This window comes from Enhydra lutris, unplaced genomic scaffold, assembly GCF_002288905.1.
Source record: "Enhydra lutris kenyoni isolate GAN:26980312 unplaced genomic scaffold, ASM228890v2 scaffoldscaffold23, whole genome shotgun sequence".
Classification (NCBI taxonomy): Eukaryota; Metazoa; Chordata; class Mammalia; order Carnivora; family Mustelidae; genus Enhydra; species Enhydra lutris.
This window is the reverse complement of record NW_019154107.1, coordinates 12,129,810-12,273,988: the sequence shown is the minus strand read 5'-3', so window position 1 is coordinate 12,273,988 and position 144,179 is coordinate 12,129,810. Positions and strand designations below refer to the sequence as shown.

Genomic DNA, 144,179 nt, shown 5'->3' with positions numbered 1-144,179 from the left:
CCTTTAAGAATGATGTAGTGTTCTTCTGTATCTTTGACTACAGTCTTTAGTTTAAAATCTAACTTATCTGATATGAGACTCGCTACCCTGGCCTTCTTTTGAGGTCCATTGGCATGAAAGATGTTTCTCCATCCCTTCACTTTCAGTCTGGGTGTATCCTTAGGTTCAAAATGGGTCTCTTGTAGACAACATATGGATGGGTCCTGTCATTTTATCCAATCTGCAACCTGTGTCATTTTATGGGCGCATTTAGGCCATTCACATTGAGAGTGATTATTGATAGATATGTTTTTATTGACATTGTGTTACCTTTGAAGTCTTTCTTTCTGTAGATTGTCTCTATATTTCTGTTCAATGATACTCTTGGAATTTTTCCTCTTTTATAGAACCCCACTTAATATTTCTTGCAGTGTTGGCTTGGTGGTTGCATAGTCTTGTAAACCTTGCCAGTCTTGGAAACTCTTTTATCTCTCCCTCCATTTTGAATGTCAGTCTTGCTGGATAAAGTATTCTTGGCTGCATGTTCTTCTCATTTAGTGCCCTGAATATATCTTGCCAGCCCTTTCTGGCTTGCCAGGTTTCTGTGGACAGGTCTGACGTTATTTTGATGGGCTTTCCTCTGTATGTAAGGAGTTTCTTTGTCCTAGCTGCTTTCAAGAGGGTCTGCCTACAATTATAATTCTTCATTCTTGCTATTAGGTGTCTCAAGGACTTTCAAGAATCTATAATATTGGGGGGAAACCGTTCTGCCTCTAGTTCATGAATGCTGGTTCCATTCGCAAGATTGGGAAAATTTTTTGTAGAGAACTTGTTCCACTATATCTTCTAGACTTCTTTCTTTCTCTTCCCCTTCAGGGATTCCAATAATTCTGATGTTGGAACTTTCATGGCATCATTTATTTCCCTGGTTCTGTTTTCGTGGCTTCTAAGCTGTTTGTTCCAGGCTTCCTCCTGATCCTTTCTCTCTATCTGTTTGTCCTCCAGACCACTAATTCTATCTTCTGTCTCAGTTACCTTAGCTTTTAGAGAATTTAGATTAGATTGGAACTCATTGAGAGCATTGTGAACATCATGCCTGGTGGCTTTCAGTTCTGCCCTAATCAATTTCATTTGGTCATGCATGGCTTTCTCCATCCTAGCTATTGCCTGGATAATTGTTAGCCTGAATTCCTTTTCTACGTATTGTCTATGTCGGTAGCCATTAGCTCTGTTGCAGAAGAGCCATCCTCTGTATTTTTCTTCTGTTGGACATTCCTCCTCCTAGTCATTTTGGTGAGAGATGACTGAACGGATGTAGCTGGATGTATCGACCGTGGTGCAGTCAAGGTGCACCCTGGAACGCTTCTGAGCAATCAAGAGTCCACCCAAATGAAAAAAAAAAAGAAAAGAAAAAGAAAAAAAAAGAGAGAGAGACAGGAAAAAAAGGGAAGATAAAAGAGAAGGCTCAGGCCAAATGGGCCCCAAGGTAAGATTTATGAAGTATACAAACAAAAATAGACAATCAAAAAGACTGGTAAAACTATATGATAAGAGAAAATATATATATATATATATATAAGCAAAAAAAAGAAGAACCTCGTCAAAAAGAACCCCAAGTATAAGATTTATATACTATCAGGACAAACATAAATACACAGAAACACTGGTGGAAGAAAAAGATGGAAGAGTGGTTATAAATTCTCAGTGTGGGCGAGGAAGGTTGTTTTGATTCTTCCTGGATGTATTTTGATCTCTTTTTTAAAGGACTCAACTTTCCTAAGATAAAAGGGGATTAAAAATTGGTTTACCTATAGGGGTAGCATTGATTGGGGAAAGGGGATTACCTTGAAGTTCAACTCTATGTGAATATTAAAAAAATAAAAATTAAAAACTAAACTAAACTAAACTAAAATTTTAAAAAAATTAAAAAATAGAATAGCAAAAGAAAAACACGGGTATATTTATCAAAAAGTTCAGGTTAGAAGGTTATTATGGAATTTGATGTACTGGACATCTCACTGTGATGGTAAATAGGTTAAAAAATTATCTGTATAAATTTAAAAAATGAACCAGAATAGTGGGAACGAATTAAAAATAAAAGTTGTATCTATGAAGTAGTGGTGGTTGTTCTCTTGTCTTTTTTTCTTCCTTTTATTTTTTTCCTGGTTGGCTTTCTGGGGGAGGGGCCTGCCAGGTGGGTTTTCAGGCAATGTTCCCTTAGTTAAGTCCTCCCGCCCCCCCCCTCAAGGGGGTGGGCTCTGAGGAAACTGGTTTTTCAGGCTTTTGTTCTCTGGAGGTTTTTATGTTTGTTCGTTTGTTTTCTCTCCCCTTGGCAGCTTTTGATGGTTTTTGGAGGTTTAGAGGAAAGCAAACTGCACCCCGACCTCCCTCTCAGAGAGAAGCCTCAGTCTGGTCCCCTCTGGGTGTTCCAGAGAATGTAAGTTTCCCTTCGGCCGCTTCCAGAGCAGGTTCCGAGTCTCAGACACAGAAACTCCTGCTTGTACCCAAAACCACGGCAGCAGCAGCTGTCTGGGCAGCTTCAGACCACCAGAGAGGTTCCAAGCAGCGATCGCACACTGAGATTTTCCCGCTGGCCCAGGCTGGGAGTGCCTGGTCTTTCCAGGTCCAAGAGCGCAGTGCTGGTGCCTTCGCGCACCTCTTTCAGGGAAGGGTGTGGGGCGCACGAGTCTCAGACTCTGATAGCACGGCAGGGCGCTCGCGTGGAGACTGCAAAAAGGCTGTGCTTCTGCCAGCTGGAAAGGCTCCCAGCCCCTCACGGGAGCCGCACCCCACGTGCTCTCAGGTGCGCTGGCGGCTCAGGGACCAAGACCTGGTTTCTCGGCTGCAGTCTCTCTGGCTCAGCGCCAGGGGAGGCTGTCCTGGGTCCGGGGACTTAAACCCCTGTCCCTAACTGCCCCAATTCCCACAATTTCCACCCCGTGGTCCTTTGCTCTTTTTGAGTTCTTTCAACCAGACTCCAAGTTAATGCTGGTCCCCAATCACAGGGCACTCTCGTATTGGGGTAGTACTCTCCAATCCGTCGCCTCTGGTGGCTCCCGCCCCCTTTTGTTTATCTTCCGATATCAGTCCGACGTTCCCACTCCGCTTTACCTGCCCACTGTTGTCTTCTGCCCCCGTAGAGATCCAGACGTGTATAACTCTGATCTCAGGCTGATTTCATGGGTGATCGGAGTTCTTTGGTAGGTAATCAGCTCACTTTAGGGTATAGGTTGAAACGGCGCCTCCTCCTACTTCCCTGCCGTCTTGTCTGCCCCGTAGATTTCAAATTTTCTTAATGTAGTTTTGATAAGCTGTATTTTCCTAGGAGTTGTTGGTACATGGCCTGGCTTTTTTAAATTATTGGCAGGAAGTTATTCATAATATTTTCTCATTTTTAAGTATGTGTGATAGGTAGTAATATATCTTTTAAATATTTTGATTTTAGTTTTATTTTTCTCAATTAGTCATTTTGAAAAATCAGTTTTTTAATTGACTTGTCCATTCTTTTTTTGTTTTCAGTATCATTAACCACCATCTATATCTTTGATTTTCTTTAATTTTTCAGTTTGCTTTCTTTCGCTATAAAATAGATATCTTAGTTTCAGTATTTATTTTTTTCTAACATAGGAATTTAAAGCTACAGATTTTCTTCCAAGTCTGGATTATTTCACAGTTTTAAAATTAATTATTTAGTGCAAAATTAAAAAAAAATTAAAAACAGAAATATGTTAATCAACTAGGAAAAAGTAATCAACCATAGCATCTATTTAAAAAAAGAAAAACATTACCTCTTTGGCAAAGTGCTGATAAAAAATCAGGAAACCCAACTGAACAACATTCTAAATTGAGAAGTTATTTTTTTAATGAACATGTTTATATATAAATTTTAAACTAGTAAATTTGAAAGTATAGATATAAAAGACAATTTTAGATAGATAGATATAAATGCCAAAACTGAGTGAAGAGTCGCAAAGTTGATAACTTCAATACTCTGTAAGGCTGAAATACAGACAATAAAAGGAAATAAAAAATTGAAATAAATTCACTACAAGTGTTTGAAGAGTGATCATAGAGATTTGCAGACTAAATTGTCAGAAAACTCAATGAGACAAAAGACAAAATGCTATTTACTTTTTAGAGAATGGAGCCCATCTATAAGAATTCCTGTGAGTATGTAGTTTTTTTTTTTAATATCCACATTTAATCTGTAGTAACATTTTGCATTTACGGTGTGGTCCAGAACAGCAAGTTCACATGCTTGAAATTGGAACAAGCTATTATCAAGCAGTATTTATTTGACAGTTTTTATGAGAAGTCTTCATGGGAGCCCACACGCACAGAGAAGCATATTGATTTCCTAGGTTTAATAGGCAGTAGAAGAAGTGACCCAGGAATTTATTTATGTAACTGCTGGAAGAATGCAGCCTTGCCCTAGACAGGACTCAATGTTGTCAACCAAAGTAGACAGATGATCACACCATGTTTAGCAAATGATCAGGCAGACTGAAGGTGAGGGGCAGTGGCGTGAGCCCAACCAGGGAGAATTTACTAGAGACTAGGAATACTTTGCTTATATTTCTATGGACGTCAAAAACATGGACACTATTTAAATAATTATAAAAGTTCCTTTCTCCTTAAGACTAATAACCAATTTAAAATTAAAATTAGCTTTAAACTTTAAAAATGATTACTTAGAGGGGGGAGAAAAAGGAAAGCCTGTTCTTTTTTTAATGCTTTTTTTTCCCATAAGAAAAGTAATATCCCAAGGAAAAAAACAACATTTTTTAAATTCTGAGAAATATTAACTCTACTGGATATTATAATCAAGTTTCTTTCTGTCATGCAGTTTTAACAACTGAGTCACTCGAACAGAGGTCTTTGGTATATACCTCACTGAGTTGAAATAATTGGGTATTCTGGGAATATAGTCATAGAAGGAAGAACCAATTTTTCTAGAAAGTCATGAGGCAAATATCCACCAATTATGTACATCCTACTTGGCTAGATTCTACAACCCAAAAGTCACATTCTTAGATTGTTGCAAAGTTTCCAGTAGTCATGGACAAAGCATTCCATCACACCAAATATAACAGAAAGAAAATGTGTCTTCTTTGAATATGTATAGTAGAAATTAGCAGTAAATGCTCCTTAAGTAAATTGAAAGACATGTTTTCCCCGGGTGGTCTGAATATTTTTTAATGTTTTTACACATTCTATCAAACATCTGTTCTCTAGAATATAGAGTTACTGCATCACCATGAACTAATGTATTTTTTCCAGATGTTAATGTGATAGGTTTGGATTTAAAAACTTAGTCTTGTGGTTAATAGGAAACAAAGGTAGAAATAATCTGTTCCAAATACTGCCTCCTCACCTCACGGATGTTAAAAGAGAAAAGGCAAGAACTCAGCTATAGACAGCTCAAAATCTTCAATACATTAGGCCAGTGACCTTCAAATGTTTTTTGTTGTTGCTGCGGCTGTTGTCCTTTCATGAGCTGGAAAGCTCTTAATTCAAAGAAATCTTTTGTGGGGATCCACCACATAACAAAGAAAGCAGAGCCCCTCTGGATAAAGCAGGTCTGGGTCACTGGGGCCTGCTTTAGCCTGCTAAGGTCACACACTATACTTACATGATGAAGTCTTTTTCTAACTTAGATGGAGTCCCATAGATAGGTCACTGATCTGATAGGCTCTGATCTATCTATCTATCCCTCTTATCCATAAGATGCATAGATCCATTTTATCTATCTTTCTGAAAAGATAACAACTTTTCCATTACCCTTTATTCCTAGTACAAATAATAACAGTTCCTTTGGTTAAGACTATACACTTATTAAAACACAAATGTCCTTGCAGGGGTAATTCAATCCATTATCAATTATTAACACACTAAAATAAATTACTTTTCACAATCCCTCCTTAAGGGAAGAAAATAGATAAAACGTATTCTACTCCGAAATATTACAGAAGAAGCTTTGACTGAGTCAAACTTACACTTCATCAAATTTCTGTAAGATGCAGGTCAGTTGTATTTTAATATAATTTTAATTAAATTTTATTATAAAATAACATACAGAATCCTGGATTTAGAAGCTCCATAGAATCAGGGAAGTGGTCAGAAATTAAGACATGATGGCTAAGAGAAAAGTAGTCAGGATTACAAATCTCAATGGTAACATGCAAATCTTGGCACTTGTAAAGTTGCCGATCAGTTAAGAAGCTTGTGGGGAAACAATCCTCTACAGGTCTTCTGTGATTCTACACATCTCATAAAGAGCTGTTGACAGCTTTTGTTCTCAACTGTCACTTCCAAGTTTCATACAGAAAACAGCCTTAGAAGAAAGAGTCAGTGTCTCTTTCCAGGGTAGAGGCAGATACATTTCTCTGCTAGGTTACTCAAGATAATGCCTCCTTTTGGGGAAAAGGTAAAGTAGGTTTGCCAGCTCTCCCATCTTAACTACACTGTGTTTCCTGCTAGGCCAGGAATAATACAGTTCTTTGTCTCTGGCTCAGGAGTCTTATGTGTTCTGCCACCACCTATAAAACTATGGCTTGTTAGCCATAGTTAGCATCTAGTGTAAAATCCCTACCTTTCTACAATCTTTACAGCAGTGCATTACACAGAAAAGTTCAGGAATAGAAAGTATTGCTCCCAATAAGTAGTGCAATGAGGCTGGTACTGGCCAAGAATTGACATGGAAATTCTACAAAAGCAGGGCTGAACAAAAGAAAAAAAATGAGCTCTCACAAAGATGGGAGACTAAAAGATGAGAGACTAAAAAGATGAGAGACTAAAAAGACAAGAAACTGTTCATCAAAAAAAAAAAAAAAAAAAAGAAAAAGTTCATCAAAGGGCTTCCTTGTGTCTTGGACATGATTATTAGCCTTGAGACCACGAGGCCCAATTTTATTATGCTCCTTAGTCCTATTTCTGTAGGTTATCACAAAGAAGTCCAAATCCGTAACATTCTTCATTGCCTTTGTTCTAATACCCATATAGTTCTCCTGTCTCCCCTGTCCCTCTCCACACAAAGTCCTTGTCCTCCTTCCTGATTGTTATTGTTCCCCAGCATTCATAACCATATGACTATATGGTGCATGTTTTGTAGGATTTCTTTGTTCGACTTCTTCCACTAGAATAAAAGCTCCAAAATGGTAGAGACTTTTGTCTGTTCTGTTCACTTTATTAGTCTTTACTTCTGGAATAGAGTCTAGCATTGCATAAGTAATAAATAAACATTAGTAAGGATGAATTAATTAGTAGGTGAACAGAGGAACAAGAATGGGGAATTGTGGTTAAACATTTCCATTTTTTTCAAGACTTTCATTTCCTTTGAGCCTTCCCTCCCAAACCAACTTCTTAAACCATGGTTTTAATCTGGACCCTTAAATGTCTAATATGAAAGGTTTTCAAATTTATCTAAATAGAAAAATACATTCAGCTTTAAAAGGAAAACATAAATATGGAATGCTTATTTGGGGTGTGTAAATTTGAAGCTGGTGATCAGACAACATTGGCTGGGTGACAGTGCCTAGAAAGAAAAAAAAAAAGAGCCATCAGAAAGGATGAATACCCAACTTTTGTATCAACACGGTTGGGACTAGAGGAGATTATGCTGAGTGAATAAGTCAAGCAGATAGAGTCAATTATCATATAGTTTCACTTACTTGTGGAACATAAGGAATAACATGGAGGACATTAGAAGGAAAGGAAAAGTGAATTGGGGAAAATTGGAGGGAAGACGAAGCATGAGAGACTGTGGACTCTGAAAAACAAACTGAGGGTTTTGGAGGGGAGAGGGGTGAGAGGTTGGGTGAGCCTGGTGGTGGGTATTAAGAAGGGCACGTATTGCATAGAGCACTGGGTGTGGTGCATAAACAATGAATCTTGGAACACTGAGGGGGAAGAAAAGGTACCCTTGGTTAAAATACATTTGGCTGCAAAAATCACTGTACTAAAGCCTCCTAAAGGCTTATCCCTTATAAGACACGGCTGCCACAGCTCTGGCATAAAGTCCTCAGGTGACAGGGTGTCCACAGTGAGCACAGAAAAGGAGGTCTCCTTACATGGCCTGCTCCTTTCATGGGTTGTTAGGAGTGGGGAGGAAGCCAATCTTTCTCAGAAGGCTACTATAATTTTCCTTTCTACCTGATAGGCCAGATTGGGTCATATGTCAATTCTGACTGCAAAGGAGTCTGGATTAAGTGAGGATTTGGCATTTTCAGCCTCTATAGGGAGACAGGCAAGGAAGGAGAAGGTTGGGAAAGGTATTCAGCTAGGCACCCAGAAGTCTGCTAAAATCTAACTCCCTAGTTCTACAGATGATGAAAATGGGTCTAGAGAAGGGATGTTGACTTGTACCCTTTCCTTGTTATGGCCAGAACCTGGAGGTTGTACCTTCTTATTGTGCAGTTCTGAGCATCCCCCACTAGCCACAGTGCTTCTTCAAAGGTACCATCTCCTCGCCTCTTAGATAGGCAGTTAATAAGATGTAATTAATTCAGCAATGTATAAATGGCCCCCAACGGCAATGTACGCATTGCATGCACTGAGCAGCATGCAGGAGATACAAAGATAAACAAGAAATGGTTACTTCCTTCAAAATCTGAATGATATCAAATATTCCAGATTCTCAGCATAAATCCAAAATAGTTTTCTATACAAAAGTACCACAGTACCCCATCCCAAGCAAAAGTTTGCAAAATACATGGAAATCAGAAAAAAGCACTACTGGTTTATAGAACTATCTAAGGCAGAGATTAGCAAGCAGGAGTCTGTGGGCCAAACAGCCCACTGTTTGGATACAAATGAAGTTTTATTGGAACACACCCATACCCTTTTGTTTACATATCTTCTAGGACTGCTTTCCCATTGCAGTGACAGAGTAGTTGTAACAGAATTAAATAGTTGTGATGGACACTGCCTAAACCTGCAAAATCTAGCATATTCACTACTGGACCTTTTACAGAACAAGTTTGCCAACCCGTTATCTAAGGAGAAGGGATGTTGTGCTCTCTTTGGCAGCACATATACACAGGACAAAAAATATTGACATAAAATATTAAATAACAGGTATTTATACCATCAAGTTCTCCAAATGTTTTACCTGCATTTGACTTTCTGGTTCTTGGCTTCCTACAAATTCAGTGGACAGTAAATCAACACCAGAAGTCTAAGACCTTGATCCCTTATGTTACTGTTGCCTTGAAAATATTAAAAGAACACTTCAACTAACAGATGATTTATTTCTGGTTCAGAGATAATTAACTCCTTCTGTTCAAGGTGATCAAGGTTGGATTTACTTGGCTTAGATGAAATTTATGGGATGATCTTCCATACACAGATGAGAATCCAAACTGATACACAAGTTTTTATTTAGAATTAAATTTTAATTTGTTTCAATAGAATTTACTCATGTATGGGATACCTGGGTGGCTCAGTCAGTTGGGTATCCAACTCTGTTCAGCTGGGGTTGTGATTTCGGTGGGTCTAAGATGGAGTTCAGCATGGTGTCAGCTTGGAATTCTCTCTGCATCTCCCTCTGGCCCCCTACACCGGTTCATGCTCACTCACTAGCTCTCTCAACCTCTAAAATAAATAAACCTTTAAAATAAAAAAAGGTTTAGGGGGTGCCTGAGTGTCTTAGTCAGTTGGGCATCAGCCTTGGGCTCGTCATGATCTCAGGGTCCTGGAATCGAGCCCCACATGGAGCTCCCTGCTTGGTGGGGAGTTTGCCTCTCCCTCTGCCCCTCCCCCCACTCATGCGCTTGAGCTCTCGCTCTCTCTTTCTCAAATAAATAAATGAAATCTTCAAAAAATAAAAGCAAATGCTATATATATATATATATCTATATATATATCTATATATATATGGATGTACTCATTTATGTATGATTGTGTAAAGCAAGTAAGCTGAGGGATGTCAAATGCAGCTGACTCCTAATTTGCTTCCTGATCTCTCCCAACACCCTCGGGAGTCCTCATTCCTCCTGATGGTTGACCATCCATCCACAAAGTCTTGCCAGTGCCTCATATGCAAGTTTCAACCTCCACTCCATCTGTCCCTGCACTCTGCCCCGCGTTTATGACATCGTTACCCCCCCAGCCAACCAGAGGTTACACAAGCTTCAGTTCACATTCTGACTTCACTGCCCCTTGAAACCGGGCACATTTTTGAGCCATCTGTATCTTCAGTTTCCTCTTTTGCACCATGGGAAGAATGTATTTATGCCATTTAGGATTTGCAAAAAATTAAAGGAGACATGGAGTATAAAATTCCTGGCACACAGCAGATATCAAAGATTACTTCTCCTGGCTGCCTGGCTGACCCAGTCTGTAGAGCATGCAACTCTTGATCTCAGGATCATGAGTTTGAGCCCCACCTTGCATAAAGAGTTGACTTGAAAAAAAATTCTTTCTCCTTCCATACACTTTCAAAGCATTAGTCATCTGTTTCTTCCCTGGATTTCACCCTCCACATCTACTTAGTCATTAAGTCCTGACAATCCTGATTCTGTCACAGGCTTTGAATTAGGTGCATCTTTTCCGTTAATGTGGCCACCATCTTGCTTCTTCTCTAAATGGCTGCAATTACCCCTTATCTTTTCATCCTTCCTCTGATTGCTTTTTGAGCCATCCCACTGTACTTTTGCTTAGAGTTTTTTTCCCATAAAATCCCATTCTTATTTTGTTACATTTGTTGATCAAAGCTATTCAATCATGATATGCAAGGCTGTGGCCCATCCTCCACTGCCCAGAGGGCCCACAGGGCCTCCACACTTGCTGTTCCCACTACCTGGACCTATGGTGTTGCCAAGGGTAATTCACGTAATACAGAATTTAGCCTCAGATGGACGGACTTAAACTCAACCACTGTCTACCACTTCCCCGTGCTGAACACATGTCATGACCTCATCTCCTTACTCCACCTTCCTCTGTCAACATTCTACTCACACCTAAAGGCTAGCTCCAAAGCACCCTGCTCAACCTTTCTCTTCTGACCCCCAACCCATGGCCAAGCTTCCTGTGGACTCTGACCAAAAAGCCGTCTTTCTTTTCAGAGGGAACTCATTGAGCTGTATATAGCAATCACCCACATAAGTGATTTTCCCACTCTTTTGCCACGTGGATTTAGTCAAATATTAATTACTTATGTGTAATTACCTATGGCCCCGTTGCACTTAGTTACTTGAATCCTATATATTCCTTTCCTCTGTGTGAAAAGTGGCAGGAATCCAGGTAGGCAGTAATATATAATAGGAAAGATCACTATTTCATAGGGAGAAGTATCAAATTCGTGTTTGGTCACTGTATCTGTTTGTTTGTTTTTTGTTTGTTTGTTTTAAGTAGCCTCCACATCCAATGTGGGGCTTGAACTCATAACCCTGAGATCAAGAGTCCCATGCTCTACTGACTGAGCCAGGCACCCCAAGTCATTCTATCCATTTTCACTGTGTAACCAACAATCCTCAAATCTTCATCCTTTTTTAAGAAATGAGCTTCTGTTGTTGCTCACAATTCTGTGGAGCTGCTGGATCGCTGTGGTGGGGCTGGCTCACTGGATCATAGCCATTGGCCAGAGGTTTTATTCAACGGGAAGGTCTAGGATGGCAGGACATGCCTGGCCGCTGTCAGAGTAGCTTATGTAACAGGCATCAGCTGGGCTATCCCAGCCCTGCTCTCCATGTTGTCTTCTCTGCCAATGAGCTAGCCCAAGCTTCTTCACATGATAGCCTCATGCTTCCTAAGAACAGCAGAGGACAAACTGCATTGTACAACTGCCTTTTAAGCCTCTGATTGTCTCTCAGCTCATGTCCCATAGGGCCCAGCATCTCGCAAGGCCTAGAGTTAATGTGGACCAAAGGAGATCATGTTCTTTTGGTGCCCATACTGCAACAATCTAGCCCAGCTACTTACTGGTTATGTGACATTAGTCAAGTCATTTAGCCGCCTGTGCTTCCATTTCTTTAATCACAGACATACTATTTACATTAGGGGGTGCCTGGCTGGCACAGTCAGTGGAGCATGTGACTTTTGATCTTGGGATTGTAAGGTCCAGTCCCACACTGGGTGTAGCGCTTACTTTTAAAAAGTTAAAAATAAATAAACTTAAAAAAATTCTAAGTAATCTCTACACCCAATGTGGGGCTTCAACTCACAACAATGAGATTAAGAGTCACACACTCTTCTGACTGAGTCAGCCAGGCACCCCAATAAAATTTTAAAAATAACTATATCCAAGTCCTTGTAAATATGAATAGTTCAATTCTTTTTCGGTATTTACAGGTTAATTCTTTCTCTAGAAGTGCCTGATTCCTGTGCCTTACACTTAAACTTTTCTTATGTTACTTTATTAGTACCTATGGTGTCAATAAATATCTGGGCTGGTTTTTCTTTTTAAGATTGTATTTATTTGTCAGAGAGAGAGAGAGAGACAGAGAGAAAGCACAAGCAGAGGGAGCTGCAGGTAGAGGGAGAAGCAAGGAGCTTCTGAGCAAGGAGCCTGATGCAGGACTTGATCCCAGGACTCTGGGATCATGACCTGAGCCAAAGGCAGACACTTAACCTACCAAGCCACACAGGCGTCCCTAAATATCTCTTTTTATAAATGAAATGATTGCCCTAAGATATGGACTGTTTTAAATATGGCTTTTATCAAAGCTATTTTCCATTTTACTTTCTTTTTCTTCTACTTTTGAAATTTATCAAAAGAGCAAAGTAAAATTAGCTGAAATCCCATGTGTGAGAGAAGCACTCAACATCTCAGACTCTGGTTCACCCTTGTTTTCTGTGAATATTTTCCTATAGATTTCAATCTTCTTAACAACTTTTAAGTTAAAATGTCTTCGGACAAGAGCAAATGAATTTAACTATTCCCCACTTTAAAACCTTATTAACATTTGTGTGTTGAAATAAAAACAAACTTACTGACAGACCATTTAATTTTTGTTAATAGGGCTCCAGGAATGGTGACAGAGATCATCAGGAGACAGAAAAAACGTACTTGGTTGGCAACAAACAAGAAGTCACAGCCATAAAATGCATAGTTACAAGTTATACATAAGTATGCCCCATTTTCTTCCTTTAAAAAATTCCTCATATAATCAAAAACATTTCCTTTACTTGACTCATTACAAGGGCATTTAGCCAAGAGCACCTCTTGCATTTAAAGAGTGAAAAGCAACTTCACTTTTTATGAGATGGGGGAAAAAAGGCTATATTATAGTTTTTCAGCAATTTTAGTTTTTTCAATTGCACCTTAGTTCAGCTCTTGATTGCCCTGATCAATTTCCAGTGCACTTTTCTTGTTGAACTATTACCAAGTGTATCAGTCTGTCCTTGGGGTCTTTCGCATTTAAAATTGCTACAAATACACACGAGCCCCACAAATCCAATTCAAATGGTCTCAGTTTACCAGATTTCTACTTCATTACAGAGACTTTACACGTGGTTAAAAAAAAAGTGTTATGGGCAAGAAGAACTTCAGTTACAAATCTATCACTGAGGTAGTCACCCACTACTTATCTAGCAATATGATAGCAGAGGCATACATTTGTTACTAACTTATGGAAAAGAAGATTTTTTTTTTCAAAGATTTTATTTGTTTGACAGAGAGAGAGAGATCACAAGTAGGCAGAGAGGCAGGCAGAGAGAGAGAGAGAGAGAGAGGTAAGCAGGCTCCCCGCTGAGCAGAGAGCCCGATGTGGGGCTCGATCCCAGGACCCCGAGATCATGACCTGGGCTGAAGGCAGAGGCTTTAACCCACTGAGCCACCCAGGCGCCCCAAGAGAAGATTTTTTTTAAAGAACACTATTTATTTGTCAGAGAGAAAGACAGCAGCAGGCAGAGGGAGAAGCAGGCTCCCAGCTGAGCAAGGAGCACGATGTGGGACCGAGCCCCAGGCTTCTGGGATGACCTGAACAGCAGGCAGACACTTAACCGACTGAGCCACCTAGGCGTCCTGGAAGAAGGGAAGATTTAATGAAGGGAGGAAAAAAAGGGGGAAGGACTAGTAAGTGAATTCTAACCTTTATATCATGAAAGTTCAGGTCATCTGTCTATATTGTCTGTGTCAATAAGCATCTTTTTGCTTTCACTTCTCAAAGGTAAGCCAGTAAGCGAAGACTACTTAATTTCAGTGTAATAATCATGATAGAACGAGTCCAAGGAGTTCAGACAGGCTAAGGTGTAGGATCATAGGTCAAGATTGATTTTAGAAGGCATGGAGAAGAAATTGGGGGGAAAGGGGATGGCTACCATATGTATTATTTGGATGGGGCAAAGTTAGGCATAAACTTCCATAACACAAAGACATTTGCCAAATAGTCACCAAATCTTGGCTTTAAGTTAATCAATTTCCCCCAAGGTATCTGTGAATAAGTGAGGACCATTGCCCAAAAACAGCTTTTGTGCATTGCTGTTTTTAAAAACCAGTTTGAGGTGAAAAACCTAATGCTATTTCCTTCCTCCAAGTTTTAATCCCATCCAAAATATACCTGGTTTGGTTCACTCTCTGGAGCTTTTTGGTAGGCTTCCCTCCCACCACTTTGCCCTGAGCTTTTAGTGCTCTGTTGAAGGGTCACTTTATGAGGGGCCTCCTTAGTGACAGGGGACATGAACTCCTGCTCAACTACACTTGCTCAAAAACCGGGACTTGCATGATACTGATTTTGCGGGTATGTTGATATTTGTTTTATGGACCAATTTTCTTAGGACCAATTTTTATAAATTTTGTGTTTAAAAAAATATGTACCTTACCCCTACTGAGTGTGGTATTTCTATTAGATCAAATGTGATTTCATGGTTCAAATTGTCTGTATCCTTAATAACTTTTATCTTCTTCATACATTAAACTAGAATAACTTAGTATCTTCCACTATGCATGTGGATTTGGCTATGAGTCTTTCATTTCTGTGAATTTTTGCTTTATGCATTTGGATTCTATTAATAAATGCACATAAATTATAGCAATGATTTCTTACCATACTGAAACTTATAAAGATCATTAGAAAAAAAATTTTGCAGGGTGGAGGGCTGGCTTAGTTGGTAGACGGTGTGACTCTTGATCTCAAGGTCAAGAGTTCAAGCTCCACCTTGGGCATGGAGCCCACTTAAGAAAAAATAAAAATAGATCTTTGGAAATTGTTTTTTGTATTGTACTCTGTTCTGTGTGTTTAGATCTCTTGACTCACAACTAGACCATAGTAAATAAATATTCTCCAGATCAAATCTATATTGCTAGAATAAGGACCTTTTTGAGGAGCTACTCCTCCTTCAGTAAATTCAGGTGTTTCTCAAACTGCCAACTGTAGTATCTCCTTCCGCTTGTCCGCACTTGGGAGTTTGGCCACACAAAAATGGCCCCAGCTGGGGTAAAGGTCCTCTCCACACTTCTTGGAAGAGGAAGTTTCCTTCCCTGCTAGTCAGAACACTGGGCAGATGGGTGCCTAGGGCTTCCAGGTGGGGTCATTCCTTCTGTGGAGACTTTATTCTTAGAGCAGAGAACAAGACAAGCCGGCAGAGAGCAGGAATGTTATGGTGTGCATGTGCGCATGTGCGCGGCAGTGGGAAGGCCCACCTCCATCATGTCTACGTGTCCATGAATCTAGCTCCACTGTTGGTTGGTTACAGGAGATACATTTTTGCTCCCCCTTCCCATCTGACCCCCCCCCCAGTAAGGTAGTTTGTGGGGCTCCACGCTCAGCGCACAGTCAGCTTGGGATTCTTTTCCTTCCTGTCTGTACTGCCCCCGCCCCAAGCTAAAGCACAAACACACTCCCTCTAGATCAATAAATGACATATTTTTAAAAAAGATTTTTCTTCTAAACACACAATAACGAAATCAAGAGTAAGTTCCTAAAGGGAGTAAAGAAGACTCCTTGGTAAATGTGTGGTAAAGACATTTTCTTCTTATCTACTGTCATGGTACATGATCACAGATTTATGAGCTTGGTTTTAATATTCTAATGATTCTTGCTTATAATCCCATTCTCTCCATCCTTTTTTGAGGAGCCTTCTATTTTATCTCAATGCAAGAGAAAGGGGATCAAGAGAAGCAAGTTGTCGGACTAGAGCTGTAGTGGAGTACTACTTTGAACTTACTCAAATATGTGACCTGGAACGGCTTCTTCCTGGTCATTTCCATCTGTTTAGTTTGTGCATCATGAGTCCTTTGAAGTAAACTCAAGCCACTGAAATACATGTAATTTGTTATTTATAGCCCATTTACACCAACACCTGCATTAAGTTATTCAAATCTCGAACATTATGAAATCAAACTTCATTTTCTTTCTCTTTTTGTGAGCTTTCAGATACAGGCACACTTTTTTTTTTTTTTTTTAAAGTAAGCTCTGTACCCAGCAAGGGGCTGGAACTCATAACCCCAAGATCAAGAGTCACATGCTCGACCAACTGAGCCAACCAGGCACCCCAGGTCACCTTGTTTTATTGTGTTTTATTTTATTTCATTTTGCAGAAACTGCTTTTATTTTTTCCTTACAACCTGCAATTTTGTGGCAACCCTCCATCAATCAAGCTTATCAGTACCATTTTTCCAACAGTATTTTTCTGTTTGTGTTGGTTACATTTTGGTAATTGTACCAGTATTTTTAACTTCCACAATTAGTTTTTTGTTATGGTAGTCTGTCATGAGTAATTACAAATTTCAGATAATGTTCAGCATTTTTTAGCAATAATTAAGTATGCACATAGTTTTTTTTAGGCCTAATGCTATTACACATGTAACAGATGACCACATAGTATAAATGTAACTTTCATATGCACTGAGAAACCAAAAAAATTCACCTAGCTCTATTCTAGTATTTGCTTTATCACAGAGGTCTGGAAATAGACCCACAGTACCTGAGGTGTGCCTGTACTGTGTTTTTAATGGCAAGAAAATGGTCTAGAAATAGTATTCTACAACCAACAAGAAAACTCACTTTCGACAAGAGGTCATTTTTCCTTTTAGCAGGTTTTAGCTAATTCTACTTGTGAGTTTGCTATTCACAGCATTGAGATCAGTAAGAAAGCAAGCTTTGATATAATGGACATTAATTTTTTTTTGGCCTAAGTTCTCTTTTCCAAACTTGCTCATGCACTTCTATCATCAAAGGCTAAGGAGAGGATCTATGAAGGCTGTGAATCTCAAAGGTATTACGAGCAATTATGGCTTAGGTTATGATGTGCTGACAACACCTGTATTGTAGTGGATCAACACAACCGAAGCTGACTTCCAGCCTCTGCTCCCAGTGGCCACCTTTGGCCACTGGAAGGGATGCTTCTTCAGGACACTTGGTTCTAAGATCACTAGAGCAGGGGGAAAGAATGATTCATTTAACGGCCGGTGGTAGACACTGTAACATAAAACCTGGGCAGTATTGGTTATTCTTATTTATACCCCATGAATTAGAAGTGATGATACAGAATATATCCTTTGACTACAGAGATATGAAAGCGCGACCACCTGCTCAGGGTGATCCAGATTTGGTGACAATATAATCCTAAGGCTGAAGTAATTTCCAGTCCTTGGGGTCGAAGGTAGAGCTTAAGGTTTGTTCAATAAATACATTTTTTCCCTTTGGCCACAGCCTGTTTCTGTTACTTACAACCAAAAGCTTTCACACCAAGTCCAAGGGTCTCCTAACCTGCTATCCCAGGTCCCGGTGGGTTGGTTACTGAGGTATACACAGTCATTTCACTCCAAAGGAAATAAATCACAGAGAGATGTAGATACCTTTTTTCTCTGAAACACCTTAACGTATATTCTTATAGACTAGGAGGTTTTTCCACCACTTAATTTTGAAGACCAAAACTTCCCTTATTAATGCCCTAGTTACAATAGTAGCTCAATGTTCTGAGTATCTACTGTTTCAGGCCTTCTGCCAAGTTAGCCTGTAGCTAGTTAAATACAAGGCCCAGTGTCACAGAATTTGACAGTGGCATAGGTCATCTTCAGCCTTACCTGACTTTAGAAACTAAACTTGAATTATGGTCTTCTAAATGTCAACCTAACCTAGACTTGTCTATCTCAAAACTAAAGACAAATGCCTTTTCTTCAGATTTTATTTTTTAAGTACTCTCTGTACCCAAAGTGGGGCTCAAACGCACAACCCCCAGATCAAGAGTCGCATGTTCTATGGACTGAGCCAGGCAGGTGCCTGACAGATGGAATTCTCTTTTCTCCCCAGGAAGACTAATTTTACTAAAAGATTTCAAAGCATGACGACTAGCTAAGATGTTCCCCCTTTCCAAGAAGTCAATGTGTATCCACGGACACACTGTGCCATTGTGCAGGTTGCACGATCTGGCACCACACACCACAGGGCTGAGGCCAAGTCTCCCCCACCTGAACATCCGGGAGTGGGAGATACACCTCAGTACTGGCTGAAGAACAAGGGGAGCAGCCAAGTTGCTACAATTCCTGTCATTGCAGTTCAGAAAAAAAACACAGAAAATGCTGACCTAGGCAGATTCCTACAGGCAAGAGAGGACTTGTTTAAGTCTAGTCTTCCCAGGAAGATTCCAGCATGCCACTGGAAAGGAAAACACACACAATACCAGTCTGGATGCAGGGAACAGTAAGAGCTTTACCAGGCCCATCCCTCCCCTGAGACCTCCTGCCGCTCCAAGGCAACACTCCACAGGCTGAACTAGGAGGCGAAGCCTTCCTCCCCTAACCTCTCTCATGGTGGAGGAGAATGGTGATGGAGTACCCTGCTATTCCAGAGGAACAAGGTGGGCGGTAAATGGAGAAACCGGTTGCTCTCCAGCAGTACTGAGGGTCCACAAGCGGAACCCCCCTGATTTACAGCAAGGTAAATAGAGCAAAGAAGCAGCTAAGAGGGGCGCCTGGGTGGCTCAGTGGGTTAAGTGTCTGCCTTCGGCTCAGGTCATGATCCCAGCGTCCGGATCAAGCCCCACATTGAGCTCCCTGCTCAGTGGGGAGTCTGCTTCTCCCTCTCCCTCTGCCTGTTGCTCCCCTGCTTGTGCTCTCTCTGTGTCAAATAAATAAAATCTTTTTTTAAAAGCAAATAAAAATATCCAAAAGTATGAAAGTGACACTGTGTTTACAGAGTACATTCATCAGAAGTCTACTCCTGAGCCTCTGGGGTTATCACACCTGGGGGTCTCCCTGCCAGGTCAGGATACCCCCAATGTCCTGAGAGCCAAACACACACCTGCACCCACTCTGCAACTGGCTTTATGTACAGTCCTGAGTGCAGTAGTGCAAGAGAGCTGGGGTAGATACGGAGTGTGCTCAGAAAAACAGGCCCACATCAAAGGGTAAGGGAGAAACCAGGAAACTGAACAATATTGCCACCTTCTGGGAAACCAGAGAGATTACTAACAGCCAGCCCAGGGAGTTCTCAGAACCGAACAGAGAAAAACTTAATCATTCTGCTGTAAGAAGGAGCAAGGATAGATCAGGTAGATTCCTATCAAAGCAGAGACAATGCCAGGTAACAGCACCAGCAGACAGAATAACCCATCCAAAGGCAACTAGCAAGGATTTAAGGTATCTGCTACTTCAAATGTGAAAGCAGGGATATAAAACTACAGGAAGCATCAAGAAATTAAGAAAACAGGTCCTTGCCACAAGGTAATGGTTCAATAGTAAAGTTTTAGCGCAAGGGATTTTATCATCTAGATGATCAGGAACACACAATGGCTGTTTGTGAAGAAACTCGTGCTACAAGAAAACTCAGACAATGAAATCACAAAAATAAACATGTTCAAAATGAAGTATTTACCAGATAGAAATCATAAGGAAAGAACAATCAAAAATTCTAGAGCTGAAGAACTTAATGAATTAAGTAAAAGACACAACGTAAAACATCTGCAGTAGAGTACAGCAAATTCAAGACAGAATAATGGAGAAAATGGGATTTTTGAAGTAACAAAAACAATTTTATCAATTTTAAAAGATATTTATTTGAGATAGATCTAGAGTGAGAGAGACAGACAGACAGAGAGAGAACTCAAGCAAGGGGAGCAGCAGGCAGAGGGAGAAGCAAGTACCCACTGAGCAGGGAGCCTGACACAGAGCTCTATCCCAGGTCTCCGGGATCACGACCTGAGCCAAAGGCAGACATTTAACCCACTGGGCCACTCAGAAAAATCTTAAAAAGTGGGGGAAAGCCTATGTAATCTGTGGAATTCCATCAAAAAAACATATGAGAGTAATCGGAGTTTGAGAAGGAGTAGAGAGGGAGAAAAGAGGGCACAAAGCTTAAAGAAATAGTAGCTGAGAACTTTCCAGAGCTAGGGCAAGAACAGACATTCAAGTTTATGAAGCTAATAGATGACCCCTTTATCTCAATGCAAAAGACTTCTCCTAATATGTTGTAATGAAATTGTTAAAAATCAAAGATAGGGAATCCTAAAAGCAGCCAGGGAAAAGCAGATTGTCATCTCCAGAGGAACTCCCACTAGGCTACCAGTGAATGTCTCGGAAGAAAACCCTCCAGAACTGAAGATAGTATAACAATATATTAAAAGTGTTCAAAGGAAAAATAATCAGCTGAGAATACTCTACCTTGCAAAGTTATTCTTCAGGTATAAAAGAGAAATAACCAGTCTCCTAGACAAAAGTCAAGGGAGTTCATCACCACTAACCAGGCCTTGCAAGACATGTTGAAAGGAGTTCTTCAAGGTGCAATGAAGACACTCATCAGTGACATTAGAACATATGGAAGTATCGAACACACCGGTAAGACTTAAAAACCTCTACGTAAAAGGACAGTGTACTTAATGGTATTAAAAGGTCTAAGTATTAAAATTTATAAGGATTAAAATGTGTTAATGGGGGCACCTGGGTGGCTCAGTCGATGAAGCATCTGCCTTCGGTTTGGAACATGATCCCAGGGTCCTGGAATCGAGCCCCACATAGGGCTCTCTGCTCGGCAGGGAGCCTGCTTCTCCCTCTCTCTCTGCCCCATGCCTCTGCTCATGCTCTCTGTCAAATAAATAAAATCTTTTAAAAAGTTGTTAATGAATAAACACTATAGAAGAGGTGAACAAGGACATCAAGAATATAAAGAAGGGGAGCAAAAGAGTGAAACTTTTGTAGAAAGTTGCTGTCAGTTTGAGATGAACTGTTTTACTTATGTGTTCTGTAAGCCTCAAGGTAAGCACAAAGACTTAGAGTAGATTCATACAAGATAAAGAGCAAACAACCTTACCACCAAAGGGGAAAAACATCACTTATTTACAAATGTAGACAGAAGTGAAAAAACAAAAAACAATGGAAATATGACATAACCAGAAAACACTTAGAGCACTATTAAAATTTTTATGAATCACTAATTATGGAATTCACCAATCAAAAGGCACAGTGGCTAGATATATTATTAAAAAAACAAAGATCCAACTATATGCTGCCTACTAGAAAATCCCTCAGCTTTAAGGACATACAAAGGCCCAAAGGAAGAGTTAGAAAGGATATTCCATTCAAGTAGAAACTAAAAATCAGAGTACAAATGACTATACTTTTATCAGCCAAAAATGCTAAAAAGAGACAAAGAAAGGGTCAATCACCACCCCCAAAAAAGAGAGAGGGAGAGAGATCTGAAGTATATAGACATCCTACATCAAGACCACGGAAGTCTATTATTACACAAATACTAACACATCTGAAGGAAGAAATAAATGTACAGTAATAGTAGGGGATTTCAATAGGCTATTTTCAGCAATGGATAGATCATCTAGACAGAAAATAAAATAAATACTAGACCCGAATGATCCATTAGGCCAAATTAATGTGACATTTACAGAACATTACATCCAACAGCAAAATACATTCTTCCCAAGTACATACATAACCTTCTCCATGATAAACTGTAGAATGTCAAAAACAAGTGTACCAAATTTAAGTAGAGTCAAGTCATACAGGCTATCTCTTCCAACCACAATGGTATGAAACTAGAAATCAAGAAAGGAAAGCTAGAAAAAAAATCGACCAGTATGAGCAAATTAACCACACTTAACAGCAAAGCCATGGAGCAAAGAATACTTTTAAAAACTTATACATTTAAACAAAACAAATCCAAACAGAAACAAAACATAACAAAAATGAGATGTTGCAAAAACTGTTTTCAGAGGGAAGTTTACAGGGCTAAATGTTCATATTAAGAAAATAGGAAGACCTTGAAAAACCTAACTTTATACCTCAAAGAACTAGATAAAGAACAAAGACCAAAGTTAGCAGAAGGAAGGAAATAACAAAGATCAGAGTGGAAATACAAGAGACTTAAAGAAAAGGAAAAGACTGTTTCCTTTGCTAAGCAGAAGCTTTTGATCTTGATGAAGTCCCAAAAGTTCATTTTCGCTTTTGTTTCCTTTGCCTTTGGAGACATATCTTGAAAGAAGTTGCTGTGGCCGATGTCGAAGAGGTTACTGCCTATGATCTCCTCTATGATTCTGATGGATTCCTGCCTCACGTTGAGGTCTTTTATCCATTTCGAGTTTATCTTTGTCTATGGTTTAAGAGGCAACCCACAGAATGGGAAAAGATATTCGCAAATGACACTACAAAGGCTGATATCCAAGATCTATAAAGAACTCCTTAAACTCAACACACACAAAACAGATAATCATGTCAAAAAATGGGCAGAAGACATGAACAGACACTTCTCCAAAGAAGACATCCAAATGCCTAACAGACACATGAAAAAAACGTTCATCATCATTAGCCATCAGGGAGATTCAAATCAAAACCACATTGAGATACCATCTTACACCAGTTAGAATGGTCAAAATTAACAAGAGAGTAAACAACGTGTGTTGGAGAGGATGTGGAGAAAGGGGAACCCTCTTACACCATTGGTGGGAATGCAAGTTGGTGCAGTCACTTTGGAAAACAGTGTGGAGATTCCTTAAGAAATTAAAAATAGAGCTTCCCTATGACCCTGTAATTACACTACTGGGTATTTACCCCAAAGATACAGATGTAGTGGAAAGAAGGGCCATCTGTACCCCAATGTTCATAGCAGCAATGGCCACAGTCGCCAAACTGTGGAAAGAACCAAGATGCCCTTCAATGGACGAATGGATAAAGAAGATGTGGTCCATATACACTATGGAGTATTATGCCTCCATCGGAAAGGATGAATACCCAACTTTTGTATCAACATGGACAGGACTAGAAGAGATATTCTGAGTGTAATAAGTCAAGCAGAGAGAGTCAATTATCATATTGTTTCACTTATTTGTGGAGCATAAGGAATAACATGGTGGACATTGGGAGATGGAGAGAAGGGAATTGGGAGAAATCGGAGGGGGAGATGAACCGTGAGAGACTATGGACTCTGAGAAACAAACAGAGGGTTTTGAAGGGGAGGGTTTGGGAGGTTGGGTGAGCCTGGTGGTGGGTATTCTGGAGGGCAGGTATTGCATGGAGCACTGGGTGTGGTGAATAAACAATGAATTATGGAACAGTGAAAAGAAATTTAAAAAAAAAATAAATTTTTTTAAAAAGGAAAAAAGCAAGAGATCAGAAAGATAGAAAAAAGTTAAACTGGTTTTTTGAAAACTGACTAACCTTTAGCTAAACTAAAAAAAGGTTCAATTAAAATTACAAGTGAAAGAAGAGACATTATAACTGATACCACAGAAATATAAAGGATCTTAATATTATGAGCAATTATCTGCCTACAAATAGGACAAACTAGAAGAAATGGATACATTCCTAGTAACATACTACATATAAAGACTAAATCAGCAAGAAACAAAGTTTGAGCACATCAATTTCTAGGAAGAAGGTTGCATCAGTAGTCAGAGATCTCCCAGCACAGAAAACCTCAGGACCAGAGGGCTTCACAGGTAAATGCTACCTGATATTTAAAGAATTCATACTAAACCTCAAACTGTACCAAAAAATTCAAGTGGGAAAACTTCCTAACTCATTAACCAGGTCAGCATTACTCTGACAGCAAAGCCAGGTAAGGACACTAGAAATAGAGACCACCATCCCTGTTCAACACAGATGTGAAAATTCTCAACAAGATATCCATAACCTTTACACACATAAAAAGGAGTATAGAGCACAAGCAAGGGGGCTTCATCGGTGAGATAAGATGCTGGTTCGACATACACAAATAAATAAACATGATTCAGCACAATGAACCTTAAAAATTCATTTTATTTAATTTTTTTTAAGATTTATTTATTTATTTGGCAGAGAGAGAGAGAGAGATCACAAGTAGGCAGAGAAGCAGGCGGGGGGGGGGGAAGCAGGCTCCCTGCTGAGCAGAGAGCCCGATGCGGGGCTTGATCCCAGGACCCTGAGATCATGACCTGAGCCAAAGGCAGAGGCTTAACCCACTGAGCTACCCAGGTGCCCCAAAATTCAGTCATTTAATACCGACATAAGCCATTTCACAAAAGACACTGTCTTTTCATTGTAAAAACCCTCAATGGAATGATTATAGGAGAAACATAAAGGACATGAAAGACAAACCCCACGGTTACCATTATATTGCGAAGGTGAGGAGCTAAAAGTTTTGCCTCTGAGGTCAGGAACACAACAGGGATGCCCCTTCTCACCGGTCTTACTGCATGCGGTACTGCAAGTTTTAGACTGAGTAACTAGTCAAGACAGGGAAATAAAAGTGAGGCGGGGGGAGACAGCAGAAGAATCCTGAGCACACCTCCCCCCATAGAGGCAGCAATTCCATGTAATTCAGCTCCCTGAGCAGATGGCTGAAGACCACAAAAACAGCTCTCCTACAGCTGAAGACATCAAGAGAAGGCCACGGTGAAGAGGGCAGAAGGGGCAGAGATGCATCAGGGAACCAAACCCTTGGCAGAGCAACCTACCGGCAGGGAGCAGGGAGGGGGTTATCCCAAGCACCGAGGACCGAGGGGATCAGGCCTGTACACTCTTGGCCTGGCGGGTGGAGGGGGGTGTCCTATACCAGACAGATATGACCCTGTCAGGTCTGGCTTTGCAAATCAGTAGGGTTGAACTCCGGGAGAGCTGCAAAGCTGGGAGGAAACGGCATGTGCACACTTACAGAACCAGTACGCTGTGGGGTCTGGTCCAAGAGCCAGCACAGGAGAGTCTGAAGAACACATGGGTTCTGTGTGAAGGAGACTTAGGGACACATTTTAGGATGTTTGCTGGAGGAATAGGGATGTGCAGGAGCTTTATCTAGGAATGGAAGTGCTGACAGATGGCCTTTTTCTTGCCTGACCTCAGCCTAGCTGGCCAGACACAAGAACAAGGTGACACCTTGTCTCCACCTTGCTCACACTCCTTGCCCAATCCCGGCATGCTCCTATGGCCCCACCCCAACCAGCCCCCCCAACTCTCTGGAGCAGCTTCTGCACCACCATACCTGGGCTCAGTCAGGCCACTGTCTCCTCCTCCTTCCCTCAGTGCCTACCACCACACCACATGTAGCAGGTGTTGGGTTATTAGGTTGTACACCCAGAACTAATACCACATGGTAGGTTAATTATATTTCACTACAGAAAATAAAAAGTGATAGGTTGAGGAACTGGGTAGATTTTTTTTCTTCCTGAAGATGACATACAGATGGCCAGAATAGGTACATGAAAAAATGCTCAATATTATCAGAAAAATGTAAACCAAAATCACCAAGGGGCACCTGGGTGGCTCAGTCAGTTAAGCATCTGTCTTTGGCTCAGATCATGGTCCTGGGGTCCTGGGATCAAGCTCTGTGTCAGGATCCTTGCTCAGTGGGGAGCCTGCTTTTCCCTTACCCTTTGCCAGGCACTCCCCCTGCTTATGTTCACACTCTGTCAAGTAAATGAATAAAAAGTCTTAAAACAAAAAAAGAAAAAGAAAAAGAAAAGAAAAATGTAAACCAAAATCACCACAGGGCGCCTAGGTGGCACAGTCAATTGAGTGTCCAGTTCTCGATTTTGACTCAGGTCATGATCTCAGCCCCATATCAGGCTGCTCTCTCAGCAGGGAGTCTGCTTGGGATTCTCTCTTCCCCTCTGCCCCCCAGATGCACGCATGTGCACTCTCTCTCAAATAAATAAATCTTTTAAAAAATCATGATGAGGAGAAGGGAGTTGGGGGAAATCAGAGGGGGGAGATGAACCATGAGAAACTGTGACTCTAAGAAACAAACTGAGGGTTTGGGAGGGGAAGGAGGTGGGGGTTGGGTGAGCCCAGTGGTGGGTATTAAGGAGGGCACGTATTGCATGGAGCACTGGGTGTGGTACATAAACAATGAATTCTGGAACACTGAAAAGAAATTTTAAAAATAAATAAAAATTAAAAAAAATTAAAAAATCATGATGAGGGATCACCATATATCCATCAAAATGGCTACTATCAAAGAGACAAGAAATAACAAGGGCAACAAGGATATAGACAAAAGGGAGCGCTCATGACCTGTTGGTGGGAATGTAAACTGGTATGGCCACTGTGGAAGACAGTATGGAGCATCTCAAAAATTAAAAATATAAATACAACATAACTCAGCAATTCTACTTCTAGGTATTTACCTAAAATAAACCTAATAATCTGAAAAGAATTATGGACCCTTATGTTAGCAGCAGAACTATTGACAATAGCCAAGATTACGGAAGCAACCCAAGTGTTTATCAATAGACGAGTAAAGATGTAGTATTTATACAGAGTGTGGGATTACTCAACCATAAAAAAAAAAGAATGGTATCTTGTCATTTGCTACAACATAGGTGGACTTGAAGAGTATTATACTAAACAAAGTAAGCCAGAGAAAGACAAATACTGTATGATTTAACTTCTCTGTGAGATCTAAAACACACACATACACACACACGCACCCACACAGAAACAGAGTCCAACACAGAGGACAAACTAGTGGTTTTTCAGAGGGGTTGAGGGTGGGGGAATAGGTCAGATAGGTGAAGGAGAATAAGAGGTACAAAATTCCAGTTATAAAGTCAGTCACAGTGATGAAAAATACAGCATAGAGAATACAGTTGATAATGTTGTTCCAACTGCACGGTAACAGGATAGCAGTTCTTACCATGATGAGTACTTCGTAATGTATAGCAATGTTCAATCACTATGACATACAGCCGAAACTAATTGAACTATACTTCAATTATAAAAAGAAATAAAAAATCATTTAAATAGCAAAGTAAGTAAAATGGTCATTATTGCAGATAAGACACTAGAAAACCTTCAAGATGCAACAGAAAATGGTTGGAATTAATCAATTATTTCAGCAGAACTACACAACACATCTATATAATACTAAGTGATATATATTATTTATCCATATCATTTTAAAAATCAGTCATGTTTCCATAGACTAATAATGAAACCTCTGAAAATAAAACTAACCTATTTACAATAGCATCAAAAACAATACTTAGGAATACACCCCACTAAGGAAGTTAAAGATCTGTGCAATGTTAAGACTTTGAACAAAGGGCGCCTGGGTGGCTCAGTGGGTTAAGCCGCTGCCTTCGGCTCAGGTCATGATCTCGGGGTCCTGAGATCAAGTCCCACGTCCGGTTCTCTGCTCACTGGGGAGCCTGCTTCCCTCTCTCTCTCTGCCTGCTTCTCTGCCTACTTGTGATCTCTACCTGTCAAATAAATAAATAAATAAAATCTTTAAAAAAAAAAAAAGACTTTGAACAAAGAAACCGAAGAGAAGCGAATGCCAAGAAAGATACCAGAAGTTCATGGATTGGAAAAATATGATCACAGTGTCACTACTGCAAGCCACCTATAAATTCAGTATAATCCCTATTAAAATTCCAGTGGCATTTTTCAAAAAACAGAGTTACCTTAGCTAAAACTTGTAGAGAGCCACAAAAGACCCCGAGTAGTAAAGCAATCATGCCAAAGAACCCAACTGCAGACTTCACATGTCCTCATTTCTTACTATACTATAAAGCTAGAGTTGTTTTAACAGCCTTAAAAAAAAAAGATACATGATCAACGAGGGGGGTTATTTCTGGGTTCTATTTATCAGCCAACTAATACTTCACAAGGAAGCCAAGAACACTTGGTGGTTTCTTCAACAAACAGTATTAGGAAAACCAGATAACCACATGTCAGAAGTTTAAGTTGGACCCCTATCTTACACTAGTCATGAAAATTAACTCAAAATGGATTAAGAACTTAAAACTAAGACTAGATATGTAAAACTACTATAAGAAAACAGGGAAGATGCTTCTCAACACTGGTTTTGGCAATGATTTTTTTCAGGTAAGGCACCAAAAGGCATAAGCACTACTACCACCAAGTGGGACTATAGCAAATTAAAACATTTCAGCACAGCAAAAATAACAAAAAAATGGAAAGGCAAACTATGCTTAGCATTATATCCTCTATGTCCATCCACTTTGTGGCAAATGGCAAGATTTAATGTTTTATGGCTTAGTAATATTTCATTGTGTGTGTATATATATATATGTCTACTATTATATACACACACAAAATATACACACAGTATGTTATATATATATATACACACAGTATATGTTATATATATATACACACACACAGTATGTATGTTATATATACACACACAGTATATGTTATACACACACACATACACAATAAATCTTAATCCATTCATCTTTTTTAAACATTTTATTTTTAATAATTTTTTAATTTTTTTATAAACATATAATGTATTATTAGCCCAAGGGGTACAGGTCTGTGAATTGCCAGGTTTACACACTTCACAGCACTCACCATAGCACATACCCTCCCCAATGTCCATAACCCCCCCCCCCCCCCCCCACCCCCTCCCCCTGACAACCCTCAGTTTGTTTTGTGAGATTAAGAGTCTCTTATGGTTTGTCTCCCTAATCCATTCATCTTGATAGACACTTGAGTGGCTTCCATATCTTGGCTACTGAGCTAGAGATTATTAGGCTGAGTGAAATAAGTCAGTCAGAGAAAGATAAATACCATGTGATTTCACTCATTGTGAAATTGAGCAAAGAAAGACAAACCCATTAAGAGTTTTTTTTAAGATTATTTATTTGTTTGTCAGAGAGAGAGAGAGAGCACAAGCAGGCAAAGTGGCAGGCAGAGTAGAGGGAGAAGCAGGCTTCCCACTGAGCAAGGAGCCTGACGTGGGACTTGATCCCAGAACCCTGGGAGCATGACCTGAGCCAAAGGCAGATGCTTAACTGACTGAGCCACCCGGGCGTCCCAAGAGATTTTTTTTAAAGATTTTATTTATTTATCTATTTGAGAGACAGAATGAAAGAGAGCAAGTGAGAGAGGACGAGCAGGGAGAGCAGCAAATGGAGAGGGAGAAGCAGACTTCCCGCTGAGCAGGGACGCCCCCCCAACCTTAGGCTCCATCCCAGGACCCTGGGATCATGACCTGAGCCAAAGGCAGACACTTAACTGACTGAGCCACCCAGGCGCCACAAGAGATTTTTAAATACAGAAAATAAACTGGTGGTTGCCAGAGGGGAGGTGGATAGAGGGATGGGTGAGATAAGTAAAGGGGATAAAGAGTACATTTATTTTGATGAGCACTGAGAAATGTATGGAATTGCTGAATTCTTGTATTGTATACCTGAAACTAACAATACTTTACGTTAATTACACTTGAATAACAAAACAAGGCAACTTACTGAATGGTAGAAAATATTTGCAAACCATTTATCAGTTTAGGATTGGATATCCAAAATGCATCCGGGAACTCATATAACTGAACACCACCACCCCCAAAAAATTTTGATTTCAAAAATGGAGGGGTGCCTGGGTGGCTCAATCAGGTAAGGGTCTGACTCTTGTTACCAGCTCAGGTCCTGAGGTAGGTGTCTTGAGTTCACACCCTCCTGGTTGTGCAGCCTCTTAAAAAATAATTAAAATGCAAAATTTTAAAAATGGGTAGAGGACCTAAAGAGACATTTTTCCAAAGATGTACAGGTGGCCAACAGATACATGAAAGAATATCACCCATCATCAGGGAAATGCAAACCAAACCACAATGAGCTTTCACCTCACACCTCCTGGAATGGTGATCATTGAAAAGAAACAGATGAAAAAAAAAAAAAAAGAAAGAAAAGAAAAGAAACAGATGTCGGCCAACATTTGCAGAAAAGGGAAGCCTTGCACACAATTGCTGGAAGCATAAACTGGTGCAACTGCTGCAGAAAACCATATGGTAATTCCTCAGAAAGTTAAAAATACAATTAACACACCATCTAGCCATCCCACTCCTGAGTAAAAATCCAAGGAAAATGAAAACGTCTTGCCAAGAGACTAGAACTGTTCTGACCACTAAAATGAAAAAGTAAGTATGTAATGTGACAGAAGTGTTCATTATTGCTACAATTAGAGTCTAATTTCAATATATAAATTTATCAAATTACCATGTTATACACGTTAAATTTATACATTGATGTAGGTCAAATATATTCAGTAGAAATGAAGAACATTGAAGGGATGCCCAGCTAGCTTAGTTAGTAGAGCGTATAATTCTTGATCTCAGGGTCCAGAGTTCAAGCCCCATGTTTCTCACAGTTTACCAGCCCCCAATGTTCAAAATGGAGGCCAAGCAAATACACTTTTTCTTAAGAAAAAAAAAAAGACACGAAGATGGCATCTAAGAATTACCTGCATTCACGTTCATTGCAACACTATTCAAGATAACCAAAACTTGACTATACCTTACCTTTCTAAAATGGTATGAACGCATAAGATGATGTGATGTATACATACACAACAGCTTATTCAGCCATGATAAATGAAGAAATCCTACCACTTATGACAACACAGACAGACTTTGAGGATGTTATACAGAGTAAGTCAGATAAAAACAAATGATGTATACTATCACTTGTGTAAGAAATCTAAAAAAGCCTGCCTTGTAAAACCAGAGTAGAATAGTATTTATCAGGAGTAGGGGTGGGGAAGTGGGATCTGGGGAGATGGTATTTAAGGGTCCAAGGCAACTGATAGGTAAGTGAGTCTTATGCACAGCATAGTGATTACAAGTCACCCACGTCATGTTCTAAACCTCTAGACTAGCTCTCCATTGTTCCCACCATCAAGAACAGCTATGTGACATGATCAAGAGGTTAGCTAATATTATGGTGTTTTTCATACTATAATATATAAACATATGTAATCAATACGTTGTATACCTTAAACACACACTGTTGTATCAATTATATCTCAATAAAAATATATTTTAAAAATATAGAAGCCCTCACTCTTCATATTTATTCATTTATTACTAATAGGTTTGATTTTTTCCATTCTGACACAGTGCTGGAAAGGGGAATACATTTTTTTTAGCCTATGTGGCATATGTAGTGACTGATATTTAGTAAAGAAGATCCAGAGGAAACATTCTGATGGGCCAACAGCTTCTGCAGCTAATACGCATTTGCCTTTGATGAAAGCCCAGACTAGCATCAGGACTCCAGGATGGTTAAAGTTGCAAATGCTTGCTTGCTATTCTCAGGCGGTCCCTGCATTAAAGCGAAGTGTTTCTTTTGCTGTAGTGAAGCAGTGCATGTTTTTAAATATTTTATTTATTTATTTATTTGAGAGCAAGCATGAGCCAGGTGGGGAGAGAGAAGCAAACTCCCTGCTGAGCAGGGAACCTGGCGAGGGGCTGGACTCAGGATCCCATGATGCTGAGATCAGGAGCTAAGCCTCTGAGCTTAATGGACTGAATCACCCAGACACCTCAGGCAGGAAATGTTTTTAAAGGTGGATTTGGAATTCTATTTAGGTGAACACTGGACAGGTTTTTAAAAAATTAATATTGCTCACTAGCTACATGCACCTTTAAAAGTTCTCTTCATCCCAGACGGCAATCAGTTTTATTTAGTGCTAGTGTTCAAGTCCTTGGTACGGGTTGCTCCTGAGGTTCAAGTTTATCTTGTCCTTTCCTCCACTTCCTTTAGCCTCAAAACACACAAGGGTCTTCCAATCAATCTTCTGTTTTGGCTGAAGCTATGTAGCAGTTAGCTTTTACTGCTTAACTTCTATAAAAGTCGGCAGCTAAAACCCAGCATTTATTTAGCTCTTGGGACTGCCGGTCAGTGGGCAGATTCTGGGCAAGGCTACTTGTGTTGATTTCACTTGCTTTCGCGCATGGACCACTCACGCTGCCAGCTGGATGATGTAGACGATGACCACCTTACGTCTGGCAGGTTGGTGGCTGTTGGCTGGAGTGCTGTTAGTGACAGGGCCACGAGGCTCCTTGTCCTCTGCAGGACAGCCGGGGGTTCTTCACAAGGCGTTCACTGGAGAGGTACAAGAGAAGGCAAACCCAAACTGTACAAACACTTCTCAAACCTGTGGTTGCATCACATTTTTGGTGTCCCGTTGGCCAAAGCAAGTCACATGGGCAATTGCCAGTCGAGGCGGATAAATCAACCACACTGGCCATGTTTGCCATCTCTCGAAGTTAGTTCCCATTGTTTCCAGCATCTAAACTGGGTTCCCAGTGATCACTGGTGATCAAGTACTAATAGCAGCTCATTTTTATTAAGTGTTAATGTGGAATAAGGGTTACAATCTTATCTTCTTGACGCAACCATCACGTAACTAATCTGACAACCTTTGGAGGAAGTGTATTTGAAGTTAAAGAACCAACAATGACTTCTAAGCAATCACCTACTAGCATTTTATCCGGGTAATCCCACTTTCAAAATCTTTCATGAAGCTATTTAATCATCTTAGAGACCTAGAGATACATAGTGCTGAAACTACTCCTTTTGTAAATTTAGTCAATAATATTCCCAAGTGCTTTTCTGCTAGGAGGCGGGGAGAGAGTGTTCTATCAATTGTTGTTTGTGGAACAGACACAGCTCACTCCTCCTGTTGCAAAAGAGGGCAGTTTTGATTACTTGGTTACATTACATGTGTGCATTTCACCAGAAATGCCTGCGGCTTCAATTTAAAACCCCTCCAAAGTGGTAGAAGTGGTTCAGCTCGTATTATTTAATCTTTCAGCTCAATAAAACATTCGTATTTCTTCAAGCACGAATAAGGCCATCTGGAGCCCAGAATGACCAGACAAATGGCAACACTGGTTACTATTGCTTCTCCTCAAGGAACATTAACTAAAATGTCCTTTTAAAGTAAAGCATCTGGACCTATTTATCACTGTTTAACAATGTCAAGAGGGTTGCATCCCAGCCCAGAGTACTGCATTAAGATGCTGAGTATGCACTAGAAAGAAATTCAACGGGAAATCACTGCTGACATCTCTCCTTCCTTAAGACTTAGAGCCCTAAGTCAGTGTCATGTGTGGCCAAAGATCCCCTATGCATGATTCGTAATTTTAGAGGCTGAAATTTCAAAATACACTGAGAAGTGGCTCCTAGATTAGACTCTACAGAAGCATATGTAATTCCATGGACACTGGGCCTTTTTCTGACCCATTGAAAGTTAAACACACACACACACTCCTGAATTTTTGTTTTAAAGATTTTATTTTTTTATTTGAGAGCAAGTGAGCAAGCATGCACATGAGTTGAGGGGAGGGGCAGAGGGAAAGGGAGAAACAGATTCCCTAATGAGCAGGGAACCTGATGTGGAAATACACCCCAGGACCCTGGGATCATGACCTGAGCCGAAGGTAGACACTTAACCAACTGAGCCACCCAGGTGTCTCTGAATTTTTTTTTTTAAGTTTTATTTAAGTTCTCTCTGTACCCAGCATGGGGCTCCAACTCATGACCCTGAGATCAAGGCCACTTCTGAATCTTGAAGGCCTATAAGTAATGGACTCAGAAATCAGGTTCGTGTTTAGAAAATTGGTAGAGTAGCGAGACTGGGGACACTAGCTTTAGCTGGGTAAAATAATAATAATAATAATAATAACCTCCTAACACAGACCTAAATAAGCCATCATTTTATATTCATCATTCTGTAGGCAAGGCAAGTCACATAGCCAAGCACTCAGTCAGTGCACCCTGGAATCACAGGTGTGGATACAGAAAGGTGTGAGCAGCTCGGGGACCACTCCTGCAGCAATGCACTGTGGGAGGTCTGTGAGGTACTTCCGAACGTGAGGATTTTCTAGGACACCACTTTTTTTTGTTATACTTGTATACATTTGAGAGATGAAGAGGCTTTCGAGAAGGTTAATAAGGAGGATGATCAGGGGTCAAAATATTTATCTTCTGTTCTGATTGCTACTTATGCTTAAGAAAAGGGGACTTGAATTTATGCTCATTTCTCTACTGGTAAGAGTTTAGTGTTGCACAAACCAAGAGAGAACTTTTTGCGGACTGTAGAGATATTCAGTAATTACGATCACAAGGTATTATCCCACAGAACTTCACCACTGTTCACAGATGGATAGCCACGGAAGTACTCATTTAAATTTTGTTTACAAATTAGTGTCGTAGCTACACAAAGGAAACCACGTAATTGATTATTGCAAGAATAAAGGAAATGTTGTTGGTTTTTTGTACACAGTCTTTTTTTTTAAAGATTATTTATTTATTTATTTATTTGACAGAGATCACAAGTAGGCAGAGAGGCAGGCAGAGAGAGAGGAAGGGAAGCAGGCTCCCTGCTGAGCAGAGAGCCCGATGCGGGGCTCGATCCCAGGACCCCGGGATCATGACCTGAGCCAAAGGCAGAGGCTTTAACCCACTGAGCCACCCAGGCGCCCCTGTACACAGTCTTATTTATCACTTCAAAATCCTCTAATTAAATTACTCATTCATTCCAGAAATACTTAGTGTATGACGTGCAAAAAACACAGTGCAATTTGGATATGAATTTTTCATTCACTATCCCCTTCCTATCCCAGGCTTATGCATTCAGCAGTTCTTAACTTAGCAACTATCTTTTGAATTTATTTCGCATGTCAAGTGCAATCATAATTCTGCCCATCAAAGTTATCCAGTCATATTCTGGGTATTGGTTATGTGTCAGGCACTATGCTAAGGGATTAGGGTGCCAAGGGGGAGCAAAGTTCCGTACTTCTTACCCTCCAGAGCATATAGTATAGCTGGGAATACAGACATTCATCCTAGGCACCACACTAACATGAGCACACTCAACCGTCGAATGAGACAGGACGTCAGTACAGTCCAGGAGGCTAAACCTGCCCTAGGTCATCAGGAAAGGCTTCCCTCAGCAGGCGATGCCAGGGGGGACAGAAGAAGGTTGGAAAAAAAAAAGTCCGTGGGGGCAAAACAGAGAAAAATTCGGGATGCCTGGGTGGCTCAGTCAGTTAAGCGGCTGCCTTCGGCTCCGGTCATGATCCCCATGTCCTGGGATCAAGTCCCACATTGGGCTCCCTGCACGGCAGGGAGCCTGCTTCTCCCTCTGCCTCTCTGCCTGTCTCTGTGCTCTCTCTTTGACAAATAAATAAAAATAAAATCTTTAAAAAAAACAGAGAAAAATTCGTGGTCAAAGTGATAGCATGCCACAAAAGGCTCTGTGGCTGGGGCACAGCCCGTTAGCCAACCTGAAGGAAGAGCTCGAGCAGAGAGAGAGGCCTGTGGAGGTGAGGCCAGTGGTGGGGGATGGGGCAGCAAAGGCCGGGAAAGGGAAAAACAGGGACTTTTCTGTTTGGGTCAATGAGAGCGACTGAAGGAGTGGACACAGAAGTGGGTGCTGGGCATGGTCACATTTGCCTGAAAATGCTCATTCTGTTACACCGGACAGCAGATCCGAATGGGGCCAGGGGTGATGCCGGGAGAGGAGAAAGAGCAATCCCCGTTCACTCTCAGAGCAAGCCTGGACTAGGATGCTGCCTCTATAAATGAACAACAAGGGAGGCATTTCGGATTTCTAGGAAGTAAAAAGAGAGTTTGGTGATGGATATGTGCAGGCTGACGGAGAGGAAGGCATCAAAGCTGAGGCATAGCTCCCCAAATGGCTCCATAATACCTGTTACAAGGATTCTACCTGTCATCCTGCACCCAGTTGCCATGCGCGGGTTATCTCCCGCCCCAACACGCCACCAAGCAGCTCAGCAAAACCAGCTGGGCGTCCTACAATTCAACTGGATTCCGACACCATTTACCTGCAGATAGCGTGACATACCCCAGGTAAAGGGCTCAATCCCACTGGACTGCCACCCCCCTACTCCAGCCCCCACCTTCACATGCCAGTCACAAATCCAAGTCATCACCGAGCTTCTCACGGATCAGCTATAGATTAGAAGTTTCTAGAATCCCCTCCTCAGGTTCAATTCATTTGCTGGAGCAGCTCACAAAACACACAGAAACCATTTACTTACCAGGTCCCTGTTGAATCAGAAGAGGATGTAACTCAGGAAGAGCCATATGGAAGAGACAGACAGGACTGGCTATGTGGGAAGGGCACTTCCAGTGCTCCACTATCTCAGAAGCTCTCTGAACGCCTTCCTTTTGGGTTTTTGTGGAGGCTTCAGGACCCAGGTGTGATTGATTAAATCATTGACCATTGGTGATTGAGTGTGATCTCCAGTCCCTCTCTCCACCCCGAGGTCTGGGCGTGGGGCTGGGAGTTCCAGCCCTCTAAGAACAGGATTGGTTCCACTGGCAACTCCATCTTCAAGTAATTCCCCAAACTCATCTAATTAACATAACAAAAGACCCCTTTACCACTCTCCTCACAGGAAACTCCAAGGGTTTTAGAAGCTCTGTGCCAAGGACCAAATATATTTGTCTTATTATAAATCACAATACCACACTACTGACTTGTGAGAGAGAGAAAGAAGACTCTTTTTTTTTTTAAAGATTTTATTTATTTATTTGACAGAGAGAGATCACAAGTAGACGGAGAGGCAGGCAGAGAGAGAGAGAGAGAGGGAAGCAGGCTCCCTGCTGAGCAGAGAGCCCGATGCGGGACTCGATCCCAGGACCCTGAGATCATGACCTGAGCCGAAGGCAGCGGCTTAACCCACTGAGCCACCCAGGCGCCCAAGAAGACTCTTTTATGTAAGACTTGCAAAGACAATCTGGGAGGCGGCTGACATGGTGTATCAGCTTTTACTGGGTCATAATCATCCCCCCTATCATAATGACCTAAAACAACAATCATTCATGGACTCACAATTCTGAACTTTGGCAGTCTGGGCTATGCTCAGATGGGTGCTTCTTCTGCTGCTGGCATCTGGGCTGTCGTGCACTGGTCAGCGAACTATAAGCCCTCAGCTGAGGTGACTTCCTAACTGTTCCATGGGCTCTCCTCTTCTGTAGGTGAGCTGGCCTTGTTGACAAGGTAGTCTCAGGGCACCAAGCAAAAATAAAAGATGATATCCCAACGTGCTACGACTTTGGAAGCTTTTGCTTGCTTCCCATTTACTGTTGTCTCATTGGTAAAAGAAGTCACATAATCAAGCCCAGAGTCATCGTCCAAGAGGATCACTCAGGGGCAGGATATAGGGAGCTGGAATCAAGCCAGCAGCCATTAATCAAACAGCCAGCCACACATGGTTTTGAAGGGAATGAGAAATTCTTTTCAAGGCCTTCCAGCTGCAGTAGGAATTAAATTTACACGACACACATTCACAGTGGAAGAAACCCAAAGTTTTATTAAGTGAGCATGGAGGTCCAATAATGAAATTGAGACCTGAATAAATGACCAAGGCACACAGTTTTTATCCTTTGTAGAGAAAGACATAATAAATCTGTGAGAAATTGACAGAACAAAGAAAACTTAACTTTGGGAGTGTCAATTAGCCAGGAATTCTAGACAGAATTTGGATTGCGGTAGTAAATTAGTAAAAAGTAACCAGGGTTGTTTAGAAAGCCTCTGGCCTCTAAATTCCCCACATCTGGCGATAAGGATGTCTCTTTACTTCCTGGTACAGGGGCAGCTCCTTCCACATGGGAGACTTATTTCCTGCTTTCCTGGGATAGGGGAGGCTCTGAGCGTCCTTTCTCTATAGGTTGTCTCTTCAATAAGTTTTACTAAAAATAATCAGGGGGTGCCTGGGTGACTCAGTCAGTTAAGCACCTGCCTCTGGCTTGGGTTATAGTCCAGGGTCCTGAGGTCAAGTCCATGTCGGTCTCCCTGCTCAATGGGAAGTCTGCTTCTCCCTCTCCCTCTGCCTCTTCACCTGCTCTCTCTCTCTCTCTCTCTGAAATAAAATAAAATCTTTAAAAAGAAAAGAGTCAGATGCTCAACTGACTGAGCCTCTCAGGTGCCCTTTCTTGTTTTTTCATTTGCTTCTCTATCCCCCACTTTCTCTCTCAATCTCTCTCTGTCTCTCCTTTCCCTGCATTCCCTCTCTCCCCTTCTGTGTTGAAAATGTGGTATTTAAAGTCTTAAGACACAGTAAATTATTTCTTTGGCTTTTTATTTTCAAATTTTTCCCTGAATGATTGTTGTTTATCTGAGCCTTTTTTGATCCATTCTTTTATTTGTGAAATTAATAGAGATATTTTAGCTTATTATTTCCACACTTATCACTGCCAGAGAGGTGGGTAAAAAATTTGTATGCCTAGGGGTACCTGGGTGGCTCAGTTTAGCGTATGCCTTCGACTCAGGTCATGATCCCAGGGTCCTAGGATGGAACCCCAGATCGGGATCCTTGTTCAGCGAGGAGCCTGCTTCTCCCTCTCCCTTTGCTTGCTGCTCCCCCTGCTTTTGCTCTCTCTCTCTCTCTCACTCTCTCTCTTTCTCTGCCTCGAATAAATAAATAACATCTTTAAAAACCAAAATAACCAACAACAAAAAAGAAATTTGTACACCAAATTAAGTTATCAAGTGTATCACTCACTGTGCCCTTTTTATCCTGAGTATATCAAGACAGTCTTTCCTTTTCTGGTATTATTCACAGAGGAATGATCACCTTCTGTCCTTAACCTTAAATGAAAGTTCTGGACATTTATCAAATATCCAGCACTTTCAAAGTCTGCTCAGGCTATTTTGTCAGTTATCTGAGAAGCAATGGCCATGAAAAGAGGCTCTGAAATCCCCCCAGAGAATCGGTGATTTAAAAAAAATGAATTACTCCTGGAACCAATACATCTTCTGCAGTTGATGGGCTAGGACTTTGCTAATTTAGGGTCACCTACTTAGATCCAATTATGTGTGCTTTATGGATTAATAATAAATATTAATGGCAGAGGTTACTGAAGTAGAAAATAAGGGCTTGCAAGTAAATACACTTGCAAATAGTCATCATGGAGACTTCATAGAGTGAAAGCGGAAATAAGCCTGTGTCACACACTAGAATGTGGAATCAAAGCTAACCCAGTAGGATTTCAGGGCAGATAGTTAAATGACTGTCTCCTGTCCCACTACCATTTCTTGGTACCATTTCTGAATGTATGCATTAACCAGTTTTGGGGTCCAGAAACGCATATGGCAGGACAACAGTTCATCATGACCGGAAGAGAGTCAATGATGCTAAGAAGTCTGGTAGAGTGGTGAAGAGCTTTGCCTTGGCAGTCTGACACATTTGGCCTTGAATCTCAGTTCTCTTTTTTTTTCTTTTTTAGAAGTGAATGCATTTCTTGGGGGCGTCTCGGTGGTGCAGTGGGTTAAGCCTCTGCCTTTGGCTCAGGTCATGATCCCGGCGTCCTGGGATGGAGCCCCGCATCGGGCTCTCTGCTCAGCAGGGAGCCTGCTTCCCTTCCTCTCTCTCTGCCTGCCTCTCTGCCTACTTGTGATCTCTCTCTGTCAAATAAATAAATAAAAATCTTTAAAAAAAAAAGAAGTTAATGCATTTCTTTTAAAATTTATTTATTTATTTGTCAAAGACAGAGAGAGAAAGAGCACGAGCAGGAGGAGGGGGAGGAGCAGAGGGAAAAGCACCGCGCTTTCCCCGCTGAGGAAGCAGTCCGATGCAGGACTTGATCCCAGAACTCTGGGATCACGACCTGAGCAGAAGGCAAACGCCTAGTGTCTCCTGAATCTCAGTTCTGTTACACACTTGCTCTTTGACCTTGGGCAAAGCATTCAACATCTCTGGCTACCCCTAGGGATTTGAGATGCTTGTCTCTTCTGGAGGAAGATTCTAGTCACAGGCTCAGCGTCCCTGAGCACCACCTCACTACCTGTTCCTTGCCACACCTGTTCTCCTACAAGGCTTCTCAAGTTTTCTCCCCACTCCCTAATTCTTGGTAGGGAGAAGAGCCCAAGACTCTCCTCTAGTGGGACCTTGGGACCCACTTCCTATGTTCCCTTTCTTTCCTCACTGACTTCAGAAGCACTTATATCTTTCTCCTCCTCCCAAGCCTAAAGCCCTCCAATCATTAAAAGGAAAAAAGTATACAGCAGGGAGAAAACATACTCCGATAGCTCAATAAATTATCTAGTAGAAGTAATATTAACTAATTTAAAGGGTATTTCTGAGACTTAAATGTGATAATGCACGATAAAAGATGTACAGCACTTAAGCTGGATAATATAGTAACAACTCAATCATCATCGTCATCGTCATCATCATGTCATGTGAACATTTTATAAACCAAAAGGTCAATATTTTATATTGAACCTCTTAGGTATTTTGCCTTAAAGGAAGACAGATCTAGATTGAAATCCTGGCTCCTCTTTTTTTAAGGACATGCAATATTTTTCAGGTTTTGTTCACCCATCTCCTAAGAGCTTCTGAATTTAAAGTAGTCTATTCTCAGGCCCTCGGTGTGTACTTTATATGAGTAGGATTATGCTTATTAAGATATTACAGCAGGGACCCACAACTCCCCATGGCAACAACTGCCATTCGGGCAACGTACGCAGTCTTTCTACAGACCTGTGTGTCTCCCAGCTTGCTTTCCTTCTTCCCTCTTTACATTTCTTGCCTGGCCTCTGAGGACATTTGACATTTTGAGATGGGCATAGGGCACGAAGGGACCCTCTTCTTTTGTAGATCCTTTTGCTTTTAAAACATTGTATCATTACTATTTTCCCTACAGATGTTTATTGTGCAGTTGTTCTGACACCCTTGTTCTGAGCAATGTGTATGTATTATTTAATTTACTCCTCATAACTCTAAGAAGGGGGGATTGTTATCTTTATGTTCTAGATGAGGGACTGAGGCAAACAAGTTAAACAATGAGATGGAGGCCGCACGACTCATTACCGTGCGTCAAATCCAGGCAAAGAGCCCAAGACTTTAGGTGCTATGTTCTTTCCCCCATTGCTTTCCTCCAATGTTTTCAAATGTATTTTCATTTTCTTCAAGATTCCTGCAAATTTGAATTTGCTTTCAGTTTGTTCTTTGTAGTTCCAATTCATAACTAAACTTTTTTAAAAAGTCTATATATAGATATCCAGGAGAAGTTAAAAGTCCCCGTCCCCATAGTCCAGTAGGAAAGCACTGTTAATAGTGTAGTGTAGGGGACCTGGGTGGCTCAGTCCTTAAGCATCTGGCTTCAGCTTAGGTCATGATCCCGGGGTCCTGGCATCAAGTCCCACATCGTGCTCCCTGATCAGCAGGGAGTCTGCTTCTCCCTCTGGCTCCACCCCTGCTCATGCCCCCTTCCTCAAAAATAAATAAATAAACTCTTTAAAAATTTATTTTAAAAATAGTGTAGTGTAGACCTTTCTTAGGAACCTCAATAGTATTCTCTGACCCAACATGGTCACAGCAGAAGAAATTCAGGATCATGGAGTTGATAACAGGATGACTATAATATGCAGGAGCTATGTCCCAGAATTGCTCCGAGTTGTGGTAATTTCTGTTAACCTTTCTCACTTTACCTCAACTTTAAGGAAAATGCATAAGCTTAAAAGTGACAGAAAAGGCAACTCCTAGAAGATAAAATGGCCAATGGGCCTTCCTTCCCACCAAACTCTGTGGGAAGCTCAACACTCCAGTGACTGATCACCAGATACATGATGGAAAATCATTATCTAAGCCACCAGGAGGCCCATCATTCAAAAAGCAGCAAACCACCAAAACAGTCTCTCTTGCAGCAAAAGGTTAATTTTTAAAATGCTATTCACTCATTCCTTGATTCAACACATGCATATTCAGCACCCACCATGTGCTACACACTCCTAGGCATGGAGGATTAAAAACAACAACAACAAAAAATCCCGTGTTCATGAAAAATGTAGGAAAGGGAAGTAGATGACAAAGTCATTTCATAAAATCCATGTGTCAGATGGTGGTAAGTGTTATGGACAAAACATAGCAGGGAAGAGAGTAAAAGTTTTGGATAGGCTTGTGATTTTGCTCTCGTGCTTTTTTTCCTCATTTAAGGTATTTTCACCCATGGTCTCTGTTAAATATTTTATATGTTTAGCCGTTTTTATTGTGAGATATGATATAGATGCAGAAGGAGTATATATAATAGAACATATACTCTCTATAGAGTATATTATATAGTATACAATATAGTATATAATAGAGTATATAGTATGTAGTTGAAGAGGCTATGTATTGTTATAAATTGAACATCCATGTACCCATCACGAGATAGAATGGCCATCATCCTGTAAGCTTCCCATATCATACCATCTGCCGTACACTGAATGCTTGTATCCCTCCCAAATTCCTAAGTTGAAGCCTAATCCCCAGTATGATGGTGTTTGGAGGAGTGGCTTTGGGGAAGTGATTAGGTCATGAGGGTGGAGCCATCATGAATAGGGTTAGTGCCCTAAGAAAAGAGATCTGGGAGCTTCCTTGCTCCTTCTGCCTTATGAAGACACAGCAAGAAGTGTCTAGGAACCAGGCCTTCTCCAGACATCGATTCTGTCATGGGTGCCTTCATCTTGGACTTCCCGGCCTCCAGCACTGTGAGAAATAGATGTTTGTTGTTGAAGTCCCCAGTCTATGGTATTTTCTGTTATGGAAGCCGAATGAACGAAAGACATTACTCAACCATACCCTCTCCACACGCTCCCAGAGATAACCACTATTCTGACTTCCTTGGTTATAATCCCTTAGCATTTTTAACAGTTTTAGTACCTATGTATGCTTCCCTAAAAAAGAGTATAGCTTTTTGGATCTCCTCTTCGGTAGTCTTCCATGCAGCAATGGGTAACTGATACACCCAGCTATCAAGACCTGCAACTACCCTAAGTGAAATGCTCATACTGAAGACATCACTAACTGAATCGGCCGTTAATCATGATTTTGAGAAGATATTCATGTACATTTTGGTAGTAATCTAAGTATATTTTACATTAGCAATCAAATATTTAATGGCAGAATTGGATTTGAATTTTTTTCCCTTTGATTTCAGAAACATCTTTAAGCCCATATGGTTAGAATGGCCAAGTTCATCTGCATATTCTAAAGTCAATAAATAACTCAAGCTGGTAGGAAAAACCATACCTGCATTTCTCCACACCTTTTTCCAAGGGGACTAAAGTGAGCTCCACTAAAAACAATTTTAGGAACAAAACTCATCATTCCTTAACCTAGAAACCTGAATGCAGAGACAGGAATAATATAGCTCTAAGGCCATTCACTCTATTTCAAGTTAACATCTACTTACCTGGTTTGGATAAAAACATTATTAAAATCTTTCTACAGCAGAGCTCCAAAAAGAGTGCTGGTGTAAGACAGTCTTTCACTATGTTTTCCTGCTTATACATTTTTAGCATCTACACACACCCAGCTAAGTTTCTAACAGGACAATGCAAAGCAACATACTATTACTTCTCAAAGCTAAAAATTCATTCAGATTATGTGATTCCAAAGTTGTTTATGGTTCTTCTTAGAGTAGTATATGCACAGAAATTTCTTTTAAAAATGTCTTATTTTAGGGCGCCTGGGTGGCTCAGTGGGTTAAAGCCTCTGCCTTCGGCTCAGGTCGTGATCCCAGGGTCCTGGGATGGAGCCCCACATCAGGCTTTCTGCTCAGCAGGGAGCCTGCTTCCCTTCCTCTCTCTCTGCCTACTTGTGATCTCTGTCTGTCAAATAAATAAATAAAATCTTTTAAAAAAATGTCTTATTTTAGGGCCACCTGGCTGGCTCAGTCACTATAGCATGCGAATCCTTTTTTTTTTTTTTTAAAGCATTAGATTCTTAATCCCTTAGTTTTGATTTCAAGCCCCATGTTGGGTGTGGAGCCTACTTAAAACAAAATTTAAAATGCTTTATTTTATATAAAAAGAATTCAATTTCAAATATATGTTACTTACAGCACCTGACTGGCTCAGTCAGTGCAACATGCGACTCTTGATCTCAGGGTCGTGAGTTCGAGGCTCACACTGGGTGCAGAAATTACTTAAATAAATGAACAAAATTTAAAACAAAAACAAACAAATAAAATAGTCTACTCAAAAGACGCCAAGGAATTAGGGTGTTATAATTGTTGGCTCAAAATTGTTTTGTGATTAAAGGAATTTAATCCTATTTGTACCTGAATAACATTAATATGATTACTGTGATTTTTTTTCAAAGTAAACCCTTTGTCCTGTACAACTGGGGAAAGTTTTTGTTTGTTTTTGCTACAAAATATTCTATAAATCAGATTTCTCATCATTTTCTAAATTAAGTTTTATTTTATTTGGATGCTAAAGTGCTTATGGTGCTTAGAACATATGATCTAAAAGCTGATGGATTGTAGTAAGAATATTTTCTTCATAACTTTGTAAAGCTCAATATGTAAAAAGCTAATGACAACCATTAAGAGTTAAAAAAGTTTAGTTTGGTATTGAGACAATAATCATATCAACATATGGTACAATGAACAAAATTTTGTCTTGATTTTACCATGTTTGTGGATTGTTGTAAGATTATTTCTTTATAATTTTCTAGAACCAAACAGGTGTAAAACAAAAACAATAGGAAAAAAAGTAATTTGATTGGTACCGGGAAAGGGGGCACAATTTTGTTTAGGAATTGGTTTTTTTTTTTTTAATTTTGATTTATTTGGGAGAGAACGCACAAGCAGGGGTAACGGCAGGAGGAGAGGGAGAAGCAGACTCCCCGCCAAGCAGGGAGCCAGCTGTGGGGCTCAATCCCAGAACCCTGAGATCATGACCCCAGCTGAAGACAGACGCTTAACCGACTGAGACACCAGGTGCTCCGGGAATTGATTGATTCTAACATGTCATCCCAAATGTCAATTATGAACCTATGTGTTTAAAAATAGCTTTCAGGGGTATCTGTATGGCTCAGTCAGTTAGGCCACCAACTCTTGATTTCTGCTCAGGTCATGATCTTAGGGTCCTGAGATTGAGCCCCGTGTTGGCTCCAGCTCAGTTCCCTCTCCCTATCCACACCCCCAGCCCCCCGACCCCCTGTCTTGAGCTTGGGCTCTAAAATAAATCTAAAAAAATACAAAAATACCTTTAAAGAAAACAGGCTATAACTAAGACCTTTGTGAATACATTTAGGAAAGCATATAATGTTTAATTACCAGAGATATTCCACTTTTTAAATAATGGATAAATGTTAAAGTATAGATTGTGAAGGGAATTATAAATCTAATGATGACCTGAAAAAACTAAGGAAAATCAAGGCTGCAGGGACGTGTAAATGGATTTATGGCTTTGCTTAAGCCTTTGATTTTTATGATCCTCACATGAAGGCATCATGGATATCTCCCGTGGCCACCACAATGCTTTTAGCATCATGGATATCTCCCGTGGCCACCACAATGCTTTTATTTAACTAGGATTACGAGCAAAGAGTACCCGAACTTGGTCAGTACATTACAGCGGACGAAGCGGAGAAGACAGAAAAGCCGAATTGTGGAGAGCAGCGCCACCTAGGGGTTAAATTTGTTTCTAACAAGAAACCTGCTTTTAATAGCCCAGTCACTGGATTCTGTTCTATCTACAGGGCTTTTAGCAAGGCGATAAAAGATCTGGCTACAGGGGATGAACTTGGAGGAGATAAAGGAATCTAGTATGGTGCACATGGCTTTGTAAATTGTGACTGAATGTTTGAAACAATTCAGCAGAAATGGTTGAGCCTCTGTCCATGTTAGAATCACTTAATGTTGGCATTATGCGTTTCTAAAATAATTCTATATTTGAAAGCCCGCCTACTATGATCAGGTGAAAGAAGTCTCTGTTAACACTTGTAGCCTCAGCAGTTCTTCCAGTTGTGGGAAACAAATCTTTGGCTTGAACGGAACAGCTGCTTGGCTCGACCAAAGAATGTGGGGATGCCTATGAAGACAGGATTTTCTTTCCTTGGTTTTGAAAGGCAACCTTCCTTCTGGGACGCCCATGCAGTTACCAGGGAGTGCAATTCAATTAGCCAGAGTCACTGAAGTTAACTAGGAAGCGGTAATAAGCAGTAAAGGGCTTCAGAGCATGCAAAGCCCTGTGTACCATACCCACGGCCCTGTCCGGGCCTGGCATATATTTGTGCCTCTGAGGGAAGAAAAGGGCTTTGAATATTTGTGCCAGAAGATCAGTGAGACTTCAGCCCTTTTAACTGGGAAGGCTTTCGGGATAAGCAAAACCGCACTAATGAACACCGAGGGATGGGTTAAGCATGTATGATTAAGAGAGCGATATGCCTTATCTTTATTATGAAATATTTTAAGTGTAGAGAAGATAGTAAATACATGTATACTCACTGCTCGGAAGCATCAGAGCTTAAGATTTTGTTATAATGGCTTTAGCTCTTTTAATTTTTTGAAGAATCACAACTTTTCAGGTTCTCTGATTCCACCTTCTCCCTTTCAGAAGTAACCACCCTCCTAAACTCAGTGTTTAGCATCCCTACGCAAGTGTTATTCTTCTGGTTCACCTGTATGTGTCCATACACATGACACCTCGTGTTGTTTTGTGTTAACATTTTTACATCAAGTTTATGAACATACAAGATCTCTGAAAACACTGCCTTAAACTTTGGGGGAAAAAAGTAACCACAGACATCATTTTAGGATTATGGATTATTTTCTACTCTTCTAACCTATATTCCAATTTTCCTAAGAGCAGTATTATTCTTACCTATTTCCAAAATAACTATTTGATTAAAAAAAACAGCACAGGAATGCTCAGATTTTTTTTTTAAGATTTCATTTATATATTTGAGAAAGGGGTTGAGAGCATGCATGAGAGAGCACAAGTAGGGTGAGTGGCAGAGGGAGGGGGTGGATGGAGAAGCAGGCTCTCCACTGAGCAGGGAGCTGGACAGCCTGATGCAGGGCTCGATCCCAGGAGCTCGGGATCACCACCTTAGCCAAAGGCAGATGCTTACTATAAGAACAATGGGAAAAAAGTCACTTTTTTTTCTGAACAATCCAGGCACTCATTTTTCTTTCTTTTTTTTTAAAGCAAGTACTAGGCTTAACTTTAGGCTTGAACTGAGATCAAGAGATCAGGAGTCACATGCTCTATCAACTGAGTCAGCCAGGCACCCCAAGAAATGGTCATTTTATTTATTTTTTTATTTATTTATTTGACAGAGAGAGAGAGCATAAGTAGGCAGAGCAGCAGGCAGAGAGAGGGGGAAGCAGGCTCCCTGCTGAGCAGAGAGCCCGATGCAGGGCTCGATCCCAGGACCCTGAGATCATGACCTGAGCCAAAGGCAGAGGCTTAACCCACTGAGCCACCCAGGCACCCTAGAAATGGTCATTTTCAAAAGCGCTCCCTGGGAGGTACCTGACCAGCTCCATCAGTAGCGCACATGACTCTTGATCTCAGGGGTCATGAGTTCAAGGCTCATACTGGGCGTAGAGTTTAGTTTAAAAAAAAAGAAAAAAGAAAAAAGCTTCCTGAGCTGAGAAACCAGTGATGTAGACTGTGAACCCGCAAATATTCACTGTTCTTTGAATTCAATTTACAATGAGCTGAACAGGTATATTACAAATGGACCTATTATTTCTTCCTTTAAGAAACTGTGGTGGTAAATCAGCAAAGGGCTGAAGGTTTATTTTTTTTTTAATTTTATTTATTATTTGACAGAGAGAGATCACAAGTAGACAGAGAGGCAGGCAGAGAGAGAGAGAGAGGGAAGCAGGCTCCCTGCTGAGCAGAGAGCCCGATGCGGGACTCGATCCCAGGACCCTGAGATCATGACCTGAGCCGAAGGCAGCGGCTTAACCCACTGAGCCACCCAGGCGCCCAGGGCTGAAGGTTTAAACAGTTTGGGGAGAAACAGTTTGGGGAGATAATGAACATATGAAATTAAACTGTTTAGAACCTGGGGCTCGTGGGTTGTGCCAATCAGTTGAGTGTCCCACTTAGTTTCGGCTTAGGACATGATCTCAGGGCGGTGAGGTTGGGCTTTGCGCTCAGTGCGGAGTCTGCTTAAGATTCTTTCCCTTTCCTCTTCCACTTCCCTCTGCACTCTTTCTCTCTCTCAAATAAATAAATCTTTTTTAAAAAAAAGAACTGTTTAGAATCTTAAGACATGACACCGTTGAAGGGTTCCAGTTAGAGAAAAATCAAGTTACTGATAATTATGGCAATATATTTTAGGTAACACTTTTGGAAGACTGCCTCTTTATTTATCAAGGCTTTGGGGGGAAGCAGGTTAAATGCATCCTATAATATTAGTATAGAATACATTCTATTGAACAGACCATCCATGGAAACCTCTGGGAAGGTGAAGAGAAGGCCAGATCTTCCGTTTCATTGCAATCTTTTATGTATTAGTGACTAAATAATTTCCCTTATTTCCAATATTAGATACTTGAAAAAGTTAATGGAAGTGGAAGAAAAAAGGTTAAATTTACTAACCTCCATTTATTCAAGGAGCCATCCTTCTGAGGGCTCATTTCAGAGATTATGAACTCACATCCCATCAGGGACTGGTCATACGCTGACTTTACATTAATGCAAATTAAAAACAATTTTGTTATTTTAAACAAGCCTGTGGGCTGAATTTGCCTGTGGGTAACTAACTTACAATATCTGAATTTGTAACATTATATATTTCATTGATATAATACATATGCCATAAATGCACCCCTTTAAAGTGTGTAATTCAGTGGGTTTTAGTATATTCACCGAGTTGTACATTTACCACTAATTCTAGAACATTTTCATCACACACACCCCCCCCCCCCCGGCGCCAAAACCTCGTACGCATTAGCAATTTCTTCTCTGTTCCCTTCCCCGCCAGCCCAGACTCAGGCAACTAATAACCATTTGTCCCTCTATGAATTTCCTTATTTTGGGCATTTCCTGTAAGTGGGATCACACGATATGTGGCTTTTGTGTCCTTTTTTCACTTTGTATAGTTTCTAAGGCTCAATCATGTTACAACATGGATGTTATCAGTGCTTTATTCATTCTTATAGCTGAATAATATTCAACCGTATGGCTATACCACCTTTGATTTGTCCATTCATCAACAGCTTGTTTCCTCTTTTTTGGCTATTATGAATGATGGCATGAACACTCATGTACAATGACTTCTGAATTTAAATTCAGAAATTTAGATTTTTTTTTTAGGTAGTCTCCATGCCCAGCATGGAGCCCAACGTAGGGCTTAACCTCACCATCCTGAGATCAAGACCTGGGCTGAGATCAGGCACCCCTTAAATTAGATTTATAAACAACTAATACATTAACATGGTTCAAGATTACATATGCTAACAATTAATGTAGTTCAAATAGATCTAAACAGTGAAAAGGTTTTTCATACCCTTGTCTCCCACATGTCCGATTATCACTACTTTCTGTCCTAAGTAAACACTATTAACAGCTCCTTAAGATGTCCTCACAGCATAGGCAAACATCCTAGCTTTTCTTTTAATAAAAGGAGCACACTTACGCACTCCTCTGCACCTTGCTTTCATTTTTTCCTGGATAGTTTCCATGTTTCTACAGTATCTTTTTTTTTTCCAAAAGATTTTATTTATTTATTTGACAGACAGAGGCAGAGAGGCAGGCAGAGAGAGGAGAAAGCAGGCTCCCTGTGGAGCAGAGAGCCTGACATGGGGCTCGATCCCAGGACTCCAGGATCATGACCTGAGCCAAAGGCAGAGGCTTTAACCCACTGAGCCACCCGGTGCCCCAGTATCATTCTTTTCTAAAGCTACACATATTGTTCTGTGATTGTACCAATTTAATTTTTTTATTTAACATTTTAACATTTTATTTTCATGTAATTTTTATACCCAACATGGGGCTTGAACTCACAACCCTAACATTGTTAAGAGTAGTACACTCCACCAACGGAGCCAGCCAGGCACCCCTTGAGCAACCTGTTTTGAACCTACCTTCTGCTTCTCAGAGTATTTATCTTTATAGTCCCCACACATAATTTAATGGGTCATTTTCACTAAATGGGATTTAAAGGAAAACCTCAGGAAATACTTTTGAGAGTTTTTTCTCTATGGTGTTTAGCGTATCTAGTATTTTATCATAAACAGGAATTAAGAGAAGTACCTATATAAAGTACAGGCCAAGTAGTAATCGAGTCGATTTAAAAGTCAGTTTTCAGGGTGCCTGGCCAGCTCAGTCGAAGTATGTGACTCTTGATCTCAGGGTTGTGAGTTTGGGTCCCACACTGGGTTTAGAGATTACTTTAAAAAAACGAAATCTTTTTAAAAAAGGTTTTTAACAGTTATTATTTTTTATTATAGTAAGCTCTTTGCCCAACATGGGGCTCAAACTCACAAGCCTGAGATCAAGAGCTGCAGGTTCTGCCAACCGAGCCAGCCAGGTGCCCTCAGAGTCACTCAGTTTTCCAACTATTACGTGACCTCATGAAAGTTGTCAGGAAAAAAAAAAAGTTGTTAGGTTGCAAAAACAAACATCAAGCAGACTTCATTATTTCAGTATTTTTAGTTAAAATACGCTATGAAAGTTAGTAAAAAATAATTTCTGGAATCCTTCTACACTGTTGGTAGGAACGTAAAATGGTACAGTCACTATGGAAAACAGTGTGGACATTCCTTAAAAAACTAAAAGAATTACTCTAGGATTCAATAATCCCACTTCGGGGTATTTACACAGAAGAATGGAAATCAGGATCTCAAAGAACTATCTACACTCCCATGTTCACCACAGCAGTATTCACAACATCCAAGATATGGAAATAGCCCAAAAGTCCATCAACAGATGAATGGATAAAAAAATGTGATGTGTGTGTGTGTTGTGTGTGTGTGTGTACACACACACACACACAACACACACACACACACCACACACACACAAACTGAAATATTATTTAGCCTCAAAAAAGGAGGAAACCCTGCCATTTGCAACAACATCACTAGACCTGGAAGATATTATGTTAAGTGAAATAAGCCATACACGGAAAGACAAATACACATAATCTCACTTATGTGTGGAATAAAAAAAGGAAACAAAAATGTCAAACTCACAGTAATAGAGGATAGGTTGGTGGTTACCAGGGATTGGGGGAAAGCAGAGTTGCTGTTCAATAGCTTTAGTTAGTTATGTAAGAAGAGTAAATTCAAGACATGTGCTGTCTAATGTGCTGTCTACAATTAACAACATGGTACTGTGCGCTTAAAAATGCATTAGGAGGGTAGATCTCATGTTAAGCATTCTTACCATACACACACACAAAACAAAGGGACACAAGGAAACGTGTGGAGGGGATGGATTTGTTTATTACCATGATTGTGGTGATGGTATAATGGGTGTTGGCATATGTCCCAACTCCTCAAAGTGTATACATTAAATATGTGCAGTTCTCTGTGTATCAATTTTATAGCTCATTAAAGCTGTAAAAATAGTGTTTGTACTTCTATTTACCATTAGGTAGACACTATGAGTTAAATGCTACCTATTCTACCATCAGTGCTGTTAGTTTCTGGGCTAGGACATTTTTTTCTGCTGGTTTCTCATAAATACCTAGCATTTTTCATTCCCAACATGATACAAAACACTCAGAAAGCAAAGAATTAAGTTTGGGCGTTTCAAAAGAAACACTAAAAATTCTAAGATATTGTTACAGAAGCAAAGATGCATTTACTTCTTTTACAGATTAACTAAAGAACAAAAGATTGAAGTTTTGGCCATCAGGTTGAGAGAATAATGGCACACTTGACTCCATCAGCAAACCCAGACAGAACAGAAAGAAACCAGTAGAAAGGCATGGTTAGCACAAGAGGCCCTAAGTGATCATGATTTCTGACCTCACCGGTTATTTTCTGGAAGCTGAGATGGAACAGTGTAGTCTTTTCCAATAGAATGACTAAGGTGCTCACCATTTCAGAAACTACTTCTTAGGCTCTTGGTTAGTTTCAGAGTGTGCCTGATCAAGTGCTAAGAGCTGAGCTTTAGGTTTCCTGAAACATCCTTCTGGATTTAACCTTGATTTTAAGTTCTAGTCTATAAATGAGAAATGCAAGTAAGAATGAGGGGTCAATTTATTTTAAGTCATTTTACCATTAAATACCAATATGCACAGTTCCAAACATTTATAAATATTTCAATTTATAGAAAATGGAATCTTAAAATTATCTGAACAGTGATTTAACAATTATTTACAATTAACTGATTTTGTAGAAACATAATTATGTTTAAAAGTACCCTCATCACAAAGTAATAATTTCACAGTACCTTTCTATAATATTTTTGTCACTCAAGGGGCAGCTGCACCAATAAAACCCAAGTAGATTGAATAATTTAGAAACAGCATAATCAGAACCGCAAATGCAAGCCACCATTTACGCCAAACAAAACAAGACCTTTTATACTAATATATAAATATTTCCCCATTTTCAGCACTGGTTGAAGAAAATATTAGGAGATAGTATTTTATTTGTAGTAAACAGAAATTAATTTTAGGATTTTAAAAAATTGACATTAAGATGCTGGATTAGGTAGGTTTTTATAACATGTAATACTATTTTGAGAAGTTCTTGGTTTCACTGGAAGCCATTTCTAATTGCAAACCTTTCTTCAGTTGTATTAGGACAGTAATGGAGATAAGTCTCTGTGATCCCAAATAGAAATTATAATTGCTTACAAGCAACTAATAACACATTTGGATACAAAGAGATTCTTGGCTTTATTCCTAAGGTTTTCTTCTATTTCAGTGTTTAACCTTTTTTGCTATCCCTTCTAAACAATCCCAAATATTTCTAAAATTGTGTCAAAGGAAGATAACTTTATATGGACTAGTGCTTGTTTGAAAACAATATTTACCATAGTATTCCACAATTTTGTCTTTTTCCTTTTTTTTAAAGACATATATCCAGCTAAAACAATTAAATAAAAAGGTAAGGTATAAGAAATATAGCTGAAGTCACGATAAAGTACATTTTCTTTTATTGACTAAGAACATAAACTTTAAATGCTGGCTCTCTTAAGAAAAAGTTTCTCCTTGTAAATATGCGTAACCGTTGCCCAAAAATGTATACAGTGATTTCCCCAAAATATTTATACACACAGTGGTCCACTTAAGACCAGCCCCATTATAACCTACTGAATACAATGTGCTCTGAATTTATAAATGGGCTACCCTCTGTATATAAAATATATAGGCATGTATGTTAGACATACAAGTAAGAAATATAAAAAGGAGAGATGAAAAGAAAAAGTGTTCTTCCCTGTAAGATCCAGACAGATATTCAGTGTTATTAGTGAGATCATGTAAAATGTACTCTTGATTTATAAATGGGCTGCCCTCACTATATAAAATATATATAGGCATGTATGTTATACATACAAAGTGAAAAATATAAAAAGGAGAGATGAAAAAAGAAAGGAAAAAGTGTCCTTCCCTAGAAGATCCAGACAGCAATTCAGTGAATGAGTGAGACCACGTAAAGTATCTGAAGAATTTCAGTTTTGGCAAATACCTTTCTGGAAAATGTCTAAGCTATGAGAGTACTCAATTTGCATTTTAAGAATTCCACAGAGGTGTCCATTTAACCATTAGGGGAAGATGTTGTGGCCTCCTTAACATGCAGAAAAAAGGACTTTTAGGACTGTTAAAAAGAAATGGAACAAAAAGCCACTCATTTTTAGCTGGTTAGTAATCACCCCTTAGTCAAGTGTATGTAGTGCAGAGAACCAAATCCTAGACCATCATCAGCGTTTGAGTGTGTTTGATGAAAGGTTCCAATGAAATGAAGGACCTGAATTCTTCCTAGATCTCATAGGGAATGGGGCAGGACACGATAGCAAAGGAGGGGTCAGCCCCCAAGGTGGCTGGTCCAATCTTAACTCATGATGTTAAAAAACACACCAAATGTTTCTATAGCATTCTTTCTGCTGCATTTTCTTTATTTCAAGCCACAGGTCTACTTGGAGGGTCATGCAGCAAGTGGCTTATAAATAAAATCAGAGTCTATGAATAGTGTCATCACATTAAGAGATAATCGCTGGATTCTCTCATTAGGCAAAGAACTCGCATCTTTGGAATCCGTGAGTTGGTATCATTTATGGGATACCTAAAACGAGGGACAAAAACCACATGTATCAGTAACAACATACACGCAATTTATGAGTTGAGGCAATGAAGACTATTCAATCATTTGAGCTACACATTCCACATTATTTCTAAATACTGGCTTCAGTTAAAATGCAAACAAATATAACTAGGCCAATTCCAAAATTAGCAAATATTAACACTATTGTTAATTGTTTATCAAGGCAAGCGATTCCCACTGTTCTCAAATCTCAGCATATGTTACCAAGAGAGAGAACCTAAAGATGGTAATCCTATCCATTTGGGAGCCTAGGAATTTAGACACATAACGTATCCCTTAGCTTAGAGATAAGCTATATGGCAAAATTCTGATAGAGAGTAGAACTTTTCATCCTCATGGTACCAAGGAGGAAACAGGAGGAAAAAAATCACTGAAAACATTCAGTTGCAATATTTTCTCCCCTTTCCAAACCATCATTATGTAGCCAAAAAAAAAACAACTCAGGATAATGAAAAAATGATATAGCTTTTGCTAAAACAAGTCATAAGTTTCTTTGTATATGTGCTGCCGAAGCGAGCACTGTAAGTTTCTTTGTAAACCTAAATGACTTATTTTTGGATTATCAGAATATTTGGAAAATATTTTTGGATATTCATTTTGGAGATTTTGGAAAATTACAATATTTGTACTTTTCCACCAAACATTCCCAAGAAGCAGAAAGAAAAAAGACATCTGTAAATTCTGTATAGACTTATGCATCCAGAGTCCTTCATAAGGTGAAAGCACTAATACCAACATAAGGTATTGTTTTTATGAAAGCAGATTTGAATAAACTGATCCCAAATATGAAGGATATGGAAAATGGTAGTCTAGTTTTAAGCTCTCAGGCAAGTAACTCATATTTTATCATTAAAAGATAATCTAGTGTTCTGCTACTGTAAATACTTTTCATTCCAAATTTACATATAGCTCTAAATTAATGACGTCAAGTTAAGGCTTGCCAGATTTCTACAATCAGATGTTCCTTCCATTATCAATAAAGTTTACATTTTACATGTTAAACCCAGGTCAACATCTAATTAATTATGAGAAATAATTGAACTCTTTCTCTAATTATGAAGATTATGAAAAAATTATGAAAAAAACATTTCACTTTCTTGGTAACATATGGGACAAGTCATTGCCATGTAAGCTCTTAAGCCTCAATTGGAAGAAAAATTGAGCTATCATCAGGAAAAGCTCCCCAGAACGATTATTACTTTTAAATTATCACAGGTTATGCAATGTATTTCATAACATGCTAAGTAGTTTTATTTTTCTAATGAGCAGAAATTAATGTGCAAAAAATACTTCAGTTTTAAGTCTAACTCTTATTATTTTAGCAATCATTTTTAAAACTTCATCTCACAAAATATACTCTTTTAACTAAAATAAAAGAGACTATATATGTTCCCCGATTTTAGAGTTTTCCAGAGACTCTGCTAACATACTCTCGAGGAAACTTAACCAGAACTGAAATACTTAGACTCACATAGCAAGTTTTCTTAAGTTTGGAGAACTTATGTACGTTTGAGAGCCAATTAAATTGTCAAAAAATTATGTTTTTTTGACATTCATCTGTCACTCTGAAAGTCCTTTCATGTAAGCTTTCACAGCACTACTTTCACTTCTGCTTCCTACCACAGCTGACAGCAGAAGGTAGCCCCTCAAAGAAACTGTCATTTACTAACAATAAAAGAATTAAGCAGAGCCACAGTCCTCAATTCTGACTGCTCTGAAAGATTAATTGGTCTAACAAATTAGACCTTTCATGGATTTTCCAGGTTCCTAAGCACAGGAAGAACGAAAAACACTAAACATTTTCTGCCAAGTTATACACAAATACATTAGTGCTAACTAATAAAATTGTCTAATTTAAAGAGTAACTGACCTGAGATGTACCTTGCTCCGATTAACATTACCATGCTACTCACTATAAAAAAGCCCAAGGGTAGACTACAGAAGATACTAGGGTCACCTGTGGTCATCCAAGTAGAAGGGAATTCCAGTCAAGCAAACCAAAAGAGAGACACATAATTACAATATTTGTGTTAAGAATCACATGACAGCAAAACAAAATAAGTTATAAAAATAGTATATTCATAAAAGCTAGCAGAGTTATTACTTCAAATCAAAAATATAATCAATCTTGAAGGCTTATGACAGTTAACAAACAATACAGATAGCATGCCACAGGTAGCCAAGAACATAATACATATATAAACCCACATAAGCCTTCCACTGGCAAAGCTGAAGAGAGTTGATGGAGAACTTTTTGGGAGGCTGTTGATTTTCGCTTTTTTAATTCTTACCCCAAAGATACTAAATGAGCAACCCAATTCAAAGTAGAGATCCTTTAGCTATCAGAGAAGAGTTATACTGGTCTAGTGAAAATGAACTTCAAAGGCTATTTTTGCTAAAATAATTGGTTTTGTTTTCTTTTTTAACCAGAATGTGCTATGTAAGGAAATGCACCTCACAATTACTATTACTGCCCCCCCCAATTACAGGGGTGCCTGACTGGCTCAGTCTATGGAGTGTCCGATTCTTGATCTCAGGGTTGTGGGTTTGAGTCCCATGCTGAGTGCAGAGATTACTTAAAAATAAAATCTTAAAAACTAAACTGTATGAATCCATATATTTTTAAAAAGATTTTATATATGGTATTTGAGAAGACAGACAGGGCACAAGCAGGGGGAGGGGCAGAGGGAGAGGAAGCAGCAGACTCCTCACTGAGTGTGGAGCCCCATGAAGGGCTCTGATCCCAGAACCCTGAGATCATGACCTGAGCTGAAGGTAGGCACTGAACTGACTGAGCCACCTAGGCAGACTCGAATTTTTTTAAATCCACCTATGTATGTAAACTACACCCAACATGGGGCTCAAACTCATGACCCCAAGGTCAAGAGTTGCAAGCTCTACGGACTAAGCTAGCCAGGAGCCCCATGAATCCACATTTTTAAAAAACTGCCTGAAAATATGGTTGTGCTGGTATTTTCTAACCTAACTTCTGTCAAAATCCCTTCCTTTAAAGAATATTCTTTATGTACATATGGTATTCTTGAATTTTAAAATTATATATTTATATTATTTAATGTTCTTTAAAAAAGAAACATTCAAAATTAACCTCCAAGTTTTAAGAATATACAACCACTGGGGCACCTGGGTGGCTCAGTGGGTTAAGGCCTCTGTCTTCGGCTCGGGACATGATCCTAGGGTCCTGGGATCGAGCCCCACATCAGGCTCTCTGCTCAGCAGGAAGCCGGCTTCCTCCTTTCTCTCTCTCTGCCTGTTTCTCTGCCTACTTGTCATCTCTGTCTGTTAAATAAATAAAATATTTAAAAAAAAAAAAAGAATATACAACCACTGGATGAAAAGGCTTCACTGAAATGCAGCTAGTTATTTGCTATGGGCATAGTTTTTGATACAATAAACTAATGATAGTCATTTATTTGCCTTTTTGGGAGAGGATTTTTTTTCCCTTTACCACATATTTCTTTGCCTTAGAAGGCAGATTAAAAGAGGCATATAAACGATTTTCCTCCATTTTACCACTGCTTATATTATTTTTCAGATAAAACCAAGGTTTCTTTTTGTTTCCATATTTGTAGAGACCACATTTTGATTTGATTTTCAGAAAGGGAACATATATTCTTATTCTTTCAGAGCAAGGTATCAGTTACACTAAGTTCTTTGTTTTTGTTTTCTTCCAGTTAGGCTAAGTTCTAATCACTAATTTCCAGATATGGCTACAGCGAGTTTTAGTTTGCAAAGAAGACCCTGAGGACAACCTGCATTCACAAGTCCCCACCAAATTAGTTGGTATTAATTAATTATTAATCATTATTAATTATTAATTTTAAATTTAATTAATTTAAATTAATTTTTTAAATTTGTGTTGTATCATATGTATTTTTTTTCTCGTGTTCAGTTAGGCAACAGGTGGCATTTATTTAATGAAAATATATCCCTTTTGGTCACACACACACACACACACACACACTCACACACACACGTTATTTGCTAGCTGTGCATTTTAAACCAATTTGACCTGTTTCCAAAATGTTGTTTTGGTGTGTCTAGAGTGCAAAGCCAAGCTTATCATCTATGATGAGCTCTCTCTAAAAAGTATCAGACCCCCAATCACTTCTACAACATTTTAAACATGTGTCAAAATGTGTATTAAAAATTATTTACAAAATATTCAAATATAGTTAGAAATAAGAAAATAAATATGACTGATTGGCGAACTGTTTTGGAAATTAAGCTAACATAGTGTTTTCCTTAAAAATTAAAGCAATTTAAGGAGCACGAAAGACCAGGTAGCAATCCTAATATCCTTTCAAGATTATTAAAATAGGATTCTATCTGTACTGCTACTGTTATATATAGTTTACACTGCTTAAAGAAATACAATAAGCATGTCACTAATTGAATATAATTCCAAGTTTATTATAGAGCCTAGAGACTCAATATTATACATTAGAGTGTTTCAAAAATCTACTAAAAAATGTCTTCAAACTCTTAAATGCACTGCAGTCTGAAACAAAAACAAAATGTGAAAAATCTAAAACTCAACAGCAGAAACTAAAGAAATCGTGCAATTTTCTTTCATTAATTTTTTCTTATGTTTTAAATTCACTGAGAGTAAGGTAGACAAACAAACTGAAAATGACCAATTGGTTTTATGGGAATTTTGCAATTAAAATTTGATCTTCAACTGCTAGCTAGTAAGAAGTGTGTGTGTGTGTGTGTGTGTGTGTGTGTGTGTGTGTGTGTGTCACACTGGGTGCAGGGAGGGACAAAGGGATGACTGTGCCATTTAAAAAAAAATCCACCAAGTCAACGAAAACAGGACTCCACTGCTCATTAGCCATTGATTAAGGGCAACTAGAAAATAAATCAGGGTCCACGTTGTTGTATCTTGCAAGCAACTAGCACCAGGCTAGGAGAACTTATGATCAAGAAGTTTTGTTATAAAGGGTCTCAAAATCACAAAAGATCTTAGTAAGAAAAGCTTTGCCACCAACTTGGAAAGAAAACTAAACAGAACTAAAGATTTAAAGAAAAAAGATATTAAGCTTATTTCGGAGGAAAAAAAGCTTCAGGTAGGAACATCCAGGACTAAAAATACAGATCAGTGATCTGTCGTAATGGATGGTTCCAGAAGTATCTCCCAAAAGCCAAATACATTAAAAGTAATTCTATATTCAATTTTGGGTTGGAAGGCAGGTAATATTTAATTTATAAACTCTTCTCTATTAAAGTGTATATTTCTGTACATTATTGGACATTGTTCTATTTATTACATTCTAAATCTTCACTTAGCAAAGAATTTAAATATTATGGCATATTAAAGGCATGTTTAAGTCTGTTTAATCATCAAGTGCATAGTAAAGGCAGCTTAAGGCTGTCTATGACTGAATGGTTTACTTAAGCCCAATACCTTCCTACTTAAGTGACTGAAAAAAATAGTTCTCTATTTTCCGCCAAGACTATTTCCCAATCTATTATGATACTTCTAATTTACTATTTGGTACATTTCTTCCTCTCTGACTCCAATGAGTTCTCATAATGTACATTCACTAAGAACTTGGAAATCAGCCTAGGAAGTAGAGAAATATATTCTGAAATTAACCTAAGTTTTGGTTGGTTCAGGCTATGAAGACAGCCCCCCAAAAAGGTAAAAGGAGACACTTAAGTGAAAAAAAAAAATAAAAAAAGGAAAACTCTGATTTTCTTTTTCATTGAGAAGAAAGAAATAATTTTAATTTTAGAAAGCTCAGTTACCCACTGAAGTACCAGGAAACTAATAAGGAAAAGAGAGGGCAGGATAGAATTAAGTATGTATCTATCTCATAGTTTACATTTTATGTTTAGAACTTTAAAGTGTTTTCAAAATGTTAGAAACTCTGGACATATGATAATGCTTTTCTTCAGAGCAGCCTTACTAAGTGTAAATGGTTAGATACTTAAAGAAGTTAATTAACATACTAGGGCAAAGCACAAGAATAATAAAAACATTTTTACCACTTTCTGAAGACTGAGTTGTAACCCAGCCCACTGACTTCATCACAGCTTTCTTCCATGTAGAGTAACGAATTTCACTTTCTAGAAATAGAAGGTAGGAAAAACACACATCTGAAAAGTAGTTTACAGAGATAGTCTAAGCACCGTACTTATGTTCACTCAGCATTTTCAACAAATTGTGACGCATTCAACTGGCATGGGGCTTTACCAGAACTCGGGTTTGGGAGAGATACCTACCGGAAAATGGAGGGGAAATTCAGCGTCGCATGCAGGGTAAAGGGAGACTGGGAGCCAGGCTATCTATGAAGACCAGGCAGGCCATTCACAAACAAGTGGTGATGGATTAGAAAGGGATTCCCATTGGATCTATTTGCTCATTCTTGTGGGAAGGAAGCAGGGGAAGCTTGGGGTACAGGGAAGGGGTATACCATAATGTGGAAAGACTAGAAGAAGAATTATTAGTCCATCTAGTCAAAGGACTTAACAAATATTGATTTCTCACAAGATTCAAACTGCATGAGACAGGATTTTTTTTTTTTTAACCATGGAAATCCACAGTAAGAGGACTAAATAAAAACAGGCACCACTGGTGTGTCCATCCACATGTACTCCTCCTAGTAACAGCGAGGCATGGAGGAAGGTATCCCTGTCAGGCTTCCTGGTCTTTCCACAGCACCTGAAGCCTGTGACACCTGGGCAACACTGCTCCAGCATCACTCACTTCAGAAAGCTTTCCAGGGCCCCACTTATGTCCCTCCTCGGTCTTCCCACAGCACTTCCCACACATCTGAGGCTATGAGCCACCACAGTGAACTGTCATGGCCTTATCTGCCTCTCCCAATATACATGAGTCTCCTGAAGGGCATCTCTATATTCCCACATCAGGTCAATTTCTGGCCTGTACGGGGCTCTAACAGAAGTTTGCTAGAGAATGAATTATTTATACCTAGGTACCCATCTAACACGTGTGTGTTTGTGTGTATGTGTGTGTTATGCGGAGAGGAGTGGGGCTGTTGAAGGGAAGGACAGATGACATGATTGACCAACTCTGGGCTAAGGCCTTAAAAAAAGGCAAAGAAGGCTATCCTCAGAAATCAGGAAACACTTCTGCACAAAACTTCCTTGCTTTAAGAATGGGATTAGCATCGCGAGACCATATACTCACTCTAAACGTTGTTTATTTTAAAAAATTCATTTTTTTCCAGTGGTAGAAAATTTTTGGAGCCCCATTTATTCCAATATTAAAAAGTAAAAATTACTTACAGATAGAGTATCAGATTTTGAAATACATTTCTACATCAAGTTACATGGTATACTCTCTGACTGTAAAATTACTAGTGTTACAATCTACTTTCCTGCATGTGGGAAGGACTAAAATTAAGCAGTGCTGGCTTAGTCTTCCAGAAAATTAAAGAGAAAAGCATTTGAAAGCTTATTTCCCAGTAGTGCAAAGTCTACTTTGATGCAATTTTATACACAGGTTTTTAAAAAGTTATAAAATCAAATTCAATATATATAAAGCCTTATTTTTGTATTCATATTTATTTCCGTTTAAGAAATGCACCACTGGGGGAAAAAATGCCACCACCGTATTTTAATAAGGTGTTGGTCAGAGCCTGTGGCTTAGCTTAGCTGGTTAGGGCAGTGAATCGGGTATTTGAGGCTCATTTATTCACACGGTTGCCACTTAGGCCCGGCTAATCATGTGTTAAAACTAGCTGGCAGCCTCCCCAACATCTGTCATTTCCTGATTTGTTAATTTTAGCCATTCTGACTGGTGTGAGGTGGTATCTAGGGGAGCCCTCCTACACTGTTGGGAGAATGCAAGCTGGTGCAGCCACTCTGGAAAACAGCATGAAGGTTCCTCAAAAAGTTGAAAATAGAGCTACCCTATGACCCAGCAATTGCACTACTGGTATTTACCCTAAAGATACAAACGTAGTGATCCAAAGGGGCATGTGCACCCGAATGTATATAGCAGCAATGTCTACAATAGCCAAACTATGGAAAGAACCTAGATGTCCATCAACAGATGAATGGATAAAGAAGATGTGGTATTTAAAAAAAAAAAAAAAGATGTGGTATATATCTACAATGGAATACTATGCAGCTGTCAAAAAACTCCATGAAATCTTGCCATTTGCAGTGACGTGGATGGAACTAGAGGATATTATGCTGAGCAAAGTAAGTCAATCAGAGAAAGACAATTAACATATGATCTCTCTGATATGAGGAAGCTGAGAAATAAGACAGAGAATCATAGGGGAAGGGAGGGGAAAATGAAACAAGATGGGATCCGGAGGGAGACAAACCATAAGAGACTCTTAATCTCACAAAACAAAGTGAGGGTTCTGGGGCAGTGGAGGGGGGAATGGGGTGGCTGGGGGATGGACACTGGGGAGGGTATGTACTATGATGAGTGCTGTGAATTGTCTAAGACTGGTGAACCACAGACCTGTACTCCTGAAACAAATAATACATTATATGTTAATAAGAAAATTTTAAAAAATAAGAATTAAAGAAAATACAACAAACCAAGGGCTCCTCAAAAACAAAAACAAACAAACAAAAAAAAAACCCTGGCAGGCACCAAAGACGTTCAGCTCCGTGGCTCATCTATCTCCCTTCTTAGTTTAAAAAAGGCTGTGTTAGCAAGCTAGAAGCAGTGTTATCCTTCTGCATGAAATGACTGTAAACAGAAGTGAATGGCAAAAAGTGATTTTGGAAGTTTTTTTAATAAGAAGAAACTATTCATATGCAATATACCCCCAATATTCTTAGTAACCAATCTAAAACAGTAGCATTTGCTATTTTACTTAGTTTCTGAACTCATATATAAACAGAAAGGCAAACTCTCTCTCCTTTCCATGGTATACCATTACATTTAAATTTTAAAAGTAATTTTATTTTTCAGTCATCTCTCCACCCAACATGGAACTCAAACCAATGACCGCAAGATCAAGAGGTGCGTGTTTCTCTACTGACTGAGCCAGTTGGGCCCCCCTAAGTTTTCATTTTTTGAACATACCTTCAGCATTGATCTGTGGTTCAAACCGCTCCATTGTGACCGCTGACAGATCCTCAGGTTCGAGACTCCAAACGCCAACTCCTTCTGCGGCCCCCGCCGCCATGGCCGCTCCCAGGGCAGTTGTTTCAGGCATTGAAGGCTTCACTGAGGGAAGATGGCAATATCAACATCTTTGCAGTTACATATGCCTAAAAATACCAGTTCTTCTGAAAGAAACATTACCCTCAGAATGTAAAGGAATGAAGGCTTACTAACCTACTGGAATATACAGAATGTCTGCCTGCAGCTGCATAAGAATTTTGTTGTTGGTCATTCCTCCGTCTACCTGCAAATGACTGAGTGGAATTCCACAGTCGCGGTTCATGGCATCCAAAATCTTAAATAAAACAATGCAATAAATGTAATTAAACTACTGCTCCATGGTGACATCTCTGAAAATGGCAGTCTTCTACCCAAAAACCCTGAAGAGCTTCCCAAAGCCTATAGAATCAAATTTAGATTTTTAAAAAAATTTTTTAATAAATGTATTTATTTATTTATTTATTTGATACAGAGAGAATACAAATAGAGCGGTGGGCAAAGGGAGAGGAAGAAGCAGGCTCTCCACTGAGCAGGGAACCCAACACACAGCTCAATACTGGGACCCTGGGATCACAACCTGAGCCAAAGGCAGCCGCTTAAGCAACTGAGCCACCCAGGCGCCCCTCAAATTTAGATGTCTTATTCTGGTCTTCTAAGCCTTCCTTCATATATTATACCACCTTTCTTCCTCACTACACCTCTGCCCTCACGCGAAGAGCCAGCCACGCCCAAAACCCCAACTTTGCACCCTGGTTGCTTACCTTGATGCCTATGTTTGTGCTACTATTTCCTTTACCTAACATTTTCTACTCAATATCCCCCCAAGTGTAAAACACTCAGCCCCTGGCAGTTGACAGGAACTCAGAAGGTCATGACAGCTATGAAAAAGGGGAGAAACTTGTATTTATTAGAAGAGACCTTAGGAAGGCTTAATTTTTTATTAGGTATTTAATAATGAAGCATGTAATAAATTTCCAGCATTAATACAGAATTCATTTGAAAGTGATAAAAGTGGAAGAAGTACAAGAAAAAAAGCCTTTATTACCTCCCGGGTTTGGAAACAAACAGCTTCTAATGCAGCAAAAGCAATATGGCATTTATTGGTGAACTGAGTAAGCCCACAGATGATCCTAAAAATACACACAAAGATTTTTAAGATTAGAGTGGAGTACACGAGTCATCAATCTGAAATGTCCTGAATATGGAAAGGTTGACCTTGGTAGACAGACAAGGTCAGGGGGAAAATGCACATTAAAAAAAAAACTGGACATAAACACTGAGCAGCTTAGAAAGTTCTTCTGGTCCACAATCTTGCATTCACACAGGAAAAAGTCCAGGATCTAAATGAAAATAAGACAATAATGTAACACCAAATTAAAATTCATCTAGATGATGTCCACTGGACATATGAACGGGCAGAGGCCTTGAAGAAAAAAGATCATTAACACTAACATGGATGTGGCAGGGGCTTATTGTCAGATGATTTCTAACTTCTTGCAATTTAAAGGTTCTGAAATTAATGCTCTCCAAACAGAAAAGGTTTCCTCAACACTTTAAAATCTTTTGAAAATAGACAGGAAACTAGTAGCCAATTAGCTATTAGCTAATTTAGTAAATAAATCAAGACCTGTAAAAGGACACCTCATATTCAACTCTTACCCTCTTGCACTGGGCTCCCAGTAAGGTGCATACAACCCCGAAAACGCGGGGACGAAGTAGCAGCCGTAAGAGGTACCTACTTCTTTAGCAAGTTTTTCTAGTATTAAAAGAGAGAGAGAAATAAAAGTCACTCTAAAATAGTCTATTACTTTAGTCAATAAACACATCTGCATAAAAAATTAGGATCGGGCTTTTGATTTCTTATTCACTAGTACAGCAAAATGTTCCGAATGAAAGACGTAAGCTAGGAGCAACAGAAGCAAACCTCCCCACATTGAACACCTCCCACTACAGTGGAACCCAGGCCAAGAAATAAAGGAACTGGACTCATTTCATTCAGGTATTTTAACTCATTTCCACTATTTCTAAAGTGGCTGACTACGAGGTGAAGTAGCCTCCAGTGCAGCCCCAGTAAGAAGTGTATTTCTGACTTTCACCTTCAGGCTGACGTAAAGAAGTAGATGAAAGAGTGGGGAGAGGTTCAAAAATAATGATCCGTACTAAAAATAGTCATAGGAATAGTTAAACGATAGGCACCAGGGTTTAACTGCTCAGTCTGAGACTTAAAAGTTCTTTCTCATCAGGTAAATGTTAACTGGACTACTTTACCTGCAAACTCTGGCCATCTTCGCTGTTCAAATTATGTGAGTAATTTTTATGCCCTACCTTGCCAGTTTATTAAGAGTCACCACTAATTATATCAATCTGTTGTCTTCTAGATCTTCACAAAATAGTCTTTTATGTATAAATCCAACTCATAATAGGAATCTGTATCATTTAATGTCACACACGGCTCAAAGTACAAGTACTAACAGAGTGCAAAGGTAAAATATTAAAAATTTTCATTCTTTAGATTCTAATGTTTTGTTAGAACATACTCACCGATTTCCTCTGAGGTCTTTATAATTCCAAGATTGTCTCTTAGCCAGCGAATAACAGCACCAGCTATAGCTACAGAACCCTACAAAACAAAAGGAAGCCCAGAGAAAATGTATGTTACTACTGTAAGATTTTTTTGAGCATTTCTTAATGCATGACACTCCAAGATGGATACCATTTAAAAATGTGAACTTTGGTGCCTTGACAAGTATCATAAATGAAGTCTACTAATGCAAACATAGTTTTACCTAGGCCATTAGAGAAGTTTTTTCATGAGAGAGGGAAAAGAAGTGAGCCCTCCAGCACACCCTTGAACCTATCCAATCTGCTGTTCTATGGACTGCTGTCGAACTATGAAGTAGATCATCACCCAGAAAACACTTCTGCCTCATCTCTCGAGTTATCAGGAGAGGCCATATTAAAAGTTTTTTTCAAAAACATTTCCTCTAACAGTATATGATGATGATGATGATGATGATATTGTGTTATTCATCATACACTACATCACTAGTCTTTGATGAAGTTTCCCTGATTCACTGTTTGTGTGTAACACCCAGTGTTCCTCAATCAAGCAACAGCAATAAAAAAAAAAAGTGAGCAAAAAAGCTAACTACAAAGTAATTATTCAACAAAATCACTAAGGGATGGGAAGGTGGGGGAGGAGGCTGTGGCGATAAGGAAGAAAACATACGATTTGGAGTCAGATGAACAGGTTTTGAGTCTAAATGCTAGTTTTTAACTGCTATGTGATCTTAGGCCAATTAGTTAGGTTTAGTGAGCCTCCATTTTATAAACTGTAAAACAGTGGTGACTATCAGAACACATACTTAAACTACTATGAGTCTCAATATGAGCAGAGAGGGGAAGGTTATTAGTGAATGTTAAGTATTAGCTTCATTAGTTTTCTATGTGTTAAAAAAGTATAATCCAAATTCCACTGACTGAAGAACGGACAAATAAATCTAGTATATTCACACAATGGAATATTATTTGGTCATGAGAAGGAAAGAAGCTCTGCTGTAATGTAAACCTTGAAAATATTACATGAAGTGAAAGGAGCCAGTCACAAAAGACCCGTAAGGTACACAATTCCATTTATATGAAAATGTCCGCAATAAGATACCACAGAGACAAAGAATAGATTAGTGGGTGCTTGGAGTTGGGGTGGTGCGGTTATTCTTTGGGGTGATAAAAATGTTCTAATGTTAGACTGTGGTGATGGTTGCATGACTCTGTGTATACTGAAAATCACTGAACTGTAGGCTTTAAAAGGGTGAATCATGTGATATGTGAACTGTATCTCAGAGAAGCTATTATAAAAAGATCCTGGGTGGGGCAAAAAAAAAAAAAAAAGTACCAGGGGCACCCAGGTGGCTCAGTGGGTTAAAGCCTCTGCCTTCAGCTTGGGTCATGATCCCAGAGTCCTGGGATCGAGCCCCGCATTGGGCTCTCTGCTCGGCGTGGAGCCTGCTTCCCCCGCTGTCTGCCTCTCTGCCTACTTGTGATCTCTGTCAAATAAATAAATAAAATCTTTTAAAAAAATAGCTTAAAAAAAGTACCAGAACAAACCATTAGGAATTTCAAAAAAGGTTTTTTGTTTCTGATGTTTCATTCATACAGATTATTAATGTATTACTTCCAGAGTCATCCCAAACCAAATATCAGGTAAGATTAAGTACAGAAAGCAGAATGTTTCTAATCTGTTGCCTATCTCCCTGCCTCCAATTCAATTAACTAAATTACAGATGGCTACCCCTCCTTGCTGTCAACTTCCAGGCTATAAACAAACTAGACGTGGAACATGATGACTCGTTCCAGCATTCATAGCTTCTGTGAGAAGCTATATGTTACTGCAAAGCGGCAGACTGCCACAGTCGTTCTCTTTATACAGCAGCGTTTCGTTTTAGCTATAAAAAAAATTACTGAGGAAGAGATCTGACATCACTGGGCAAATTTAACCAGGTTTTAAAAATGGGGAAAAGAGGGGCGCCTGGGTGGCTCAGTGGGTTAAAGCCTCTGCCTTCGGCTCAGGTCATGATCTCAGGGTCCTGGGATCGAGCCCTCCATCGGGCTCTCTGCTCAGCGGGGAGCCTGCTTCCTCTTCTCTCTCTCTCTGCCTACTTGTGATCTCTCTGTCAAATAAATAAAATCTTTAAAAAAAATGGGGAAAAGAGCCCAATTCAACAAATACCTTGAAGAGACTCTAACCCACTGTCTCTGTGGAGAAGTTTTCAATATACTTCCTAACTTTGATATGTCATATATGTGTGTACTTAGTGGAACCATCAAGGAAAACTAAAGACTTTAGAATTTTCCTCTCAAATTTCCTTTGGAAGCAAACAATTCAAAGACAGTAGCTGTTAAAAACAAATAAATGTGTAAGATTTTCTAGACCAGCATTGTTCAATAGAAATATAATATCAACTACATATGTCATTTAAATTTTGTACCTATCATATTAATAAAGTAAAAGGAGACAAATTAAATAGTAATATATTGTGTTTACTCCAATATATTAATACCATCACTGCAACATGTAATCAATATAAAAATTATTGAGGTATTTGATTTTTTGATACTAAGTCTTTGAAATCAGGAATACATTTACACTTATACCACATCTCAGTTTGGACTAGACACATAATCCTAGCGGCTTACTGTATTGGACAGCACGATTCTAGATCTAATTCAAAAAACAGGTGTCCCTTTCTCCTTGTACTCTCAAAAAGACACTGGGCCTAAACTGTATCTAACCAGGAAATGCAAATATTTTCAGTATTTTTAGGTAAGTAAACTAATGAACTTCAAACAGCTGCTGGGCTACAAGTCTAGTGTAATGGTTTTGTGGTTATCAGCTAGTGGAACTTTATACTTTGGGAAACCAAATACTGACAAACCTCTTTTCCACTGAAAAGGCAGTACGCTATATGCTTAGATACTTTTTTTTTTTTTTTTTTGGAGAGGAAGCAATTTGTTTTGGCAAAAGGTTATCAAGGTTTTCATGAAAAGTAACTGGTCATGAGCCAGAGGGCATCACTTTGATTGAAACAAAAGAAAAAAATATATAAAGCCACTCTCAAGGCTCCAGAAGAAAATTATTTTGAATTTGGTTATCAGGAGTATATAGATAGGAGTGTTTGCCTATAAGCAAAAAAATAAACTCAATGTAAGAAAATAAAAGGTAGATTAAGAACAGTCATCTGAAATAAGAATGTAATTTTGGTACCTGGACATAATACATGGTATTAGCTAGCCTTCTAAACAATTAATAAAAATGAAAGAAACCTCCGAATTCACAAAAGATGTGGTCTTCTGAATTCAGAGGCAGGGAATAAAGTGGAAGATGGTATAATGCTTTCAAGAAGGGCAGGAAAAAAGGGTACAGGAACAGAAGCCTAAAATGATAGACGGTGACAATCTACTGGCTATCAAATAAGTTACCATCGACTACATCCTAAATATTAAGACCCAATACTTCAGTGTCTTGTCTACAAACATGAATGAACTCTCATTCGAAGGCTTGACCCAGGGAAAGGTGCATAAAAAATGAATAGCTGTACTCTAAGAAAGACATAATAGAAATGAGAAGGTGTAAAGAAAAATAAATGAAATGAATAGGACAAGAGGAATAAATAAAAACTAGGGGTGCCTGGGTGGCTCAGTTGGTTATGCATCTGCCTTCAGCTCAGGTCGTGATCTCAGGGTCCTGGGGTGAGGGACACATAGGGCTCCCTGCTTGTGAGGAGTCTGCTTGTCCCTCTCCCTTTGCCCTTCCCCACCCTACTCAGGCTTGCTCTCTCTCTCTCTCTCAAATAAATAAATAAAATCTTTTAAAAAACAACTAAATACATAGCCTGTTAATTGGAAGGCTAAGAAACAGGCTATCAGAAGAGCAGATTAAAAATAATGAAGTAGGGGGCACCTGGGTGGCTCAGTCAGTTAAGCATCTGCCTTCAGCTCAGGTCATGATCTCAGGGATCCTGGGATCGAGTCCCCCATCGGTGGGGAGCCTGCTTCTCTCCTTCTTGCTCCTCCTACTTGTTCACCCTCTCTCTCTCACACACAAATAAATAAAAATCTTTATAAAGATTTTAAATATAAAAAGACTCTCTTTCTCCCTCTCCCTCTGCTCCTCCCCCAAACCCCTGCTTATGCTTGTGCGTGTTCTCTAACAACAACAACAAAAGATAATAAAGTATATCTGATGTAATGTCATGGCAGACAAATATACTTTTCCTCAAGAGCTCTTTGCCATGAACAGTATCCACATAAAGGAAACATCTCAGGATGTGGCGTAGTTGTATGATACAAGGCAGTTATGGTTAAAATCAGTGGGTATGGAGAAAAATTACGTAAAATTAAGATTATCCTCAAATTGCTTAAAATCATCCATTAGGCACAGTAAACATAGCTTTGTGTCTGCGACAGTAATATGCATCTGTGTATATAATTTATACTGTACTTAATTTGTGTTTAAGATTACAAATGCAAAATCTAACTCCATAGCATTTTTAATTACACAGAAGAGAGAACGGAAACCTAGAGTTAAACCGGGGGACCATTATTTTTAAAATGTAATCTATACTATTAATACTTCAGTAACAAGTTAGGAAATTAAGATAAAAAGGATTTACCGCTCAGAAAGTATACTTTCCAGGATATTACATTACAAAAGTCCATGAAGAACGTTTACAGGCTATGGCAGACAATTAAGGTGGCCTCCATGGTCCCCACCTCCTGCCCATGGGGGATCCTCTCTCCTTGAGCGCAGTGGGACTTCAAACTTGCTTCCAATCAACAGCACATCAATGGCGATGGGGGACCCATGATGCAGGACACATGATTAAGCTACAAAGATTACCACGGCTGTTGTATGGACTCTCTCCCTTCCCTGCTAGCTTTGCGAAAAAGTACAGGGGTCCTCTGTTGGGGTCTTCATGTGAGATGAAACTGTGGGTGGCCTCTAGGTGATGAGGGCAGCCTTTGGCTGACAACCAAGAAACTGAAGCCCTCAGTGCTACGACCACAAGGAACTGAACTCAGTCAATATCTGAGTGAGAGGGCCTAGAAGGAGACGGAGCATTGGATGAGACCACAGCCTTAGCCAACACCTTGACTGCAGCTTTGTGAGTCAAGTGGTTGTAAGCCTCTTACCTTTGTTACAAAGCAATAGGTAACTAACATATAGGCTTACACCAAAAATGGAGTATCTGGCTTAAGAAGGATGAAAAACTCAGGGCACTTGGGTGGTGCTCAGTTCATGATCCCCGGGTCCTGGGATCAGGAGCTGTGTCAGGCTCTCCACTCACTGGGGAGTCCGCTTCTCCCTCTACTCCCTCCCACCCCCCGCTTGTGTTCTCTCTCTCAAATAAATAAATAAAATCTTTTTTTAAAAAAAAGGGATGAAAAACTCTAAAAAGGAAATCTCAACACACTATCATCATCAATCATATCAAAGAAGAGATGGGAGAAAGGACGTAAGAAACCAAGGGGGACTATACAGAAGTCCTCTTTGCAACTCATATTTATAAAAACAAAAATGGCATTAGGATTTAGCATGTAAACAGTATTTATTGAGTACCTACTCCATGCCAGCCTGCTCCAACAGTGGTGAAGCACACAGACAAGTACCGTGACCTCAGGGAACTTGCATCTCAGTGACACAATACAGAATATGCAAGTCTCAAATCCTAAGTAATCTCAACTTATTAAAGGCCCCTAAAGGATTTCTGTTTTGTGAAATAATATTTAGAAAAAGATAAACAACAGAAGGGAGAAGCACAGCTTAAGGAAGATGGCATCCTATTAACAGATGGCAGAGAAAAGGCAGACCTACTCAACTGCTCTATTTTGCTTCAACCTCTTCCACCGCTAAGAAAGATTTTCCAGCAGGGGCATCCAGATGGCTCAGTTGGTGGAGCGTGTGACTCTTGATCTCAGGGTTTTGAGTTCGAGCCCCATGTTGGGTGCAGAGACTACTTTAAAAAGTCTTTAAAGAATAAAAAGGAAAAAAAATAATAAAAAGGAAAATTTTCTAGTGAATGAGTGGGACAAATTGAAGCAGTTTAAGAGGAGTTTTAAAGTCTTAGAACAACTCAAGGATCATGTGTCCCAATTCCTTTTTACTGATAATGAAAATAGGAACCTACAGAGGTTAATGTATCAGGACCAGATGAATCACATGCCAAGGAGGAGGGAGGAAAAAAAAAGAATTCTCTTGGTGATGTCCGCATCAGAAATGTGAGTTTGCACTTTAAAAATCCCCTCTCTCTGTTCTAGACACAGAGGATAACAGGGCAAAATGTAAAAAGGGAACACTAAAACAAGACATGCTGACTCAAACGCAGAGCAGCGGTCGAGGGGTACAGAAACAGAAATGCACAACTGAGCAGGGCTTGAGACCACAAGCATAGGAGGTTCTGCTTCGGTTTTCTGTATGCGTCAGGAAGCAGGAGTGGGGGCCAGGAGCCAGCTCCTCCAAGGGAAAGGGGTCCAATGTGGCTTGCTTGCGAAAGACAAGGAATAGTATCAGCTTCAGTGCTCGAAGCCAGGTGCTAGGTGGCGCTCTCCTGCTCGCCTACAGAGAACTATTTGCTGACAAACGCTATGGCTTAATAGAAGATGAGATGGGAAGTAAAAAGTCCAAAAACACATGAAGAAATCTATTATCACAAAATCAGTCGACAAGCCTTAATAGCTGGAAGAGAAGTCACTTTAATCTGACAAGGACTTTAAATAAATAAGTCAGTGCCGGCAGAAATCAGAGAGATAAATTGAGGCATGATTTCCATTTTTGAAAAACGGCCATGAAATTATGAAGCAAAAGAAGAGAGAAATAAAACAAGATAAGGTGGGTATGAACAAACACCAGTTAAAAATGGTGGAAATGAAGTTACTGAGTCAAATTTAAGAGTATAATAGGTGGGGTCAACTCTAGAAGCAACGAGATGAAGAGATGACATTCCAATACACTGCAGGTGATAAGATAGTTAACTTGCTGCCTCCACTGAGAAAAACAGTCTGCAGTCCTCTACCCAAAGGGAAGATACACATATTCTATTCCCGCAGCAAGATGGATACAGCAGAGGTATACAGAAATGTTCACAGCAGCACTTTTCATCAGAGACGAAAAGAGAAAACAACTAAAAGGTCATCAACAATTGGATAAACACTAAACCGTGGCATTTTCATATGGTGATGAAAAGGAATGATGTCAAAGCTCTAGGTAATACCACAGAGAATCTCACAGATGTGATGTTGAGTGAAGAGAAGACCCACGAAAGAATATACACCGTATAACTCAAGTCTCTCTCAGTTTCTCTTTTCTCTTTTTAATATACAAAGTATTAAAAACATGAAAACTCAACTCTGGTGTTGAGAGTTACATGTATTTTTTTAAAGATTTTATTTATTTGTCAGAGAGAGAGAGAGAGAGAGAGAGTGAGCACAGGCAGAGAGAGTGGCAGAGGGAGAAGCAGGCTCCCTGCGGAGCAAGGAGCCCGATGCGGAACTCGATCCCAGGACGCTGGGATCACGACCTGAGCCGAAGGCAGCCGCTCAACCAACTGAGCCACCCCGGCATCCCTACATGTATTTTTTAATAAAGATTTTATTTATTTATTTGAGAGAGAGCATGCACAGGCAAGTAAGTGGGAGGAGGGAGAGGGAAAAGCGACTCCCCCCTGAGCAGGGAGCCCAACTCAGGGCTCAATCCCAGGGCCCGAGATCATGACCTGAGTGGAAGGCAGGTCCTTAACTGACTGAGCCACCCAGGTGCCCTGAGGGTTGTACTCTTAAGTGCTGGAACTATAAAGAAAAGTAAGGAAGTGACTATAATAAAAGCCAGGGCACTGGTGACCTTAGGGGAGAGTGAGAGGCTGGGAGTGGGAGAGGCACACAGGTTCCTGGCTGTTGGCAGTGTTCTGTGTCCTGCCCTGGGTAGAGGATACATGGGTCTTCCCTTTATAATCATTTGTCAAGCTGTATAAGTGGTATTTTATGCATCTTTTTGTATGTGTTTTATATTTCACAATAAAAAAGTTTTGATTTGCTTTATTTTTTAAAGGTTTTATTTATTTGTCAGAGAGAGAGTGAGCACAAGCAGGGAGCCCCATGAGGGACTCGATCCCAAAATCTTTGGATCATGACCTGAGCCAAAGATAGGCACTTAAACAACTGAGCCACCCAGGCATCCCTGCTTTGTTTTAAAGAAAGAATTTGGAATGTAAGGTAGGGAGGGAGGACTAGCCAGGGATGCAGCACAGAGAAGCAAGGGGATGGAAAATATATAAAAGAATAGTTCAGAGTCAGGGAGGATGCACTGAAAGGTTTCAAAAATCCATAAAATAGCAACTGCACAAGAGGCCGGAGGTAACAGTAGAGTAACAGTGCCCAAAGAGATAACTGCTGATGATTTTCTAGAACTGAAAACAGACTTCTATCTAATATATCGAATAGGATAAGTAAAATCAAACCTAAACCCAGGCACATCATAGTAAAAAGTGTAGAACACCAGCGATAAGAACATGTTAACCATACCCCCATCCCCAGAAGATAAGCCAGGTTATCTGTAAGAGAAACCAAATTTAGATCAGAGGTCTCATTAGCATCAAAAATGGCCAGAAGGGATGTAGAAGAACACACGGTATCACCCAAGATTTTATACCCACTCCAGAGAGAGGGCAAAATAACAACAAACCTAAAATGAACAGGCTTACTACCTGAGGCTCTTAGAACCACAAAAGGAGGCCCTTCTGCAAGAAAAAATAGGGGGAGCACCATAAAAGGTCTGACCCCCCAAAAATGATACTGGACACAAAAAATGATAAAATAAGCCCTTAGGTATGATTTGCTATCTACTGATAAGAAAAAAGAATTACTGCCTGCTTAAGAAAACCAGAGGGGCGCCCAGGGGGGCTCAGATGGTTCAAGCATCTGGTGCTGACACTCCCCCTGATCTCAGCTCAGATCTTGATCTCAGAGTTGGAGCCCTGTGGGCTCTGGGCTGGGCAAGGAGCCTACTTAAAAGAAAGGTAGGGGTGGGGTGGAAATAAAAACTTTAAACTCAGTGACAGGATTGCTGGTAGAGGTGACAGGAAAAGCATTCTAAGTCATCATCATGGTGGGACATTCAAATTACTAAACAACTATCAACACTGCTAAGAAAATATACAGTTAAGTAATACACTTTTTAAAAGTTGGCTCCACACCCAGTGTGGGGCTTGAACTCACATCCCTGAGATTGAGTCGGATACTCTACAGACTGTGTCACTCAGTCACTCAAGTGACCTATGGTTAAAATAGTATCTTCAAAATTTAAAGGTACCCAGAAAAGAAAAGAAACCCAAAACAATGACAACAACAGGAAATGCATGCAGCTGCTTTCAAATCAGCAGAGGGAGAATGCAAGATTAAAAGACTTAAGATGAGCAGCTACAGTTTCAGTTTTTAAAGAATGGAGGGGAAGTTTTTAATACCTCAGACTGCCAACCCTACCAATCTGTCGAATTAAATAAATGATTATTAAATACACACTTTGTAAGCACTTACCAAAAATGGAAGTGGTGTGACCAAGTGGGATTAGGAGGAATTGACTGAGAAACAGTTTTACCAGTGTAGCCTTATGCTTTGCACTCTTTTTTGGTTTGGTACAATTTTTTTACATGTCTGTTACTTGAAACAAAAAGGAGAAGATACAGGGGAAAAAAAGAAAAAATCCTATTTCCAACTACGAATGTGTGTGTATGTGTGTGTTTAAGTGTGTATGTTGTGGCTCAGGCAGGCTGTGGGGTTAGCAGACAAAGTGAGGGACATACCCGAGATGCACTGAAAAGAAATGGACTCAGGAGACTGGAGATGGCAGAGGAGTAGCCAGGTGTCTAGATTTTGATGTCCAATAACCTGAATTTGCATCCTGGATCTGCGGCTAACGAAAGTTACCATGGCCAAGTGACTCCAGTATCACTTCCTACTCTCAGATGCCTTGTGAGGACATAACAAAGCCTGTTGTCAGTCTAATCTACCATCCCCTTCAGCTTTAAAATTCTAGGAATCTTTTATTCATTTATTTATTTGTTTATTTTTTTCGGTGTTCCAAGATTCATTGTTTATGCACCACACCCAGTGGTATGAAAAGGTTCTATGAATGTTTTAAAAAATTACGTGAACTGAAACAAAACCTCAAAGCATATACTTGTTAAGTTTCCAGATGAGGCAAAACTGGACAAGTAACAGATTAAAGAGTGTCAAAGAATCTAGACTGTGTCACTGTAGGCTAAAATCAGTATTGTTAAATTTGACAGGAAGAAGCAAAGACTTGAATATAGATTAACAAAAGATCTACAGGGGCACCTGGCTTGCTCGGTTGGTAGAGCATGTGACTCTTGATCTCGGGGTCATGAGTTCAAGCTTTAGCTTGAGTGCAGAGATTACTTAAGAGGGAAAAAAAAAAGATCCACACCAATACAGAATGGAGAGGACGTGACATGACAATGAGTCATTTGAAAAAGAGCCAGATATTTTAACATCTGCTCCTGGAGCCAATGATAGGATGGGGTTTTTAAACTAAATTAATGAACTCTCAGGCTAGAGTAGCAGAAGCAATGTTTATGGTCAGAGAGAAATAAATCACACTAGTGAGTACAAGTCAGATTACATGTAGAGTATTCTACTCCATTCTGGAAGATTCTGACAAATTGGAATGCATGTAATGCAGTCCAGAACCAGAAAGCATCCAGAAACCGTATGACATCAGGGCACTGGAGAAGCTTATCCAGGAGTAGAAAGACCCAAAAAAGCAAAAGCCACCCCCTAGTATTTCAATGCTCTTGGCAACTGATCCAAGTCCAGTGGTACAGGTGTTGGTAAGAAGCAGTCTTTGGTGCGATCTTCAAACAGAAGATGGAGGGCTACTGGTGAAGGAAAGAAGAGAAGGCTCTTCATGTTGGGAGGGAAGTGAAGACCAGGTAAGCCCTATCCAGGGGTTCTTTCCAAGTCTAAGGCATCTGTAATTCTGAAAGACTATGTCCAGTATAAGGAAAAAAGAGAGCAGCTTACTCAATTGCCATAGGTAACTTTTAACAGATCATACATACTTGATGTGCCCAGCTCTGTACCAAGCACTTTCCACGTGGGGAAACAGAGCAGGACAGGGCTTATAGGAATTCAACTTCTGAGAAATGATATGATACCATTATTACATGACAAAGTGTTTCTGAAGTGCTTCTATTATCCATAGAGAAGGGGGTGGGGGAGAGAGCACAGTGCTTAATGTCAAGGCGGGGGGGCAAGAAAAAAATGGAAATAAATTCTTCATGCTCTAGGCAGAGCAACTAATAAAAAAAACAACACTAATTTCAAAAAGACGTATGTACCCCTATTTTTACTGCAGCATTATTTATAATAACCAAGATATGAAACAAACGGAGTATTCATCAATGGATGAGTGCATAGGGATTATGTAAAGGGTGTGTGTGTGTGTGTGTGTGTGTGTGTGTGTGTGTGTATACACATATATACATCTATAATACATATATACATATACATTATATATATATAAATGAATACTGTGTTTTATATATATAGGAATATATATATAAGGAATATTAAGAATATGCACATACATACTATAGATCTATGGATAGATACGGAGGTATTTAGGAATCCTCCTCAGCCACAGAGAGAATGAAATCTTACTATTTGCAACAACATGGATGAAGCTTGAGGGTGTTAGGCCATGTGAAATAAGTCAGAAAGAGAAAGAGAAATCCATATATTACTTTTATGTGGAACCTAAAAAATAAAACGAATGAACAAAATCAAACAAAACTCATGGATACACAGAACCAGAAGGGTGGTTGCCAGAGGAGAGGAGGGTGGGGGGGGTCAAGTGAAATGAATGAAGGGAGTCAAGAGGTTTCAATTCTAGTTATGAACTATAAACAGAAGTCTAACACTTGTGGCCAAATTCTCATCGGACACTTTAAGAAACAAGCCTCAGTAAGCCTTCAGATCAACTGTGTATTTGTACATTTCAAGGGAATGATTTGAAATGAATGGTAAAGAGATGGCTTTGAGAAATGTATCTAAGGGGAGGGGTGGGGAATGGGCTATATGGGGGAAGGGGGAGGAGACACAGGCTTCCAGTTATGGAATCAGTAAGTCACAGGAATAAGAGGCACAGCATAAGGAATGCAGGTAATGATACTGTAATAGCGTCGTATGGGACACATGGGAGCTATAGCTGTGGGGAGCACAAATGCATAAGCTTGCTAAATCACTAAGCTGTACGCCTGAATCTAATGTAACATCGTGTGTCCACTATATTCAGCAACAACAACCAAAGACTGTGGGGTGTGCCTGGCTGGCTCGGTCAATAGAGCATGTGACTTGGGGGTGAGTTTGAGCCCCACACTGGGTATAGAGATTACTTAAAAATAAAATCTTAAAAAAAGAATATATATGTGATTTGATAAAAAGAATACTGCTTCTTTCACCTTACCAATAGAAGTAATGGCTCTAATATAAATTCAACATTTCCTACAGACTTAGACTGATCTATTCCTACTAGAATTTACAAACGTGTTTGAAACAAATACTTCTACTGAAACATGGCATAAATCTCCTCACTTTCTTCTCCAATCAAAATTGGACACAAAACCTATTTTTACTTTTTTTTTTTAAGATTTTTTTTTAATTTATTTATTTGACAGACGGAGATCACGAGTAGGCAGAGAGGCAGGCAGAGAGAGAGGGGGAAGCAGGCTCCCCACTGAAGAGAGCCCGATGCGGGGCTCGATCCCAGGACCCTGGGACATGACCTGAGCTGAAGGCAAAGGCCTTAACCCACTGAGCCACCCAGGCGCCCCACAAAACCTATTTTTATAGGGAGACACGTGAAGAGAGTTCCTCTGGTTTTGCACCCAGTGGTTCTCTTTGGAACACTGGGGCACTGTAGTTATAAAACACAGAATTTTCCAGCTAACAGAAATACTTGGAGAGCAAGTCAAGCAGCTACAAGGTGCCACAAGGGACTGGTAAAAGAACCAAGGAGCCCATATACTCAAGATCTCCTGAGAGTCCTGTCCCCAGCTCAATTTCAGGTTCCTTCCACTCAACCAAATGCCAAGAAAAAAAAACTGAATTTTTTTAGTCCCATATATTAAGATTAACCAGAAAAGGTGTTAGAAAGCATCATGATTTTCACTGGCTTTGAATGTTTGCCATACTACCCATATTGATCGAAAACTACGTACTTCCAAGGCGTAATACACTGGTTTGTCTCTGCCAAGCTTATAAGCCACTGTGGTCAGAAGGCCATGCTCAGAAAACACACACTGTAGGATAAAGAGAAAAATATTTCAGTAGCCAGGAAAATAAAAAGATAGCAGAATAGTATTATTTAAAGCTAAGATGACCTAAGTACAAAAATAATTCAATAAATATGTAACAATTTAAAAGAGTCAAAATTACCAGTATTAAGAACAACACATTTAAATAGTACAAAATGTTTATTCCTTGTTCCAAATTAGATTTGCATTAAGAATCTGACATAGCCTTAGTATAGATATCCCACCAACAATCAAAAACACACATAAAAATTTCAAAGAACCTAAAATAGTTCTTACTAGAGCCACTTAAATTTAGCAATTTTCATCATTTTTGAGCTCTAAATTAAACCCTAATAAAGATTAAATAAAATCTGCAGAATAAGTAACTTAATAGCAAATTATACTCAAGCATTATTTATATGAAGTTAGAGAAGACTTTCAAAACCAACCTTGCGGCCTGTATTACATAGTAAGAAACAGCCTGTTCCATACCTATAGTTGGGGGAAGAAGGAACAGTGTGACAAGGTTATTAAAAATAAATCATGAAACATCAATAATACAAATCATTTAAACTGACATACAGTAAGTCATTATCTTAAAGTTTTAGACAATTTCCAAAAGTTTGCAAGCATTACATATTCCTTTTGGAATAACGTTTTAAAGACTAAGTCTAGAAGAAAATGTACTTAGTGCAATCCTAATGGAAAAATGCAAGCATAGTATTTAGTGCCTAGTCACAATCCAGGGCTATGTGTATAAAATATCACCAAATGACAACAAAGTCTACATCCCAGTCCCAGTGACATTGCTTCTAACCCATGTGGAATGAAGCATTTCACCCATGGGGCTGGCTGCTTAGCTCTGTGATTAGTACAGTCATGAACTGCTATCTTCTGCTATCTTCTGCCCTGGAGGGGAGGGGGAGGCTAGGACCAGAATGCGGGAAAGTGGAGATGGACCTCAGCCAGAGTGGCATAGAGAGGAAAGCCACTAAAGGCCTCACTTTCCCATTCTCTTTGCAGGGTAGGCCATTCTAATAGGTGGCAGGGTCAGAGCGAGAATGGAACATGGCCGCCATGGAAGAAGTGAATTTATTTTATGGCAGCCATATAAGTATAAGCTTTGGACTCTGCAACAAGTCTGGCATTTGGACATGAGTGAGTAGTTTTGACGTGTGCCAATCAGAGAAGTAATCCAAAGTGATACCAGTAAGGGTCACAGGGAAACAGTTTTCCATGGAGCTGGCTGTGACTGTCACCCTTGGAGCTCTACAAACCATTCTGCCAAGGCTTGGGATCCCTCCCCATGAGCCTTGCTGCTGTGCAATTTGATATTCCAGCAGGTGGGAGATCAAGGAGCGCTCAGTTCAGGGCCAGGCAGAAGGATCACAGCAAAAGCCACCACTAGTAAGCACTAAGTCAGCAGGCCCCATCATGTGGGTGTGAAGCAAATAGAAACGAAGGGCAATTTTTTTTTCTAGCAAACATTCTTCCAGGCACCACTGTTGTGAATAAGAAGTAACCCAAGATGGTCTACCTCTTTTCACTCAAATATATTCTTTGCCTGTAGACAAACAGCCAACACATTCAGGGAGCATGTGATTAACAAGTATCTACATTTTTAAAGACACCAGTCAACTAAGATTATGTATGGGTAATAATATATTTATGAAGGAAAACACACAAATCACAATACTCTTTTATTTCCACAATGCTGGAAAAGCTATGAATGTTAAGTTAATCTCCTTTAATAAATATTCTTAAAAATGATTATCGGTTTCATGCCTTAAAAAGTTAATTACCTATCTCACATTTTTAAAGGAGAAATCTGTACCAATTTAGCCCCCATATTAACACCCTGCACACCGAACAACAGTATATAAGTCTGAAAGTACCAAACTGACACAGAGGCTCAAGGCATTTAATAAAAGTGAATTCTTAAGTGAGTATACTTCACATGTAATTAATGAGCATTATCAATGTATGAAGAGACTCTTGCTACCTATAGGCCACAATCTGCAAAGCAGTCCACAGGCAATTATTTTCCTCTGAAATTTTATGACTTTTTCTTCCCAGACATCAAACATACATGGAGCTTTCAGCATTTATATGGGCTGCCTATCCTCTCTCAAGACGGTACTCTATTTGAGCATCCCAGAAAGATGTCTGACTTTTCTAACCTCTGTGATGGTGAAGGCTGCCCACTATCCCTTATGGAGGAACGAGCCACAGCTTGCCCACAGGAAGAGGGTGAATGGCCCCAGCCAAAGCCATGAGGGTCAAGGCTTCCTTTAGAATACTTAATGCCAGCTTTGCGCAGTGGCAGTATCGTAGCCAATGAGGTTTATCCGAGGCGCGATTATTGCTAATAGAATACTTAATGCCTCTGGGGAGAGAGGTCATCTATCTTAGGTTCTTGTCCTTAAAAGCAAAATTAAATGTTCAAATAATCCACATTCATTCAAGAAAAATCAGAAAATACAGAAAAGCAGAAAGAAAAATGAGAATCACCCATAATCCGTTCCTCCACAATAAAACAGAGATGGGCTTTCCAGTGAATTCTGACCTACCTGTCCTATGCTCCCGGCTGAGGTTTGAAGAGACTGAGTCAATTCTCAGCCCCACCCTCTGCAACCTCTTTGGACTTCATTTTGACCATCGCTTCTCTCTCTTTCATTTTACAACTCCCATCTGGTCTCTACTCAGACTCCAAAAAATACAATGCACAGTGGCTGTGCAGGTACTCCATAAACCCTCCCTGGCTTAGACTAACCCTTCAGGACTTGTGTGATAACACTTCCGCAGGAAGGGAGTCAAAAGAGGAGGAAAAGCCAACAATTTTATAGGGAACGTCCCATGTGCTCTACACCATGCTAGGTACTTGACAGAGGAGAGAGACCCTCTGATTTACTAGCACTAGCGTGCCTGGCAAAGGAAAAAGGGCGGAGGGGAAAGAGCCTAGTTTTCCAGTATGTTTGTTGACTCCTGGTGCAGCTGCCTAGAAGCCAGAAGAAAGAGGATGTTCCCAAACCTACGCTCACGCTTGTTCAAGCTCTCTTAGTCATAACCTCAGGATACCTTGATCTGCAAGACTTTACCTATCTCCCCTCCTCCCCCACCAAACCTCACATGGATGATGTCACACTGTCACATGAGGACGGCTGAGCACGCCGGACCACAAGAGCAATTCACTAAAAAGGTTAGACATTCCATTATTCACAAAAGAAGAATTTAACCGCTGCTGTTAACATTGATGACATAATTAGGAAATCCTCTAGAAAAAAAATAAATGTAGATAGTCTCCTGCTGGGTCAATGTGTGTCTCTCCTACACAGAGTACAGTTAACACGAGAGGTTCAGAGCCCCAGCTAAGTGGAATCAGATGGATCTGGGGGCAAAGACCACTTATTTCACTGATCAGCTTAACTACTCTGAACAGGTTTTCTTATCTGAAAAATCAAGAAATCTTATCTCTTAGATATGGGGCTTGTTACAGATTCCCGATGAGGGAGTAGTAAGGAGACAAGATTAGGAAACAAATTCACCAAACCTCTACTTCCATCATTCCTTCTACTTCTTTTTTTTTTTAAAGATTTTATTTATTTATTTGACAGAGATCACAAGTAGGCAGAGAGGCAGGCAGAAAGGGAGGATGAAGCAGGCTCCCTGCTGAGCAGAGAGCCCGATGTGGGGCTCGATTCCAGGACTCTGGGATCATGACCTGAGCCAAAGGCAGAGGCCTTAACCCACTGAGCCACCCAGATGCCCCTCCTTCTACTTCTTGTAGAAGGAAAAACTCTAGGTAATGAGGAGAAAGCACAATGCCAGGAAAACAGCATGGAAAATCCCACAAAAATATACCTTTACAATTTAGTGAGAAAGACTAGGGCAGGAATAGTATATGTGGAGAAATATAGTTCATTTTGAAATTTTTTCTTTAAATTAAAAAAAAAATTAAAGATGTTATTTATTTGAGAGAGAGAGAGATAGCCACCAAGAGAGAGCATGAGCTGGGCAAGAGCGGTGGGGCTTGAGGGCCAGAGGCAGGGGGAGAAAAGACCATCCCCCGCCTCCCCACACTGAGCAGGGAGCCTGATGTGGGGCTCGATTCCAGGACCCTGGGATCACGACTTGAGCTGAAGACAGACGCTTAACCACCGGAGCCACCTAGGTGCCCCAAACATTTATTAAAGTATTCTCTACACCCAACCTGGGGCTTGAACTCACGACCCTGAGATTATGAGTCACATGTTGTACAGACTGAGCCAGCCAGGCGCCCCTGAAACATAGTTTAAATCATGGCTCTTCCTCCCCTCTGCTCTGCCCTCCTCCACTCCCCATCCCCACCCCACCAAAACCATTAACGCTTTAAACCAAAATTTAGTTTCTGGATGGAAAAATGTATTGAATTAAGATCTTTTCAAGCCTCAGCAGTGTGTTGACATATGGCATAATGTATTTTATTTGAAGAAGAGAAGGAAAACTAAATGGCAAAAAAACTTATTGGAACCCCTAAGCTATTGATTTTTAGCCTGGATGAACTTCAACAGGTTTTCCTCATTCAAAGGACCAAAGGGATAAACAAACAAACAAAACACTACTGGTTCTTGGGTCTGTTTCTTCAACTCACGTATTTTTGGCTTGACCATCCTGGAAGCACATTTGTCCCACCAATGCAGCAGACTGGTCCCCCAAACACTGAAAGCATAAATGGCAATAAAGAACACTAAGACAGTATCATTACTTTCCCCTTTAGAACAGCCATAGGATTTATTTTTCCTTTCCTTCTTTTATCAAGGAATGAACTGTCTTGATTTCTGCATTGATTCCATTTGGCCATTTCCCCATTTCCTAATATCCCCTACAAGATATTAGGTATGGGAAGGTAGAGTTAGAATTTGGTCAAAATGTTCTCAGTGGCCCACACTGTGGCACCTAAGAACAAGAATCAGCCAATTCTGCTGCTTTCACCTTTTTTCCATAGTTTCAGAAGGGGTAGATTGATTAAGATAGAGGAAGAAACCCCCTCACATGGAAGCAGGTAGGGTTGGGGAAGTAGCAGGGAGAGGAAACTTACCCCAGATATTGGCACACCTTCCAAGGCCCCAGCTTTCTAATAAAATTTTAAAAAAGGATTATGAGTAATCACAAACTATTATCTCTACTAACACAACTGCAACAGGAATGAACACAAACAGCAACATGCCAGAGCATGTGGGCAGACAAGACAAAGCAAGTGTTTCAACTACATATTTGGTTCAATGACAGATACGAGACATATTTCTAGAATGACAAGACAACACATGGTATTGGTGAATGGACATCAAACACTGGGCTGGGAATCAGAAGACAAGGGGTCTACTCTTGGTTAGTTAGTGTTAAGTCCCTGAGCAGGCTGCTGAAACCTCTCTATGCTTCAGTTTCTTGATATATAAAATGGAGTCTAGATAACATGAATGCCTAGGTCTGATAGCTCTTTGTTATCATTGCCATTAATAAGGAAAACTAACACCTCCTTTAAAACAAACATATGAATAGCTATCAAACTGGCATGGAACAGCCTCATTTTGGAAGGTTTTATTTTACCATGTATCCTTCCTTAACCAAACTGCTTTTAAGAGAAGTAAGAAACCCAAGAGCATTTGGGTCTTGGGTATTATTTGTTCATAGCCGACATCATTCTTCAAATTTAGATAAGCAAGAGTTAATTTAGGTCATACATAGTGGTTTTTATTTAGATCAAATATGGCTAGCATTCCAGGGAGAAAAATGAGATTTTTTAAGTGGCTGTGTATTTTACCAAACTTCATTTTTTTAAAAAATTCTAATACAAAGGAATTTCTACTGGTATTAAGGAATTAGGGGGAAGGAACGTGATCCACGAAGTAGTGTGATGTACTAGGAACAAGGCCAAAAAAAAGCTTTCTATGGACTGCCCCCTTGGTCTCCCACTGGTGAGCCTCTAGGAGCTTCAGATTTCCTATCCAGAACAGAAGCTGCCTCACATAGCTACAATAAGGAAGCAATAGCATATATGTGGAAACCCTGTACAAAATAGAAAACATCTTCTAGATGGTGGATATTATTTTATTTCTTTCATGCCTTCTGTTAATTCAAGACCTCTCTTTTTTATTTACTGGATATACTCTTAGGAAACCTGAACCTGGATAATAAGCGAAGGGCACACTTCATACGGAACTGAAAGTGAACCCATAGGAAGCTGAGAGGCTGTCTATCTTCATATATTTTAAATACGAGAAGGGTTTGCTGACACTATGGAGGTATTATCAAACTACCAGCGGGATCTACTCATGTGCATTCCAGCACATAAAGCGCTCCTTTTCCTTCACAGGGAGGGGGGCAGTTTCTGGAGGATTCCTGGGAACATCCTCTGGTGAAGCATGCAGAAAAAGTGACAGTGCATTTCCAACTAACTAGTCTGAAAGGCTGGTCAAGTATCACTTACAATAGGCATTTAGGACATTTAAAAGCCACATCTAATTTCCCTGTTAACGCCAAAGCCCAAAGCACATCACAACTGTACTTTGTCATGGGGAATATCAGAATTTCTCATTCCAAGAAACTAGCTTAGTCTTTTACTTTGAAACACCACTTTCAGTGTTATGGAAAACTTAAAAACAAATAGACATGACTGAGTTTAAAGAAAACCTAGAGCTTGCTAGAGCTTATAGCAATTTGGAGGGTCATGGAGATTCTAGATAAATCTGCTTAGTAGTAAATGGACTTCTTCTTGTCTAAAACTAAACGGAAATGCACTGTTATCTTTTCCAAATGAATGGGTAGCATAATTCGTGGGCAACCTACTCACCAGGCTATGAGAGATTTTCTATAGTCAGCAAGGGGGAAAAAGGAGGACAGAAGCACAATATTTTAAATGCAAGAAAAAGATTAGGCCAGTAAATGCTTTTCCAACCATTCTCTAAAACTGTTTCTCAAGGATAAGTTTTTTTCTCTGACCCCACGCAGTCTGTAGACAGCTATGAAGTCATCTAAGCACTTTTACTGCAGTTGAGCCATGCTTCTCTTAGAAACTTCCATGATGCTTTACAAGGCTTTTTTATAAATGAAATATTTACGAACTCTGCTCAAGCTTTATCCAGAGCACTTAGTAATCAACTCTATTATTATTAACTCTATAAGTACAGTTTCTATTATCTGTCATGAAATGTCTAAACAATGTATTTTTCTGGTAACTGACCTTAGACATATTTTTAAATTTTATCGTAAATTCTAGATTTTTGTGCTCAAATACCAGTTCAAATCCTCCTGGAGGTTTTCATCCCTGACGTGTAATCAGAGATACTCAATGATGCTAAGCACACTTTTTGCTGAAAGTACTTTTTCTCCCAGTTTTAGTGAAGGCAACAGTAAAATGTCCCTTATGGAAACCAGTTTAATTAGCAATCATAAATCAGAAACAGACTCTTTGTTTTCAGTTTCTTTGCTAAAGTTTTGCTCAGGCTGACAAAAAATCTAATATAAAAACGTGGTCTGGCCATGAAAAGACATACAACAGGAGAAAGAACACTAAAATGTGAAGAGTCCTTCCTCTAAATTGTAAGCACAAACTACTAAAGTTATTTCAACTAAAAGAATAAACAGGCTCAAACATTCCCATGCCACCCTCTGTAGTTAATTATTCCATTAATACTTTGAAAGTAGAATACTTAAAGAACGGCCAATTAAAGTTTATGAAATATAAAACCAATTGGTAAAAAGGATTCTAAAATTTTTAAGTTATAGAACTATTTAAGCAGCACTAAATTCTTAAATTATATCCTACCACACTTACAGAAAAGTCACAACTCTCAAACTAGAAAATGTCACACAACTGACTTGAATTCTGAATAGTAAAGCTTTTTTTTTTAAATGAAATTAATTTTTTGTTGTTGTTGTTACCATTAGGCCATAGATCTCAGAAGAACTCCGGACATTTGGAAGAATCTTCATCGGAATTTCAAAAAATCTGAAAAACAGTAAGATAAGACTGGTTATATAACACTATTTTAAATAAATATCTAGAAATATTTATAAGTTTTTAAAGATAAAAATGTAAATAGCTATTAAAAATGGACATATTTGAGCATGGAGTTAAATAATAAGCCAGCAGAACATAGATGTATGTTTGGGTATTTATCATTCTATCTTTATACAAGCCGATAAAAAATAAGAAGCACGCAGAAAACAAAGTACTTTTTTTTTTCTTACAAAAGACTTTTCTAAAGAAACCTAACTTCCTAATCCAGACAATTAATTTGGCCTGTTTGCTATATATTCATCAATAGTCTCTTTTTTTAATACACAGTATAGACTTATATATTTGTAGTTGACATATCGACAAAGTTTGCTGCTCCACCAACATAAGAAAATAGTAAGATTTAGGTTATAAATAGTAATGGGAAATGCTTTTTAGGGCAAAACACAACTCACTCGCAGAGCTCTTTATCCCATTCCAGAGAGTGAATGTTGAAAAGCATTGTCCTACTTGCATTTGTTACATCCGTACAGTGGACACCTCCATTGGCCCCTCCTGTCAAACTCTAGACAGAATAAAAGGACAGGTTAGATTTGTACTAATTTGCTATTTATTTATTTTTATTTTTTAAAAAGATTTAAAAATATTTAGATTTAGTTGAGAGAGAGAGAGAGGGCATGTGAGCAGGAAGAGGGGCAGAGGGAGAGGGAGAGAATCCTCAAGCAGACTGCCTGCTGAGCACAGAGTCCAATGCAGAGCTCCAAATCAGGACCCTGGGATTGTGACCTGACCCAATATCAAAAGTCAGATGCTCAACCAACTGAGGCACCCCCTAATTTGCAATTTAATTTACACGCTGTCAAGGGCCATAATCAGTAGCAGAGTGCATGAAGCAGGAGAATGGAATATATCATTTAATTTTCTAGTTTTCAGCAGTGTCCAATAGAAATACAATGCTAGCTACATACATAATTTTAAATTTTCTAATAGCTATATTTAAAAATATAAAGGTAAAATTAATTTTAATAATACCATATATTTTATTTAGCTCAATATAGCCAAAGTACCCTTTTATTTACTTAAGATTTTATTTTTAAAAGTTTTTTCAAATTACTCAATATGGGGCAGAGAGTACTTGAAAATACGAATTTACAACCAATATGAAATTACAACCCTGAAATCAATAGTTGTATGCTCCAATGGCTGAGGAGACCAGGTACCCCCCAAAACATCCTTTTAATATGAAAAATTATTACTGAGACAACTTACCTATGTATTTATTTATTTTATTATTTTTTAAAAGATCTTATTTATTTATGTGACAGAGAGAGACAGACAGCAGGGACAGTAACACGGGCAGTGGGAGTGGGAGAGGGAAAGTAGGCTTCCCGCCGAGCAGGAAGCCAGATGTGGGGCTCGATCCCAGAACCCCAGGATCAGGACCTGAGCTGAAGGTAGACGCTTAACCATCTGAACTACCCAGGCACCCTTATTTTATTTTATTTTATTATTTTAATTAATCTCTACATCCAACATGGGGCTTGAACTCACAACCCCTAGATCAAGAGTGGCATGTTCTACTGAGCCAGCCAGGCGCCCCAACATTTCACCTACTTAAGCATAGTATATATTTTACACTCACTGAACATATCGATTATTTGATATTTAATATTTGATATGGCTAGGAAGCAGTGCTTTCCCATATTTGAAGTGTTCAGTAGCCACACGTGCTTAAGTGGCTACCATATTAGACAACAGCGTTCTAGTAAATTGTTAGCTAAACCGAAAAAACATCAGTTTTGTTTTCATCTGTTATCTTTGGAAAAGTTAGTCTTACCACATTTGGCAAAATGAAATATATCAGCATGTCTGCCTCTTCAGGATCTTATAGAACTCTGTGCTGCTGTTCCTGTTTGTGACTTAGTTTTTTGGAATAACAATTCTCACTGGGTTGTGCCTACCTAAGTATATATCCTGAAAGCAGTTTTAAAATCTCCTGTGTTAATACCCCCCAGCACTGCTGCTTTCTTTTGTGTGGGAGCAGTAAGAGGTAAGAAAGGAACAACAGAGCAGAAAAGGAATCTCAGGAAAAAAAAAAAAAAAGAAAGAAAAAAAAAGATAAGGCATCTCAGCACCTACGCCCCCAACCGGCAGCTAACTGAGCTCCCTCCCTCAGCTCACAGGGGCCCCACCCTGCCTTACTCTGGTTTCAAACAACTGACTGTCAGAACTACTGTGAGAAGTATTTCAATGTGACAGGTATGAAAACTGCGGGCCAAGAGAGCACCAACCCCGGCGTGGCCTGGCCAAGCACAGGGAAGGCTGGGGAATGCACTTCTTCCTAGTGCTGGTTCTGGAAGATCTGCTCTGTGGATCTGGCAAGTGAGAACGGGGACAATATTCCTCTGAAGCTCTCCTGAATGTTGAAAAGATAATCACATACTTACTAAAGTAATTACAAATGAAATGGTATGTGTGGGGATTTGCTTTACACTTATCTGTGGGGAGAAGAGTGTGTGAGTGTAGCTGAAACAAGACTGGCCATAGTTGATTGCCGTAGCTGGTACACTGTTGCACAGGTCCATTACACTATTCCCTCTCTTGGGTATAGCTGAAAATGCCCATAGTAAAAATAACAAAAGAACAAACAAAGAGAAAGGGGAAGAGAGAACATGTACTTTTGAGATAACTCAGAAATGTCTAAAATGTAAGTTTCTACTCATCTGTGTTCAGCTTAGGCAAAAAGATTATACTTCAAAATTCCATTATGATTTTTTCATATCATGGCTTAATAAGAGACAGCTGCGTAATGCTGAAAGCCGATGATAGTCACACAGGTGTTCTATTATGTTAAATAGTTACTTCCTTTAAAAAATGACCACTGGGGGGACACCTGGGTGGCTCAGTTGGTTAAGCAGCTGCCTTCGGCTCAGGTCATGATCCCAGCGTCCTGGGATCGAGTCCCACATCAGGCTCCTTGCTTGGCGGGGAGCCTGCTTCTCCCTCTGTCTCTGCCTGCCATTCTGTCTGCCTGTGCTTGCTCTCTCTCCCTCTGTCTCTGCCTGCCATCCTGTCTGCCTGTGCTTGCTCTCTCTCCCTCTGTCTCTGCCTGCCATTCTGTCTGCCTGCGCTTGCTCTCTCTCCCTCTCTCTCTGACAAATAAAAAAAAAAAAAATCTTAAAAAAAAAAAAAAATGACCCCTGGAGGGCACCTGGGTGGCTCAGTGGGTTAAAGCCTCTTCCTTGGCTAAGGTCATGATCCCATGGTCCTGGGATGGAGCCCCACATCGGGCTCTCTGCTCAGCGGGGAGCCTGCTTCCTCCTCTCTCTCTGCCTGCCTCTCTGCCTACTTGTGATCTCTTGTCTGTCAAATAAATAAATAAAATCTTTAAAAAAGAAAAGAAAAGAAATGACCACTGGAAAAGAGCACATGATAGGCAAGAAGAAAAAGACTACCTAAATTATGAATTACTAATTAATTACCTAAATTACCTTTTCTAAAGATAATAAATATGAGATGTGGTTTTGGTAATCACCCTCCATTTTTATGGCAGTAAAGCAAGAAAACTAAGGAAGACGTAGGCAAAAATACCTTTTATTCTAAAGCATCTATTTAAAAATTTTTGAGGAAAAATTCACATTAGATTAACCATTAATCAGTTCAAAGCAGACAACTCAGTGGCATTTAGCACATTCATGATGTTGTGCACCCACCCCTCTATCTAGTTCCAAGATATTTCCAGCACCACAAAGGTATACTCTGTATCTATTAGTAATCATTCCCCCCTTCCCTCAGCCCCCTACAACTCTATTCTTCTTTCTTTTTGCAAAAATGCCTCCTAAACGGAGGCTGAAATGTTCTGCTGTCTCTCAAGTGGCTTTTCTTAATAATTTTGCCAGCTAACAAGTTCAACTCAAGGTGCCTGGTGGCTCAGTTGGTTGAGTGACAAATTTTGATTTTGGCTCAGGTCATGATCTCAGGGTCATGAGAACGCACATCAGCTCCAAGCTGGGCATGGAGCCTGCTTAATATTCTCTTTCCCTTGCCCTCTGCCCCTCTCCCAGCTCATGCACACACACACACACACACACGCTCACTCTCTCTCTCAAAGAAATAAAATCTTTTTTAAAAAGTTTGAACTCGGGGCGCCTGGGTGGCTCAGTGGGTTGAGCCGCTGCCTTCGGCTCAGGTCATGATCTCAGGGTCCTGGGATCGAGTCCCACATCGGGCTCTCTGCTCAGCGGGGAGCCTGCTTCTCTCTCTCTCTCTCTCTCTCTGCCTGCCTCTCTGTCTACTTTAAAAATCTTTAAAAAATAAAAATAAAAAAAAATAAAAAGTTTGAACTCTTAGTAGAAAATAGAAGACAAGACCATCTAAAAAAATTCTCAAAAACTTTCTCCATACATAACATTATAATTAAACGTACCCAAATAAGCCATGAATCAATGGTCCCAAAAAGAGCTCTATCTTCTTCAACAGCCCTTTGAACTTTTCTCACATTGTCAAGGAGCCAACGAAGTTTCACCGCACTGAAGTAAGTGCTAAGTGGAAGGCCTGTCTTGGACTAAACACAGTCATGAAATTCAGCCAGCGAATTGAAATAAAACACCAAACCAAAAACCTCAACAAATCACAAAATATTCAATGGCCCTAAAGTCAGTCCCATGGTAATATGGATAAAAATAATTTTCCTATCTCATGGCACAGAAAAGCATGTTCAAGAACAAAGATCAGCGTGGTATGTTTGCAGTTCAAAGAGCATCCACACTGCAAGGTAAAGAGAAAATTAAATGACACAACACCCTATAATCTAGATGGTGAGCAAGTAGATGTCAGCTTTTGTGTTATTACGTACAGAACCTAGTCTGAAATTCTGCCTTTTCATTTTATATTTCATGAAAGTGAAAATTTAAACTATTAAAAATCAGAGTATATTAAATGGTAACCAGAAAATTTTAGGTTTTAAAACACATATAATACACTTGTATGTGTAAAAAATATAAATATATACACAAACACACATATTCAAATAACGTAAGTGGAGAATAAAGTAGAGCTCAAGGACATGCCAGAAGAAAGCAACACTGAGTTGCTCTGTATTAAAGTAGTTGTCTAAAAACTCAGCCAAGTACATTAAACAAAGGGAGGGTGTACTGAATAAAGGATAAATGCTAAGTATAAAATACATATAGGCTTATCAGTCTTCCTCGAGAACAGATCAGATCCAACTCTTGTTTTTGTTAGTACATTAAATACCAAATATATTTATAAGAGCTGATGAAAGTGGTTAGGAAGATACATACATCAAAATAATGCAACTATCTTTCCCCTCCCCCAATCCTTAAGTTTCCTGATTTATCCCCTAATTACAGTAAGTGATACCTTTTTCCTTCTTATCTGCTATGGGTATGTTTGGTAAGAAAATTCAGACCAGACCAATACTCCAATGCATCCTCTAAGTTATGACTCTTAACTCATGTTTTCTAACTTTCCTAGAAAAAAAGTAAGAACGGTACTCAAAAGTGAGGAGAGGAAATAAGTTATGAGATTATTCCTCTTTGATTTGAAGGACCAAGGGTCATCCCACAAAATCAACAGTGAGGTAGTTGATAATATCTCGTTTTAATGATTTAGGCAGCAAGTTTAAAAGTTGCCTAAAATGGTACTGAAGTGGGGGGTGGGGTGGAGAGGGTGGTTGGGTTATGGACTTTGGGGAGGGTTTGTGATATGGTGAGTGCTGTGTAGTGTGTAAACCTGACAATTCACAGACCTGTACCCCTTGGGCAAATAATACATTATTTGTTAATAAAAATAATTTAAAAATTGAAAAAAAAAGCACTGAAGAGAAAAACATGCATCACTTGCAGCAAAGTGCAGCTGGAGCAGGGGTGAGGGTTGAGCAGGGTGACAATGAAGAAGAGAATAGGAAATGGGTAGGGGTATATTTAGGACTAGCTTGATAGTTATTCAGGGGGTGAGGGTAGGGAATGATTTGTTAAATTGCTACAATTAATGGGATTTGAACCCTAGTTTCAGAACCAAGAACCACTGTTTTAAGAGTCCAACTGACAAATATGAAGGGGATATGCCAAAAAACCAGAACTTCTTTTGGATGGTAGGAGAAGTGGGCCTTGACCTTCATAAGAAAAATACCTTGCCTGTTTCAAAAATTCTCTCTCCCTTAATTCGAGAGCTCTACATATGGACTGAAATTTATGCACTTTCTAGCAGCCTCCTTCATATGAAAAAACTGGAAGGAGTTCTGTGAGGAGTTGGAGTGACTTTTCTCTCCCTGAATCCTGATGCCTAAAAACTCAAAAGCATCCAGAATTTTCTAGAAAACAAGAGGGAGTATAGTTTAAGCCACTGGGACACTTTATAATCCCCTCCAGACTATCAACCTCCGAATACGAATCCTCTAATCCACCACAGGGCAAGAAGACAGAAAGGTAAATACTTGCGTTGTCCTTAACTGTCTGCAGAGAATAGTGTAACATATCAAATAACTAGTGTGCAACAGGATGTAAGGCCCAATTAGTCTTTCAGGTGAAATCTCTAAATCTTTTTTAAGAATAAGCATTCTTATAGTATACTTTTGAAGAGATCTCTTACCTTGACAAAGTTATTATTTCCTGGAATTCTTTTACTAAGATTCTCAACGGTAGACTGGGTTCTTAGGTCAAGCCACACTACAGACCAAAATATAACAACATAGATGAAAAACTTCATTTAAAAAATCAGATCTTACTGAAATCACTGTCAAGTACAGGAGACTGATTAGTTTCCATAAGCAATTAAAATGCTGAGCTTTCAAAGGATTGAAATTAGAAAATTAGAAATGAATGGGCATATTGTTAGAAAAAAGAATAAATTTATGAGGAAGAATTTAAAGCTTTTATGCCAAATTACAGACCAAGTTAGGAGAACAATACAAACCTGAGGGCACTCATTTGGTATCGTTTTTATAGGAAAAAAAAAACCATGAAAAAATGTTTTGGATAAGAAGTTTCTAAGAATACATGAGTACAGAGAAAATCTCCATGCTCCACAGGCCAGTTGGCAGGGGCATACGACACAGGTCAGGATCACTGTACTAGGTAAAAGCAGGTACCTTATAAAACTTGGGAGCAATGTGTGACAAAGCACAGAACCTGGTACTATTTATTGAAGGAAAAATTAAGATTCAGTCTCCCATGTATGAAATGCTTCTGTACATTAAACTCCTCCATTTCAAAAGCAGGCTAGAAGCCAGAATTGTTGAAAGAATTATTTAAAGGTCGCCATTCTTGCTCCATGCTGGATCATAAAAAAATCTATTTTGGGAGATCAACATTATTTACACTAGTAAGTAGCATCCACTTTCTGATCCTCTAGTGAAAATATTTTCTGTTCTGCTTCCTGACAGAAGGCCTGAGAAAGAGAAGGTATCACACAGTACATAAAGCAACTGTAGAAGGTAACCGATAGGTCAGCGGAGTTCTGTTTGTCAGATTTAAGTTTTGTACTTAACTTCTATCACTTTTAATCTATTAGTGGTCAGTTGGTATTTTTAGGCAGTGACTGTGCTCAGATGCCTCCTGAAAAGCCTCAGGCCCATAGTTTATTTAAAGGGCACCAGGGAAGATAAAACAGGCTTGGCCACTTACACATGTGAACGCTGGCCACTTAATCGCATAGTTTGGTTCACCCTTTCCATAGGCATGTAAAAACAGTTCTTTTCGGTAGTGAATTTTTATCAGTTCTTTGTAATTACTTAGTCATTCCCCCTGAGGGCTGCCTGAGCTTATTTTGACAGTGGCTATTTCAAGACAAGAGACTGGTTTCTGGGACACCTGGGTGGCTCGGTCGGTTGGGCGTCTGCCTTTGGCTCGGGCTGTGGTCCCGGGATCCTGGGATTAGGCCTGACATCAGGCTCCCTGCTTAGTGGGGAATCCACTTCTCCCTCTCCATCTGCTTCCTCCCCCCTCCCCCCCCACTCATGCTGTCTCTCTCAAATAAATAAATAAAATCTTAAAAAAAAAAAATAAAGAGTGGTTTCTGCAGGTGTGAGAAGCGGCAAGAAAAGGCTCGTCACAGCTGAGGAAAGAGGAGGCAGAGAGGGACACCAGGGGAATCCGTGGTCTGTAGCCCACATCTGCATTTGCTGCCTGTATTCCTCTTGCTCCTGGGAACAGTATCTCAAATTCTCTTCAGGAAATCGTCCCTCCCTCAGTCTCAGTCAATGTGGTTTGCCAGGGATTCCACCCTACCCCCAGCTCCAGATCATGCATGTCCCCATCCCAGTGACTGGTTCAGTAGACTGTGTGTGGTCCATTCAGCCCTACGGAGATTGGTGCTCAGTCTTCCAGAGCCCCTCTCCTCAGCACCACTACGCAGTGTGTGGCTGGGCCTGCTGCCCCCACGAAGAGAGAGCTGAACTGGCTCCAGCGGAAGCCATCCCAGAAGACTTGCGGGGAATTCAGGTCATATGGTCCAAGTCTAGAATCAAACAGCATCTGAACTAAGCTACTGTTTCACTACTGGTTCCGTGAACAAAAAAATTACTTTTTAAAACATTTTCACTTTATTTAACTAGGGTTGTGTTTTCTATTACTTGCGCTGTGATTGATGTAAGCCATTAGCAGCAGCTGCATGGAGTTGGCAAGAACTCCCCTGTCAAGGGCACCAAGGCAGTCTGCTTTTCACAGAGGGGCCATATGGCATGACTGCAACAAAAGTAGACTTTCCTCACAGGCAACCCCAGCAGATGTTAACAGAAGTAATCGGGAAAAGGAGAGGAATTCAACAGAGAAGTTTTGAGTCTGTGACAGAATTAACAAACACATCTCAATTCTCCATGTTTCGAGAGACAACAGGCTGGGGGTTAAAAATCAACTGGGTGTGTTTTGACTATCTACTCTTAAAAAAGAAATAGGTTGGATTAGAATGGAAAATAACAGAGTTTGCTGAACTCTGTAAGTATTGAAACTTTTTAGTTATATGAATTTGATGAATCATGATGTAAAATATATTTCTCATCAAGGAACATGAACAAAAGACCTGAAAGTCATTGTTCTGGGCTGTTTAATGACTCAAAGCCTCCTAGATCAGGACTTTTCTGTATTTTAATGTAAATAATCACTAAGGAGCTTAAAGATGGACCCCATTCCCTGAAATTCTAGAAAAGTAGGTCCAGGGAGGGAGCTCAGAAACACACCTTTTAAATAGGTGCTCATCTTTTAAGAAGCACTGTTAGATTCCACAGCAGTGACCCTTACCCAAAAAGCACACCAGAAACCCCTGGAAAAACTTGAAATCACACATTCCAAGCCCTACCTTGCACGATTCCGGCTGCAGGTCTAGGCAAGGAAGGCCTGAGTCTTTCTACTTCTGCTATAAGCATCCCAAGTTATTCAGTATTATATACTAGAACTTGAGAAGCTCTTTTCTAGGGCACGAACTTTAGGATATGCAGTTTGTTCCAGTCATTTCTTTAAAAACCAAATGACAGACAAACTGATAACCAAATGGCTCTCAAGTCCCAGTGACTCTGGGAGTTAACTGCTCCTGGACAAAGCCCACTTACGTAACTGGGCACTTTACTACTCACTTGAGAGTTTGCAAGTATCCGCAGCAGAATCCACAGAATCAACCCCTCACCAAAATGAGTCAAGAAACTGGACGTGAGATCAGGAGAGCCAAGTTCTAGGTCTTCTGATTTTGCCACCAACAAGCTATGTGACTCAAGCAAGTCATTTAACCCCTTGTGGCTTAGATTTCCTGAATATTAAATAAGGCAGTTGGACTAGATGGTTTCCGTAGTCCCTCTCCTGCCGTTACTCCGTGGTCACAGAAGGCTGGCAGATTCACTTTGTTTTTACAGCCCAAGAGCTTAAAGCAATTAGAACACATGGAACAAATTAGTACGACTGCCAAGGAGAAAAATGGTCAGTGGTGGATATACTACCAAACAATTCACGAATGCTCAAAATTAATTGAATTAAGAACAAAACAATTAGAAAACTCATTAAAGAAGCTAAGATAGAATTAGATTTGCAGGAAGAGAGACCAAAAGCTAAAGAGAAGACCCCAAGCTGGACGACCAAGCCCCTTGTGTAGATAATTTCTGAGAACAATCAAAAGAAGCGCCAGATCCAGATCCGCATCCAGCAGTGGTGGTCAGTCTCCCCCAGCATGTCTGAGTCGAGAGGCCGGGGAGTGAGCAGAAGCCGGAGCACCAATACCTGAGGAAGTGCCAGCAGCCGGAACCGAAGAGCCAGAGTGAACAACGGCAACTGGGTCGGAAGGGCCGGGAGAAACTGGAGCGGCTGGAGCATTAGGAGAAATAATGGCAATTCATGCTAGAGGTGGCCAGATTCAAGGTCTGTGTTCTGTTGTTGACCACTGGGAAAATGGCAGACCACTTGGGCAAGTTCCCCAGAATGAGCATTTTCTACGCGTGTGAGCATAGAAACAGCGGAGGAAGAGGCAGGGAGTGGATGGGACATGAAGGCAGTGCCTGACGTCAGTCTCTGGTCTGGTCGACTTCGACCGTGTGGACAAAGAGCAGGTACAGAATGCGGGCTTCCACTTCTGGATGACTCCTCCCTACCTCGTCCCAGAGCTGCACCCTGGCAAGCAAAGCGGCTCAGCGGGTTACTGAGTGCTCACCCAGCCCGAGATGGGAAACGGGCTAAAAACAAGCAAGGAAACAAAACAAGCGAGCCTGCCTCAGCAAGGGGCGCCCAGAAGCACACCCACAGTCTGTTGGGGCGATTTACAGAAGATGGGAAAAGGCTGCTCTGGGAAGGCATGGCCCCAAGAAAGTGTTTTCCTGATAAGGGTGGCAGGAGGTGAAGCCCACCGCCACTAACAGGAGAAGCATGTCCCAAGGGAACAGGGAACTGGTAAGTCGCAGAGTAATTTGGGGAAAGTAGTAAGGAAAACCTACGCTAGGGAGTCCGGAACACTAGACAGCCTACTTTCATAAGGCATGTCCCTTATTTAGACCCAGTCGATCTGATTTATATGGTTCAAACCAGGGCACCTGGGTGGCTCCATGGGTTAAGCCTCTGCCTTCGGCTCAGGTCATGATCTCAGGGTCCTGGGATCAAGCCCACACGGGGCTCCCTGCTCAGCGGGGAGCCTGCTTCCCCCCCACGACCCCGCCCCCTGCCTGCCTCTCTGCTTACGTGTGATCTCTCTCTCTGTCAAATAAATAAATAAAATCTTTAAAAAAAAAACCATTTTAAATGGTTCAAACCATGAAGTGAGTTAAGTTTAAAAAACCCACTTGGAGGATGTGATAAACTCTCATTTGTGTTAAAGTCACATCCAATATAGATCCATTAGATTTGGTCTAGTCTGAGAAACAAAGTTTTAAGAGTGAAGAGAAATGCAGTCACCTCAACATCCACGGACCAGGGTCAATTTGATGGGAAGAACTGACTTTGAAAATATTTAGAAATTTGTATCTGTTTTGATTAGTCAGAACAATTAAAGGGAAAAGCACCTAAGAAAAAAATTTAAAATCGACCAGAAATAATCGGAATTATTTTCAATGGACTGGAAGCGAAGGCAAATAACGAAATCTCCTCTGGGAGGACTGTGAGGAGGAGCTACAGGGAGGACGGGAAAGGAGTTGCCAGGAGGCCCCAGGTTAAGGGGCACACCCTAAGCAAGGACTGCTGACAGTTACACAAAGTGTTATCAGCTTGCTTCCCCCACAGAGACAGCATAATAATCAACCAGATTTAACTGCTTTGTGTTATCACTTGCCAAAACTTAAACTAATAATTAAGCTGGGTAAGAGGTCACTTGCGAAGGACAAGAGACTATAATTGATGACTGTCCCTTTCCTGATGACATTTTCAGAAATCTCAAGTGGCCAACAGAAAAATGGAGTGTAAGGGAGGGGCGGTGATTTAAAACATATATTCGCCACAATGGGGGGACTAAAAACTATTTCAGCTCTTAAGTGTATATATGGCAACATACCAATGACTCACTCAAGTGTGTGTGACCCAGGTAAGCCCTGCATTTTTCCCAAGAACACCTGTCGTGGATAAGTCAATCATTCCATTTGGCATTTCTGGATTAAAAAGACCAGCAGCCAATTCAGAACAGTAGCCATGGCTACCACTTACTGAAACCTTCTCATCTGCTAGGCACTGTAAATACCCTACATGTATTAACTCACTCATTTTTAACTCACATCTAAGAGGTCCACACTTAAATTGTTAAATTGTCTCCATTTTAACTGTCGAGGGAACAGGCACAGAATGGTAGTAAGCGGAAAAGTCAGGATTTGAACCCAGAATTTGAATCCAGCATGAAACCCCTACCATGCATGTAAGCCAGAATGAATTCAAAGTCTTAAATGGAATATAAAGAAATAGCAAAGATCAGAAACCTCTGAGTTGAAATCAAATCCAGTTTCTTTTTAAATTGGCCAGAGTTGAAGAATTGCAAAATACACAGATTTTTTTTTTTTTTAACCCAGACTGAAGGAAATGTTAAGACATTCAAAGACTGGTAATAAACAACTTGAAATAAGGAGAAATTAAGTATATCTTGACCAAGCTGAATATTCTAGATCTTAGAAAAATAAAAACATCTGCTCCTTTCCAAAGCAAAACAATAAAAACAAAACTACGCTTTTGTTGTTTAAAACAAGTGTGCTTTCGGGGCGCCTGGGTGGCTCGGTGGGTTAAAGCCTCTGCCTTCAGCTCAGGTCATGATCCCAGGGTCCTGGGATCGAGCCCCGCATCGGGCTCTCTGCTCTCTAGGGGAGCCTGCTTCCCCCTTCTCTCTCTGCCTGCCTCTCTGCCTACTTGTGATCTCTGTGTCAAATAAATAATAAAATCATAAAAAAAAAGTGTGCTTTCAAGTTTTAGGTAGCTTGTCATTTGGGGTTTTCTTTCATGCTGATACTCTGAAATATAATCCAGTCCCAGAAAAGGTTAAAAAAAATTTAGCTCAAGGTCCTACAGTGCTTGACAAATGATTACACAGGTTTAATCACTGGCCCAGGGTGAACCAGTACATAAAAAGTAAAAAAGGCAAAGAGGATGATCCATGTTTGTAACTGCAGCACTCTGTATGAACAGTTGTAGGTCATAGGGAACTTGATTTTTTTTAAAGATTTTATTTATTTACTGGAGGGGCGGGGACAAGTGAAGCTGTGCTGAGTGCAGAGCCCAACATGGGGCTTGATCCCATGACCCTGAGATCATGAATTGAGTCGAAATCAAGAGTCTGATGCTCAACCAAATGGGCCCATGCAGGCACCCCTATTTTTATTTTTCAAAGATTTTATTTGAAGTAATCTCTATACCTAACATGGGGCTCAAAATTACAACCCCAAGATCAAGAGTCACATGTTGACCGGCTGAGCCACAGGCAACCTTAAATCCAACATCTTAGGAAAGAAATGTTTGCCATACCATCTAACTGAAGAAAAATGGATCGGAGACAAATGATTTTTGTCAGTAGTTTTCTTTCATATACTAAAGGTCTTAAATCAGTGGCTCTTGCCTCCCTGGATGTAAGTCTTTAATATGAATAGTACTTTGATATTAAAGCATGAGCGGTGCTCTATTGAAAGCTACTGGATGATGCCATGCACACCCATCGACTACAACAGAGAATGACAAAATCTGTCCAAGGAGGAGGGAAACAGTTGTGCCATTCTCATTAGGGCAGAACATTTCACTGGCAGCATCAGTGAAATGTGCACAAGAAGATATTAAACGTCACTGATTCGAGCCATTCCCCCCACTTCAGTGGTTCTGGGCTTGATTGTGTCATTGTAGTTATGCTCAGTTTCATCTACAGTGTATGCAGCAAGGTATGTAGACCACTAATAAACACCCAGCAAGGTATGCAGCAAGGTAAACCCAGCAAGGTATGCAGACCACTAATAAAAGTTGGTTTTGGGGGCTTCTGGCTGGCCCAGTCATTAAGTGTCTGCCTTGGGCTCAGGTCATGATCCCTGGGTCCTGGGACTGAGCCCCACATCGGGGTCCCTGCCTAGCGGGAAGCCTGCTTCTCTCTCTCCCACTCCCCTTGTTTGTGTTCCCTCTCTCACTGTGTCTCCCTCTGTCAAATAAATAAATAAAATCTTTTTTTTTTAAAGTTGGTTTTGGAAGAAAAAGGCTTAGAAAAATGGCAGGGGTTGGGGTAGAGGAAGTCCTTGGAAAAGAATACTGATGAAGGGAATGCTAAGAGGGAGAAAGAAAAGTATCACAGGGGCAAGGATGAGTGAAGACAGAGGAAAGAAGCCAAAGGACACAAGGGCCACGAAGGTCCTGCAATCCAGCCGGGTGGCCCATCGGAGTCAATGGCTACATCATGGCCCAGAAACTGCAAAGCAGTGATGCCCAGTGACACTGCTCATTTCAGGTACGACACCAATGTCTACCTCACAATTAACACATACATTCTCAAACTGTATGAAACAGGCCATCTGTGCCTCCATGGACTGATTTTTAAGTTTTCTGCGCCTGTAACTGTATCTGTTACAAAAGACATCAGTAAACACATACACCTTTATTGCAAGAAAAACATAGCCTTTCTCAGCTTTCAGCTTCTTCATCAAATGTATTTCAGGTCCACTGATAGGCAGGTACTGGGGGGTGAGTAAGCTGATGGCTTATTAAGGACCTCTGGACCATAAACCAGAAGGCCACATAAAAAATGCAATTTTTAAGAAAAAGAAGCGTAGACTGCTTCTCTTGTTGGCTTGTCTATAACAAACACTGCTCATCGGTTACATAATTAAGTAAAGAGAGATGAAGAGGACAGGCCTAGAGTGAAAGATTTATAAGAGAAAGGCATAGGGGAGGGGGAGAGAGAGAGAGAATCAAACCCACACACTGTGGTATAAACAGAGACGAAGCTCAAAGACAAAGATAGGTGAAAATCTGATTCTGTTTCTACCAATCCCACCCTGTGTTAAGAGAAAGCTGCTGAAGGTTTAATATTATGTTGATATTCTCAACTGAGACTTGCATGGAGATACGACACCTGAGTGTTTTCCTGGGCGACATAAAATGGGAGGCAGAATCTATCCTTGTCATAATTGAGTAGTGGCTCCCCTTCTCAGCTAATTACTCCTTCCTTCTCCTCCTTTTCTATTCGCTTTCCCTTCTCACTTCTAGATTCCTCTCCTTAGCCTTGAGTCTCAGAGGCAAGCATGGTGACTGCCCAGTTCGTCACCAGCTGCCTAGGGCTTATCACAGAACCTGTATGTACACAGAAGGGCACTTGAACTTTTGTTGAATAATTTACCTTCATTCCTACAGTGATGTCATCTGTAATAAACTGAGACTTTCACCTCTCTGGTAATGACTTTAAGTCTCCATCTTACATCTGAACAATCTCTTTATACAAGAGCCACGAACCTAATTTCTCAGAAATGAGCTTTGATTACAAGTCTAATATTCACCTTGTTCAAAGAAGCCAGCCATTTTTCTCCCAGGCTGACAGCCATTAAAATCTTAATTTCCGTCTGTTCTCTGAGGCTAAAAATCTTGCAGCCCTGCCCCCCACCACCCCTCTTGCTGCCCCTTATCTTTATGCCCCATCTGATTTACTAACATACACGTTGTGACTTCCCTCTGAAAGGTCTTTCCAGTTTGCCTTCTCTCTACTGTCTTGGCACTAATCCCACCCACTGATTACCAGGCTCAACGCTTTTGCCAGATTTTTACGAGAAACGAATCTCATCCTTTTTAATGTACTTACTTACATATTTGGATTTAAATGCCTTCTATTTGTCCTTCCTTCCTTCCTGGTTCACATTCCTTTTTCTTTCCTTTCCTGCCTTTTTTAAAAAAAAAATCATTCAATATTCCTCCACTATAAACTTGCTCATTATACATTATTTTACTCTCATTGCTTACCCTGGAGATTATTACAACATGCATCCTTGACAATACAAGGACCTCAAAAACAGTTTATAGACTCATCTACCCCAAGTTCCTTTCATGTACAACTGTTGCCATGTCTTTTAATTCTTAATAAATTTTGAACATCCTAAGATGTTCCTGTTTTATGCCACCAAATTAGCAGTTTTTATCTTTGCTTTTGTATTTCACCTTAATTTTCATGGGTACAGAATCCTAGATGAAGTTATATTCATTTAGCACTTTAGAGATTTCATTCTACGGTATTCAGACTTACTTTGCTACCACTGAAAAATCAACTGAAAGTCAGTGTGGGTTCTCTTGAAGGTTATAACCTCTGGCTGCGTAGTTTTTCTTTTTATCTTTAGGTCTCCGCATATGTTTACATATGGCTTTCTGTGTATTTATCTTGCCTGGGAATCACAGTGCTTCCTGAATCTGTATCTTTCATCAGTTTTGAAAAACCTTACCCTTTCACTCTCCTTTTCTCTTGGGACTCCAATTACAAGTATGTTAGACCTCCTCACCTTACCCCATCTTTCTCCCAGATTCTTTTTGGTTTTCTAAACCTTTGTCTCCCTGTGCTCTAGTCTGGATATTTACTCTGATCTCTCTTCCAGTCAACTAATTCATCTTCAACTGTGTCTAATCTGATGTAAAACTCATCAACTGAGTTTTTAATACAGTTCCAGAATTTGTTTTTAATTTTCCAACTCTTGGCTAAGATGATCAATCCTGTCAAGGGATTCCTTGAACGTGCTGATTATGATTAAAGTCTGGTAACTCCAATATCAAGATTTCTTATGGGTTGGTTTCTAAGGTTATTTGTTTCTGTTGGTTTTTAGCCATGTCTTGTTTTTATGCTTAATTATTTTTTATAGAAAACTAGAAATCATATACGAAAAATTCTAGAGATAATTTCCTCCAGGAAGGGTTCATTTTTGTTTCTGAAAGGAAGTTAGGCTAAGCGCATTAGTAATCTTAGATCACCATAATCCACTCAGTGCTGTAACTTACTTGAATCTGGGCTCTAAGTCCTGTGATGGGTAGTATATTCCTACTTTACCTTACTTCAAGGGGTGGCCCTTCACAGTTGCAAGATTTTGCCCACATTCATCTCTACTCCTGCCAGCCTGACTACCTTTTGCCTCCCTATTTCCATGAACCTATGAAAATGCTACTTAGCCTCAGATACCGCTCTTAGAATCTACAAGTATTTCTAAGGAATAAACAGGAACAAATGCCAGGCTTATCTCTCTGGGCTTTCCCTCGCTCCTGGATTTTGTTCCCATAATTCCTCACTGCCTTGGTAGCCTTCCAGTCCCTCAGACAGTTTTGTTTTGTACAACTTCTCGAGCTGTTCTCAAGAGGTGCATTTGAAATAACCCATTCCACCATATGGGAAGGTAACTCTCCTTTATTACTCATTTTGTCCCATATTACCCAGTGTATGGCTTTCAGTGCCCTCCATATCCTCACCAACCCCTTTTTAACCAAACAAGAACACAGACTTGAGTGTTGGAGAGACTTATGTTCAAACTGTGGCTTTACCTCTACTTACAGCTATATGGCAATGGACAAGTTATGTAGCTGTTTCCCCCATAATTCATTTGTAAGAAAAGGCATGTAAAACCTGCTTTGGGATCATTGAGATTAAATAATATGGGCAAAGTGTTTAGCACAATGTGTAGTACACAGTAATGTTAGGACTTACTGAGCATTATTATCACTGCTAGTTCTATTAAAATTAATAAATAAGTCATCCTATCTGCAAATCTGATCAGTCTCTTCAGTCTGGTGAGGTATGTTTAGACATTTTCACTTTCGTAACTTGTTCACACTAGCTTTCATTTTTCGTTTTTCCTAATGTAATCCAACACATTCTTCAAGGTCTAGGACGGAGTTCAAGCTCCCCCAACAGTATGTCCAAATTAAAAATCCATACTAACATGCACTTGCTCTAATTCCTATTCATTTTAGCAGCATAGTTTATCAATGATTCCCTAATTTTGTATTAGTCTCTTACCAAAACTAGGTTACAAAATGTTTATAAAACTGGCCAATAACTCATACCCTCTACAATACACCCAGTATAGCACCAAACACATAAGTTCTCAGACAAGAGCCTGGCTCAGGATTGAAAAAAGTTCTTCACATTCTACAGATGCAGTAGAAATTAGTACTGAAAAGCACATAGGATGGGGCACAGAGGGACAATGGTAGAAGAACAGGAAACAAGTACATAAGCACATCAGAAAAGAAAGGGCCCCTGGGTGGCTCAGTGGGTTAAAGCCTCTGCCTTTGCCTCCAGTCATGATCCCAGGGTCCTGGGATTGGCCCGCTTCGGGCTCTCTGCTCTCTGCTCGGCGGGAGGGGGGGGGCTGCTTCCTCCTCTCTCTGTTCCTGTCTCTCTGCCTGCTTGTGATCTCCGTCGGTCTAAATAAATAAATAAATAAATAAAATTTTTAAAAAAAGAAAGTATTTCTGATAAAATTTTTACTTAAATCTTTTACTGTAAGTATAACTTCAACTAACCTAGTTGCATTATTTTAAAATGACAACTCAAAGTCCAAAGTTGCATTTTTACAATTCAAAGTTAGAGTTTAACAGAACTTTCTGGCTCCTTTGAGAAGGTCCTCCCTGTTCCGTACGGGGGGGGCGGGGTAAAACCCTAACTAGTTCAAGAAGTTGGCAATAGTGATCCGTGAAAGAGTACCCCCTGGATATTAGTCATGAAAATTGTAATGTCCTGCTTTACTTGTATTCAACATGATTTGCTCATGAGAATGAAAACAAAATAAAGATTTAAAACATGTACCTTTGTGTAACAGACCTATGGTTGCAATTCTTTGATATTTCTGAGCCTTTAATTTTTTTATAACAAGTACAGAAGACAAACTAAATGGTCTCTGATAACACAGTAACATTAAATACCTTAATTTTTTATTAAGGTTTTTTCTAAAAGTTTCATGCTATTCTTACAAGGCACAATTTTAGTGTATTTTCTGCTTGAATATCACTTTCTCCCAATCAATACTAAAGTAACTATACTACTCAAATAACTATCAAGTAAAAACAGGTCACTCTAGAAATCATCCCATCTCTGCTTCTGCCTCCATTCCCCACCTCACGACCTGGTATTTTATTGACAAAAACTTGTGTTTTACTATTTGTGAACAGAATGATGCATTTCAGTGACAGTATATTTACAACAAACTTCTCCTTTTAGCAACTGACAGTGTCATTTACCACCCAAATGTCACGTGCGAAGAGTATGCTACATTATACTCATGGTCATTCACATTTAAGTAACATGTGATACCTAATGTTGGTGTTATTTGCAATTTTGAGTTTTTGAATCCCTGCTGAAATAGCCCGATGTGTAGCAGAAGGAGCTAAAATGTAGAGATTTTATTTTCATAACCTCAGATGAGTCAATTCCAATTACTAGATGGGAAGAACAAGTACACAAGTACCTCACAGAGAGATGACTGTGAACATGTGTTAATTTTGATTTTTCAGGGGAGGAGGCGTGATCTCTTCTAGGCGTCAGGAACAGCAGGGACTGTGAAACATTTGTGGCAATGCTGAACCATTTGTATAATACAAATAATCAGGAAAAGGATAAAGTAAGAGAAAGATGTGATTCAAGATGTCAATAAATACCTGAAGTGGCAAATAGAGAACAACTCATTTCTTAGAGGACTATTCTGGCCATCCCATTCGAATACAGGAAACAAGGCTGCATGCTTTCTCAGCCACACACTTCAGGGGGACAGTGCTTGCAAGTGGAGAAAGGCCTTGCATTTGACATCCATGAACAACAGCTTACCCACAGCATTGTAGAGAGGCTCTCCGGTTAACTTGTCCCAGACTACAGTGGTTTCCCTCTGGTTACTAACACCAATAGCTTCAAAGAGAAGATTAAACAGAAGGGAATATAAATTAAACAAGTAGAAAACTACTTCAGGAGAATCGTTCTCATGTGGTTTTTTTTTTTTTTTTAACAAGCATAACGAAACTTAACAACTTGAAAAAACGCTTGGCACTTCTGTAGTGGCAATGAATATACTGTCTGTGAGCAGCTCTGGGAGAAGTGCACACCCACTGTCACGTGCTTCTCTGTATTTCTGCAAGACTGCTCCGCACTTCACTACAAGCACACAACAACACGGACCCAGGTCTGGATCCAAACGAAAGGCTCCCAGGTGACCTTATAAAAAAGGGAATGCACTAATTTCAAATTTACAATACCCAATTCATTATTCTATGGAGACCAATAATCACCTCATCCATTTACTTATGAAGTGTTATAGGCAATTTCCCTCTGGGGGCACGCGCACGCCTACATTGTAAGAAAACAGCTACAGATAAAATCCTTCACAGTGGGCAACCTCCTATTGTGGTTCTTCAGAAATTGTTTTGTATATGTTCTAAGACATATGAATTTGAGTAAGGCATAAATACAGTATGTGATGGCATTTACATTGCACTGACCCTCACACAACTCAAACACTGTAGTCGTAGTTATTCTAGGTAAAAATACTAACCCATGCCATTTTATTCAATTCAGCTTGATTCGGCTCTAGCAGAGGTTCTCAGACTCGGCCTTACATCAGAACCAACCGGAGAGCTTTTTAAGAAAAATATCAGTGCCCAGGCCATGACCCAAACATTCCAATTTAACAGACTGGGGTAGGATCTGAACATCAGTATTTTTCCTTTACAACTCTCCAAGCGATTGTACCACGCAGCCTGGGTTGAACACATCAGGCTGAAGGATCGAACTCTCTGGAGTGTAAGGTGAGAACTGACTTTAAAGGCTCTATAATCAATAACAGGTCTTCCTCTTAAATTTCCCCGAAAACCATACATCATGTGACCATTCGGACAGTCCTTCTAGTGATAAAATACTACCTCTCTCGAGGCAGACCAATCTTTATTCACAACTTTGTTATTTTAAAAAAAATCCTCTTCCTTAGTTTTCACCTATAGATCTCTGCTACAGGCTTTGCAGATATATGGTATAAGTTTAATACTTCTCCTACGTGCAAGTTTTTCACAAACTTGAGGCAGCTATATTGCCCCCCAGGTCTTCTCTTCCCCTGTGTAAGCTAAACAGTCTAATTTCCTTCCACTGCTCCCACCATATGGCATGGTTTATTTATTTTTATTTTAAGTAATCCCTAAGCCCAGCATGGGGCTCAAGCTCACAACCCCAAGATCAAGAGTCAGATGCTCTCCGACAGAGCCAAACATCCACCCTTCCATGTGGCATCATTTAAAATCCCTTCACCACCACCCCTAGGAACACACAACTTTGTCTGTACTGTTCAAATTGTACATCCAGAATAAAACATGATAGGAATGTTCTGACCAGCAGAGACCTGAGGAGGACCAATAGTTCCCTTGTGCTAAATAATTCTTTTTAAAGCTCAAAACAACCATTTATCTTTAAAACAATACACTAAAATCTAAATTAAAAAGTAATTACTTAGATTTTATTTTAAGGAGATTTTGTGTGTAACAGCAATGAAAACTGGCCTATGGAAAATGAACAATGTATGTACTTTACTGAGGTCTATAACTGACACAGAACAAAGTTTCAGGTATACAATAGAATTGGGTAGGTGTTATGCACTGCAAAGAGATCACAGTAAATCTAGTATCCTGTCAGCATACAAAGTTACATAATATGCAATACAATACTGTTGACTATAGTCACCACACTGTACAATATATCCCCATGACTTACCTATTTTATGACTGGAGTTTGTATTTCACTCCCTTCTCCCATTTTGCCCCCCTCCCACCAGCAACCACTGATCTGTTCTCTGCATCTATGAGTTTTGTGTTGTTTTTTGAATTCCACATAAAAGTAAAGTCCTACAGTGTTTGTCTTCCTCTGACTTATTTCACTTAGCATACGCTTAAGGTCCATCTATGTGGTCACAAATGACAAGAGTTCATTTTTCATAGCTGAATAATATTCCACTGGATATTCCATTCATCCATCAATGGACACTATGGGTGCTCCTGTCTTGGCTATTGTGAATAACTGCAATGAACATAGGGGTGTGTTTATCTCTTCGAATTAGTGTTTTCATTTCCATATGGTAGCTCCGTTTTTACTTTTTTGAGGAACCTGCATACTGTTTTCCACAGTGGCTGTACAGTTTGCATTCTCATCAACAGAGCATGACAGTTCCCCTTCCTCCACATCCTCCCTAATGGCTGTCATGGTCTTTTTGATAACAGCCATTCTGATAGGTGTGATGGGATATTTCACTGTGGTTTTGATCTGTACTTCCCTGATAATGAGTGATGATGAGCATCCTTCCATATGCTGTGTGCCATCTGTAGGACTTCTCTGGAAAAATGACATTTGGGTCCCATGATCATTTTTTAATCAGACTGTTTGTTTGCTATTATTGAGTTGTAGTTCTTTGTAATTTTGGATATTAACCCTTTATCAGATAATATGATTTGCAAATACATTTTCCCATTTAGTAGGTTGCCTATTTTGTTGATGGTTTCCTTTGCTGGGCAGAGGCCTTTTTGTTTAGTTTTTGATTACTGATTCAAGCTCTTTGCTTATGTTTGGCCTATTCAGGTTTTCTATTTCTTCATGATTCAGTCTGGGAAGACTGCAGGTTTCCAGGAATATATCAATTTCTTCTAGGTTGTCCAACTTATGGACCTATAATTGTTCATAGCATTGTCTTACAATGCTTTGTGTTTCTTTGTTATCAGTTGTAACTTCCTCCCTTTCATTTCTTATTTATTTGAGCCCTTTCTTTTTTTTCTTAGAGAGTCTAGCTAATAATAGTTTATCTAAATAACCTATATCCAAAGAAAATTTACTTACCAGAACATCTCTTCTAAGGATACAAAGATGACAGTCTTTACTTCAAGAAACTTCAAGGCATAGGGTAAAAGGAAGAGATTTGGGGGCATTTCCTTAATATTAGAAGACACTAATGTTTGTAGGAATAAAGATGGAAAACAAAGGAGAATGTGGTTGGGGGAGCAGGGGAGCTAGAAATCAATTGGCCATGGTCTTGATTCTTGTAGTGACGGGAGGGGATGAGATTAATGCACAGGTGGAGGGAGGAGCCTCAAGAAGACAAAAGGCTATTGCTTTCCTTGGGATGTGGGGAAGTGGGTAAGAGTTCTAGGTAAGTACAGGAATAGGAAATGAGGAATTAAACCCCCACAGCCTCAATGTTCTCTGTGAAGTAGAACACAAAGTTATCTGCTCAAATGAGCTCAAGCAAAGTAAGATCATAGGGTTTCCGGCACTATTTAATTAGAGCTCAGGCTCTGAAACCAGACTGCTGGGGTTCAAATTCGAATTCCTGTTTCCTAGCAGCATGACCCTAGATATCAATCTGTTTCATCTTCTGCAAAATGGAGGTAATAGTTCTCACCTAACAGGGTTACAATGAGGAACCCCTAGGTTAATCCTTATTATGATAGCGCCCAGCACATAGTAACTGCTCAATAAATGCTCCTTACTGCTTCCATTCATTGTCATCAATATTATTATTTTTAAGTAATTAATTTATCTTAGAGATAGAGAAAGCACAAGCAGGAGGGGCAGAGAGAGAGAGACTCTCAAGCAGACTCCAGACTGAGCATGGAGCCTGACTTAGGGGTCAATCCCATCTGAGCCGTCTAAGATTTGGTCACTTAATCGACTGCACCACCCAAGTGCCCCTCATTGTCAACATTATTATTGAGGGAAAGAGTGGACTAATAGTTGTATAGCAGGACCCATAAAGGAATTGCCCAGCAGTACTGAGGACAAAACAGAGGCCAGAGAACTCAGTGGGACCTCAGCAATGGAATACTGTGAACATGATAGTTTTAGTGACAACTTTACACTGTGGGATCACAATGAATTCATGGTCCAGTAAAATCTCCTATTCCTCCCCACTAGGTTAATTTTTGCTCACTTAGCTACAGTCTCTGAGTCACTATCCTCTGCCCTTTGGGCTACCCTTCTTTATTGGCTCACTCTAACTTATATTTAGAATGCAATCTAGGGCTATATTCCATCTGACTCATTGGTCACAGGTTCCCCCCTGACCATTCCTTCTTTCCCTTCTATCTTAACTTGATTCCTTTGTGCCAAGTAACTACTGCTTTTCTTGCAGACAGTCAAAGTCCAGCAAAAGAGCTTCTCAGGAATTCTCCTGCAGCCATAAATACGTCTCCATTACTGGTTTCTACTCAGGGCACACAGGCCTTATGTAGTACCTCTAAACTTTTTCAGTGTTCTAACTTCCTGTCACTTTACCCTAAAATCCTCTGTACTTTAAGGTTTTTTTTTTTTTTTTTTTTAATGTGGAGCTTGAACTCATGGCCCTGAGATCAAGAGTCACATGCTCTACCTACTGTGCCAGCCAGGCACCCCTGTTCTTTTGTTTTGTTTTTTTTAAAGGAAATTTTCTGGGGCACCCGGGTGGCTCAGTTGATTTGGCACCAGACTCAAGATTTCCACTGAGCTCATGATCTCAGGGTTCTGAGATCAAGCCCCATGTTGGGCTCCCTACTCAGCGGGGAGTTTGCTTCTCTCCCTCTGCCCCTCCCCGCACTTATGCTTGTGCATGCTCACTCTCTCTCCCTAAAATAAATAAATAAAAATTTTAAAGGTTTTTAAATTTTTATTTATTTGACAGAGAAGAGAGAGCACAAGCATAGGCAGGGGCAGTGTGGCAGGGCCAGAGGGAGAAGCAGGCTCCCCACTTGGCAGGGAACCCAATGTAGGGCTCAATCCCAGGACCTTGAGATATGATCTGAGCCAAAGGCAGACGCCCAACCAACTGAGCCACCCAGGCATCCCATAAAACTAGGCACTATTAAGAGAAGTGTGTGTGCTGGAACTAGCAGTCAGAATCCGGCTCCTTGCTTGGTAGGGAGCCTGTTTCTCCCTCTGCCTGCCGCTCCCGCTTGTATGCTCTTTCCCCCTCTCTCTCCCCCTGACAAATAAATAAAATTGTTAAAAATAAAAAAAAATCGTGCCTAATTTTAATTCTGTTTTTCTCAGAATTACACATTCAGGTTCTGTAATTCTCCATCCTGGTCTATCTCCCATTTAGGGGCATGACAGCTACATGTATAAAATATATATAATTTCCTGGCCCCACAGTCTTTTAATTGTAAGTACTATCATCAATGGCATATATAAAACGCAATGTAGTAGTACATTGTATCTAGGAGGTTCATGCTTCACCTGTATATTCTTTCCTGGTAGATATTTTTCTCAACAGTGAGTGCTGCAAGTAAAATTAACTAGTTAAATGCTAACTTCACAATCTCTGGTTCAGTTTTGCTTGACACTGTCTGTGAAAAGTTAGGACAGTTAAGAAAATATACTTAGAAAAAGCATTTGTAAATACTGCTGGTTGTTATAACTGTTGGGAGAATTAAGGACCGTAGGCACAATTATTTAAAAATAAAACCAGGGGGAGCTGCCTGGGTGGCTCAGTGGGTTAAGCCTCTGCCTTCAGCTCAGGTCATGATCTCAGGGTCCTGGGATAGAGTCCCACATCAGGGGACTGCAGGGAGCCTGCTTCCTCCTCTCTCTCTCTCTCTCTCTCTCTCTCTGCTTGCCTCTCTGCCTACTTGTGATCTCTGTCAAATAAATAAAATCTTAAAAAAAAAAAATAAAACCAGGGGGCGCCTGGGTGGCTCACTCAGTTGGCCTTTTGCTCAGGTCATGATCCTGGGGTCCTTGGATCGAGTCCCACACCGGGCTCCCTGCTCAGCAGGGAGTTCCTTCTCCCTCTTCCTCTGCCACTCCCTCTGCCTCTCCCCCTGCTCATGCTTGTGCTCTTGTTATCTCTCTCAAATGAATAATAAAAAATATTTTTAATAAAATGTATAAAAAAGGGGCACCTGGGTGGCTCAGTGGGTTAAAACCTCTGCCTTCGGCTTAGGTCATGATCTCAGGGTCCTGGGATGGAGCCCCACATCCGGCTCTCTGCTCAGCAGGGAGCCTGCCCCCCACCCCCACCCCACCAACCCCACCTGACTTTCTGCCTACTTGTGATCACTGTCAAATAAATAAATAAAATCTTTTTTAAAATGTATAAAAAATACAAAAATAAAATAAAATAAAATCAGGAGCACCTCCCTGGCTCAGTCGGTAGAGCGTGCAACTCTTTGATATTGGGGTCATGAGTTCCAGCCCCATGCTGGCCCTAGAGCCCACTTAAAAATTATTAAAAATAAAATCCTAATTTATAATTGGAACACATTTTTAGGAAAAAAAAAAAAAAACCAAACCCAAAAACGACCAAAAGTGAAATAGTAAGAGCCCTGGAGGAAGGCTATGGGGCCACTAAAAGTGCTGTGTGGGAAGAGGTCTAAAGCTTTGTAAGAAAAACAGCCTCCGAAAAATGTGTGCTTAAGGCACGTTGTTAACACTTGGAAATGAGATGCAGCCACAGCTGGGAAGCGGTTTTGGAGAACAAGGTGCCTTTCTAAGACACCTTAGACATTCTAAGACACTGCCCCTGCCCGGAGTAGAGAGAAGACCGAAATGTGTGTGGATATGTTCAGCAGGGCCAGGCAGCAGATGTGGGGGGTTTCTCTTTAACAGTATGGTAACTACATTTGATACAAGAGAATGTAATCACTGAAAAAAATGCTCTCGGGTTTTTTTAAATTTATTTTTAAAATTTTTTAAAGATTTCTATGTGTTTATTTGACAGAGATTACAAGTAGGCAGAGAGGCAGGCGGGGGGTGTGGTGCGGGGGGGTGGGGTGGGGAAGGAGGCTCTCCGCGGAGCAGAGAGGCTGAGCAGAGAGCCTGATGCGGGGCTTGATCTCACCACCCTGAGACCACGACCCAAGCAGAAACCAAGAGCTGGATGCTTAAACGACTGTGCCACCCAGGTGCCCCGTCCAGTCTTTTTTAAGTAAGTTTTATTTATACAAATAGATGAAAGTCTGAAAAAAAAATTCAAAGGTTCTCCCCAGCATCTCTACCAAAATAAGTAAGTAATTGAAGTGTCGACTCAGGAGTGTTAGTAAATCTCAGAGCCAATGTGATGTGAATCAAGGCACCATCACTGGGAACTGATGGCTGCCCTTACTTACGTAAGGTCCAACTAGCTAAGGGGGTGCCTGAGCGGCTCAATGGGCGGAGTCTGCTTGAGATTCTCCCTCTCCCTCTGCCCTTCCCCTTGGCTGTGTGCGCTCTCTCTCTCTCTCAAATAAATAATTTAAAAACAATAAAACTATTTGGAATTAATAGAGATCTGTAGTGATCTAACACTCTCAATTATTTCAGGGAGATTCTCTTAAAATGCTTTGATTCCAATCTCCCACCCCCAGCTGTTCCCCAATCTATCTGGGAGCTCCAGCAAAAACCCCAAGCATCGTCTTTGACCCATCATTTCCCTCCACAGCACTACTCTATTACCCTAACTTCCAATACACTATCAAGTTCTGCCCCCTCTGTCGGCCTCCCCTGCTACCACTGTCAGTCAAGTCACCATCCTCTTTTCTCAGGACTTCCACAGCAGCCTCTACACTGGTCTCCCTGTGTCCACACTCAGACCTTCAGGACTTAACCACAAAGCTCAACATTGTAGTGAGGAAGCAGTCTGCAAACTGCCATCCTCTCACCTTGCTTAAAACCTTCTCATGGCCAGCTCCCTGTAATACTAAGAGTAACACCCAAACTCCTAACCATGGCTGACAAGGCCCTATCTGTTTCCCCAATTTCTGCTCCTACTGAAACCCCGGGTGCACCTCTGCCCTTATCCTTCTTTTACTCCACTTTTGACACACTGGCCTTTTTCTGACCCAGAAATACACTAAGCTTATTCCCACCTCAGGACCGTTACACATGCTGCTTCCTTTTCCTCAAACTTTTTTCTCCCAGTTATTCGCATGGTTGGCCCCTTTTGGCTTTTGAGACCTTAGCAAATGTGTCCCCTCCTCAGAAAGGCCTTCTCTAGCCATCCAAACTAAAGTAAGCCTTTCCAGGCACACCCCACTGTATCACCCAGTTTGAGCTTCTGCATGGGACTTCTTAGTATCTGAGATCAGCTTGTAGTTGTTTGCTCTTATTGTTGGGCTCACACCCACTGGAATAAAAGCTTCATGAGAACAGGGACCTCATCTTCTCATTTATTGTCGCATGCTGGGTTCACACAGAGATGCTTGCCACTGCACAGGCACTCGGTTATGTGCTGAATAAAGCAATGTACAAATTTGATTGAGATAATAATACATGGAGAAAAATATTCTATTCAAATACCTTTTATGTTGGAAATATCAATATTGAGCTGTCCAAGTTTCTCACATGTTTTCTCTATACATTCATAGACAGACTGCAGAATTTCCTTAGGATCTTGTTCCACCCATCTTTGAACAAAAGAATGTATTTGGTTAGTCCACAAGAAAGCAATACATATGTCATTTATTTCTCTAGAATTGTGCACGTATGAGGGTGTGACTGGTGCATAAATCAACAAAATCACATCAGGAAAGGAAAGCATCACCAATGTTCTAAACAAATGATTATAAACACCAGTCTATTCCCTTGTGTTTTCCTTATTCTTCCAATAGTAATTAATCATTTGAAAGATGGCAAGTAATGACCACAAATTGCAGACATTCTACCTACTTTAAATAACTTTTTCAAATCCAGTAAGAAATTAGTTCCCCAATTCTTTACATCCTGTGGCTCTGATGAATTTTAATAAACCATCTACATGTTTTCACTGGTTACTAGCTATTTCTAAGTAGAGTGAAATATATGTATGAATCTTGGGATGGATGGACTGATTGATCTACTTATTTATTTGAGTATGTACTTATTTATTTATGAAGCAAAAGGAAAAGAAGTGTACTAATCTCTTTTGCCATTTTTCTCCCAAGTTATTTTGTGAAAATTTAGGGAAAAAATTTAAATTTCTCCCAGTAATTATCTCATGTAGACAAGGGATTGCTTTCAGTTTTCAGACCCAATGCCAGTGCCATTTGGTAAGGTACGAGGACTTCGGAAAGATAAAAGTCTCATAATAAATGACACGGAAGAGAAATGTGGAAAAAACAAATGACAATTAAGGAAAACCACAAGTAAAAAGGACCCCAAATTTTAAAAATCCTACCCTACAATCTGCAAGTACAAGGGAATTCCAAGTGCCTTTTTTCTTGGTCTTCCTTGAGCTTGCCATGCTTTCCTGAGCTTTGAATTCTCTAAATTCTTTTTCTAAAAACCTAACTTCCTTCCACATACTTCTAACTTCTGTCTCTTTAAGACCCAGATGCTCTCTCTCCAAACTGCACTGGGATTAGGCCTGTGGACAGTCATTCTAATGTTGGTACCGTATCAATAGCTTTTACTATTAAAAGTAATTTTCTAAAATGAACGAGAACAGTTTTCATGGAAAGAAAATACCAAAATTTGGTAGGGCATCAAGTTTTTTTATTTTCTTAAAACATTAAATTTTAAAGTAAAATAAACAGATCGAAAGTACACAATTTCTTGAATTTTAACAAATGTATGTATCCATCTAACCAATACCCCAGTCAGTCAAGATATAGAACTATTCCTATCACTCCTGAAAGTTCTTTCATGCCTCTTTCAAGTCAATCACATACTCCACAGGCAACCAATTTCTGGATTTCTATCATCTTACTTTAGTCTCTTCTTGTATCTCAGATATAGGCATGTAGTTTGTACTCCTTTGTGTTCAGCTTTTTTCATGTTTCATGATATTAATACGAGTCAACCATGTTGTTGCATGCATCAGTTCACGTTTTAAAATTTGCCTCACGGTATTTCACTGTTATTCATTCCACAGATGACAGACATTTGGGTTGTTTCCAGTTTGGTGTATTATGAATAAAGCTGCTATAAACATTCATGTATGCCTTTCTATAGCCATATGCTTTCTGCTTTCATTTCTCTTGGATAAATTCCTAAGAGCAGAATCTGCAGATATATGGCTGATTTCATAAGAAACTGCCAGTTTTTCCAAGTGGGTACATCATAAACATCATTAAATTCTAAATAATACACTTAACATTCTATTTAATCGCAGCTACTACATACGCACATTATTCCCAAGAAGGATGACTGTAGCATTAGATGGTAAGAGATGTGAATGCTTACGCTCCAATCAGCAAAGCAGTGTTTCGCCAAGGATGAACGGAGAACTAAATGCTTTCAAAGTCAGTGCGGGATTTCTGATATTTAATACTCCTTTACTTTATTATCCCTTCCTTTCCTGTCACTGAATTCCCAAGTCATCAATCACTATTATTGCTGGGCCACCAAGGTATTACTTCTTTCCTCGACTAAAACCTCTCTCTCACTTCTCAGGAGGGGTTTGGTCAAGTTTGCTTTACAAGGCCAGAAGGTTTGTAAGGGGAGATGGATTAATAAACATGAGGTATCTTTACGTATTAAAGCAGGAAACATACCCTTCTCTTGGAAACTCTTGTTTTATTTCCACTTGATGATGACTAAGTAGTTCAGCTGTTTTTGAATTGAAAACCTGAAAAACATATTACAATGTTAGGGTAAAAATGCATGTAGAGAGCAAAGGTGTTCAGAGCTTTTCAGCAACAAGTTCTGACAGAAAAAGTCTGATCAGTTTTAAGGCCATACAGGATGTTCTACCTTCTCTTCAGATAGAGTCATGATAAAGAGAAATCTATTGGACACAAAGCTAAAGGGACAATTCCTTATTCTTAAAACAAAACAAAACAAAATTCACTCCAGATGTAGGAAACTGAATACATCAACCAATTAATGAGCATGGATCTCAAGAGAGAATAGGAAAACCAAGAATAAGAGAGAGGTGGTAAAACGCTGATGAGGACGTTGTAAGGTTCTATCCTGCTTCCATCTTGGATACAGAGACACAGAGTCATAGATGCCCAGGCAGAGAAGGGCACTGCACAAATTCCTTCAAAGGGAAGCACAGTAATGCATCTAGCTCTCATAAAAACAAGAGCCCTATCAACAGGGCAAAAGTGTTTCCTGTCCTATCCGGCGAAGTGCTGCACGTGACATACCTGTCATGAATTTTTGACCTTTGGTAAAAACATTTAAATTTTTTTAAGATTTTATTTATTTGACAGAGAGCACAAATAGGCAGAGCAGCAGGCAGAGAGAGAGGGTAAGCAGGCTCCCCGCTGAGCAGAGAGCCCAATGCGGAACTCGATCCCAGGACCCTGAGATCATGACCTGAGCCGAAGGCAGAGGCTTAACCCACTGAGCCACCCAGGCACCCCTTGGTACAAAACATTTAAACCAATGGATGAAAGCTACCAAAGAAGTGCTGTACAATCCTCCACAATTTTACTACTGCTAAAACAGTACTCAGAAAAAAAAAAAAAAACTTAGGGCGCATACGTGGCTCACTCAGTTAAGCTTCTCTGCCTTTGGCTCAGGTCATGATCCTGGGGTCCTGGGATCGAGCCCCAGGTCGGACTCTCTGCTTAGCAGGGAGCCTGCTTCTCCCTCTGCCTCAGCCTACCCCCCTCTCTCTCATGAATAAATAAAATCTTAAAAAAAAAAAAACTTGGCCACCTTCTCTCTTATACACTCTTTTTCACGTGTGTGAACCTATACTTGAGTACCAGAGTCCTTAGGCTTTCAGAGTCGGGATTCCTATTTTAATTAAACTCAACTTCCGAAATCACTGTAATTACAGTGGTGAAGTTACATCCAATTAGTTAAGAAAGTGTTTCCATACCTAGGCTTCCTGTGGGAGAATACTACCTGCTCAATGCAGTCTATGAAAGGGAAAGTAAGAAGAGAAAACACACCGTGAACAGCTGCTGCCCTCCCTCCCCAGCACACTATCTTCCTTTTGGGAGGACGTGACGAAAGCAAGAAGGTAAATTCTCAAGTCCTTGGAAGAGATAAAATATCCTACAAGTCAAAGGTTAACTTGACATGTCATAAATAAAAGGCACTTGACAGAATCCCAAATATCATCCCTCTAATTTACAACTTAGCATTAGAGTGTATCTCTAGGATGTTCACTCCATTTGTTCTGTTTTATTTTGAATTATCTCTAGGGCCTAGAGTAGTGCCTGGCATAGGGCTTACAATAAACATTTGTTGAATGCCTGAAAAAATATGGTCTACCCGGTATTTATTGGAAGAAAATTACCAAATCAAACAAGAAATGGTTATGTGATAGGAAATCTCTAATAGGGAACCACAGTTCTATTATTTTTATCCATACTACTAGGACTCCCAGGATCTACTCACAAATCCCCAAAGGACTCTGGGTTAGGAGACAAGGTGTCCCTTCTGGTTGGCTAGATTCACAAAGACCGCAACAGCAGACCTGTGGGACTCTGAATGGAGTAGGATCCCTGTTCCATCATCTAGTAGTTTTTACTAGGCTAACTTCAGGACCCCTGACACTAATGGATTTGTAGGCCTTTGGAATAGGCAGAGAAAAAGGAAGGATTTTGGAAAATTCCATCCGGCTTATTAGACTACGATGCTGGTGATCACAAACCATTTGGATGTAACAGGATGGAGCCTGGACCGCCTTACTCTTTCAGAGTTCTTTTTTTTTTTTTTAAACATTTTTTTTAAGATTTTTTTATTTATTTATCAGAGAGAGAGAGGGAGAGCGAGCGAGCACAGGCAGACAGAATGGCTGGCAGAGGCAGAGGGGGAAGCAGGCTTCCTGCAGAGCAAGGAGCCCGATGCAGGACTCGATCCCAGGACGCTGGGATCATGACCCGAGCCGAAGGCAGCTGCCTAACCAACTGAGCCACCCAGGCGTCCCTCTTTCAGAGTTCTGAAACTGCGCAGAATATAGATACCATCTCTAGAGGTTTAGGAGCTGACCCTGTGCAATACTTCCAAATTTGTGGCACACTTTCTAGGTTTCCTATTTTTAGAATCATCAACTTGCTTACTGCAGCACTGTCCAAGAGAAATACAATGCAAACACTTACGTAATTTTAAGTTTTTTCATAAAAAAAAAAAAACAGTAAAAAGAGGCAGGTGAAATTAACTAATGTTTTATTTAGGTCACTATAGCTAAAAAATTATCATTCTGACAAGTAATCAACAGCAAAAACTATTAATGAGACCTGCTACTTCTTTTAGAAGCAAGTCTTTGAAATCTAATATATATTTTATGCTTATGGTCCGTCTCAATTTGGACTAATCACATCAGAAGTGGGCAATAGCCACATGTGGCTAGTGGATATTATACAGGATGGTGAAATTCTGCAGTACTATTTTTCTCATACATCTAGGTTCATGTGAAGAGGGTTTTTTTGGTTTTTTTTTGTTGTTGTTGTTGTTTTTATTTATTTGACAGAGACCATAAGTAGGCAAAGAGGCAGGCAGAGATAGAGGGGGAAGCAGGCTCCCCGCTAAGCAGAGAGCCCGATGCGGGGCTTGATCCCAGGACCCTGAGACCATGACCTGAGCCGAAGGCAGAGGCTTAACCCGCTGAGCCACCCAGGCGCCCCCTTGTGAAGAGTTTTAATGACTGTCTGTCTGTCTGCAGATAGACAAATGTACGAAGAAGGCTAACGATGCTTCACAGTACTTTCTGCCTGGATGGTTATGAACTCTATGTGAGAACACAACGCCCAGTAGCAAGAATGCTAGTCTGATGTTTTCTAGCAGATTTCAAAAGCTACTGTCAACCAAAGATGGCGGTGGCTATATAGCTTGTTTTATAAAAGTTCTAGCATAGTCATTGTTTAAAACTCATTAGGTGGCAAAGGAGAAAAACCTCAAAATTACAGATATTCCTCACTTTTTTCTCCCTTTTCGGATTTGAAATTCACCGAATTTAAAAGTCAGATGCAGGGGCACCTGGGTGGCTCAGTGGGTTAAGCCTCTGCCTTCAGCTCAGGTCATATCTCAGCGTCTTGGGATCAAGCTCCACATCCAGCTCTCTGCTCAGCGGGGAGCCTGCTTCCCCCTCTTCCTCTGCCTGCCTCTCTGCCTACTTGTGCTCTGTCTCTGCCAAATAAATAAATAAAATCTTAAAAAAAAAAAAAACTTCAGATGCACAACAGCCCAGAGTCGTAGGCTTTCTTTAAGAAAATTAATTAAAAGGAACATTTGAAGGCACAAGGAATCTGTAATTCCTGGAAGACATCGCTGAGATCCTGTGAGCTCACATTTTCAAAATATGCCCCTTACATCTCCAGGACCCTTCAGAAGCTCGAAAGGAGGGACAGGGAGCTCCAGCTGAGCCTCTGGGCCACACCATACCTCGGATTCCACATTTTATCGACATTAGCTTCCAGATTTAGGCCCTCTCAGAAAAAATATTAACGGGGCGCCTGGGTGGCTCAGTGGGTTAAGGTCTCTGCCTACAGCTCTGGCCATGATCCCAGGGTCCTGGGATCGAGCCCCACATCGGGCTCTCTGCTCAGCGGGGAGCCTGCTTCCCGCACCAGCCCTACCCGACGACGCCTCCGCCTGCCTCTCTGCCTACTTGTGATCTCTGTCAAATAAATAAAAATTAAAAAAAAAAAGAAAAAGAAAAAAGCTTAACAATGGAGTTCTAAGGCAAAAAACAAATGTATGACACAAACTGAACCCCATGGCCCTAACATTTACTTACAAAGTAAGCTCCAGAAGATTGGATAATACTCACCAACAGGACAAAATTCTGAGTTTTCTAAATGCCAATTCAGTGCTTTTCCAGTACAAAATCATGTTAATACGCATTACAATCTTTTTGTCCTCCATTAAGTGTCAGCAAATACCAAGTTTTAGGACATAAAAGGAGAAAGGACACCTCACTCAGACCCATAGGGGTCAGAGAGACGGGCTATTAAAAGAAGTAACTTCTAGGCTAAGACTTAAGGTGGACTGGAAGGGAGTGCGGGTAGGCCTAGGAAGGGATGGGAGGCTAGACTGAGGTGGGGAAAGCAGCTACCATGTGTCCGTGGGGATCCAGGTGAGACAGCGGAGGGCTCCCATCAGAGAGGGAGCAGCAGTGAGGACTGAAAGAAACTGAAGGGCATTGCTGAGAGAGATTTAATTTATGATACAAGCAATTAGATGCATCAAGGGTTTGCAGGGGGAGAAGTAAAGGAAAAGGGGACACTCATGGATGACGGGACAGGTTAGCATTGGCAGTGTTTACAAGACACAGGATAGGGTAGGAAGGGTCATTGTGGCACACAAAGGGGTTAAGGAGATTGCAGAGTTCATTTTAGATCATGTGTTGTCTGGGGTGTTATTTGGGCATAGACAGAGAGATGCCCAGTGGGCAGTTGCTTCTATTTTAGGTGGTAAGCTTTAAGAATTACAAACCTGGTTACAAACCTGGAACTAGTAGATAGGTAAGTCCTGGAGTTCTAACACACACCACAGTGATTAGAGCCAACAGTGTTGTATTAAAAGCTTCAAAGGTGCCAAGAGACTAGATCTTACTTGTACCCACCACAAAAAAAAGAAATGATAATTCTGTGACATGAGAGAGGTACTAATGCTACCATGGTCACTGTATTACGATACATAAATGGATCAAACAACACTTGTACACATTACACTGATACTAGGTTACATGTCGGTTATATATTAATTTAAAGAGAGAGAGAAAGAGAAAGAGGTGGATCTGTTCTCAGAATTTTGTGTTCGTCAGAGAGGTGGATGAGAACTTCATGCTTGGTGTAACAGGGAGGCAAAGAGCACCAGCCCGGGAAGTACAGAGAGCTGGGGGTACAGGGTCAATCACCAGTTCTGCCCATGTCAGCGGTTTGACTATTACTTTTTCTGAACCTTTACTTTTCCATCCATCAAAGGATCAAATGGAAGAATTTATGGAAAGTATCTCACACGGGGCAGGCACATCGTCCGCCTCCAAATGAGGAGACCTCCGCTGGTACTACCATTACTATTTCCATTACTATTACTGCGGCTACTACTGTCAACCAGCCGGCAGTCCAACTGACCCGTGGAGGTTGAGGACTCAAAGCCACCGTATGCATCTCTAAGCCCGAATCACTTATCAGTTCCAGATTCTGTTTTATGGGGAGGGCAATTACAAACTGAAGAGAGGTTTAAAAAAAAAAAAAAAAGGAATACTGACCATTTAAGTCCTGAATGATACTAAGGGACGCCTGGGTGGCTCAGTCAGTTAAGCACTGGACTCTTCAGCTCAAGTCTTGATCTCAGGGTCCTGGGATGGAGCCTATTACAAAGGGCTCCCTGCTTCTCTTGGGAGTCTGCTTGAGATTTTTTCCACCTCCTTCTCCCTCCTCCTTGCTCCTTCCCCATTCCTGTGTGCACACACATGCATGTGTCTGTGTGTATGCTCTCTCTCTCAACACATAAAAATTTAAAAAAATTTTAAGAAAGAAGTGAATGTAGAAATTTAGCAGTGCAGGCACATAGCATACACCCCCAAAATGTCACCACCACTGCTACAGCTACTACTAATGCTTATTATTATTATTAGGGCTACTGATACTATTGCCTTCAAGTGGTAGAATTAGAAGTTACCAGCTCTAGTCACCACTAAGCATAAGTCATGACTCAATTCTAGCTTTTCAGGAGAGAGCGAGCTTAAAAAGTGAAGACACAAGGACAATTACTTTTATAAAAACTATCTAAGAAGGACTTTCTCAAACAATGCAGGCCTTCCTCATCTGAGAAGGACAGCGGTAAAGAGACAACATGCTGTCCTTACGAATAAACTGTCCCTTGGGGTCCTAAGATGAATTCACTTATTCTTGCTCACTCATCCTATGACTAACTGAGCCATCATAAACATGCACATTCATTTCCCTCCTCATGTGATTTCCCCACGAGCCTACACTTTTACACCACACTCAGCTTCACTATGTGATAAAACATTTTTCAGGAATGTAAACTCCCCCTCTAGAACTCTATGATACTACATAAATTTGAAAGACCTAAAATAAAAATACTGGCTACAAATCTATTACTTTGCCAACGTGACCACAAAAGGCATCCTGGCATCTTCCAACAAGCCCAGAAGTAAGGAAAAGACAGCAAATGACATTATATTTTTCTAGCTATAGCTGCCAAATTAGACTTTTTCCAAGCCTCCACAAATTTTACCCTTCCTAGTCTTCCAATCCTAGAATTCTAGTCAACACATCTGAAGGGCTCAGATGTCATCATGTAAGGAGCACCCACTACATACATGTGAAGTGCTGTGTTAGGCTTTGGGGAGGAAAAAACAGATACCATCCTGCCCTTTAAAGAGCTCAAAATTGAAAGTTCTTAACATGCAATGCTTATGGGAGACAAGAGAACAAGGGGATGGCAGCTCTGTGATGAGACAGTGTTCTTGCCATTTGTGTAAGGTGATGGGCAAGAAAATAAGCCAACCTGGTGGAAAAAAGAAAACACAAAAGAAATACAACTTATCACAACAGTGGCCTCATCCTACCTAGGAGCAAATTAGTTTTTACCAAATTTCATGAGTTCCCAGCCCTTTATGGGTGCTTATTAATATTAAGTATGTCGAATGAAAGAAGTAAAGTGGAAATCAGTCCCTAAGCCTTAGGAGATCTCAAAGTCTGATGGAACAACTGGGGCCAAGGCAATGGTTTGTGCCAAAACAAGCATGGAACTATAGATCTAGCCATGTTTCGGACATGCGGGCTACTGGAACAAAATGTTTGTGCAACCCTTATCCAGGGTGACTACACCTGAGCCCTGCCCAGAACCCACTGAATCTGAGTCACAAGATCATCAAAACCAGAAAGACTTATTCAAAGGCAACTTTGTTTGCTTTGTTTTGTTTTTACATACTGCAAAACAAATGTGTACATATATTTTTCTTGGTGAAGACTCATCTGTGATTGTACTCTGAATGGACACCTGAAAGGTGGGTAAGTGGGCTTCCCCAGCCTCTCATCTCCCCTTCACAGCACTCCAGGCAGCTGGGAAGCCTAAGGCAGGAATTAGGAGGACAGGCTTCTGAGTGAGACAGAGCTGGCCTTGAATCCTAGTTCCACCCGTTACTCTGTGACCTTGGGCACAGGAAAGGAGCCTAATAATACTACCTACACCATGGTTGTTAGGAGGATTAAATGAGATAATGCTAGAAAAATCCTCAATTGCTGCATCTAACACATTTCAAGTCACAACAAATTCCAAGTCTTTGCTTTTTGTAACATCCAACTTAATCGGGGGAAAAACAAAGTTACCAAATTAAAGAAGGAAGTTGACTGTTCCAGCTGAAACTTTATAGTCTTCTAAAGAAATGGCCCCTCCTTAAAACCTGTTACACTGATTCTCTTTCCAAGAAGTTCCTATTCTGTAATCTGAGTAATCATGTGCCAACCTCAGTTCACTTTCCTATCAGACAAGTATGAAATTCTTCCTTTAGCACAAAGCCTATGCATAGGGTCGCAGGGGGGACTCTGACAACTAGAAGTGACCATGTTCTTAAAAGGCAGGTCTACTACTAAAATAGAAGAAATTAAATAAATATACCCAAGTCAAGAAGTTTTAAGATTTTTTGGCAAGGTAAAAAAAAAAAAAAAAAAAAAGACAACAAAACTGGAATCAAATTTCAGTTTACCTATTAAAGAGAAATAAACATCTCTTCAATAAATACATAGCAAGTGCTCCCTGTAGACAAAACACATGTTCACTTGCGGTGTTGACCAAGATGTTTTAAGGAACACAGAGACCAAGACTTCAAAAGAGGTCCCTGCTCCGAAGCAGAGCAGGTATATGATTATAATACAGAGCAGGTGATAAGAGCTAGGAAGAGAGGTTTTAAGAAAAGTAGGATAGGAAGGGGTAGAAATTCCAAGGTTTGAGGAAGACCTGCTAGGAGATGGCAGTTAAGGCACCATTTGGAAGCAGACTGGAATTTCAGGCAGCAGATATGAGGAACAGGGGAGGAGGCAATTTGCTCGGATGAAAGAGCATGAATAAAGAAATCTTGTGTCCATCATTGGAGAAAGCTAACATTCCTATTACAGAAAAAGGAAGAAGAAAGCTTGCAGAGGTTATGGGTCTTATAAAAGTGGAATGAGGTACGCAAATCTGATGAATAATGGTCAGGAAGTTGTTCAAACACCTTTAACTTTGCAAGGTTCCTTATGACAGTTCACATTCACTGTATTCTTTCCTGAGAAGGTAAGCAATGAGTTCTGAGTCAGAATTACAACACAGAACAAAACGATTGGAACAACTCCTGGGAATCACCTTAGGATGGAAGCACTTATTCAGCAAATTTATTATCTGTATTTTGCAGGGAGTTGTTTAGCAACCACTTTCCTTATAACCAAAGAAGAAAACATTTCGCTAAACCGTTCCTAAGTTCTGTTCCACTTCACACAATGTCTAAATCTTTTATGGACATGTGAGGCATGCCTTCATATTTGTTTCTCAAGAAGCAGAAAACTTAACTGATCAACTTTTATGCATCATTCTATAAGCAGGATGGGAATCTGAATTTGCACCTTAGCTTACTCAATGAGATCATGCCATACAGAGCCCAGTAAAGAGAACCCAGCTTCTGGGAGCTTAGGTTGTTCATATCATACACTGAACAAATTATTGTGATAACTTGAAGTTGACAAATTCTTTCCCCACCAATGCAGAAAAATGCCTCTTGGGCAGCAGAATTTGAAGAATGACCTACAATAGATAAGACTGCTGAGCTACATGGACGTCAACAGTGAAGAGTCAAAAGGAAGACAAGCACAGTAAGGCTGGCTGCTAAAAAGGAAGCCTGCAAAGTTCTGAAATTCTTTACCCATATTCACAGAGGGCAAAAGCTGTATAAACTTGAGAATAATCACCACGTTGAGTTTGGCCCCGACTGAGCTTTATGAACTAGTTGCCAACATTTAAGAGAAAAATTTCACTGAGAATTCTAGACTATCAGCTTTTCTTTAAAAATCTGAAGCTCTCCTCTCTCTCTCTCTCTGCCTGCCTCTCTGCCTTCTTGTGATCTCTGTCAAATAAATAAAATCTTTAAAAAAAAAATCTGAAGCTCTGGCGACATTGCCTGGTGTTCCTGCTTGGCAGCTGTAGGCTATCCCCTTTGGCCTGAGTCTGCTCTCTTCTACCTGGCTGGCCCCTGCAGGCATTGTGTGGGTAATTCTTAAATAGGATTTCAAAAAATTAACCCACAGTTAATAAACATGTCTTTTTTTTTTTTAAGATTTTATTTGACAGAGAGAGACACAGGAAGAGAAGGAACACAAGCAGTGGAGCAGTGGGAGAGGGAGAAGCAGGCTTCCTGATGAGCAGGGAGCCTGATGCAGGGCTTAATCCCAGGACTCTGGGATCATGACCTGAGCCAAAGGCAGACGCCTAACCAACTGAGCCACCCAGGCACCCCAACACATGTCTTAAAGATCTTTCTTAAATTGGGGAGATGGTAATGATGATTGTGTATTTTATATATTAATCAAATCCAGTTAGATTATTTTACTTATGATTCAGGATTACTTTACATTTGTATGAAAATAAGACAAAGTGAAAATAAGATATGAAAATAAGACAAAGTGAAACCTGCCCTGGGTGATCAAAAGATAAGCAATATAAGAGACAGTAGAACTACGTCTTGGTAACTCAAACCAGGGTAAGTCATTAACATTAAGGGAGACTCACACTAAAATCGTACTGAAAGCTTTTCACTTTAGACAAGAGAGACAAGTATCAAAATGAAGGCACAAATACAGGTTTTAGTCAAGTGGTCAGCTCAACAGAACTTGGAAGAAACATATAAACTTCATATATAATGTATACATATATATACACAGTATATACACATACAAAATAACGCATGAAAAAATGATCTGAAGTAAAGACAGAGCTAAATAATCATTCAATATTTACATCAACCTGTCAAATGAGTCAAATGTCCATTGAAAGCTTGAGTTCTTAACCATTTATTTCAATTACTTTTATCTTACTAAACTCAGTCCTACACCACTTTAAGAGCAAGTTTCCTAATTGCACAAAACATATTAATAAGCAGAGTCCCTTAACTAGCACTCCGTTGTGATAAAACTGCTGTCATACATGGTAAATAAAAAGGGAAACAGAATTCTCCTATCATTTTACGCTGTGAAGCACGGAGAAAACCATCTGTAACCCGCAAAGTACCAGAAATTGAAATTTTCGAGTATCCGGAATTAAGTAAAGATGCCGGTAAAAGCAGTGTAGTGTGACTTTTTCGTAAGGTGTTCTGCGCCCCCCCCACCCCCCCCACGCCAGCATTCCACCTTCTGCAATTTCTGTGGGAGAGGATGACAACGCATCCCCACGCCAATACTATATTCGTTCTACTGCTCCAAAGGACGCCGTGTTAGTCTACCAAAGCCGTGACACAGCTTTCGCCCCATCCAAGGACGTCCTGCGCCCCGCAGGCCAAATGCTCCTGGTGAAGCCCGCACTAGCGGTCAATGTGGCCACCTGTCCCTGGCTGCAGGCGGGCCGCTCTGCACGGATGCTCGGCGAGTCGTAGCTCCCTTTGGGGGTGGAGTCCCCTATTAGTAGGTGACCTGGCTCCACCACCAAGGCCAGGGCTGCTCAACTCGACCGCGGGGGTTGCGAGAGGCCGAGGTCCCCCAGGCCCACGCAGGGTAGCTCCAGCGTGGCAGGTCCCGGTCTGGGGGCCTTGGCCTCCACCCTTTGCCTAGCGACCGGGCCCGGGGTCGGGGAAGGCGCGGGATGGGGACAAGAAAACCAGCCCCGAGGTCCCTGGGCTCCCGCCTCGGCTCAGCGCCTCCTCAAATGTCACCCTAGGCTCACCAAAAAGCGCGTTGAGCTGGTGCCCTGGTCCACTGCCCCCACCAGTGGCCCCAAAACTGCTTTCTTCGCGGCTGCCATGAAACCAGCTTCGGGTCAGCGGGCTATCGCGGCCCGTTTCCCCGGTGACGGCGGCGGGCGGGGGAGGGGCAGACGGCGAGCCTTGAAGGCGAGGCGGCGTGCACGGCAGAACGCTCGGACAGAGCTCCAGGCAGCCCCTTTACCCGCGCGGAACCCTATCACCCCGCCCCTCCAACCCAGACCCCGCCCCCAAACGCGTTCTCCACGACTCCGGGGGCGTGGCGGGGCGGGGGGGGGGGGGGGGGGGGGGGGGAAGCGCTGCCTGCCCGGCGAGCCAATTAGCGAACGCGGAAAGAGGCGGAACGCTCCGACAATCAGAGGGCGGTGAGACGTCACGGGGGCGGGGCCTGGGCGCGGCGGAGGCGGTGGCCCACGCAGCAGGTCACGTGGGTTCCTGCGACCCGGCGGCCCAGCCATTCGGTTGCAGGGCTGGGGACGGAGGCGGGTGCTGCCCTTTGGCTGGGAGCGCCGCTGTCTCTTGGAAAAGGGCCCAACTCCCAACCCGCCCCCTGGGGCTTCCTTCCGCGAATGGGTCCCAGAGTGCAGAACTGCTGGTCCCTCTGGTGGGCTGTGCAGAGCACGACGTGAGTCGTTCTTCTCGATGGAACTGGTCAGGCCTTCCCGCTCTTCCCACGCCCCGCCCACCTCCCCTCTCCTTGCCCTGGATAATAATTCCCTGTGCGGGAACTGGCCCCATGTAGCGTGACCTCCAGAAGCACAGCGAATCCCCATTTCTTTGTACGCTTTTCAGGGACAAGGAACGCGGAAGTTCTTTCGGTTTAGCATTTAAGGGAAGCGTATAGCATCAACCTCCCGGTTACTTAAGCTGACAGTCGGGAATCCAGCACCTCCCTGTCCTGATGCGCCCTTGCTCCTCGCTTGACCTCGCTCGGGTGTCCCCTCCCTCCCACGCAATTTCCTCTCCGTGTATTAACTGCTCTACATTGCAAAAGGCGAGGAAAGGGGCTCTCTCATTTGACCTTGAATTTACTTTGCCAGGATCCTTTTGAGTCCTCTTTCAGGGGCTTTTCAAACTTTGAATCAAAACCCGCTGTGAGAAATAGTTTGACAACTCCAGGTGTGTGTGTATGTCCGCGCGCATGTCCGCATACATTTTATATTTAATACATGTATTTATACATAGAAATAGTTTATGCATATTAACGTTATTGAGAAATGTTTTTAAAACAATTTATCTTTCCATGTTACACATTCTGCATTGTCTTATTCTATTGCATATCATTTTATCAACGGAGTAAAGGAGGCAAAATTGAAAACAACAAAGGCCTTTATTTGGGGGCTCAGAATTCTGGAGAAATCAAAAAAGGGTCTTGGTCATGAAAGGAAAGCAAGGGGTTTTTATGAGCAAGAAGGAAGGGGTGATTATATGATTTAGATAAGGAAGTGAAAAAAAAACTGCTACTTTGGTGCTAACCAGTGGAGGCACTTCTGATTACTATCTTATCGTTTTATTGGTGCCATCGAACAAAACTGTCTCTGGTATGTATTAATTCACTTGACTGGGTTCCTAGGATCTGAATGCCAGTTCCTGTGTTTAAACTTTATGACCAACTGTATGTAAAATAGTTGCTGCTTCTGGCCTACTTCAAGAGTTCATGAGTTGGAAAGAAAAATGGAGCATTTTGATCAAGATTTTTTTTTTCTGGAAAAATATCAGAGATCAATATTATTCCCCGTTAACTGGAGTTTAAATGTTCTGAACCTTAAGAGGTCTGCTCTGTATCTCAGGAACTAGTCTTTTGAAAATAGGTATATTCAGTTAACAGTTGTGTCTCATTTAGGGAGGTGGTCTTGAAAGGGGGTTCCCAAAGTTAGGCCCATACTGTGCAAGCAATCAGGTAATTTTTTAAAAAGCCTCTCTATGGAAACAAAAGAAAAACAAAGGAAAAAATGTTACTGGTTGGAGCAAATTATAAAACCATTGTGGTCCTGAGTGCTGCCAGTGAGATTTCTAGATATCAAGTTCATACCATCTTCAGAGGGAGAGAGAGCAGACGGTGGCACTCTGATAAATTTTCCTAGTTTGCAGTCTGAGTATCTCTGGTGATCTTTCTGAATGGCCCATACAGCAAAAGGCATGAAGACCGTCTAAACACGGGCTGTTGTGACAGTTTCTCTGAAGTTTATCTCTCAAGTTGTCTAGCTCCAGTTTGCAGGGCTTCAGGAATGGCAACTTTTTTTTTAAGATTTTAAATATTTATTTGACAGACAGAGAAAGCAAAAGGGGGAGGGGCAGAGGGAGAAGCGGACTTCCCGCTGAGCAGGAGCCCAATGCAGGTCTGGATCCCAGGACCCAAAGCCAAAGGCAGACACTTAAGCTACTGAGCCACCCAGGCATTCCCAAAACAGCAATTTTAGTTCTCAGTGATTCCAAGTCAAAAGAAGGAAAGAAAACTAGAAACCTTAGTTGGAGAATCACAGCCAGATATCTGAGGACACCAGAATTCAGGATCCAGCACAGTTTTATGGGGAAACAACAATCCTCAATCAGAACTAGAATCTAATATCTGAATATGTGTGTTACTGCAGTTTTTTTTTCTCTCTTTAAAAAGAAAACTACAGGCCCAAAATGGTGTGACTTATGCCGAGTTCCCAAACTGGAACCTAATACCTAATGTAATTTCAGTTTCAATCTCCCCCAGAAATGTAATTTTTTTTAATTTAAATTCAATTAACATATATTATTAGTTTCAGAGGTAGGGGTCAGTGATTCATCCATCTTATATGATACCCAGTGCTCATTATATCACCTGCTCTCCTTAATGTCTCCATCACCCAGTTACCCCCATCCTCCTACCCCCCTTCCCTCCAGCAACCCTCAGGTTGTTTCCTATGATTAAAGAGCCTCTTACCATTTGTCTCCCTCTCTTTCCCTATGACCCTCTGTTTTGTTCTTAAATTCCACATATGAGTAAGATCATATGATAATTTTCTTTCTCTGACTGACTTATTTCGCTTAGCAAAATACCCTCTAGTTCATTCCACCTCGTTGCAAATCCAGAAATGTAATCTTAACTGATGGGTCAGTCTGGAATTTTCCTCCTCAATGCCAAGGAGTCTGTCCTGTGGGGCCTCTCCATCCACCCCCACCCAAAGGAGGAAGAAGTAATCTGCATGATAAGATCCCCGCTTCTTCCCCCAAGGGAAAGTGACCCTGCCTAGAACAATCCTTTTCTTTTACTAATAAGGTTCAGGCCCCACCTTCTTTCCTATAAACACCCTCCATTTCGTACAATTTCTGAAAGCTTCCCTCTATTTGCTAGATGGGGTGCTGCTTGATTCATGAATTATTTAATAAAACCAATTAGATCTTTAGATTTATTCAGTTGGGTTTTATTTCTTAACAGTCTCTAAAATCACCCTCATTTCCACCAAAGACAGCCAAATGAATACTAATTTGTAAAATAAGTCCAATTTCAACACCTTGGCCTGATTCTTTTCTGAAGTATAGCAAGAATAGTGATGGATTCTATAGCTTGTTTTAAATCTGCTTTACTGAAACATTTCATAAGCAATTTTAGATTGACTTTTCAGCAGCTTCCTCAGGCTAAGAAGCCAACGCCAATAACTTGCCATCAGACTTTTGTATAATTAATAGCTATGGATTTGGGTGAATCCTCCCTTTTAGAGGTCCCCCAAATATCCTGAGGTTCCTGCTCCTGCCAGGGAGTGACCTTCCTTACTCATGTTGTAAGGCTGCTGGGAACCCTATAAGCAAGGTATCAGGCTTATTGTTCCAAGGGGCTTCATTGGCTCCATAAAGTCAGCCTCAGTTCCCTAAAGCTATTTGGTCATATCTGAGACTATGCACTTCTCTCTCAAATACAACATTCCAGTCAAAGCCTTGGTAACATAACCAATGTTTACAATGGTGTTCTGTTACAAGGAGAGCAGATTCTTAATAAACTCTGCAAATAACTATAATTGCCATGAAAACAGAAATAGTCACTGAGTTTCTAAACTCTGGAGGGGTCAGGTAGGGAGAAAAACACAAATGTTTCATATTTGTTCACAAAGGAATATTTAATCAAATTTCTGTTCATAGATAGCTTAAGAGGGAAAGTTTCCTTAAAGCTGGAAGAGCAAACATTAGAAAACCAGCAACATTTCGAACAAGACTCATAAAAACTGTGATCATCTTCCTCAGTTTATTCCAGCGCATGTTATTAATTCTTCTTGTTTGAATCCACATTTCACACTAGTTACAGAAATTCGTATCCTGTTTCATCTTGTTATCAGAAACCTGTATTTATCAAAAGTCCTTTCCATGAATCTCCTTGAAGCTGAAACACATTTGCAAGAGCATCAAGTATAAAACAAGAACTGTAAATGACAAAAGATTCAGAATGGCCATGGTTCAAGATCCAATGAGAGTTCCATGAGAGTTCATTACAATGGAGCTGACAAAGAAATGTGGTTATTTCTGTGACACACAACACTTTAATCATTTGAATTACAAGTGATAACATTGTACCAGGACATATTAAAACTTTAGGAATTTACTATTATTTCTAGAGCAGTTATAGTAATAGCAATTCACCCATACAATATAACCCAAGGTTTATCATCACTTACCTGACCGTGCTTTGGCAATTTGACAATTTATTCAAAAAAGACTTCATTTAGAATTTGAATTGGGGGAAGTTTGTTAAAAATAACATAAGTTTTTAAAACATCTGCCTAAATAGTATCACAGATAATTACAAAACTTAATACTCTTTTATTTATTATCCAAGGTGACAATAAAAGATTCTAAAAGCAAATAGAGAAGGTTACGTAGTTGTTAACAAAACTTAGCTCTTAATATTGAGAAGATCAGTTTCCTTAAGTAATCAAAGACCAGATAAAGACAAAACACCTAAAAAATTCAGTTTTCTTACCTGGAGTACTTTTTTACCTGGAGTAAGTCAAAGACAAAAACCTTTGTTTATACTTTCTTATTGGGAGTGGACCAATAATCTGAGAAAACTTTGTTGTTTTAACAGTGAGAGGAAACCAATTCTAATCTTGTACCAGTGTACCTTTGACATTAAAACTCATTCATTCCAGGGACACCTGACTGTAGAGCATGCGACTTTCTTTGGGTCTTGAAAAAAACTCATTCATTCCAATTGTTGTCCTGATCATGCATAATTTTTTTTCAAAGATTCCCTTTTCACAAACTTTCTACAATGTTCATTCTTACATTCAGATTTTGTCTCTGTGTTCCCCCTTTAAATAACCGCCCTTGCTTTAGCACAAAACTTTCTTTTCCCTCAACAAAAAACACACTCCATTTCTCATATCTTTCCTTATGGAACACATAACATCCTACTTTCTTGGCATATGAAAATGTTTCCTTATTATTTCTAGTAGGCTAAATTATATTTAGTAGAATTCTTAACTTTTAGAAACCTTGTTTTTCTTTTTTAAGTGATCTCTACTCCTAACATGGCGCTCAAACAAATGATCCCAAGATCAAGAGGTACATGCTCTATGAACTGAGCCATCCAGGCACTCCAGGAAACCTTAATTTCTTTTCTTCCTTTTTTTTAGAGAGAGTGGGCAAGTGAGGGGTGGGCAGGGGGTGGGGAGCAGAGGGAGAGGAGAGAAAGAATCCTTTTTTTAAAAGATTTTTTAAAAATATTTTATTTATTTATTTGATAGAGACACAGCAAGAGGGAACACAAGCAGAGGGAGTGGGAGAGGGAGAGGCAGGCTCCCCACGGAGCAGGGAGCCCAATGCGGGGCTCAGTCCCAGGACCCTGGGATAATGACCTGAGCCAAAAGCAGCCACTTAACAACTGAGGCACCAAGAGAGAGAGAATCTTGAGTAGCTTCCACACCCAGTGCAGAACTGGACATGGGGATCTATCTCTCAACTCTGAGATAATGACCTGAGCTGAAATCAAGAGTCAGACAGATAACTGAGCCACCCAGGTGACCCTGGAAACCTTAATTTCTAATGAAAACTAAGAAGTAAGCAATTGTGAACTGTGATACTAGCACACTTTTTCTTTTAAGATTTTATTTATTTTTTATTTTTAAACACAATTTCTATTCCCAATGTGGGGCTCAAACCCATGACCCTGAGATTAAGAGTCAAATTGCTCTACCAATTTATCCAACCAGGTCCCCATCTTTTATTTTAGGATTTTTATTGTTAAGCAATCTCTACACCCAGCAGGAGGCTTGAACTCACAACCCTGAGATCAAGAATTGCACGATCCACTGACTGGGCCAGCCAGTCGCCCCTATACCAGCATTCTTTAGACTGGCAAATTTATGAATACATTTCATAATTTTTAAAAACATATGCCTTCTTAGAGTAAATTTCTCAGTATAGCACAAAACATGTTTACCAGTAGACCTAAGTATCTTTAGTTTCTCTGTAACAGTCAAAAGTAAATAAGCTTATGTTTTAGCAATTAATGTTTCACTATTTTATCTGATTTGGAAATGGTCTAGACTATCTATCATGTAATTTAACTTAACAAAACTCTAAGGTTTTAAATTACCAAAAAGGATTTGGAAAAACTATTTAAGTAGACATAAATATTGCTGAAAAGCTCATTTACAAACTTTTATCTTACTTATATCTATTTATTTAAATATTTTTATTATGTTCAGTTAGCCACTATATAGGACATAATTAGTTCTTGACGTAGTGTTCAATGATTCATTAGTTAAGCATAATATCCATACATCTATTTAATTCACTTGTTCTTAATAATGATGTTTAAATTAGTCATGAAAGGACACCTGGGTGGCTCAGTTGGTTAAGCAGCTGCCTTCGGCTCAGGTCATGATCCCAGTGTCCTGGGATCGAGTCCCACATCGGGCTCCTTGCTCAGCGGGGAGCTTGCTTCTCCCTCTGCCTCTGCCTACCACTCTGTCTGCCTGTGCTCATGCTCTCTCTCTCTCTCTCTCTAATAAATAAATAAAATCTTTAAAAAAATAAAATAAAATAATTTAGTCATGAAAATTTCACAAGGCACTAAACAGCTAGCCATCACCTTTTAAGTTATATTCCTTGCTGACAAATTCTGTAACAGAGATAACATGAGCTAATTTGACTTTTGGCAAACCTAGGTAGAATAAAAGCTTTATATTTAATGCTGGCAACTCTGAAAACATACTTGTTTTAATTAAACCAACCAACTTCAATTAGCTTTTATATATTAAGGATTAATCTTAGAGCACATGAATTGGAAACATATTTGGGTTCATTTCTATTACATCTCTGAGAACTTACTTTATATAAGCACTAATTTTCTTTAAGCCAATTAAACAGAACTCTTTTATAAATTAAATTTGGCCATACCCAGAGGTTAGTAAATACCACACGTGTATAACACCTATGAACAACAACAACAAAAAAGACAAATGGTAACCTTAAAGCTATTGTTTTAGATTTTTTAGCCTGGCTGGCTCAGTCAGAAGAGTGTGGGACTCCTGATCTTGGAGTTGGCTGTGAGTTTGAGCCCCACGTTGGGGGTAGAGGTTACTTAAAAATAAAATCTTTTTTAAAAAAGTAGAATAAATTTTTTAGCCTTGAGACAAGTAGGATAATTCAGAACTCACTAGTTTATAAAAGAAAAATTGGATCCAAAGTGTTTTTCTGGCACATGGAATCAATCAGTTAAGGCTTCCTGCTCAGCTTAAACTTTTTCTGTTAATATTTGTGGAGAAGGCACTTACAATTTGTATCTTTCCTTGACAAGTAACATTATGGAAGCTCTGGGCTGGATTTTGGGCAAGGGTGCTTCTAGAGCCATTCATAATTTTAAAAAACTTCCCCCTCAACCAAGTTTTAGGAATAGAGGCTGATCTACATATGAGTTCCCAGAGATATCACAAGACTTTTGAGGTAAATAGTGGATGTTTTCCACTTGGTGAAAAGGAGAGGCTGAAGGATTTTCAGTTGTTTCTGGGGCTGTATTTCTAGTTTTGCCAAGATTTGTAGATAAAGACCATAGCTTTTAATCCCTCAAGGAACTGTGTTGTGGCTTAAATGACATCACAGGTTGATCTACCCTTCTGACTCTGTTATCCTCAGTTTGCTTCTTTCCCTCTGGGTATGTAGCTCTAATTTTAACTTAGGGGAGAGGCCTTAAAATTTCTATCAGGTGCTGAATACCAGCTTCTAATCTGGCCAACTTTTGACTACAGAGCTGCTTTTTAAACATTCTTGCCAGGTAAATAGGGTCTGTAGGGATGAGAAGGAATTGATGAGTGCCTTGTAAGGGCCCCAGCTGAAAAGAGATAGGTAAGAATTTCAAAACTGTCATGGGATATGAGACATTCCTACCACTTATAGTGTTTCTATATTCCGAAGAAGGGGGAAAGGAAGGTTGATGGGGCTTAACTCTGGCAGTGTTGCTCCCATGTCTTTAGGGTGAAGGGGAGGAGTGGGAGATAGACTTCTAGGTATGGAATGAATTAAGTCACTGGAATAAAAGGCACAGTATACAGAATTAGTCAGTGGTATTGTATTAGAGCTGTGTGGTGACAGATGGGAGCTACACTTATGGTGAATGTAGCATCATGTATAAACTTGTTGAGTCACTATGTTGTACACCTGAAACTAGTGTTATATTGTGTGTCAAATTCACTCAAAAAAAAAAAAAAAAAGAGAGAGAGACCTCATCTCACCCTATTCCCAATAACATCTGTTTGCCCTAAGGTATTGGGTAGAAGTAAGGAAAGATCCCCTCTTGTCCTCAGAGCTGCCCTATTCTGTTCTATGAGCATTGTTTCCCCACCCTGTTGTTTGTGTCCTTAGAGGGGAGAGTGCTCTTAGGCTGTTTGCGCCAGCTTTGTCTTTTAGGTAGCAAAGGTGGAGTTAAATTTTTTTGGAAAGTGTTTTCACAATTACTTTTGTCAACACCAAAGTATTGTTTAAAAGTTTTTTCTAAAGTATAATAATCAGAAACCAGATTCATTTGGCCATTGAGTATATTGTTGATTTGCTTCTCCAATCTATAGTCTTTTGAAAAATCTTAGGGATAGTTTTATGTAAATCTTGAGCTAAAAGTTGAGTTAAAATCTTCTGTTTTACCTATAGCTTTTCACTTAGAAAAATCATCAAAAAGCTTTGTCCAGCCTACTTTTCATTCATGCCCTTATATTCCCCTCACTTACAAGCATGTGTATAAGTTGTTAAAGGTCAGAATTACCAGGTTTATACGTCTGAATAGCTAAAAAGAATTCCTTAGCAAATCCTAGAAGGTCTTCAAGGGCATTGGGAAGGTCCTTTGTAGCAGCTCACATTTCTGCCTTGGTCCAAGGAATATAAATGATTGATGAAGTCCTAGAACCTCCTTCATTAGGTTTAAGATTAGAAGGAGTTTGAATGACTGGAGCTCCAGAGGAACCTCCAGCTTGATATTATAGAATGGAAGTTCTATAAAACTAGGATATACAGGACAGCCTGGATGATGCAGTCAGGTAACTGTCTGACTCTTAGTTTGGGCTCAGGTCATGATCTCAGGGTCCTGAGATCGAGACTCACATCAAGCCCTGTGTCAGGCTCCATGCTCAGTAGTGAGTCTGCTTGGGATTCTTTCCCTCTGCCTCTCCACTCAAGTGCATGTGCTCTCTCTCTCTCTCTCTCTCTCTCTCTCAAAATATATGAGTCAATAAATGTTTAAGAAAATCCTAGGATATTTGGGTAAAGAGCAGGAGGGAGAAGGTACAGAAAGAGCAACATCTATGGCAGTTTCTCAGAAGCTTTTTTGGTTTAGATCATCTCTGAGGGAGGTCAGAGTTGGCTTTAGAAAGTTAAGTTATTTTTGGGTAAGGAAGCAAGTTTAGAATTATTTAATTTCTCAGAGGCCTCTAAAAACTAAGTAAAATATGCTTCCTACTCAAGCTGCTTGGTCTCTTTTCTCTTTCCAATTGTGCACGCAAATAGACTAATTTTGGAATCTCAGAAGATGCCAGGAGTGGCCACTGTAACACAAGTAGGATTGATTCAACAAGACAGAAACTTACAAGAAATGTCCCTATAACATACACCCAGCCAGGCAGGGGCTGCCCTCCTGCAGCAATTTCCCAAACTGAAAACTCAATTGAGTAATCACCAGACAGAAGAGAGTAACTGTAGTTCAGACAGACAAAAGCCTACATGGGAAAGACACCCCAAACCTGGGTCAGCAGTAATTACATGATTTAGACAAAGAAAAGAAAAAAAAAAAAAAAAAAAACCCTGGTAATTTGGTGCCAACTGGTGGAGCTGCTTCTAATTTCTACACTATTGATTATTTTATTGGTGCCATCAAACACACCTGTCCCTGGTATGTATTAATTCACTTTACTGGCCTCATATAATCTGAATGCTAATTGTTCTGTTGAAATTTTATGAGCAATTGCTTATAAAAGAATTGCTGCCTTTGGCCCAGTTTCATAGTTCCTAGTTGGACAGAAAACTGGAGCTTCAAAAGGGAGTCTCTTGTGTCCAGAAATTGTATACAATTCCCCAATTTTTAAAAGATGCTGATTGAAAATCACTAAAATAATTACCATGCTGTCAATTTCAAAAGGACTCTACTATTGTTACTTTTTCATTTCCTTCCATCCTTTTCCCTAATCCGGGTTCTGGAACATCATTTCTGTTTTTCCCCCTCAACCCCTTACTCTACACCACACTCACTCTCTCTCTTTTTTTTAAGATTTTATTTATTTATTTGACAGACAGATATCATAAGTAGGCAGAGAGGCAGAGAGGCAGAGAGGAGGAAGCAGGCTCCCCGAAGAACAGAGAACCCGATGCAGGGCTCGATCCCAGGACCCTGAGATCATGACCCGAGCCAAAGGCAGAGGCTTTAACCCACTGAGCCACCCAGACGTCCCTACACCACATTCTCTTGTCCATCTCTGTGTTTATAGTTTAACCACACTTGCTCTGGAAGGAAATTTTCCTATACTCTGTATAATTACCAGATTCTGGTGTTCCCCATGAGGCCTGCTTACAGAAATGCTGGACTTAATAACTACCGATAAACTGGCCTGCTTAGGAGAGGAGGGCAAATGAATCAGTATTTCTGAATTTCCTGGAAGAAGACACAGACAGGCCTTCTGGCAAATGTACAGGACGTAGGCTAACTTGCTTCTAAACACCACAAAAGGCATTAAATGATATAGATAAGGATTTCCTTGATTCTAGAAGGCGATAAAAAAGAAAGCCACTGAACCTACCATATCGATCCATTTAAAAAAAAAAAAGTGACCATGTTCCAACTCTCACATACTTTTGACTCTGAGATTCTAAGAGGACAGCAAATTATTTGCCTACCAGTATAGTGGAATCAGAATTCAAACATTTTGGGGTGCCTGGGTGGCTCAGTGGGTTAAGCCTCTGCCTTCGGCTCAGGTCATGATCTCAGGGTCCTGGGATTGAGCCCCACATCAGGCTCTCTGCTCAGCAGGGAGCCTGCTTCCCCCCCAACCCTCACCTGCCTCTCTGCCTCCTTGTGATCTCTGTCTGTGAAGTAAATAAATAAAATCTTTAAGAAAAAGAATTCAAACATTTCAGAATAAGTGGGGCTAGGTGGACATGAGAGACTCTTAAATATATTGATCCTGTGGTTCCCACAACAGCCTGTATTTCACATCCCAATTCCTTTCACCAAAACAAAACTGAGAGGAAGAAAGATGACTTAAGGTTTCAGGAGTTACACATACCTAAGCTGCACTTGGAGATCAGGGAAGGGCAAAGGCAAGGGTCTTAAACAGAAGAGTCTAGCTCACCTTATCTAATCTCCACACCTTAAATATTTACTCTGAACCTCCTAGTCCTATTTCCTCTTACCCAGTTGGAATTAACTCCCATTTGCCTGCTCTTTCTCAACCCTTCAAACCCTAGCTGCGGACTGAAAACTCAAATTTACATAAACATGAAAATCAGCCAATACATACTCCGATTTCCTTTTTCGTACTATTACTGAGGCAGAGTAACAGTGGGGCATGTGAGGCCCAGGAAACATAAATGACTTGTCTGAGACCAGCCAGCCTTCTGTGGCAGAACCAGGACTAGAATTTCCAGCTCTTGACATCAGGCCTATTGCTCTTTTAAAGAGCAGTCTGAGGGAAGGGAAGCCAGGAAAATAAAAAGGAAGAAGGTAGGACGCTAGTCCACCTTGCTCACCCTGCCACCCATTCCAGATCTGAAAGTACAGCAGTGGAGGAAACACTGGTTTGGAATGCTAAGGATCTTGGTCTGATCTTGGCCCTGAGTTCAACACTTGATCTTCCTGACCTTGAGTAACTAATTTTCTTCCCTGCTTCCTTTTGCTCATCTGTCAAATAGGGCAAATGTCATTGACTTGGATGGGAGGATGTGTGAATGTGTTCTACAAGCAGCCTTAATCATGAAAGGCAAGATGCTCTTTCTCTGGCTAATCTGTTTCCACCAAAGAAACCCAGAGGTGAACACTGAGGCTTCAGACAGACGATTTAAGCAGCTTGAGTTGTCTCAAGTTCATTGTGATGATTTCTGACAGGTAGAGCAAGAAATCAAAGTCAACTCCAACTGGAGAGTCTCTAGGTGTTTCAATGATTCCTCCTCTGGTGTTTCCTGCTGTTAATTTATATAAGAAGAAAGACACCATTTCCATTGAGAATCTTTCTTTTTTTCCATGGAGAGGGGAGGTCCAGTAATGCTTCTTGGTCTTCCCATATTTGCCCTATTTTTCTATTCTATCTGGGAAGCTAGCCTTTCCTTATCTCTCTTGCTATTCTAGCAATGATTACTTGGATGGGGATTGACATGGGTCCGGAAAGCATAAGAGAGAAAGTTAATGATGGAAAGGATTACAATAAATAGCTCAGACACTCCTTTATTTTATGGGTCTGAGATGATTTACCCAGATGTAAGAGGTAATTTGCCCAAGCTAGTAGAGGGAGTTAAAGACATTAAGAATTTAAACATACTTGATTTAAGAAAGCCCTATTAGGAGACTTCCTCTCCCCCCAGGCAAATTAGAAAATCCACTCACATGGACGTTAATAATCTCAGTGTAGGTACCTAAAATTATGTATCACTCTATGCAATGTTGCAACTGTAATAGAATTAGGATATGGCGATGATTTACTAATTCTACCCATATCAGAACCACCTATGGGACTTGTTAAAACCCAGGTTGCTAGATCCCAATCCCAGAATTTCTGGTATAGTAGGCGAGGTCTGATAATTTGCATTTCTAACAAATTCCCAGGTAATGCTGATACTACCGATACAGAGATCACACTTTGAGAATCACGGGACTATGGATACACTAGTTTCCATTTCTCTAGGATTCGACAAAACCATGTTAAGAGAAATCTGTCTTTTATCTTTTGTTAGTACCTTTTCTCCCAAATCTTGGTTCTTTGCTAACAAATAATACACTTAGAATATTGGTAGAAAAAGGCTTAAGGCAGAGGTTCAAAACCGTTAGTCTGAGTCACGTAAGTGCTTGTTAGAGATGCAGATTCCTGCCACCTTCTCCCTAACCTGACCCCTCAGAATGCAATGACCTAGGCTCTTTGATGCCAGGGATTTTGTCCTGATCATTGTTTATAGCACTAGGGTCTGGGTGTTCTATAAGGGACTGTTGAATGAGTGAATGAATGAGTAATCATGGAATCATACCTTCTGGTAATAACGTCATTGTACTGTACCCTCCCACACTTCTTTCATTGTTTTAAGGTTCTACTCTAGGCTTTGCTGGTAGATATAAAATAAACACAGACAACTGTCACAAGTAGGGCAGTACACACAGAATCTCAGCTGTAGAAACCATTTCAAAATATAAATTTGCGGGTGCCTGGGTGGCTCAGTGGTTAGGCCTCTGCCTTCGGCTCAGGTCATGATTTCAGGGCCCTGGGATCGAGCCCTGCATCAGGCTCCCTGCTCCGTGCGGAGCCTGCTTCCCCCTCTCTCTCTGCCTATTTGTGATCTCTCTCTGTCAAATAAATAAATAAAATCTTTAAATATATATATATATATATATATATAATTTGTTCTTTGGCATACACTGTGTCAAAGGCTGCCCATATTAATAACATCATTATGAAATAGTAATATTTCCTTTGATAAGCAGGACAAAACCCATCCATGATCTTAAACACATATCCATCTCCTTGTAACAATTCCCATCTCTACCCAGTCATCACAAGTCACTTCTATGTCTTCATGGGTATAGAGGAGACTGGGCTTGGGCCATGTGACTTGTACAGCCAACAGGACATCAGCAAACATTATGCAGAGACTTGATAAGCGTTTGCATAGGAGTGAGTCTTTCCTTCTTGGAACCCAGCTGCCATGCTTTAAGAGAGCCAATCGAACCTACCAGCAGATGAGAACCCATGTGGAGGAGAACTATGCACTCTAGCTGACCAACACCAACTTCCAGAATTGTGAATGAAACTATCTTGGATATTTCAGCCCCAGTAGAGCTCCCAGCTGATTGCAGCACTGAATGAGCAACCCAGTTGAATGAGTGACCTTAGTCAATATCACCCAGAGCAGAAAAACCACCCAGCTGAGCCCAGCTAGTATACAGATCATGACAGATAATAAAGGGCTATTCTCCTTAGCACAAAAATAGATGTTGAATGAGGGCATTCTCTACTTTCAATGGGATTATAATCATTCATTTGCAGATGTTTTTTATTTAATTTAATTTTTAAGATTTATTTGTTTGAGAGAGAGAGAGCACAAGGGGCAGAGGGAGAGGAAGACAGACTCACCACTGAGGAGGGAGCCTGACATGGGACTCGATCCCAGGACTCTGAGATCGTGACCCAAGCCCGAATCAAGAGTCAGACACTTAACTGTCTGGGCCACCTATGCACCCCCTTGCTGATTCTTTTTTTAAAAGTATGCTTTTGAAAAGAAAAGGTAACTAAAGTTTAGTTATTTAGGCTCCATATTTAAACCTGATTAGGAAAATTTTTGGAAGAAACTATCATTTATCACACAGGAATGGCATGTAAGGAAAGAGGAATGACGATCTTCATTTAAGTACATAGCCTTTTTACTGGGAAACTCTCCTCTCTTAGGAAACATTCCATTGAAAGCACTTATCTTCAGGGACACTTCTTATTTGTGAAGAAACATATGGATGTAATTTCTTAAAGGACTGGGAAGAATTTTTCAAATTGTCTAGCTCAACTCCATTTATTAGGGCTGAAGAAAATAAAGGCAAGGATCTCAGTTACTTGCCAAGGTCACTTAAATGTAGGAAATTGCCCACCAAGTGGTGAGGTACATACATGCGTCTTATGAATTTACTGCTACTGATGACTCAGAGAATAAGCCAAAGAACTCAGAGCATAAGCCAACCTACAATGAACCAACCTACAATGAATCAATAGTGCT

At 40.2% G+C, this 144,179-nt stretch overlaps 1 protein-coding gene across 4 annotated transcripts; it reads right to left on the bottom strand.

The window, feature by feature from the left end:
- Positions 1-52,044: 52,044 nt before the first annotated feature.
- On the bottom strand, positions 52,045-128,946 carry LOC111150419 (glycerol kinase). Of its 4 annotated transcripts, none has more exons than XM_022507852.1 (20): positions 128,738-128,946; positions 117,451-117,524; positions 115,277-115,383; positions 106,832-106,909; positions 93,725-93,801; positions 91,539-91,676; positions 87,568-87,677; positions 87,037-87,103; positions 85,946-85,963; positions 84,194-84,229; positions 83,747-83,814; positions 79,566-79,608; positions 79,042-79,122; positions 65,792-65,870; positions 64,910-65,006; positions 64,296-64,380; positions 63,425-63,545; positions 63,170-63,313; positions 60,142-60,222; positions 52,045-54,093 (listed from the first exon to the last, which is right to left on the bottom strand). In XM_022507852.1, the coding sequence occupies exons 1-20, from the start codon at positions 128,813-128,815 to the stop codon at positions 54,083-54,085; spliced, it is 1,593 nt and encodes a 530-aa protein (XP_022363560.1). In that variant the 5' UTR covers positions 128,816-128,946; the 3' UTR covers positions 52,045-54,082. The 4 variants fall into 4 exon arrangements, with proteins under 4 accessions (XP_022363560.1, XP_022363557.1, XP_022363558.1 ...); XM_022507849.1 differs by lacking the exon at positions 52,045-54,093 and adding an exon at positions 55,806-56,089; XM_022507850.1 differs by lacking the exons at positions 52,045-54,093; positions 85,946-85,963 and adding an exon at positions 55,806-56,089.
- Positions 128,947-144,179: the final 15,233 nt, after the last annotated feature.

Excerpts from the sequence above, each read along its gene's own strand:
- LOC111150419 (XM_022507849.1), bottom strand. The coding sequence starts at position 128,815 with ATGGCAGCCGCGAAGAAAGCAGTTTTGGGGCCACTGGTGGGGGCAGTG. Across the intron at positions 117,525-128,737 it reads CCAGCTCAACGCGCTTTTTG|GTTTTCAATTCAAAAACAGC; the intron begins GTGAGCCTAGGG and ends TATGTTTTTCAG. Across the intron at positions 93,802-106,831 it reads GCCTCTCTACAATGCTGTGG|TGTGGCTTGACCTAAGAACC; the intron begins GTAAGCTGTTGT and ends TTTGGTCTGTAG.